The 119,441-nt window shown below is 36.4% G+C and overlaps 3 protein-coding genes across 5 annotated transcripts in view; 2 read left to right on the top strand and 1 right to left on the bottom strand.

Moving 5' to 3' along the window:
- MS3_00008934 (uncharacterized protein) overlaps positions 1-4,260 on the top strand; it is a 21,080-nt gene extending 16,820 nt beyond the window's left edge. For 2 of the 3 annotated variants that reach the window (XM_051217276.1, XM_051217277.1), the window contains exons 3-4: positions 1,095-1,196; positions 3,731-4,260. In XM_051217276.1, the coding sequence (XP_051064654.1) occupies positions 1,095-1,196; positions 3,731-3,937 (309 nt within the window). In that variant the 3' untranslated portion in view covers positions 3,938-4,260. The remainder of the gene's footprint in view (positions 1-1,094; positions 1,197-3,730) is intronic. The other variant, XM_051217278.1, reaches the window with a different exon arrangement.
- Positions 4,261-28,359: 24,099 nt separating this feature from the next.
- Positions 28,360-64,523, top strand: AXIN2_2 (Axin-2). Its single transcript, XM_051217275.1, has 7 exons — positions 28,360-33,532; positions 35,521-35,679; positions 37,934-38,723; positions 42,094-42,480; positions 50,703-51,259; positions 57,450-57,995; positions 59,257-64,523. The coding sequence occupies exons 1-7, from the start codon at positions 32,214-32,216 to the stop codon at positions 59,381-59,383; spliced, it is 3,885 nt and encodes a 1,294-aa protein (XP_051064652.1). The 5' UTR covers positions 28,360-32,213; the 3' UTR covers positions 59,384-64,523.
- Positions 64,524-66,320: 1,797 nt separating this feature from the next.
- On the bottom strand, positions 66,321-114,671 carry MS3_00008932 (uncharacterized protein). The gene is made up of 11 exons (XM_051217274.1): positions 114,572-114,671; positions 113,135-113,839; positions 111,448-111,639; positions 110,206-110,353; positions 101,878-101,983; positions 95,187-95,283; positions 86,810-87,253; positions 83,884-84,030; positions 78,289-78,390; positions 69,964-75,719; positions 66,321-67,806 (listed from the first exon to the last, which is right to left on the bottom strand). The coding sequence occupies exons 2-10, from the start codon at positions 113,786-113,788 to the stop codon at positions 75,378-75,380; spliced, it is 2,232 nt and encodes a 743-aa protein (XP_051064651.1). The 5' UTR covers positions 113,789-113,839; positions 114,572-114,671; the 3' UTR covers positions 66,321-67,806; positions 69,964-75,377.
- Positions 114,672-119,441: the final 4,770 nt, after the last annotated feature.

Below are 119,441 nucleotides of genomic sequence, written 5' to 3'. Positions count from 1 at the left end.
TTTATATATATGAAATGAATTAAAAATGCCACAACATGCATTAAATGAAGATAAGTAAACAAGATAAAAGACTGAATTCAAAGAGAGGAATATATTTGTAATTGAAAGATTGTGTTCTTTTAATGTTCCAGTCAAATTGTTTAACATATTCAGATTAAGCGTCTGGCGTGAGACTGATAAGTCCTGGGTTCGAATCCAGCGGGGTACGGATCGTGGGACGGCTGTCCAGTGCTTCCAGGTTTACCATGGTGTTCTAGCTTCAACAAGTGATATTCAGATAAGCCAACTGATTTGAAACTGTTGAATGTATTATCTATTGATTAGTTAATATGATATAGATAGATCAAATGGAATGAGGAATTCAAGTTTACTTATTAATTATTAGTTGCCATAGAACAGTTAATTGTATTTCATCTCTCCTATTAATACTATTTGAATTAGCTCATACATGTGTGGGGTTTCAGTTGTTAGTCGTTCTTTGTAAGAATTAGAGCCTTTTTGAATGTTTCTTACACCATAGATCATAGATCATATAGTTTCAATGAATTCATTAAATGAATTCAATTTTTTATCTTGAATTGTCAACTTAACAACCATTTCAATGTTTTCATTGTTTATTTAATTGTTATTTATTTATTTATTTATTTACTTTTGGCGGTTTATCATCATTTTAAATATTCATAAATTCAATGATTTATCTCGTGAGTATACAAGTGTGTGTGTGTGTGCGTGCACGTGCGCGCGAGTGTCTCTATTTGTGTTTGTGTGTTTGTATGTCTGTGTGTTAGTGTGTGTGTGTGTGCGAGTGTCTCTGTTTGTGTTTGTGTGTTTGTATGTCTGTGTGTTAGTGTATGTGCAAGTGTTTCTGCGTGTTTGTGTGTGCGAGTGTCTCTGTTTGTGTTTGTGCATTTGTTTGTATGTCTGTGCGTGAGTGTCTCTTTGTGTGTGTGTGTGTATTTGTGATGTTTATGATAATGAATGAATTCATTTTAATTGTTAATTTCCTATATAGATATATATATATCTATTCCTTTTTATTTAATTTTTTCTTCGTTTTCTTTTCTTTTCTTTTTTTTGTTGTTTTAATAACCAAGGAAACTATTTATCAGTTGATTGTCACATTACTTTATTGTATCTCAATTGGTGTAACATTTAATCAAATAGATTATTTACAATATTTTATTGGACCAATTACAGTAAGTAGTGTCTATTTAATTATGATTAAATGTTATGATTATATCATTAGTATTATGAGAGATAAGAATTGATTACAATCATAATCGGTAGTAGTAGTAATAATAATAATAATAATGATTTCAATCAATGAAATTTCTAAAAAATCTCCACAAAACCCCTTCGGATATTAATCAACATATGCTCACTAGTGACTGACTTCAAGAGAGATACGCCTGGAGTTCTAGTGAGAAGTCGTTACCAGTGGAGTTCAACCAGGTCTATTGTGAGATAGGAACTCACTGAAGACATTGGTGTACGGTGGCGCAACTTCGTGGATGGATTGAAATTAGACATTTACACCGTTGGATGCCGGTTGGCTCAGTGATCTGGTGGTTAAGTGCCTGACGCGAAACTGATATTTCCTGGATTCAAATCTCGCGGGGTGCAAGACCGTGGATGCGCACTGCTGGGGACTCCCATACTCGAACGGAACCGCCGTCCACTGCTTCCAGGTTTTTCATGGTGGTCTGGATTCAGTTGACTTATGATTTCAACCAGTGAACTTTCCTGGCAGTGGCTGTAGCCATGTGAGAGTTTAATGGCTCGAGATCTGACTCCAGTTAGGTCGTGTGAATGTTTGCTGTCGAAATATATGTTCTGACTACTTTCGTATATCTTGATCGGCTTAGATCGCGTTAGTGAATAACGGGATTAAATAAGCTAAATACGAAAATGGATTTCGAATATGTATATTTCATGCACTTATTGTTTTGAACAGGCAATCAGAGAATGAACCCTAGAGATGAGAGCGAATCGAAATTACGCGCATTGAATAAGTCCAATAAGGCAAATCCATTTCACCAAGCGCTAATCAATATTTATAGTCCCACAAAAATCATTTACAGACATGTGATGAATAGGATCAGATTTGTATACATAGATACGCTCATATAAAAACAGTCAAGTTTGGATAAGTGGATAATTGACAAGATCGAAACGTAACTCAAGTACAATGAATATATTGGCCTGTACGAAAGCTAGATTACGGTATATGGGCTTAACATAATAACCGATACTACAAGAGTTTTTCGAGAAGGAGAGTGGAATCTTTCCACTCTCGTCGTACCATTTGGGCATTTGATAGCAATATCATCCCAGTATCTCATCACACAATGTTTACAATTAAATTATTGTTTAACGGCTCCCACGTTAAAAATTCAAGTTAAAAAGAGACGTTAGAGAGTTCAAAGAACCATCGAATCTAACAGTCATTGAATAATGTCTGATCAAACATGAATCATTAAATTCTATGCTGAATTAATCTTTTATCAAGTTTGGAACACTTTTTTTTCTCACATCTAAAATTAGCTTACTGATAAGTACCATGGATTATAAAAGGTACGTCATGATACATCTAATGAACTTCTTGAAGATAATTGATATCTACTATTTACTCAGTTGTTTGGCACTGAATTTCAAGCCGCTTTCTAGATCATCCTTACAATTGAAGAACATATGGAACTCAAAACAACTTTCAACCAATATCAAAGTCACAATTTCCAATACGAACGTCAAGACAGTTCTACTGTACGGAGCTGAAACCTGGAGAACTACAACAACCATCATCAAGAAGGTACAAGTATTTATAAATACTCAACATCTATTGGTCGGATACCATTGGCAACAGCCTTCTTTGAGAGAGAACAAACCAACTTCCAGCTGAAGAGGAAATTAGGAAAAGACAATAGAAATGGATAGGACATAGATTACGCAAATCATCAAACTGCATCATGAGGCAAGCCCTAACTTGAAATCCTGATGGGAAGCGGGAAAGAGGAAAGCCAAATAACACGTTACGTCAGGAAATAGAATCAGATATGAAAAGGATGAATAACAACTAGAACGAGTGGCCTATGCTCTTCCACAAAGAGTAACCGGCGTAAGTTCTAGATCCTCAAACAATAAAGAAAAAAATAATACGAAGTAAAATTATTGACAATAATACTGACCTCTAGAAAATTCTGAAACAATGCTAAATGATTTTATCATCCAATTAGTGTATAACACATAGACTATCAGTTTTTTCTTGCAAGACATTTGAATGGAATATACTTTTGTTGACTTTTTGATAAGTTTAATCAATGAGTTCTAGGGAAGAAAAAAAACCCCTACACTTGGTGTTGTTTGGCTTGTATCTTCCCATTGAGGTTTAAGACTGCAATTGATCAGTCTGTTATTGGCATATGTGCATACTGTGCGTGAATTAAAATTCACCCCATTGCACAAGCAAGTGGCTATCAGGACTCAGTAGCTGAGTGGATAACGCGATGGTGTTTGAAGCGAATGGTACTGGGTTCGAGTCACAACTCTGAGATGCAGATACATCCAGCTGACGAGTCCCAAATAGAACGAAACGCGCGTCATGGATTTCACTGCTAGCCATTATCCATCATTGCTTACAAAATATACCCTTGTTCACTTAACTCTATATAAGTAGTATATTTCAATGACTCATCTGATTGTTTTCTAATCATAATTTCATTCATTTATATAGATATTTACATCAGCTAATTTTGGAGCTTATATATTTGGTAGTATGGTTGCAATCACTGAATTACTTTGTAAACATCCAGATATCAATACTACTAATAACACTACTACTACTACTACTACTACTAATAACACTACTAATACTCCTATGAATACAAATTCGAACCCTAATCCATCTCAACCTGTTAATCAATTGAATCAAAGTAAATAACAAACAACTCAATTGTGTTGTATATTACATTATATATATATATAACCATAGTTATCTTATTTACCCTTTAATTACTTTATACAATATTACTATTATGTGCATATTACTGAATGATTTATCTATGTATTATGTAATTGATGACAATAATCAATGATATACAGTATTCCTTATACAATTTGATTATGTTTATGATGGACTGTTGATTTGATCCTTGAAGATGTTCTTTTAGAAGGTTAGAATTTGGTTTATTTCAAAGAATAAGTGAATATACAATTCATTTATCACTTATCTTCTGTTTAACTTCGCATGTAGCTCTTCTAGAGTTACTGCCGATCCCAAGCTCGGGTAAAGGAAGAGGGTTGGGCATGGGGGTTAGCGACTCGGAACAAAAAAAAACGCTAAGCAGAAAAAATAATTCAAACCATTTAAACTCTGCCCTGGGAGTTAGAAGGTCTTCATTTAGAAGGACTATGACGCCTGATGGTGAAAGCCGAGTTTCTTCGAAAGCCACGAGGCCGATATCCCTTCTAACAACCAGAGCAACAATTTTTATAGGTACATGGAACGTCCGAACAATGTGTAAGTTATCTTCTATTTATGAGTTCATTCAAGCTAGATTATTATCAAAAAACTTTGAAAGTACTATAAGACCATTTTATTCTAATATGAGACTAACCAATAACACACATTCATAATCTCGTAGACGGGATTCGAACTCAGGACATTTAGTCTTATGTACAAACTTTGAACTTCTTGATTAGTAAGTGATTCGATGTCCAACGATATTAACTAAGACTGATGATCTTTGTATGATTCACTTTACAGAATACAATATGAATAAAATTACCCATTTGAACTAAAAATTCTCAACTTAACTTCAACATATTTGATCTGTTTTCATTTCAATACAAAAACTTCTCATTTCAACTTACTCTATTTTTGATGGAACTTTGTTCTCTAAGCTGGATGGTTTGGTCGTGGAGCTTTCATCGTTCTTCTGAACGACATCATCAGCACAAGCTTCAGATAGAAGTGAAGTGTTCGAGTTTCTCCATATGTGTTCCACAGCTTGTTCTGTGCACCTTGATGTTGATTGGTTCTTACTGACCTTAAATTTGTCATTGTTTACTCCTTTGTTTTGGTTGTGTCTCTCATTGGTTTGATTTTTGTTCCTATATTTGTGCATAATTTTCCAGCTCATTTTTTTTGACGATGACGAAGGTGTCGTCTACATAGCGAATCCAAATTTTTGGCTTGATCACTGGTAATATCGCGGCTTCTAGTCTTTGTATCACTGCTTCTGCGATCAGTCCTGATATTAGTGATCACATTGGTGTCCCTTTCGTTTGTTAAGCATTAATCGATGAGTTCTAGTAGACTTTGAATTTGAAGCTTCGTGTACTTAGTGAGATTTGTGTCGTTGATGAGGAGCAGGGATAGGGTTTCTTTTGCTAACCTTGGTTTAATTGAGGTGAATAACGCTGTTACATCGAAGGATATCATCAGTTCGCTGTTGTTGATTTGAATGTCCTTAATCTGGTCCAGGAATTGTGTGGGAGATTTGATGGAGCGGTTGGATGAACCAACTAAGTGTTTCAGTATTCGTGAAATTTCTTTTGACAAATTGTATGTTGGTGTTCCGAGGAGTGCTACAATTGAACGTAGTGGTATGTTTGGTTTGTGTATTTTTGGTCTGCCGTAGAATCGAGGTAGTACTGCTTAATTGGATTTCATTCTCCATTGGTCTTGTTTTGTTATTTCTCCTGCTTTGACTAGCTTGTTTAAAGTCTTTGAGATTCGGTTGTCTAATTTTTTTAACGGGATTTATACCCATCTTATCTTCAAGTAGTTCCTCGGCTTTTTTGACGTATACTTCTTTGTCCATAATTACTGTAGTGCGTCCTTTGTCCGCTAGAACTATGACAATATCCTTTCTAGTTCTGAATTCCTTCAAAGCTTTTAGTTCTTGTGGGGTCAGTTGGTTGTTTTCCTTTATCTGTTGAGTTATCGGCACTATAGTTTGTCTTATTTCTTGCTGTATTTCTTCACTGATTCCTGAAGTTTTGAATGATGACTATAGTGTTGCGAAGAATTCCAGTTTGGAGGCGTCGCTTGTATTGTAGTTTAATCCCTTTCGGAGTAGGTGTTCTTCTATATTTATTAATGGTTCTTTTGACAAATCTTCTCCACCATCTTACTCTGTTCTCTTTGGATTCTAAATGTTTAACATACATATTTTTGAGTAACTAATATATTTTCCAAAAAAATGTTATGATCAATCTAATTGAATGTTTGATTCGGTTTCTCAAGCTCTTGCTTGTAATAACCCCCCCCTGCCTTCAGACTAAATCAACACAGCAACCTGAACACGAGAGGAAAGTAGCGAAATATGAGGGAAAACGCTTCACTTCAAAGGTTCGTTCATGTATAGAAAATATAGGGTATTTATAGTCTTTTAGATGACTTTGTGTTTCCGGAAAATTCAATTCTAGAACGCTACTAAACATAATAGTAGCATAGTTACCTATCATTCAATCAGAAACGTAACATATGGCTTTTCACTTTCTTCATGTTTCTGACAACAATTCTATTGAATGCTGATTGGATAAAATGTTTCTCAGCATTTCTAGATCCTTTTTTGGCTTTTTTCTCCGAGGAGTTTTCTGGATCTTGAATAAGTGGAGTAAATTGAAAATAGATGAATTCATGAGTCACTTCAAGCTATACCATCATGTAAAACTTGAAAACACTGGATGAACATTTCAGTCGCGATTGTAAATGCGTACTGTTCAGGAGTGCCATATTAGGATGAAATGGCCGTTCAGTGCTTCCAGGTTTTCCATGATGGTCTAACTTCAACTGACTGATGAACTCTACTATTTAGTTACTACAATCTTAACAAAACCTCCTTCTGGTAATAATTATCATGTGCTCACTAGTAACTGGCTTCAAGAGGTATTTCTTTGAGTTCTAATGAGAAGCCGTGACATATGGAAGTCAAGCGTGTCTGTTGAGAGGCAGTTACTCACTGAAGACAATGGTGGATGTGTCACTGAATTTCGTGGACTGGTTAAAGTTACACATTAACACCATTGAATAAAGGTTGGCGCAGTGATCTATAAGTTAAACGTTCATGCACAACACCAGTAGATCCTCGATTCGAATCTTGCGGGAGGCGGGATCATGGATGCATACTACTGAGGATGAAACAGCCTTCCATTACTTCCAGCTTTTCTATCATGATCTAACTTCAGCTGACTCATGTATTCAACTAATAAAAATGACTAAAATCTTAACGAATACCCCCCCATCGTTTCTGATAAATTCAAAATAATTTTTTTTTCCTATTCATTATCAAAATTTAATTTTATTCGATTATTCCATAAACAAACAAACGAACAAACAAAAATTATTACGGTTGCTATGACAACCAAAAGTAAACAATCAAACGATTCATTTAGTGAAACAAAATCTATTTCTAATATAAATAGACAATTCAAATAGAACGAGTGTTATTTGCATGAAATAACATTTTGTTTTTCATAGATGAATTATACATACGAATTTCAATGATTAAAGAATAGAAAGAACTCAATACAATCAGTTAGTCAGTCAGTCAGTCATTCAGCTGCAATGTAGAATCAGGCACATTATATGCATCAGTTCAAGTTATTATGCCTCATTAGCTAGTATAACAAGATGAACATCAAATTCATAGAAGTAGTCACTTAAATAGTAGTGATCTATAAACAAAGATTACAGATAAGGACGTAGTACAGAAAGAAATAATTAGTTGGTAGAAAGAAAGATATGGAGAGATTTTAATCTCTTAGTTTAAGGGAAGACAGAGAGTGTATACACCGACGCCATTGTGGTCGATTCTCAGCCATGTCACCAAGTCTCTAACCATTGGTTACGATACTCACGCGGACCACAACCAAGTAATCTGCATCTACCAACATGGCTCAGACTAGAAGTTAGCGTCTTCAAGCACTGATGCCACGTTCTGGCTTGGCCGCTCCTAACTTTCTTCCAACCACCCCCTACACCAGTAAGCATTGCGCGTCGTGATAATCGGTGTTCAGGCATACACAACACGTGGCCCAACCATCTCAGTCGATGAAGATTCATAACCTCATCAACTGATTTACCATCATTCCCTAATACCCTGCGTTTAACCTCACTATTACTTACCCGGTGATCCCAGCAGACGCCAGCAATATTTCTGAGGCATCTGTGGTCAAATACTAATAGCTTACGAGTATCTTCTACTCTTAATGGCCATGTTTCGCTACCGTTAAGTAAAACAGAACGGACTGCCACTCAGTATACCCGTCCTTTTATTAATAGACGGATATCTCGCCTTCCCCACAGGTGACCTAAGTTGGCAAAAGCCAAACAAGGTCTTTGAATCCGTGCAGAGATTTCGTCAGACACCAACCCATTAGGGCTGTTCAGACTTCCAAGATAAGTGAAGTTGTCAACGAGTTCGACTACTTCACTCCCTATCCTTAGTTCAGGTGTTGACGCAGACCAGTCCTGAAGCAACAAATTGCATTTAGAGGAAGAGAAGCGCATTCCAAACATTCTGGAATTGTTGATTAGTACTACCAAAAGACTCTGCATTTTATTAGTGTTTTCATCAAACAGAACTATATCATCTGAGTATTCTAAGTCGATAAGTGGACCACCTGGTAGGAGATCAGTCGACAAGAGCGTTATTTCCATCAGCATGTCTGTAATTAAGTTAAACAAAAATGAAGAAAGTGGACAGCCTTGACGGACACCACTTGAGGTTGCAAAAGTAGATGACAGTTCGCCATGAGCTCTGACTCGACTGGTAGTGTTCGAGTAAAGAGCCTTCACAAGGTTTATGTACTTCTGAAGTACGCCTTTCAATGACAGACACTGTCACAGAATCTCGCGGTCTACGGAGTCAAATGCTGCTTTTAAGTCAAGAAAGACCACCATTGTAGGACGACGATAAGTATGCCTGTGTTCTAGAACCTGACGTATGGTGAATATGTGGTCACGACCAAGTCTGAAGCTAGCCGGATTTTCTCGTGTTTGCAGTTCATGAGTTTCAGTTAGGCGCCCGATAATTATTGAGACTAGTATTTTAGATGCTATATTAGTTAAACTAACCCCTCTATGGTTGTCACAGGAAGATTTTAACCCCTTCTTATACATCGGGACAAACTGTGTATATGTCAATATCCAAGTTAGACTCTTTCATACATACGTTATGATAGTTCTATTGTATGGAACTGAAACATGGAGAACTATTATCACCATCATCAAGAAGGTACAAGTATTTATTAACAAGTTTCTATGTAAGATACTGAATGTCCGTTGTCCGGATACCATCCGCAACAGCGTATTGTGGGAGAGAATAAACCAACTTCCATCTGAAGAGGAAATTAGGAAAAGACGCCGGAAGTATATGGAACATACATTACGGAAACTATCAAACCGAATCACGAGACAAGCGCTAAATTGGAATCCTGGATAGAAACGGAAAAGAGGAAGGCCGTAGAACACACTGCGTCGGGAATTGGAAGCAGATATGAAAAGGATGAATGGCAACTAGAAAGGATTGGGTAGGACAGGGTTGGATGGAGAATGCTGGTTAGAGGCCTATATTCCTCCATAAGAAGTAACAGGTGTAAGCAACTCATAACGGTCATGATGTATATGACGAAGATCAGATATACTGACTTGTTAGCCTTCGGTATAATCAAGTGAATTAGTTCGATAAAAAGAATAAATTTGCTATGACAACAAATATGATTGTTACCATCAATAACTTACGTCTCAGTGAGCTACAAGTATATCAAAAAATGAAACCTATTTTTGAATACATTAATTTGTAATATCAAAAAGTAGTGAATAGTTTATAAGCAGAGATGGTTGGTGGCTAACTGTAGAATTCATGACACATGTCTCGTTCGATTTGGGATGAATCAGCTGAATAATCACTTCGAAACTCAAATCCAATATCGTTCGCTTCAAACCCCACCGCGTTATCCACTTAGCTACTGAGTCCTGATAGTCACTAGCTTGTGCAATGGGATGACGTTTTAATCCAAACCACCAACATAAAATGATTTTTTTAGTTGATCAGTGTTTTGCATTCGAATGAGTTAATTAACTTCACTAAATATTTTCCAAAAACATCATACCAGTAAAAGAGTAATAAGAAACCTTTCTTAAACGCTAAATGACCATGATAGATGTTTTTAAAATCAGTTTAGGGTTGTGAAGATCATTAAGTTTTTGAACCGATTGATATTAGACCACCATTGAAAACCTAGAAGCACTGGACAACCATCTTATCCCATTGTGGGACTCTTCAGCAGTGCGTATCCACGTTCTCGATCGCGGGATTCGAACTCAGGGCCTTCAGTTTCGTGTGCGAACGCTTAACCTCCAAAGCATTGAGCTGGCCGGCATCCAACAATGTTAATGTCTAACCTCAACTAATCCACGAAATTGCACGACAATCTTTCATTGTATTGAGGTAGATATCTGTCTCTTGCTGATATGGATGGACTCCACTAAAAGAAACAAATCACAGAGGCTATAATCAATAGAATATTTTTTGGTTATTTATCTCATCTTCAAAACTATCGAGATTTTGGGGACAATTAATAGGCGTTTGGACACAACATTTAAACAAAAAACTTATCCAACTGATAAATCGACTCTGTACTAAGTGGAATGTAAAATAACATAGTAAAAGGTTTACAGATACATGTTCTCATTTTATTGCTGATTATGTACACCTATCAAAGTAGATTTGTTGTCTCTCATAAGCTGCTTACAACCATATATATTGTATATGACTGAGTTGCTTATGCCTGTCACCCCTCGTAGAGGAGCTTAGGCCACTCACCAGAATTATCCAACCAACTCTGTTCTGAACAATCCTTTTCAGTTGCAATTCATTTTTCTGATGTCTACCCCCAATTTTTGAAGTGGTATTTTCCTTGGTCTTTCACTTTTCCTTTTCCATTCGGGATTTCAATTTAGTGCTTGTCTTCGTACAACAGAACTGTCTTGACGTTCGTATTAAAGGTTTTGGCTTTAATATTGGTTGGCAGTTGTTTTGAGTTCCAAATGTTCTTTAATTGTAAGAATGCTGGCCTGATTTTGCCGATTCCTGACTCTACGTCCGCCTCTAATCCTCCACGTTCATTGATGATGCTGTCCAGGTACGTGAAAGATTCTACCTCATCCATAGTTTATCCATTAATTGTGATTGGGTTGGTGTTCTTCGTCTTTTATTTGAGAATCTTGCTTTCTCTCTTGTGTATGTTGAGGTCGACTGATTCAGAAGCTGCTGCTACACTGGTTTTCTTGACCTGCATTTGTTGGTGTATATGGGATAGTAGGGCTAGGTCATCCGTCAAGTCAAAATCGTCTAGGTGAATCCAACCTGTCCATCGCATTCCGTACTCCCCCTCATATGTGTAGATCTTCATAATCCAGTCAAACATCAGAAGAAATGGAAAGGGGTAGAGTAAGCAGTCTTGTCTGACTCCAATCCTCACTTGAAATGATTCTATCAACTATCCTCCACGCACCACTTTGCGGTGTAGTCCATCGTATGAATCCCGTATGATAGTGACGATCTTTTCAAGTGGATCATAGTTTTGAAGATGGATCTATAGGGTTCTCCTATCCAAACTGTCAAACACCTTCTCATCATCAAGGCAGTTGATGTGCAGTGATGAATTCCATTCACTCGATTGTTCACTGTTAGTCCGTGGTGTCGTGATTTGGTCTGTGTGCGACCGATCATTACAGAATCGGGTTTAATGATCACGAAGCTAAACGTCTACAGAATATTTTATTCGGTTTAGAAACGCTCTGTTGAGAAATTTTCCTGGTACCGATAGTATTGTGATGTCTTCATAGTTCACACACTTGTCAGGACTAGAAAGGAAGGCTCAGGAGAGAGTGGGTTTCAGAATGCTGGTCGATAGCTTATGTTCCATTGTGAGTAGCAGGTGTAAGTAAGTAAGTAAGTAAGTCATAAAAAAGAACCATTTAGGTAATAATATTTCCCCCCCCCACAAAACTAGATCAATATTTCAATATAGCAAGATCAATACGGCAAAATAAAGTAATTAAAAATATAGATCGTTTTCATGGAGAAGTATAATCGATTCTCCTTTTTTTTCAATCAAGTATTCTAATATAATTTGTTGAACTGAAGAGGGGGGGGGGCGAAGGGAAGTGACTGATATATTTTTCTCGTTATATACTAATGGTTGGTATAAAATTACCTTAAGAAACCGTAGTCATATATAATAATGTAGTGATCAATATAAAAGACCTCTGACTGAGATCATGAACTGATTGATGTTAGATCACCATTGAAAACATGGAAGCACTGGACGTCCGTTTCATCCTAGTAGGGGACTTTAGCAGTGCGCATCTATGATTCCGCTTGCGGGACTCAAACCCAAGACCTACCAGTCTCTCATGCGAACGCTTAACCTCTAGACCACTGAGCAGGCATCCAATAGTGTTAATATCTAACTTCAATCACAAAACTCTCTTCTAATACTGATAGTATTCATGTACTTACTAGTAAGTAATTTCGAGAGGTGACTCCCAAATGTTTAGTAGGAAATTTTAACCAATAGAGTTCAAACGTGTAAGGTATCAAGGAACTTCACACCAATGAGGTCCACACAGTGATTGTACATTATCACAAGTCGATTGAAATTTATAAACTTAACCATCGAATAACAACTTTAAAGTTTACTCAGTTACAGTGAGGTCTGAATGTTTTGAATTTGATCTTCATTCGTATCATAGATAAGCACTTTTATTAAGTCCTATACTATAACTAAACAATTATCAAGTGCTTATTGGTTTTTAATGGAATTTTGATTGATCTACAAAAAGTAAGTCATTACCTCATTCAAATGTGAAATGGAATGATTTTTCACAATATATGATATTTCAACTTCATCTCATTACACAAGCATGTGGTTATCAGAACTCACTAGCTAAGTGGATAACGTGATGATGTTTGAAGCGAAAACGGTACTGAGTTCGAGTCCCAGAGTGAACAACAGGTACGTCTAGCTGAAGAGTCCCAAATAGGATGAAACGCGTATCCTGGATCTTAATAAATAGTTGACAGTTTATAACATAGAAGTTATTATAATATTGTAGTCAACGAGAACATAAGTGGAGACAATTGAATGTATTTGAATACAAAATTACAGTACACCTTACTAAAATCTGAGAATCATACAGTGAATATTTCATTTGCAAAATGTCAATCAGTCGTCTCAGACTTTAATGCTCCTTCATTTCTACAATAATCATTCTTTGTTCTCTTTTCTTCGATCTTCTAAACCTTATACCGCCACGTATTTCACTTTCGATTGATGATATATACTACTTATATCTATCGATATCAGTAGTATACATCACAATACCTTTAATGTCATACATTCATCAATACACTAGAAATTAAAATACTTTCAATAGTTTAATAAATCATTGTATATTTTATTGCATCATTTTCAAACACTTATATCCCATATGTAGGTTAGTGGATACATACTACTGAGGAGTTTCATACTAAGACAAAACGGTGATCCATTACTTCCATATTTTTCATGATGATCTAGTTTTAATCAACTCATAAATTATTACAATCTCCACAACATCTCTTAGGATTTTTCTTATTGCAACCATGAACGGATGGCTATTACTAGTTGAAGATACTGAAGTAAAGGAGAACACAGATGAGGACAATCGAATTATTATTCAGTACAAACTTACAGAGTTACTTGGTAAAATAGAAAGAAATCATACTATAATACTTAATTCGGCAAAATAGTCAATAATTGTCTCGAACTTCATTGTTCTTGCATTTCCATACTAATTGCTTTCTATTCCCGTTCTTCCTTTCTTGATCTTCTCCATCTTCTGCCGCCAGACATTACATTCGTGACTCGCATAATATATACTACTTATGTCAATATAAGTAGCATGCACCACAATACCAGTTGTTCTTAATACTAAACAAGTATCGTTGATTACTTTAGATTGAAATGATCAATCGTGTTATGTTACATGAGATCAAATTAGACAATTAGATGTGTTTTGAGTTCATTTATTGATTACTTAATTATATGAATAGACTGAGAGGGAAGATAATAAGATTCATAGTTTATAGTTAAAATGAAATGACTGATGAATAAAGCCCAATAGCTCAACATTATTTATTTGAATGAAGAATATTCCATTTATACTAATGAATAAGGCAAGACTCTAGTTTATGGACGAGCCAATCAGAAGCGTTTTAGGGGTTTCAAGGTAACGGCGCCAAATTCAGTGTTTAATGCTAACGTACGATGGGTTCACAAGGAATTTTGTACAAAACGTGATAACTGATCGGCTATAACAAATAAAATGGTGAGACTATAATTTGTGGACAAATCAATCAGGTATAAGATAGTAGATCTTGGATTTTGGCATGAAAGCCTTTCGTCCATTTGGCTAAAGAAATTTCTGGCATGATAGCTGATATCAGTTCGTAATGAAAACCCCATATATAATTCCTAACTAAGGCAAATTATGACAATTATTGCAAACTGTTTAATAAAAGCACCAGTAACACTGGCTGCAGCCAGGTACTACAATATATACGGACGTTTAGAAAGCGTACAGACTCCTACATAGGCTTGGTTATATGCATCGTGTCGTTATCCACAAGTAGCATCTTGTGCACTCAACAACTGGACTGCACATAAACAATATTGAAGCTATGTGGTCCAGACTGAAAGAGTTTTTAAGACTTTATCATGACTCCAGAAGTCGACTATTCTGTAGTCGTGTGAATGATTGCATGCATCACGATTTTGGAACCTGTGCACTTCTTTCTAACACTGACAAGTTTTTGAACTACATAGATGAAGTGTATCCACCTTATTTCCTTGGTTTTGTATAACAATATTTTTACTCCATACTGACTGTTTGCTGATTAGCGAATACTTCTCAAGGTCGCTTATGATTCGTTCAAAGGTCATCCATAAATTAGAGTCTCGCCATGAATAAATCATTCGCTAAATGTAAACTCCAGAAGAGAAATAATATAAGATTGTATACTATGGGTTTTTGTCCAAATGTCCTGTGATTATAGAAGCCTTTGTATTTTGTGTGCATTATAACTTGTAGCCTTGTAACCCTATCAATATATATAACATAATGATACCATCAATTAGAGAACAATGATTTGTCGATCAGACGAATGACGCGTAAAATCGTACGAGCAGTTTAGAGTCCTTATCGGCCCAGCTTCCTGACTAACCCTGCCTGACTGTTGAGTCCAGAACACCAGTCTCAGCCTCTGTGAAATGAATAATTTATTTCAAGTATATTGAATTTATATAAACCAGCTAAACAGACCATATCACACCATAAAATGAGAAAATACACATTTGTACATGATTTAGCCAAAAGTGTCTGTGAATGTGAGATATAGTAATTGATAGACTGGGCATAACTCAAGAATGGTAAATGGTATAATAATAATTCATAAGCCAAAATAAACCTCATAATAAGAGAAACATGAATATGAATAGTGTAGTTATTTAACAATTACACAATTAGGAAATATGTATAGTATTGGTCCATAAATGACTCTCAAAAGTTACTATTCATAATTCTTGTCGGGATATAACAATAGAAGCATGTCTTTCGTGTACATTTGAATTTCCCAACATAAACCCTTTGTTCAAACGTTGACTAGTTTAGATTTTGTAATAGTTTCGAACTATTTAAAACAGTAATAGATTAGAAGCGTCTAAGTGAGTTGTTTTTCTTATTCTAATGTATTATCAAATTTCAACAGTTGAAAACATGAGTCATTTGAAGCTAGACCACCATGAAAAACCTGGAAGCACTGGACAGCCGGCTCGGTGGGCTAATGGTTAAGCACTCGCGCTTCAGACTGATAAGCCTTGGGTTCGAATCTCGCGAGGGTTGTGATCGCCGGTGCGTATTGCTGAGGAGTCCTATACTAGGATGAAACGGTCGTCCAGTGCTTCAAGGTTTTCCATGGTGTTCTAACTTCAATTTGACTCATGATTGTAACTATTGAAATTACTAAAATCTACACAAAACCCTTTCTGTTAATATCAAATTGTCAGATATACAACATGATATTACTATTCACATTCACAAATGAATCTTGTTAGCATTAACTTTAGATTTGTGCTTTATAGTCAATTTTAAACGTTTAGTTATTGACCATATTGTTGTCAAACAGAATTGTACATTGATATGTAAAGTTATTTTACATTAATATTTATAGCACATAATCAATTATCTACTAACTATGTCAAGAAGGGGTGTGTGTGTGTGTGTGGTAATTTTGTTTACATAAATATTAACCAATACTGAAACTTTTTTAATGGGAAATTTAATTATAATCAATAATCACTATGCACCTAAATATTTGACAGTATTTATGCTTCATAAATTGATATTTCATATCAGAAGGGATTTTGTGGAGAATTTAGTCATGTCAATAATTGAAATCATGAGTTAATGAAAGCTCCTGGGTCGAATCTCGCGGGGGCGGAATCGTGGATGCGTACTTCTGAGAAATCCCCACAATAGGACGAAACGGCCGTCCAGTGCTTGCAGGTTTTCCATAGTGGTCTAGCTTCAATAGACTCATGATATGAACTATTGATATTTCATAGTTTAGTTCGATGTTGTCTTCTATATTTATCGATCTAGGTGATTAATTATGTCACATCCTACTCAGGATTAAATTTTTGACTAATATATGATTGAACTAGAATAAAACTGGAAGCAGTCATACCAAAATGAGATATAACTTCGTCCTTTCAGATCAGGGTCCTTATAATACACTTAATTAATGATTAGAGATCTTAGGTGACATGTAAAAAAGTGTTTGCTTTGGGACTCATGAATTATTTATCTACTTCTACAAGCTCCACAACTTTAATGTCAGTATATGATTTCTCTAACTCTATTCCATTAGTCTGTAGCGTGGTGCCGAGTCGTAGTTGACTATGAACACCGCTACAAAGAAACACGTGCCAAATAATCCATAAAATCTCCCGGAAGCCAAATATCAGAAGGCAGTTGATGGACCAAGTCGAGATATACTTGCTGGCGATCTCGTGGTATCGAAAGGATACCGAGATCGTGCCAAGATACAAGCTTGGTTACAGAACGTAACCGAATTCGCGCGAAGTCACAATCAAAGTGTAAGAATAATGGATGCTTTTTAGCACAGTTAAACAAACGCACATTAAAACAGTCACTGGTACAATTGGCTATAATAATAATTGTTTTCAATAAACCAATCGTGTTCTCGTGATAAAGGTGGGTCACTACAAGTCCTTTCTAATTTGTTTAAATTTAGTACGTATAAACTAATGTGTGTTGTGGTGATTTCGAATGCTCAACGTTGCTTATAACTGCCTTATTAATGTACAGAGTCAATGGATGAACATTTTTGATTACAGTAGAAAGTTTTGTATTCATACAATATTAGGTTTTAGAATTTGAAGACAGTTTTAGTTACCAGTAGATGTCAACTGAAAGAATGGTCAAAATCATTGGTCACTGAACAGCTATATTGTTCTAGTTTGGAATTCTTCAACAGTATATAATCACCCTCCTAAACAAGATAATGGCTTTTAACTGATAATTCAGTCAGTCAGCTTCAGTGTAGGACCAGGCATGATGAACACCGGATTCATGGAAGCAGTTATATATATAAAGGAAAGATTTTGTATATGGACATAGTACAGGATGAAAGAACTAGTTCGTAGAAAGAAAGATATGAAGCGACTTAAATCTCATAGTTGAAGGGGAGATAGAGAGTGTGTACACCAATGCCATTGTGATAATTAACTCTAGTTGATTTTCAACTAAATAGGATAGATAGCAATCACATATTTGACCTAGTTGCGTCTCACCTAGCACGACTGTTTAAGGGAACTTCATGGATTTATGCTGAAATCGTTTATTAATGTGACGATATAGTGTCTTGTTAGACTGTTTGTAAAATGTAATTCAACTGAATAACCTACTACAGGCTGTTAATTTGGATAGCTAGACGGTGATACATGACGATATCATGTCGACTGTTTATGTGTTTTATGGTTACTGCTTCTAGACGCTGGATAAAATACCAAACCAAGTTTATCAAGTCGAACTTTGGACTATTTTATTAAATACTCAACTCTCAATGCAATCTTCTAACCATGCTACTAGCAGTTAGGTGATATACTGTAGTACGTGCTTGCTTAATAACTGGCAATATAATTCACCATAGAACTCTGCAGCTTCCAAATCGCTACACGTATTACGGCATGACAGATAGTGGGAGAGTTTAAACTTTCGAAACACTTTTTTAGGTTATTGTTGCCCATATAAGATAGTTTTGCGATTGCATTTCTATATTCTTATAATTGTGAGCTTTTATAAGGCGTATTAACTATTGCTACATGTCATACCCTCTCTTATTTGTTAGTGATTAGTAATGGAGTAAGATCGTGTTTACATTATGATTCCTCATTTGATATGCTGTGTGGCCCAGTCATTTTAAGTATATTATTTTGTTTTTAAGTGATGATTGAAATGGGTGTAATGATAAAAGCTGGCTGCTCACTTATCTTTGAACTCAGGGCAATGCGTATAAAAGGTTTGATATAGTGTTTGTGTGAACTAATGATTCCTTGGTACTTGATGTGTGGTTGATTTCAAATTCCAAATGCAATACGTTCGTTTGTGCTCAATTAATTCTGTTTGACTGAAAATGTGTTATTTCAGAGATTTCTACGTCGTACAACGATTCAGGTACTTTTAATTATCACAGTTGCGTTGCGATGGAGCCTGTGACGAAACAGTTGGACATACATTCAAATTTTGATGCTTTTGTAGATTGTATTGAAAGGTTCAAAATCTGAGCTATGACCAAGGAAGATGTTGAGGATGTTAATATTGTAAATCATTTCCTGACATTCATCGGAACAGAATACCACAGCCTATTAAAATCTTTGACATTTCCAGGAAAGCCTTCATTTCCTTATGAAACTCTCAAGGAACTCCACCAGACAATGTAAAGTGTACAAATTTCAAATGGACTAAAGGAAGAAATTTTCATAGAATGGTTCGTCAGTACACAAAGAACTACACTACACTACTACGTCATCCCAATCCAATGTGTAATCAAGGTGATACAGATAACAATCCAAGCCGCGAAGCAGATCACGAAGACTGACACAAGTTTGGTCAGTGTTTGTCATGTGGCAAGTTTCACTTATGTCATCCATGTGTATTTCGTAATACTAGATGCTTTAAATATGACAAGATTGGAAGCACATAGGCAGTTTTTGAAACTACAGTGCATTCTGCTGCAGGTAATGCTAAACTTTGTCATTCAGGTCCAATTAATTCAGGTGATTCTAATGATCATATATCACCCTCATTTACAACTTCCAGTGCCTCACTTAATATTCATAAACAATTACATTTGTTCAGTGGTGCTTTTCACTATCTTATTGTTGACACTGAGTATTAAGTTCATAATTCCGGTTAGGAGGTTAAAGTCACTAAATCCTAATTCTATAATTGCTCCTAACAAAGTTTCTATTTCGAATATTACTGGTCGTAAACTTTGTATTCTTGAATGCTGTAGTTGATTAATCAGCGATGATAAATTTTTGATTGTAAATTGTGAATTTCTCATCACTGATCGTGGACCGTCTATACTAGGTCTGGAAAATGTGAGAATGCCTCAGAGTCAGCTTTTCTTATCGACCATCGAAAATGGTTCTAACGATGAGCTTCATAACTTGCTAACTACGGAACTGAAGAGCGGCAAATTAGGCACGACTCCAAAGTTCCCTTGTTTTCACATGCAAGCGAGAAATTTCAAAACCCTAGACACAAAAGTCAATTCTACTACCTTTGCAAAAAGAAAAGAACTGGAGAGGAAAGCAGATAAAGTTCCTCGGTGCTGAATAAGTAATTCTAAATAAAAAAAAACAATAATGAAGTTGCCTATACAAAAACGTCTTTATAAAAGGACTACTTCTTTACAACCCATGAAAGATCAGTCAAATCAGGTCAATAAGTCAGTGGTTCATATGAGAGATGGTTACAACAACCTTATGCATTAAAAGGAACCAGGTGAATCTGTTCTAATACTAATGAGTACATTCTAGATCAGACAGAGTCTACATCTAATACACAGTCTAAGAGATATAAAATGAACCTAAGGAGATATTCAATCTGTTACAGAAACTTAGATTCCAATTTAAGCTCTGACAGTCGTGGTGTTTGTTCGAACTAATGATTCCTTGGTACTTGATGTGTGGTTGATTTCAAATTCCAAATGCGTTACGTTCGTTTGTGCTTAGCCAATTCTGTTTGACTGAAACTGCATTATTTCGAGGCTTTGTGGTTCATAAAATAATTCTACTTACCGCAGTTGACTATAGCTAACCAGCAAGAGCCGATCAAGCTTTGGTTAAAGATTAACGGTGCTGATCACGTTTAGGATACTAAGCCCTAGAAGAAATAGTAGACATCGATATGAAAATGATTAAATCCACAGTCAGGTGTTGTACACTTTCCGAGTGGTGACAGGCGCGTAATAGTCTTTGAAGACAAGCATGGTTTTCTTATTCAGAACGCTGTTAATATTTTTGAATATTTGAGTGTATTCTGATGATATATGAGGAAAGTAGACATTTCCACTTGAACGATCGGTCAGTTACTGAACTGTAGCTAGACAATAAGGAATACGTCCTGAATTCCCATCCTCCTTGTCTTATTGTACCACTTGTTGAGTCATGGGTTCTTGAGCTTCAGAGACTACTTTATGAGTTTTCGGTCTAGAACATCATAATCTGCATGGTCACGATCCGTATTTTCTGAGACAGCGGTATCCTTTTTTAGCAAAAAACGTCTCGCTAGGCTCCTTCTGCTATGTCCCTGAACAGATTTCACTCAAAGTATGGTACATCAGACAGTATTCTGACATCCTATTCTGATTTCAGAAAGTGACTGGCAAGCAGAACATCCTATCCATGAGCAGAGTAGGTGAAAGTTGCATGAAAGAGCCTTGGATGATATGATTGCTCGAAATTCTTCATCCGGCTAAGCCGTATAGTCGTTAATGGCTCAATTTCGAGGAACTCAAGCTCAGGAGTAGATTGCTCTGCCAAACGACTAGCTGGTTTCACCACAAGACTTGAGTTGTTCCGCTTTTTTGACGGTGACACTTCATCCTTCTTAGCTCTTTCTAAAGGGATCCAGTCACCTGCAGAAATTTTTCGAACACAGTTGCGTTTAGGAAGCCTGTGCTGGGAGACCCGAGTTTGCTGAGAAAGTCTAGTGCTGTCGATGTTATGATGCAGCTGAACTACAGCATATCCTCACTACTTTCGGTGCGTGTTCCATCGACACTAGTGCTGTTGAAGACTATCTTCGGTTCACTTAGTGTTTTTGTTTGCTCATTCGTTTCAGGACTGTCTTTTTCAGGATTGCTGACAACGTTTCTCTCAGACCTGTCAAAGGAATTATGGTGTTGCCCAGAAACTCCTCAACATTCATGTTGCATGTGTCGAGTACCCACCTGCTATCTGAATTATTGAATCTGTTTTGAACAGTTGCTGCAAGATCTTTTTACAAATTTTGCACAAATCTGTTCTACCATAATTAGATGTCCTTTTGTATGTAATTTAGTGCTAAAATGAACTAATGAGTTGTGAGGGTGAAGATGGATGTGCTAAGTATACTGCATGATGATCATATCCCCTCTAACCTTATGTAATTTATTAACTGTCACTTAGTGACTCCCAAGTGAATCAAGTAGACTTTATATTTTATTCCTAGTTCCTTCCTAGTTACTCTTCTTTAAACACCTTTGAAGGAATTAATATCCTCCCTGAGGTGAAAAGACATGACTCAAGATTTGGTCGAAATATTTTCTTGGGTTAACACTGGAAACAATTTTAAATGAATTTTGAGGTGGAACCGCCTAATGTTCTGGAAAGAAACCATAGAACAGAGGACACATCGTTGGCTTCAGTATGTCAACGAAGAGAGACACAGAGTATTATACAGAACTATATCAATGGCTTTTTCTTTAATTTAGAGTGCCATGCTGACTACCTTCAAGTAAGAAGGGGTGAATACAGTGTCGATGCTAAACGTGCTGCATTAGGAAAGAGGAAGTTTTCTGGTCCAGTCGTACATCCTGTTTAATCTTCTTTCAAAGGTAAGTTATCAGTTGTATCTAGCATCTCTTAAAATCTTAGGATCATCCGTGCATGTAAAAGTTTGAGTCTGTGATATTAGACAACTTATTGATAGGTAATAAACGGAGGAGTGACTCAAAATTCAAATCTCGTGACACTATTTGTCATCAGGAGCCGTCCAAATAGAGTGGAGAGGATCCCGACGGCTTGTGATCTTTGTCATGACTGATCTGAAGGCTGCTAACACCCACTAATTTAAGCTTTAGGCACTAAAGTTTATGATCGATCCTAAAGAAGTTCAGGATGCCCATATGGACAGGTTGATATGGACAGAGAAATAAAGTTCAAGCATTCAAAAGTTTCATAACATGATTACATGTTTTTATGTACCGATGAGTAATTTTTTAGTTATTTAGCGTGTAATTCAAATAAAAATATGTGATATCTTAAAGTGCGTCCACTGATTTTTCTTTGAGCTTATCGATTTTAGACTACTACGGTCCAAGGAAGTGCTAGTTGTTACACAAAATTCTACTGTTTCCACCTACTACCGGCCAGTTAGGAAGCCAGAAACCAAGTAGTTATTGGGCGTGTGGTCACCCTTTTCGTTACAGTGTTGCAAGTAGAGACAACTGAACGCACGAACAAAGTGCGAAGTGATACTAGAAAACGAACAAAACAAGGTAACTCAACTGAAGGTTTCTCAACAGTGATATTGCCAACTAATAGCAAGAAAGTAGATGTATATCCCACTGTAAATCTTGATTTAAAGCTAGCAAACAACCTCGTAAAGTGGTAAGCCTAAGAATTATATGACACTATCAATATTTACTGTCAATTTTGTAAATGATATTTCAGAAAACAAAGACAATAAAGGATTAAGAACATTTGCCTAATTACAGTCAGCTGCATGAATTGCCTTCGTACTCTGATTCAGGATCCAAATGTGACGTCTTGCCATACTTTCCGCAGCAGGAATATTGGCAAACATTAGAAGTTTTTTCTTTAATCTCGGTAAACCTTAAATCCCATGTTTTGTTCAAAAATGGTTGTCCTTCGTATTAGGAACTATCCAGAGCATGAAAATCTGAGGCTGCTCGTTTTATGATCTCTGCAGGTGGCTCCATGATTCTCCCGCTGACAAATTCCAGACGTTTCTTCAGCTTTCGTTGAGGTCTCAGAGTTGGCCACCATCATGTATGTCTTTCATATGTTAGGAAGAGAGTATACATCCACTAGATAGGTCACTGCGGCAACGGACTTGAATATGATGAGTTCATGATCACTTCTGCCCGTAAATGGAGGGTAAGAAAGTTACCCGAATTCACCTCTTCAGACGAGGCATTTGTTCTGGACAGGAGAAGAATACTGTGGTGGTTCGTACTTAACCGAGAGTTACTTTGTCATGCAAGGTAGTGTGATAGAGGAGGGCAGGAGAAAAGAAGAACATGAGAAAAGGTTGGTGGATTCAGCATGCGGCACAATTCACTTATATTTACAAGGGAAAGCAATGAACAACAATCAGAAATAGCATAAGCTCCACATTGAGACAATCTTGAAATCAAAATCAGAATCAGATAGTGTTGTAACGTTACGTCCGGCTAGTTATCACGTAATTTACTCGCTAGGTCCACGACCAAACTATCCAGTTCAGAGAACAAAACTCCACCAAAATTACTCGCTAGTCGAAATACGACTTATTCACATATATACTGTACTAAGCCAATGACGTTCGACCGGTCTGATTAGCCTAGCGTCCTTAATAGTCCTTTGCTCGCCTAGCCCGTCCGGTTGAGTCCAGAATGCCAATAACGGCTTCCACTATGCAAATCATTTATTTCAGACACACTTGTTTTATATACCAGTCAAACAGACCTCATTGCACCATGAAACAGGAAGTAGCATTTATACAAAATTAAGTAAAAAGTGACTGTGAACGTGGGAGACAGTAATTAATAGACTGAACATAACTTAAGGACAGTATATCGCATAATAATAATAATCTATAATGAGGGGAATATGGATATACACAGTCTAGTTAGTGAATAGTTATACAATAACAATATACAGATAATAATAGTCCACTAATAAATCTCAGACGTTACTCGTTATTTAATCTTCTTCAGGGTATAACAGATAGCTGAAGTCGCCAAAAATTATTTAGAGCATACCTTGCAGGAACTGTATTGGCAATGAATCATGACGACATGATCATTATTGCTGAACTTAAGAAACCACGTATGGTTTGCGATGCCCTTTGAACACTTGGGAAACGTCATAAAAACTATATCTGAGGGCAACCAAGGGAGATAGTATGGTTCGATCACGCACGCACGGTCGATCTGCGTAACTTCTTGCTCTTCGCATTAAATTTATTGTTTCACTATGACCTTAAACATGCTCTGTAATTGTTCCCTAAGTAACTGTACCACTGACTGTCACAATAGGACGAGTAAAAATAAGCAACGATAGGACTTCGATGTAGGGCCTTATGGATTCGGTAATCATATCATGACAAGTGTACAACGTTGAATTGTATCCACCACTTTGTTAGCATAGATAACTTTGCTAGTGACGACCTAGACCCAAATCCTACAGGATCTCTAACGCGCTGATCTAAAGCGATTGTGATTGTCATTTCGAAGTGTTTTGAATCATGTGACCTCACTGGTGCCTGTCTTTAAATTCAGTTTGTCAATTATTCACTGAAGTCACCTATCACAAGATTTCTGCACCTGAATGGCCAGTATTTGTTTGCAATGAAATCGTTTTGCTCGACGATCAAGGAAAAGTGGATTCAGTGAGAACTATAATGCAAATGTTACTGAATGTATATTTCCTGAAATGAATTAACTGCCATATACAGTAGCAGTAAACAATCACAGTACAACAGAATAAAGTGGACACAACTGGACAGAAATAATAATAAGGTATAAATAACACCACAACTAGGTCTCTGTGTAACTGGATTGGATTTCTATTGACAATGACAGTTAGACTCACCGGCAATCGTATTGTAGTGATACAAACCCTAGATTGGATCAGGCTAGCCTAATCCAGGTGGTACTGAACTTCATTCAGATTGTTCAGAGTGTTAATTAGTCAATGTGTCTCAAGTAATTGTTCATCAATCTAGCAGTAGAATATGATTAAAATACGGATAAATAGATAGGCATCCTGAACTAGCCAAACAGCTGAGCGCAAGTGAACAAATGCGATTGAAATTGTAGCGGTAAATAAATCCCCAAAATAAATAGCCCTGTAAGTTTTCGACATTGGATGCTGACCATGTGTATTTTAAAGGACTCATCTAGCTGAAGGTGCTTGGTCAGGCATCCGCACCAGATCACATGTGGTAACGCCGTGCTCAACATCAACTGCAATCCCTAGCCAGATTAGATCAGAGGATTCCGATATATTGGTAATCGCCAAATACACTCTTCCAATCTCCTCGACTCTGTCTCTTGATTTCTTTCGGTGGGTACAAATTATATTAGGTGTTGCTGGTAAAAGCGTTGTCAAACACTGAATACTTGTATCATCTTCAAAATAATACATCTGACAGTCACATGTTCAGTTAAACTAGCAAGTAGTTGTGTGCATTTAACATATCTGTACTAAATATCATTAAGTGCATGTCTATGTACATGCAAAATATTATTTCACAGTTCTAAGGGTTCCAGACGTTACAGTGGCATCTAGGAAACCAAAGATGGAGCCTACATATTTATTGCCCGATTGGACTGTGAAGGAGAGAAAAACTTATCGAATGAAGCCCGAAAATCTACCAAGTCGAATTCTGAGAGGCTATTTGTCTTCCAAATAAACTTTACGAATGCCATTTTCCTTAGGAGCTTTTTGAATCCTTTTCGTGCTCTATTCTGTATAATTGAAGTATGCTAACTCCTGCTATAGTTTCCCTCGAGAACCTTGGATAATAATGTTCAAATTTAGCCTTTGAGTTTCTTTTGGAAAATTGTTTGGGATTGTAGATGACTGGCCGATTTTGTAGGTCGGACATGATGTTTCCTGAGATTTTTCATTAGGCTTTTAGCATCGCAGTTTGATTGGTGAACCAACTTATGGGCTTCAATTTTGGTTTTCTCCCTTGATTTTCTTGGTGCCATTATAAGATATTTGTTTAACTTGCTGTGCTTCTGAGACAAGTCCCTTACTTTAAGAAGATCAGGCTATGATGTTGTTTTTACTTAGTTGGCGGGGGATTCTAAGTTTGTATTGAGCGCATTACGCTATTTGGCGCCCCTTAATTTCAACCCTTTCCTCTTCGCATGTTCGATTTTTTTAAACCTCCTGTGCATCAGTATGCTCATCATCTACAATGTTTCTGAGATATATTGTAGTTTTTTATTTTGATCTGATTCTGGATAGCTAATGACGCTTAATTTGTCTCCGATATTTGCTCAGCATTTCGTGTTATCTATGACTTGGTATTCATTTAAGGAAAGTTTTATAGTGATGTTCAGTAGCCTGATCGAGTCAAATGTCAGCAAGGAACTTTCATTGGGGCTGAATCTTACGTTAAAGGTCTGTGGCTTGTAACATCACCCAGGGGAGTCAGGATGAGTCCAGTGCACTTGTAATGCGATTACTTATTGCAGATATAACGTTGTATTTCTAAAGCGAAGAGAAGCATATGGGTCTGCCACAATGACACTTTATCCAACCTATTTAATTGAAAAAGTGGTGTGTGAGAAGTCCTGATTGAATAACGAAAAATAATTAGTTATTCTCAAGACTATCGAACATAAAATCTGGGGGTCGAAAATGAACCCACATTCAAATTACATCACTGAGCACACCCGAAGGCCCTGCATTTCGCAGTTTTAAATACAGATTCAGGTCTTTGTTGTAAGGACAGAAGGCTTACGGCCTAAGTTATCCCTTTCTCTGAGTGTCTAGTCTTCTCTTGAATGAGTCAATTGAAGGTGAGGACACCACTGCTCCGGGCAACAGATTCCAAGAATTGATGACCCGGTGTAAAAACCTGTGTGCCACGGGAATTTTGTTCGTTCTTGGCTTCTCTACCCACCTATTATGTCCTTCGAATCTTCACGATATGATTGGAAGAGAAGTAGAGAATATGCCAGGTCCAAAATCATTTCTAAGTATTCTGTGCATCAAAATCAGGCAAACTCTAAATCTGCCGTATGATAGAGTAAAGAGGTCCAGCTTTACAGGCCGCTCCTTACATGGTAAACCACAGAGTTTCGGAATCGAACTTGTAGCTGCCCTCTGCACTTTTTCTAGGATATCCGATTCACCTTTTAAACAAGGGGTTTTCAGGCTGAACGCAATTTTCAAGTATCTTCCCCGCTAAGGCTGTGTATACTGAAGTGAGTATTGTAGTATCTAACTTGTTGAATGTCCGTCCTAAAGCCCACAGGGTTCTAGACCTCTTAGCTGTCGTAGTTTTAAGATCATGACTCACTGTCATCCCTAGATCCCTGTCAGACCGAACTACGGGTACAGGCACTTCCCCTATGTTGTACCTATTCATCTTTGTATCCCCCACATTCATGTAGACACATTTAGCCGCGTTGATAAGCATAAGCAATTTTTCAGGTCAGCTGATCAGAATATCTAAGACTGCTTGAAGTGCTCATCCATCTGAATCTACTGTTATTTCTCGCCAGATTTTTACATCGTCAGCGTATAGTAGCATTGTGGACTTAACTATACTTAAAGTATAAAAAAGAAAGGACCTGGGACAGAACCTTGCGATACTCCACTAAGTACTGGTCGCCAGGCGGAACAATGTACAAAGTTATTTTCTCTGCATACAAGTACCTCTTGGTGTAGCTACTTGAATGGACATAACACTGACACTGAAAAAAAACAATACCTAGACGACACTTTAACTGGTAATTTAGTCCGACCTAAATAAAATCAGAAGTTTGCACACTTTGAGAATGATCAAGGTTAAAAGATTTACTCATTAGGGGAAGATATCACTGAAACTTTTAAATAGCGCCCATTTACATTTATGAGAAACTAAAGGTAAATGAAAAAATTAATAAAATAATAATGCACCTTAGTATAACTTTAACACAAATTAAGTATGCCACAGTCTGTTTTACGTTTTTTCCACAGTGATGTTAAACACTGCGAACTAAGTAGTTGCGTTCCATTTTTGGACCAATCAGGGCTGGCCTATTTTCGTCGCGCATTATTATAATGTCTTTATGTGTGGGAATTTCGATAGCACTTTCTTGGTAGTATTCAGAGTGGCTTATATTTTTTAAGAGTCTGTAATTATGTTTTAGTGTACGTTTTTAGTGGTTAGGATTCTGTTTGTTATCATGTAACTAAATTAACTTGACAAGTAATACGTTGTTCAGAATATCATTTTTTATTGACATAATCTTGTAAATATTTTGAATCCATATTTTCATATTATGGGGCTCATCCTATTAAGTATTTAGTGAATGCTTGGAACCCTTTATATAACGGCTCCCAGTAACTCGGATCTTACAACTCTTATGAATGCTAAGTTTTAAAAGATATGTAGATCAAAAAAGATAAACATATAGTTCAATTATTCACAATGAATCACAGGCGGTGTCTGGGTAAGTTAATGATGGCGTTTATTTCAATATTTGATAAGGGTTAGTTGTGAATCATAGTTGCCAATTCTTGTTGTCAGTGTTGATTCACTATAAATTTTTGAGTCTTGAATCTATGAGTTATTGCAATCCACTCGTAAGGGACTAGGTCACACGTACTTAGAACTTATTTGGAACTTGGACATAGGATTTTACGTACAAAACACATAGTGATCCTTCCTCTCCAACACTAATTTGCTGGATTTAATAATATTGCCAGTGACCTATCAGATTAGGAAGTAAACTATGCAGTCGTATAGTACCGTTGTTCTTTCAAATTTTACTTGATGGGATGTCGATAAACTAAAAACACCTGGTTAGGGTTGTGTTGTATATTGCACTGTACACAGCTCACTTGGTTTCCTCCGACCTGTGTCACCTGTGGTGCAGACGAGTTGTCCATCTATCTCTCAAAAGGCAAGTACACTGTACATCATCCTGCTCTATACTGCTTAGTGGTTGCAAAATATTGTCAGCGAAAGTGTAGGTTGTTAGTATCCGATCGCATTTCTTCAAACCATTTTTCGAGTATTATGAAAACACAGGGAGTAATCCTAAATTTAAGCATTTGCTTTTTGGTGAAAATAGTTACTCGATTTATGGTTAGGTTATGTACTGCTGATATGATAGACAAGAGTTTACAAACCTTTTAAAGGCTCTCTAATCGAACACTATTGGTCGGGTCAGCTTATAGCGAATTGCCACCAGAATGATTAACCTCCAGTTGTGTTATTTAGTTATCTCTCGTTTAATTGGCTTCGCGATATATGCTTCTCTAGCAACAGCACTTTCTACACTTCACTTTTCAGGAGTTGGTCTCACTTCAGACAGTTCACTTATCGGCTAGAAATACTCAGGCCACGACACTGACAAAATGCAATCTTGATCGTATTAAGTGACTTATATGAAATGCTATTCCATCTCTAGTTACATGGCGTTGCTTCATGAGTGACCTGGGTCTACGCCTGAATTAATGATAGAAAAGTAGTTAAGCATGTCGACCACTTGTCTTGAAGGTCTCACCGCCCTTTGGGGGCTAGTGTCTGACGGAATCTGGGGACAGATTCATAAAGCTTGGTTAGATTTTATCAACTTACGTCACTTATCTCATAGCCAAGATGTCCATCTGCTAACTAAGGGTATGTATACACAGCAATACTATCTGTATTACTTTATGGTTGTGAAACGTGGTCTATATAAACAGAAAAAATTCATAGACTGAAGATTTCTGGTCACATAGGTTTTCAAAACACTGCTTGCGTTTCTCGGAATGTCACTGGCTCAGATGCACTCACCGTTTCTCTTCCTCTAGATCTTGAATTTCAGTATTCCTTCATATATTTTACTTATTATTTGTTTATTTATTTAAACTCATAAACATTGTTACAAAGGAGCACCAAAATATTTATGGTCCAAACAAATCATTGAATTTGTTTGTGGGCTAGGATACTACCACGTTGTCTAATCCACTAGGCAGTGAAGCAATGTTAAGAAATATGGTCCCATGGTAGCATGTAATGGGTTCATATGCCATTTATTCCCTCAAGATCCTGGAACTCATGTGCACCGTTGGTTTGGAATCATGGTTTTCCAACTTCCCTGGCCGGATACTCAGCACTCGCCAACCCAGTTTAGGCGCCGGAAGTTAGCTTTTTGTCTTCTCAATTTCATGAACAAGTGCCCTGGCCGCGGGAAGCTAGTGAAAAGAACTTCCCTGACAGTGGCTATACACGCGCGACTGTATGAGAGCATCTCGAGAGGGTGAGAGGATTCACTTCACCCTTGGCTGTACCAAGGCCTTTGAGGTCATTCATGGGGCTTACGTCAATACCGATACCTTAGTTTTGTACGCAAATATCAATCAGCCACATCTTATCACTGTTCATTATCGACTGACCAACATTTTTAACAATATCAAACTGTTTGGATAATCAAATCATCAAAACTTTTCCATAGCACCTAGGTATGCTCAATCACTTTCTACTGCAACATACAGTGGTAGCAAGTTTTGGCACAGGTTTAAAGGAGGTTAGGGATGATCAAACCAGCATTAACCTAGTCAGTGACTGTTGATATGAACCGTGCGAAATTCGTGGTTTAGGTTAGCACAGTAATCGTAATCCATGGTTGAAAATGTTGGAGATGTCCCAAAATCATTTACAGTAGATTAGATGAATCTATTGTTTGTATACCACTAGGTCATAAGTTTCAACATTGTCCCATAATTTTTATTCCTCAAATTCACTATTTTCTGAACCGCATCCTCTATATTTAGTCTTTTTCACCATCATTGTTACTATTAATTTCGATTCTTTTGCTACTCATCCTGGTAAATTTATCTCGCTGTGTTGATATGGTTAGTTCATTTTTTCTAATTCACATTCTTGCTAGTTTCTACATCGTTTGTAACTGACCAACTGTATTTTGAGCAAGTAAATGTATCTATTTCATTGAAATCGTTCCTCAGATCAAAACGTATCCCACCCCTAGATAGAAATAGGAAAAGTGAAGCCGAAATTTTGAAACAACAGGAACGTCATCCCTCATGCATAGCCAGTAGTGGACCACTTGATCAATCTGTATGTAGTTATATGACAATACGATAGATGGCTGGGGTGTGTTCCATTTGTTTAACTATTATCATCTACTTGGCGTAGGGGCAGATTTAATGAAAAAAACCGGTCAAACTATAAGATGGTGTCAGTTAATAAATCCATTTAATGCCAAACTGAGTTGTATTGATAATTGCAAGCCGCTTGTTTAGAGTTTTCTCGACAATTACCACCATTAGTTAAAGATTTCGGGTAATGTGACTCGGAATCTGGCAAACTGACCCGGATCTTTTGATTTTTACCTTTCGAACTATGTTCTTAATGTTTAGTCCTACAATCATTGATACTACCGCTATTTCGTTATTTATACAATTAAGTTCATCCCATGTATTAAATAAATAAGTAAGATGTATAGCTTTATATCATGTTGATGTGGTTTGAGAATTTGGGGGATAGCACATTTATTCAAGGTTCTGGGTTAACTATCAATAAATGAGATCCACATCTAATCTCCAAGATCTATAACTTAGCGTTTTTCGAAGAGTAAAATTTTAATTCTCACGTCCTCAGAATATGAGGTTTAACATTGTATATACTTAGGATTTAAATCGATATCTTTTATTGCATATATTTTAGATCAGGTCTTAAACAATTATGACTTTTAATCCATATCCTGTAATCTTTAACCATCCATTTTATTTCAGAAATCCCCACTGGTACAATACTTTTCGGTTATAATGTATTCAGTTATTTCAAGCGATTTTCGAACAGCAGTTAGTACTATTTTCGGTCTCAACTTTTTCTATGACATCATAGGATGAGTTATCCACCAGATGCTTCACGTTCATGTCATGAAGCTGATGGACGTAGTGATCGAAGCGGTGGTAGTGGTGGTGCAACTAGTGGGAGTGGGGGTGTTTATGGAACATTATGCAGTGCATTTGGAGGTAGCAACTGGTCAAGCAGTACTGCATCATATGAAGTTGGACATGATCCCATAATTTCCGTAGCTCCATCAAATACAAATGAACGGATGATTTCAAATTGGAAGAAATGGTCGTTAGGTTTGGATTATTTACTTCAGGATAGTGAAGGTGTAGCCCTTTTTAAATCTTATCTTCAATACGAAGGTTGTGCAAATCTTCTTGATTTTTGGTTTGCATGTCAAGGTTTCCGGAGTAAAGTTGATCCTTCTGATCACCGAAAAATAACTCAATTGATTAAAGCAATTTATCGTACGTACATTAGAGGGTCTAGCAATAGTCTTAATTCTCAACCTCTCCTTTATTTGGGGAAGCAACAGTCCACTCCTGTGCTACAAAACCGAAGTGAACCTATTCGTCTTAGGTCAGAGACTCGGCATGCTATCACAGAAAGAATTTCACGCAAGCATACTTTAGACCAAACTGTATTCGATTCGGCTCAAGCAGAAGTTGAACACTTTCTACGAACAACAGCATATCCTGCTTTCCTTAAATCTGATATTTATGTCGATTTCCTACAAACAGCTCTAGAAGGTTCTATTCGTAAATTTCCTACGTGGGAACAAACGGTCTCTACCTCGTTATTCCCATATACTGGTGACAAACAGTTAAGTACGGCTACTAACCTCCCAGAATGCCCGTCAAACATGGCATTAGGAGGGAAAGTTCTTCCAACTTTAGATGAGGATCGTGAGTTGCAGTCCGAAGAACTATCACTATTGCACCCTTCAAGACAGGCTTGCAGACCTGCTTGTTGTCAAATACTTCCATTAACTGATACAGCTGCTGTTACACCTGATCATGGTCATTGTCAGCACTGTAAGAAATGTCAGTTATATAATCCATGTTTACCACTGGATTATTCTCAACCTATCCTAAGACCGCCATCGTGTTATCAACAATCGCCAGTTGTGCCTACTAGTTCGGCAGCACCTCTAACTATGGAAAATTTGCAAATGACTCGATTTTATCGTACAGAATTATCGCTACAACGTTCTTATTTTAATCCATCTCAAAATCCTTACGTTACAAGACCTAATCAAGAAGGTGAACCTGTTGGGCATGCACATGTATCACGTGCATGCGGTTCAACTCCATGGCGTTTTCACAATCGACCCAACTACGCTTACACTCACTGGGCAGATGCGATGTGGTAAGTAATTTATTTGCTTGCATATTTGTAGCGTTTTATCCCTTACTATAATTTATAAATAATTAGTAGCTCAATTTAGACGATTACATCACCTTAAATTTATGCGAACACTTTTGAAAAATTGAAGTCTATGCATCTTCGTAACTATATATCTATTTAGCTTTTTGATGTTTGCACTCTATACAACAAGACTTCTGGTACTTTTTTATACATATTTTCTAACCGTTTTAGTCTACTAGTGTGCAAAAACTCATCGTGTAATTTTCTTTTTCACTCAGACCCTCCATACGGTAGAGCGGTGATTTTCTAGGTTTAATCACCTCACTGTCAGTCCTAGGGTCATTAGTCCGGAATTTACACGTGTTTAGAGAACATTTGTGATATAATAGATATATGTTGTAAACAATTTTAAGAACATAGTCAGAACAATTTGATTCACTCGTTTGCGTTTTTCGGACAGCAGGTTCATTGACATCGATTTCTCGATGAAATTAAGTGGTCAGATACAAGTTTATGTGGACAGTGCAGTTATACTATTTAGCTAAGCAGATTGAAGTAAATTGACTGAATTCGGACCCACTACCCGGTCATAAGGAGTTAAATGTTTCAACCTTTAACACACTTCCTGGTCTTTCACATTGTAGCTGCTTATTATTTAGTCAATAAATTGTATGCCCCTAAATACCCTGGTACGACCGAGAGTGGGAAGAGTTCGCTCTTCCTCTCGAGATGTTCTCACATGACCCGACTCACTGCCTTCTCGAGGCGAGGGTGTTGTCTACGAAATTGAGAGGGCGAAAAGCAAATGTTGGGCGCTTTAATCGGGTTGGTGGACATAGAGGGTCTACCTAGGAAGGAGAGCTGGAAGACTCTGATTCCAAACCAATGGTGAATATGGGCTCCAGTATCCTGAAGGAACGTTGTTCTACTGCTTTGTGGATTAGACCTTTCGGTCAAAGGCTTGGATTGTGGCCCCCTAAGAAAAGCAGCTACTTTGATCTGGGTATTTGGGCAGTATCCCAGCCCCCACCCAAATCGAGTGACGAAGTGTGGCATATATATATTTGATGCCTCGTTGTACCAATGTTTGTGTGTTTAAATATATGATGATAATAAATTGTATAACATGTCAAAATAATAATGTTTGTGCATAAAATCTGTAACCAATCGTTATGTTGTCCCTGAATTCTATCCTAATCCATAGTGTAATGATTGGGCTTTTACTATTTTAACCGACGCAGTTATGCAGTATGGAATTACTGTAATTGTGAAGCTTCCAATAATGTATTTCATAATTAATGTAATTCACTTACCGAGTAGACGTTTTATGTTCTATACATTGAGCTATACTGTTTACATGAAGGCTGATAATGTTATCTGGTTATCCAACTGAAGTAGGTTTTTAATAAATATATTCTTCTTTATATCCCATTGAATAGAAAAATTGTATTTCTGACGTTTCGTGACTTAATATAAGCCATTTCTTCAAACATGTGACTTATTAGTTGGAAACAAATTGTATTAACCACTGTCACCACATCCCATAACTAATCAATGACTTAATCACACTTTGTCTGGAATTGTGCTACCTGATCAATTTGTTAACTGATATAATATTGAACCGGGTACTTATCTCTAAATGGCCTATAATTCAGAATTCACCTATTTGATCTTGTATGGAGCGGTGGCTTATTGGTGAGACTATTTAACTTTCAAGCACCAAGTTTAAAGTTTGGATCCCTCTTCGTCTACTTGGATTTGAACAGTCAGATGGTATTATACACATAAAATGTTGGCCCAGTACACGAATCTGTGCTTAGTAATTGAATTATAATACGTACATTGTTTCAATTTGTAACGTTTCGCAATAGTGTACTTAGATCGGAGAAAATTTATCATTTCATAGTTTGATAATGAAGATAAATCAAAATAAAAAGGGTTATTCTCATGATACAGTACTTCAAATTTAAATTCTTTTTTGTTTCTAGTCCACCTTCTATGGATCCACGTTTAGGGAATTTGCCCAGTCAACCGCCTAATCCATATCATATCTCTTATGCACCAGTTTCAGCACGTGATTCAGAACATCATAGTCTTTCAAGTGATGCACGAACTGATGATACTCATTCACATACGGATAGTAGCCAGTAAGTTTGAAAATTTGACATAATATATTTTGTTATTATTATAATTATGATAAATTTTGTTTTCATGTAAAAAGGAATAGTCTCGGTATAGAGTCTGAATTAAGGGGAGTTGATTTTTACAGACAAAATGTATCTTGAAACTCTGTTTAGCTTACATCATTTTGAAGTAGCTGAATTACTCCATACTCAACTTAAACAATATAGTTCAAAGTTTAGTAAATAAATCTATTTGCGAGGCACGTTATTCATACTTAATGGAAAGACTATCTAACTAATATTAAGGTCCCATGAAAAAGCTTGATTGCAGCTTAATAGAAACTGTCGTTTATCATACCTTTTCGTGATTTAATGTACACCAAATCTGTGAAATAATACAGTTAATAATGTCATTGACTTAACAGTTATTTAACTGCTTCGGTTTAGGCACCCTGGCAGTATCACAGCCCTCATACATATCAAATGAGATTTGTGTGGCGCATATGTATTTGATGCCTCCTTGTACCAATATCTATGTGTTAAAATAAAAATAACCTGTATATATACTATGCTATTGATCAAGCTTAATTTAATGTGGCGAAGTTCAAATCAGTTAAATAATAGTGAAGAGTTTTGCGCTTAAATGATCATAGAGTCCATTAAAGCTAGATCACCATGGAAAATCTGAAAGCACTGGACAGTGTTAATATCTAACACCGTTGGATACCGGCTCAGTGGTCTAGAGGTTAAGCGTTCTCGCGCGAGACCGATAGGTCCTGGGTTCGAATCTCTCGGTGCGGGATCGTGGGTGCACACTGTTGAGGAGTGCCACACTAGAACAGAACGGCTGTCCAGTGCTTCCAGGTTTTTTGTCTTACCTTAAATTTTAGAACTCTATTAGATTTTTCTATTCCATTAGTCCATTCTTTGTTTTAGAATCATATTGTCTATGGGTAATATTTTATAATACCACTGTTACTGTTACTTCTTCTATTGCTCTGGGATTTGTATTGGTAATTTCTTCTTACTGTGCTCATATAGAGTAGCAACATGAACTGAGGCACTTGTGTTCCATTGTCTATATCTGGCTTACTAAATGAATCAATGAATATAATCTCATTTATATTAGTGAAGTAGACCATCTTGGATTAATTCACTATCTTAGCAATTTTTTTGAGAAAAAGCAATGAAGATACTAACAGATCTATATAATAAGGTTTCACCTTGTTGTTTTTTTTTCAAGGTATTCCCTGTGACTCACTTTGTTGAGTGTATAGAATTTTCATTATATGCTTACATAACTACCACATTGCATATAGCTGATTAACTGATAACTACATATACACAGTAGAGGTGATAAAACGAGCACACACACTACATTTCATTTCACAACATACCACATGTATACATACTTCTATTCTTTCTGTTATCAACTTACACATACAATATTGTCGGATCAAGATGTAAGATCAAAGGTAATCCCCGCTTTTATGAATGTAAATAGTATAGAAATAGCAATCACATGTTCGAGAAATTGATCGTTTGTAATGGAATGTTACTTTATGGTGTGTGCATATTCACTAGAGCGAGAGAAAGAGATTGCAAGCAAACAAACCAGAGAAACCAAAATACTTCTACTGATCGAATTAACAACATGATTGTGGTGACGGTCATAGTGTTAATCATAGTAATGATGGTAGATAATAACTGGACTTGGATACGAATATATATATATACCGTAGGTTCAAGTCAGCAGGGTAAATGTGATCATTGGTTGGAGACTTTGGGTAATATGAATCGGAATAGCTTACACTGATGCAAATGAATTTAGTCGTTATATTCTTGTAGAACTTGAGTTCCAGCATTATTCCACACATACGTTTCCACTTCGTCTTTTTTAACTGTACTTTCAATGCTTAATCTTCCTCGTCGTCACATTATTTCAATCTCTTTTAGCTATCCATCTTGTCAGACCACCATTGAAAACCTGGAAGCACCAGACAACCGTTTCGCACTCTGAGGAGTCCCATACTAGAATGAAACGAGTGTCTAATACTTTCAGGTTTTCAATAATGATCTAATATTGATTGGTTCATGATATCAATGTAATCAACATCGTCTACGTGGATACTTATCTGAAAGGTTCCCGCATATTTAATGTTCTATTTCTTACTTTCTTTTTTGAGATTCAGTATATTATCTGGATTGTCTATACTAAGATAAGCTTCCCAATGTTCTTGTCAGTTTATTTTATTTTTCAAAAAATTATATCTTCTAGCGACGGTGCTTGTAATCGTTTACGTGCTCTTAATCATCGTTATCCAAGCCCATTCCAATCATCACGTTCTCATAATAACAATAATAATAGTAATAATAGTAAACGTCAAAATCAACTCTCCCATCATCATCATCACCATCATCAACGTCATCTATCTACCGGTCCACAAGGGAATAGTAGTGGTGTTGGTGAATTAATGATGCAGTGTACATCTCCTAAATCATCATCATTTCCAACTTCTTTTCAAAGTCGTTTACAACAATCTAATCCATTTTGTCGAAGTCCGATTGGGATTGGTGGTGCTGGTGGTGATAGTCGTATCAATTATCCTTTGGAGACTTTTTCAACCAATACAAGTTGTCCAACAAGTACAGCTCCTTTTACTACTAGTAATAATGGAAATAATCAAGGGATTGGAGAGAAAATTGCTCAACACTCAACAACAGATCCAATTATTAATAATAATAAATCACAACAGCAAAAACATCAACGTCGTCTAGCTAGACGTGGTATCAGTTCTCGTCCTTTCAGTGATAAAACAAAACTACATAATAATAACAATTATTGTACCGTTGGTAGTGCTGCCGCCGCCGCCGCCCCTACTGCTGCTGCTGGAAATCCCACCGGATTGAATGTTCCAGTTAAACCAAGTAATAAATCATCGACCAGTCGATCATATAGCATGGCTGAACATGATCCAAAAGCTTTTGCACAAATTTTATCAGAGAAACTACAACGTTTATTAAATAGTCAATTAGTTACAGAACGTCTTGATAATCTTATGATTGAAGTAGGTTAATACGTGTTATCGTTTAAAATATTTGTGGAATTCATTAAAAATTACTTCCCGTTTTTTTAATCGTAGTTACTTTTTTTTCTTCACTTTAATTCTGAAGTATTTGATAGTAGAGTAGTGGTTGATTAGTTCTTGAGTCACATTGAATGCTTAGATATGAACTCTTGTCTATCTATTTCGGTTTAAACAACCGGATTGGTATCTTTAACCTCGTGATGTTTAAGGTTTAACTTGAAATCAAATCTCTTACCTAGTGAATGACAGTTTCATGTTATTACAATATAATACTGATATTATTATGGTTAAACTGGATAGATGTAAATTGAAATCTTCAAGTCTGATTATGAAATCAATCTTCTTACATTTATTCATTATCTTGCTTTAAAGAAAGAAAAAAATGACTATACTACTGATTGGATGATGTTTGTGTCAGTCAGTCAGTCAGCTACAACGTAGGACCAGGCACATATGTGCATCGGTCCAGGTTGCCATACCTCATTAGCACAGCAAGATGAACACCGGATTCATAGGAGTGGTTAGGTCAAAGGTTGCAATAAGGATATAGTATAGGAAAAAAGAATTAGTTCGTAGACAGAAAGAATGAAGTGATTTTAGTCTCTTAGTTTAAGGGAAGACAGGGAAAGTATACACCGACGCCATTGTGATCGATTCCGAGCCATGTCCCCAAGAGTCTCCAACCATTGGTTACGAAAGTCACGCGGACCCCAACCAAGTAGTCTGCATCTACCAACGTGGCTCAGACTAGAAGTTAGTGACTTCAGGCACTGATGCCACGTTTTGGTTTGTGTAGAGAGTGATATAGTGTCTGACTTATTCCCTTAGTACGAATTGAATTCTGTCGACTAAATTAGAATATGCCGAGAATAAACGATACTTTAACCTCAAAGAGAAACGTATATATTGATAGTAATTCGAATGATTTTGTATGCCTATTAAGTAAGGTCAAGAATCAATCGTAATTACTAATGATTCAAAAGTCAAGATTCATTCGATTTTGTTGGAGTTTCGTTTGTTTTTGTTGGTCGTACAGCCTTCATTGTTCTTCTGAACATCATCAGCAACAGCGAAAAAAACTCCAAGTAAAAGTGAAGTATTAAAATTTCTTCCCATATGATTCATAGCTTATCCTATCAACCTCAATCTTGATGTGTTTTTATTGATCTTTAATTCGTCATTGTCTACTTCTTTATTTTGATTGTATCTTACTTTGATCTGATTCTTGGTCCTATATTGCATCGACTTCGATATGTTTATTGATTGCTGATTGACTTGAGTGCCAAGCTTCTAAAATTATTCTAGTATTCTTAGTTTATTCCATTCATCCAAAATCTTAACATTTTCCCAGTTTAATGTTCGTTTACAATTGTCCACATGCATTGATATAAGTGAAAATATATATATCATGGTATTTGACCACCAATTAATGTTCATGTAGGCAAAGATGAAGATGACTTCTGCTTTGTCCGATACGTCTTTTTCTATTGTAACAGTTTATTTTTTAGATGATTTTCAGTTCTACTTATTCCGTCATTTTGTTCTTTCGTTTTCATAAGATTGATTGAAGTGATTTTACTGTTTTATGTGCTACATCTATTTCAAACGGCTTCAATAATCTTATTGTCTTTTATATATTGTAGGATGATCCGTTTGTTGATGAGTCGGGTTGATATTTTTTGAAGTTGCATGGGTAGCCGTTCTTTTGAAAGATTGTCATTGGATATTTTTCTTCATTTTTCGGTGCTCCAGGTGTGCTGTAGTGTCTTCTTACCCTTTTGAATAAAGTTTGTACTCAGTCGATTTTGTATGTGTTATAACTCTGTTTCTTCTTACAGTTAATGACCCAGCTATTCCTATTGCTTAGTATTCTCGGACACCGATTCACTCGACAAGTCCCCAAATCAGAACACGGTTGAACAGGAAAGAGAATATATTCCAAATAGCAAGTCAAAAGCCAGTAGGAAGCACAATAGAGAAAACGTCAGTATATTTATAGTTTTTACATAAGAAGATTCCAGAGTATTCTCCGACTATCGACTAGTACTGATTGGATAAGAATCAGCCAATCAGCGTGCACCAAAACAATCATACATTGAGCATGCTTTAATCTAGTCTATGTCCCGCGAACAGTATGATATTAGATTGCCGCTACTGTAGTTGAGAATTTAGTGTTTGTGGGTTGGCTTTCTATATACTTCAGTCTCCAGTTTTTTTTGTGTGTGTGTCGGTTCTGGTGATCAGTACATCCAAGGATGATAGATTGCTTTTCGACTCTTCCATTGTCAATTTTATATAACCGAAAATGTTGTTGATTGAATTGCAGGTTTTTTCCAGCTCATCGTTTTTGATGATGACGAATATTTCGTCCGCATAACGAATCTACATTTTTGACTTGATCATTGGTAAAATCGAGGCTTTCAGTCTCTGCATTACTGCTTCCGCATTGGTGTTCCTTTCGTTTGTTCGTAGATTTGATTGTTGGATTGAAAACATATTAGGCACAAACTGATGAGTTCTAGTGAACTTTGCCTTTGTGTACCTTTTGAGATTTATGTCGTTCATGAAAAGTAGGGATAAAGTTACGTTTGTTAAGTTTAGTTCGACTGAAGTGAATAAGACCGTTACATTTGAAGAATATCATCAGTTATTGGTTATTGATTTGAATCTCCATTCTCTTATCCAAGAATTGTATGGGAGATTTATTGAAGTTATTGGATGAATCCACCAAATGTTTCAATACTCTTGAAACTTCTTTCGACAGATTGCATGTTGGCGTTCCCGTAGAGTAGTACAATTGGACACAGTAGGATGTTTGGTTTGTTTAGTTTCGGCCTACCGTAGAATCTAGGAAGCACTGGTCCACTGGATTTCATTTGCCATTGATCTTCTTTTGATGTTTTACCTGTTTTAACAAACTTGTTTATTTGTCTAATCTTTTGATTAGATTTGTGTTCATTGATTCATTTTCACTTTGATCTTCAAATAGTTTCTCAGTTATCCTGATATATTCTTTTTTGTCCCATAATGACTATAGTGCGTCTTTTGTCCTCTGAAACTTTGACAATATCTTTTTTTCTTAATTTTGAGTTTCTTTAAAGATTCTCGTTCTTATGCAGTCAGTTAAGTGTTGCCGAGTTAGCGGTACTATGGTTTGCTTCATTTCCTGTTGAATTTCTTCATTTATCCCAAAAGTTTTGAATGATGACTCTAATCTTCATTTATATTATGTCATATAGACCATTATAGATACATATTTGACTGGTTTATTGATTATGAAAGTACCAATTTTGAATTTGTTTCAATGACATAGTGTTTCTGTATATATTTTCTCTTTTTAAATGAACAGACTAGTCCAAACATTCAAGAAAGTCAAGAACAAGTGAATGAAACTACCAAGTTAATGATTACAGATTATAATAATAACAACTTTAATAAAGATGAATCATCTATTATTAGTAATACTTCAACTGTTATTACATTCACAACAACTAATTGTCCTATTGTTACAAATACTACTAATATTAATGAAACTACTACTACTACTGACTTAATAAGTACTCAATCAAATTTCATTCATAATCAAATTACATCATCTATTACTAATCGATTAATAAGTGATAATATATCAACTGTTGCTGTTATTACTACTCCTTCAGTACTTCAACGTCCATGGGCTGATAAGTTATTAGCTGCTGCTCGTGTTCAACATGAAAATACACGTGAAAATGCTCAGGTTAGTTAGTTAATAGATTGTAGAAAATTTTATTTTTGTTCTGCTTTTTGTTATTGTTGATTTTAAATTAATTTAATGTATTTTGGTCGACCAAAACCATCCAGCTCGAAGAACAAAATTCCATCAAAATCGTCCACCTGAGCTACAAATCTTCTCTATCATCTCAAAATCATATGAGCGTAATACGCTTCTCGTTGTTCGAAAATGGGAGAATTTCACCAAAAGGCAGGCTTCCACTCGAGAACAACTATATTTTCTCCATGAGTGTCTTCACACAACCAAACCATCCAACTCAGAGAACAAAAATCCATCTTAGCTACAAATCTTCTCCATCATTTTAAGTTAATGTATTGATGAATGATAGCCTAAGAATAATGATCAAATCAGATTATGTCATTAGTTGACATATTTACTGATGATAATTGTTTAAAGTTGTAAAGATTCTGTTGAGAAAATTCAGAAAATTCCTCGAAAAATAAACCAAAATAAGGATCTGAAAACTCTGAGAAACATCTTATCTAATCAACATTCAATAGAAGTTTTGCTAGAAACGTCTAGAAAGTGAAAAGTTACATGTCATATTTCTCATTGAATGCTTATCCATACTGTTACTATGTTTAGTAGCGTTTCAGGATTTTCCGGAAACCTATGGTCATCTAAAACAGTATAAATACCCTGGATTTTCTATATATATATTTCGCTACTTTTCTCTTGTGTTCAGATTGCTGTACAGATTTAGCCTGGGGTTTACTAGAAAAGCTTAGGAAACCGAATATAGCGTTCAATTAGAAGGTTTATCAGATTTCTTCTAATTTTAGAACTCTTTCTGGTTGAGATCAATGTGGTGATAACAATCCATGGTGATTTGATATGTTGATTGACATAACTCAGAATTGATCATAGTGGTAAAGATACATTCACTATTTATCCAGTAGTCATTCATATGTGCCATTTTCATTGCATATTCTCTAACCACATTCTTAATGTTTAGTGTTTCTTACTATCACTACTCCTATTGCTGTTGTTTGAATTTCTTTGCTGTTCATCTTTTTAATTCTATCTCATCTTGCTAATGTGATACACAATAACTTGGGCTAATGCACATTTGTATGTTGATCGTAACTGATTGATAATGCATAGATATACTATTTTTCATTATCAGAAGGGGCTTTTCTGGAGATTTGAGGAATTTCAATTGAAGCTAGACCACTATGGAAAACCTGGAAGCACTGGATGGTCGTTTCGTCCTATTGATTAATTATCAACTACTATAGTAGTTGAATTTTTTCCCCTTTCTCTCTACCTCGTTTCAGTTAGTCATATACAACGTAGAACCTGACGCATCTGCTTATTGGTTCAAAATAATATACCGTCTTATTACACTGAGATCATGTTATTTCAGGACAAATTATTATAAGTAATAACAATATTGACAGTAATCATATTAAAAATAATGATTTCAAAGGATTGAATGTAGCTAAAGAAGAAAAACAACTAAGTGTTAGGAGATTTCAAGACTCATAATTGTAAACAAAGCGAAGGAGTGATGAATACACTTGCATCATTACCGAATAATTCTGAGCCATATCACTCAAATTCTTTAATCATTAGTTATGATAGTCATATGGTGGACCGCCAACCAAGTAAGTAGTCTACATTGATTAAGATAGTTCAATCCAATTGTCAATCAATTAATATAACATCTTAGTGTTTGGCCATTGCTCTACTCTACATCAAACATCATCCATTGTGTTAGACGGTGTTTGAGTTCAGGTATACACATCATCATAACACATATTCGTTTATATTTATCAATTAGGTTGTGAAAAAAAAAAAATTCATTCTTATTTCGGTTTATCTCTTTAGAGAATTTCAATTCAAGAAGATGTATTTTGTAAGTTTTTGTTTTCTTTCCAAATCACAAAAAAAAATTAAAAAAAATTAGTTTTTAAGGGTAAAATGATAAACATTATGTATGTTTTCTGATGGAATTCTATTTACTTCTATATATTAAGAGTAGATTAATAGAAGAAGCATAGAACAACCACCATATTTGTTTTAAGGGTGGGAGAAAAATCTTTTTTTTATTGAACTTGATAATAATTATAATCAGAGAATGATTAAGATAGATCCTTGGTTCGAATCTTGCGAGGTGAGATCGTGTATGCGCACTGTTGAGGAATAGTCCCACAATAGGATGAAACGGCCGTTCAGTGCTTCCAAGTTTTCCATGGTGGTCTAGTTTCAATCGACTTATGATTTTAACCACTGAAATGGATAATAATTCTCATGATTTAACGATATGACGAAAAAAGAAAACAGATATGCTTAAGTTATATTAGGGTCTATGTAATCGAACCTTCAATTACAAGACACTAGTTATATAATCTAGTTCAATTATCAACTGACCCGCCTAAATTATCAAATATCGTACCAATAAAATGATGAATGTAAGTAAACAGTCAAGAAGAATATTCAACGATTATTATTTCAGAATATGATTCTTTCATGTTCCATCACCGCTGAGATTGTTATACTTCATTAGTTTGTTATAATGCATTTCAATCAGTTATTATATTACAAATATTTATTTGGTATAGTTTACATTCATATCTGTTTGATAAAAGACATCTTATGTAATTTAATGAATGTAAATATGTTAACTATTCCTTTCAAAATGTTCTATATGTTGTTTAAAAGTAAATCAACGAACTACATAAGTGATCTATCTCATGAATACGAGTTAATGTTTACAAACTTAAAGATTAAATGAAGTAATACGGAGCTATATCGATTAGGTTTTAGTTATATATATATATATATATATATATATATATATATATATATATATATATATATATATATATATATATAATAAAAAAACAACATCCAGACACTCATGAAGTGAAGCATATCTGATGTTGTTATACTGTTGTAGTAGTAGTAGTAATGACTGTCCACCAGAAATAAAGTAACAATCATTTACTTAACAGTGACTGATCATAACCAGTGATCTTTAACCATATCAGATATGAAACACTTATCTATCAATGGGAATAGATAATGATCGTGTAATATTATGAATTGATTGAAATTAAAGATGTATACCATTGGATTATCAGGTTAGTATTCCAAAAGTTAAGCATATTTTGCGAGACTTGAAGATCTTCAGTTTGATCTGTTGTGATATTGTGAGTACTCACCGTTGAAGTATTCATACTGAAATGAAATAACTATCTAATGCTTCCTATTTCTCATGGATTGTGTAATTCAGTAATAAAGATTTGAAGAATTATCAGAGAAAACTTATGAAAATGCATAGTAATGATAATTAAAATGAAGAATTATTTACAACTTCATTAGTGCATCTTATGATGTTTACGTTTCTGGTATTGATACACTAATATGCTGAACACATGCTTAAACCAGCTACTTAAGTGTGAAGGACGTTTTATTGGATGAACCGAATCCAGGGCTATCCGTATACTCATTGATATATATGTATACATGTCTTTTGGAAATTCGAGCTACATGTTCAACTAATGTCGCGTATCTTACTTTTTAGATTAAAAAAAAGCCAAGCCTTGTCTGGTAGCCTGCTATTATCGATCCGTTGATTTCTGATTGCTCCCATCGCATCAGATCTATTGGCTACATTACAATATACTGTGTATAAATGTAGCTTTTTAAGGCTCGATTATCTTTCACACTCTTTAGTCTTAAGTAAAAGATTCTTGCAAGTTGTTATATATTTTTACGCCACTAACTATACTACTATTGTATTTTTCCACACAATCGATAAACCATGGGAATTCTTACTTTCCCAAGTTTCTAAATAGGATAATAGAAGAATGCCAACTACTTATTATTATCGCCCTAATTTACGAGTCACCTGATAACATAAGTAACGGTAATTATAGCTCACAACACTTAGCAAAATCCCTTTAATGAATATTAAACAAATTAAATTACACAATGACAGGAGAGAGTGAAAGAGAGACAGCTCGAATATCATTTGTTAAGATGGTGGAGAAGATTTTTTGCTCAGATAGATGATTTTAATGGAGTTTTTTCTTTGAACTTGTTGGTTTGATCGTCCTGTACAGGACAAGCTGTGAACCACATATAGAGAAATTTGAACACTTCACTCATATGTGAAGTTTGTGCTGATGATGTCGTTCAGAAGAACGATGAAAGCTCCACGATCAAACCATCCAGCTCAGAGAAAAAAACTCCATCAAAATCATTTGTTAAATATAAACTAGGAGAAACATTAGTCATAAATGACTAGTCTCTTCGTCCTTAAAATTTTGGTAGTTCAAAAGAGAGAAATCCATTCTTTCGAATTGTACTGAAGACTATGTTTTATTAGTGTTATCACTTAAAGGTATAACTCTTTGCATACTCCAAATCTATGCGAAAATTTTCGGATAAGAGATCACTTTCTAAATAGTTCAAATGAAGCATGTCAATTTTATAATTCAATTAGGAATTGTAAAAATGACAAACACTAGTACTTCAACGTAATTTCATAATCTAATCAATTATATTAGAGAGTAAAAGATATAGACTCTCATCATCTTGATGTACACTTTTCAATGATGAACAGTTTGAGAAAATGACAGATTGACTTATATAGTCATTATAAACGACTGTCTTTTCAAACTTTTAGTCCAAACCTTCATCATATGTGTAGGTTTTCCTGTAAGTTTCCCCGTTTTACAATTGTTTTTATTGATTAGTTCTGCCTAGCAACTGCATATCCGTACACATCACAAATGTTTTTTTTCTTGCGAAACTCAAGAATTGCCACTACGTTGGTTCGTATATTTTCCACCACCTCCTTTGTTAATTCGAGAAACGAGCAGTACTTACTATAGAGTTCTTACATGAAATTTACCTGGCAATGTAAAGCGTTGTTATGAGAGTTGCAGTCGTCCAATTACAAATCGCTGAAATGATAGATCCACATAATTGGCCAAAAACTGGCTTTATTTTGCAAGGTTTAATTTTCCATGGGACAGATAGACATTTATAAACTTGTGTATATAGGTATTTCTTGATTCGGTTAGTCAATTAACTCCCGTGCTCACTCTCACTTCCTTAGTGACTTCAAGGACTGATGCCACGTTTTGGTTTGGCCGCCCCTAACTTTCTTCCAACCATTTCCAATACCGGTTAGCATTGCACGTCGTGGTAATCGGTGTTCAGGCATACGCAGCACGTGGTCCAACCATCTCAGTCGATGAAGATTTACAACCTCATCAACTGATTGACCATCATTCCCTAATACCTCTGTGTCTGACCTCACTATTACTTACCCGGTGATCCCAGCAAATGCAAGCAATACTTCTAATACATCTATGATCAAATACTAGTGGCTAACAAATATCTTCTACTTTTAATGGCCATGTTTCTCAGCCGTAAATTAGAACAGAATGAACTGCGGTGCAGTACACTCATCCCTTAATTGATAGACGGATGTCTCGCCTTCACCATAAGTGATGTAAGTTGGCAAAAGCCAAACGAGCTTATCGAATCCGTGCTGAGATTTTGTCAGACACCAACCTATTAGGGCTGATCAGACTTCCAAGATAAGTGAAGTTGTCGATGCGCTCGACTACTTCACTCCCTGTCCTTAGCTCAGTTGTTGACGCATGCCAGTCCTGATGCTACAACTTGCATTTAGAGGGGAGAAATGCATCTCAGACATTCTGGCATTGTTACTCAGTGTTACCAAAACACTGCATTTTATCAGCGTCTTCACGAAACAAGACTCTGTCATCTGCTTATATATGCTTATAAAATAGAAATCTTATTGATATATTACTTATTTTGTATTGAGACTTCTTTACTGTTATCAATCGTATGGTATTGAATAATAATATAACAGAAATGGTAAAATATTCGAGAAATTTTTCACTTGGAAAATAATAAAAAGACATTCCATACCTTAAAAGAGTATCAAGTGATTAATTTGTATTTCTGGGTGGTTTTATTCAATTAGTAAGAGTGAGGGAGAAAGAGAAAGAGATATGCCAAATATAGTTAATTCACAGGTAGTTAGCACAATTCTGCTCAGTAAATAAATCACATAAATAACAATAATTTAATGTATGCATGAAAGTGAAAGAGAGATTTGTCCTGGATAATAAAAGATTTGTATGCAAAAATAGTGGAATCCAGGACGCGTGTTTCGTCCTATTTGGGATTCGTCAGCTGAATATATCTGCAACTCAGAGCTGATGTTCATTCTGAGACTCGAGCTCAGTACCGTTCGCTTCAGACGCCATCGCATTATCCACTTAACTACTGAGTCCTGTTAGTCACTTGCTTGTGCAATGGAGTGAAATTACATTCACTTGGTGTTGTTTACTTGTATCTTCCCATCATTATTGAGGACTGCAATTGATCAGTCTCATATTAGCATATGTGCATCCTATGCGTATTGCCTCGATATATACTGAGTTCAAGTCCCAGAGTGAACATCAACTCTGAGATGCAAGTACATCCAGCTAACGAATCCCAAATAGTACAAAGTGGCACGCGTTCTGGATTCCACTGCTAACCACTATCCATCTTTACATATAATACTTGTAAATTGAGGCTTTATCGAGGCAATCCGCACAGGATGCATATATGCCAATAAGAGACTGATCAGTTACAATCCTAAACATCAACGGGAAGATTCAAACCAACAATACTAAGTGAACAAAAGATTTGTATTTGTATTGATTCACATGGCCATTTTAAAAGTACATTACAATTAAGTATACAAAATTATAATTAAGATTATCATCTCTTTTTTGAATTCAATTATTTATATCTTCCAATTCGGTTTTGATTGAAGTCTATGGTGATTGATGATTCTTCAACGATCTAGCTTATTGTTGATTTTACTGAAAAACTCAATAAAATACCAACTAACATGCAACAATTCAGGTGTTATTATGAGGAGTTATCTTTATGGAAAAAGACTAACAAGTAGTGAAAGTCCAAACAACTTCAGGTTTCCTTGACAACAGCTCCCAAGAATTTATAACTTTAGTCTTTCAAAGCTATAAAAAGATTTCAAGAGTTTTCTACAGTGCTCTAGAAAAAAAATAATGAACTGTGTCATAGGTAATTACTGATCCCCTTTTTTTTCACTGAAGTTAGCATGTTTCAGGAGTCTCCTACAATATCAAGGCTACGTATTCTTCTATAAATATCTTAGTTTTCTGTGTCTAAACTAATTTTGAGTGTAAAATTTTTTGTCTTACTTCCCGTTTTTTGTTTTCTCTTCAAAGTTCTAGTATGATACATCTGAAGAATATTTTCATCAAAGGTTGGTTTTGTCTGTAGAAATCTCAAATAAACAAAGTTTTATATTGTCTTTAAAGAGAAATTATTTATTTGAACATATAAATATCAGTACAAAGGGGCACCGAATAGATATACGCTACACAAGTCACTTGATTTATACATGGACTATGATACTGCCCGGGTGCCCAAACTGAAACAGTTGGTTTTCTTACAGAGCCACACTTAGAGTCTTCCACCTAAAGATCTAACTCATAAGGCAGTGGAACAATATTTGGAGATGAAGTCCTACGGTAGCCGATGACCAACAATTGGTTCATACACCATTTGTTCCCTAAGGATCCTGGAAACCATTTCGTAAACAAAGGCAGTAAGTAGGACTTTCCTGACAGTGACTGTATGAGCTTGGGCGTGTGGCAGTATTTCGAGAGAGAGAGAGGGAGAGTTGACTTTCTCCACCTTCGGCCGTACCAGGACACATTGTCATTGTTATTTTTCAAAGTCAACTTATATCTTTATCAAATTACTTCAACAAATCTAAATTCTTCTGTTTTATTAATGTCAGGATTTGAAATGTACCAACTATAATCACCGAAACACGTATTTATGTTATAATCTTCTATATTATGATAATCAATGTCAATATGTTGTGAGATAGATTATATATTCATTTGATCTATTTATTTACATTCTAAATAGGAAAGTTTTTTTGTTTATTTTTCTCTCTATTGTGTACTCATATTGATTTAATTGTTGTTCTGTCAACTTTAACTCCTCCTGGAGTCCCTCCGGGGGCTACTGCCGGTCAACTTCAACAAAGATCCATGATTAATCATTTTCTATTATAAAAAAGTATTTATAAGTCAACATTTTTTATTACTATAATGATAATTATTTCTTTTTTTGGAATATAATTTTAGGCTATTCTTGAAGATCATTGTTCAAGAATATGGGCTGCATCAGCTGATCGTACTCCAAGTAGTGGAGGAGGCGGAGGAGGGAGTGGCGATGGAAGTAGAGGAGGTGGTCATCTTCGTGATGTTGATGATGATGATGTTGATGGTGATAACAACGTTACTAATGATATTGATCATAATAGAATTGGTCTAGATCTTAGTATGCATTCAACTAGGCCTCATGATACTACAACACTAGATGATCACTCATCTCAACGAAATATTTCATTAGATATAAATGAACGTTCATTTATATCTCCAATTATCACAAATTATAATCATGAATCATATTGTCCATCTACTTCTTTAAATTATAATCGACCATATATTAGTGGTAATAATGTTGTTATCGGTGATATCAATTGGTCACATTCAACTAATAATGATCTAACAAAATCACAACAAACACATAATCATAAATCATCTTCTTATTCTATAGTTGAAAATAATTGGATTAATGATGAAAATACACAACTTATGCCTAATAATAATTCGATAAATTCATATAATAAATCTTCCAGGTAAGTAAATAGTGATCCCTTCATCATCTTTAAAAGACTAATCTATAGACGAAGAATAAATTCTTTTCAGATTCTACCATTCAATATATCCATATTAATAATCCCAAATGATGATCAGATTGAGGACACTGGGGTAGCCGATCATGGTCAGTGAGTTGGTGATAAATTCAAGCTCCTGATTTAGAGTGTCTATTGTGCTGATCTTTTTAGCTCTGCTAGTGAGACATTTAACCAAATTTCTCTTGTATCGGATAGGTGTGAAACTGTAGAAGTGAGAAACCTTTATACATGAAACTACAATTCAACGGGGATGTGACCAGTGATACTTTGAAATATAGGTTAACGAAAGTAATCACCATGACATTCTACTCAGCCAATCTTGCGTTGGCTTTCTCTTATCGACCAGCGATGTCTATGCAAACGAAGGATAAGTTACCTGAGTTGGCCTCCTCAATGTGCATTTACAAATTCCGCTGCTATATCGGGCGTACTACCAGGCGACTTAACCAACAAATGAGTGAACATCTACCAGCGTGGTGTATAAAGGGCCAAATAAAATTATTCATATTGATATGATTCATATAGAATGTTAACTTGAATCTGCATATATATAAAGTGAAAATGATCCGAATAAATATGGGTCAAATAGGGTGAAAAGGCTATATTGTGTAAAAAATTAGTAAGGAGAGATGAATGCGAAGTGAATAACTCATGTATTGGGGAGATTCATAATGATGTATTAACCAATAGTAATAATGTTAATGCAAAGATTTATGAATAAAGATAACAGAGACAATTACAATTGACTGTGAAAGGTCGTAAGTACAGTAGTCTAATTCGGTCATTCAATAGCTAAGATTACTTCAATGGTTGAGATCATGAGTCAATTGAAGCTAGACCACAATGGAAAATCTGGAAGCACTGGACGGCTATTTTGTCCTATTGTGGGACTCTTCAGCATTGCGTATCCACGACCCCGCCTCGCGGGGTTCGAACCCAGAATCTACTGGTCTCGCGCGCGAGCACTGAGACGGCATCTAACGATGCTAATGCCTAACTTCAATTAATCCACCATTGTCATCAATGAGTTACTATCTCACAACTAACTCGGTTGCACTCCACTGATCACTGCTTCTCACTAGAACTCCAGGATATACTAAGATTACTATTGATTAATTGGCCTTGATGTTAGCCAGTAGAGGAGGAGTGGTTGAAGATATTTCTTCTGTACGTATAGTATCCTTGTTAACCAATATACGACTTCTTGAAACTATTGATATAATTTGCCAGAATTATGATCTCCTACCTTTACCAGCCACGGAATCCAAAAAACTACTATTAATGTGCACAACAGACGTTCAATTCCAGTTTAATAACACCATATATCGTCAAATCGACAGGGTAGCAATGGGAAGTTCACTAGGTCTAATTCTGGCAGATATTTTTATAGGGTATGTTGAAAACATGGTGCTTAAACAGATGATTAGCGAAACGACGGAATATTTCAGATATGTTGATGACACGTTTATTGTCTGTAACAATAAGCAGCATGCAATCCGCCTGCTAGAACTCTTCAATAATGCACATCCTAACATACAATTTACTATGGAACACGAACAAAATAACATGTCCCACTTTCTTGATGTTGCTATAAAACGTAGGAAAGACGAAACAGTCCAACGTTCGCTTTATCGAAAAAGTACTTGAAATGGCCTTTACCTGAATTTCAATAGTTTTTGTCCACTCAGTTACAAGAAGGCATTAGTTAAAACACTATTTTATAGGGTAGAAAGGGTATGTACTACTGGCAAACTGGAAGAAGAATTGATAAACGTGGGAAAATACCTACGAGACAACTTTTACCCACAAAAGTTTATTGACAAATATAAAAAGCGTAAAGAAAACAATACTGAAGTAATTACGGTCAACAAAAAACCACTGTCAGGGAAGTCCTACTCACTGCCTTTGTTTACGAAATTCATAGGACAAAAAGCGAATGTCCGGCGCTTTTACCTGGTTGGTGGACACGCATAGTTCACCTAGGGGAGTTGCGAAACCCTGATTTCAAACCAATCGTGTACATGGGCTCCAGGATCCTGAGTGAACCAATGGCGTATGAACCAATTGTTGGTCATCGGCTACCATGGGGTTGGATTTTCTTACATTGCTCCACTGCCTTGTGGATTAAACCTTTAGGTTGGAGCCTTTGAATGTGGCTCTCTAAGAAAACCAGCTGTTTCAGTTTGGGCACCCAGGCAGTATCATAGCCCATACATAAGTCAAGTGACTTGTGTGGCGCATATATATTCGGTGCCCCTTTGTACCACTATTTATGTGTTCAAATAAATAAATAAAGTGAATTCACTCTTCTTGAAGCCTATTCTCTGTTTGTTAACATCTTTACTATCACTACCTACATTACTACTGTTTCCACTACTTTAGTTATTCATATTTATTATTTCATGTATTTATTACCAATATGGTGATGTGTCAACTTGAAGGGTTGTATTTTTGTGTCCATAGTCTACATTACTGATCATTGATTGATTTCATGTTCTGATCAATTCGTGATTTGTCTGTTCTCTCTTATTTTTAATCCTATTGTGTACCATTGAACAGTCGACCCATTAACAGTCAATATATTATTATTATTATTGTTGTTAGATGTTGATATATACTCGTGGTTATACGTTGTTAGCATTGATAGTAGTAATTGTAAAACTAAATTATTTGATAATAATATTGTATGGAACATTGAAACTTCCGTTGATATATTCACTGTGATTGATAGATAAGTCCTGGGTTCGAATCTCAACGAAGCGGGATCGTGGATATACACTGTTGAGGAATCTCACAATAATAAGACGAAACAACTATCCAGTGCTTCTAGATTTTTCATGATCATCTCACTTCAATTGATTCATCAATTCAGCAATTAAAATACTCATTTTTTTTTTTTTAACTTGACAATAGTTTCTTTTTGAAATAAACTATCCTAATTTTGTCTATATGTGTGCATGTATGGATATACACATATAGAATCATTCGTTTGTGTGTGTGTGTATATACATATGCAAATATAAAGGAATTTATGGGTTGTCATTATTCTTCCTGTGTATCGTTGATGCTGACAATACTGATAGAGTTTCTCTTGTTTCTCGTTAAGATAATGATTCTTTAATGATAATTGGGATATTGGTAGTAGTCGTAGTAGCAGTAGTAGTAGTAGTAGTACTTTTGTGAAGTTATTTATTCTAGTCTCTCTCCCACACACACACACACTCTCTCTCTCTACTTGTTGCTTGTCATTGTCGTTATCCTGTTTTGATTGATTAGTTATGTTCTAGTTATAAGAGGAATAACTAAGTAGTATTATTCATCATGTGTTGTTAGTTCATTGCATTCATTGCATTCATCCATATGTATATTATCTCTCTCTCTCTCTTTATCCCTCTCTACTTCATTGATTGTTAAGAGTATACTGACCACATGTGTACATATTCTGTTACTCTTTATGATTTATTTCATTGTCTATTAATAAATCGAGGTTATAATATTAAGGTTAGAGATAATGAAAGAGAAAGTGAGAGATGATCAATGAAATGAGACAATAGTTAGTTCTGATTGAATACTTGATATCTATTTGTGTGTATATGTGTATAATCTAGATAGTATCATGATTTGTGGTTGTTATAATAATGAGGAACTATAGTTGATTAGTTAGTTAGTTAGTTAGTTACTTGATTGTTTGTCGCTGTCCATTTTGAACATTAAAGAAGAAATCTGAAAATGGGCCCTAGTTATAAATAAAGGAGAAATAATGAATCACTATGATTGTTTCGTTTTTCTCTCTATACTACTTCTTTATATTCTAAAAAACAATAGTGTACATCTATCATAAGTATGTGTGTATGTATGTGAAATGATTGACAGAAAGCTAAACAAAACTAACTACATATTACATGATATTCAATTCCAGTTACATTTATAATTGTAAAAGAGCTCATCTCAGTCAGTCAGTCAGTAACAACGTAGAACTTCGTACGTACGTACAGTTCGGGTTGCCACACCACATTAGCACAGAGATGCAGTTGTCGATTCAAATCTCGTAGTGGTAGAGGTAGCAAGAGTTCATCTAACTATCCAGAGACATGAATTAGAGTAAATGAAACCCTGATTCAAATCTTTCATTTATTGGTTCAATATTAAACACTTTAATCACTAAGCTATCGATTCACTCTTCTTTTCTTTTTTTGTGTGATTAAATTACAATAGACTTTTAACTTTTGATTAGTTTATATGTTCGAACCCATTTATTTATCAAATGACAAACTCATAGACTGTGAAATATAAATAATCATATTTGAATATAAGTAAAAGTCAGTGAGTCAGTCAGCTACAACGTAGGACAAGGCACATATGTGCATCGGTCCAGGTTGCCATACCACATCAGCACAACAAGATGAACACCGGATTCACAGCAGTGGTTATGTCAAATGTGGTAATATATAAGAGAAGGATTCCATATAGAGATATAGTACAAGAAGAAAGAATTGGTTCGTAGAAAGAAAGATATGAAGCGATTTTATTCTCTTAGTTTAAGGGAAGACAGAGAGTGTATACACCGACGCCATTGTGATCGATTCTGAGCCATGTCACGAAGAGTCTCCAACCATTGGTTACGATAGTCACGCAGACCCCAATCAAGTAGTCTGCATCTACCAACATGGCTCAGACTAGAAGTTAGTGACTTCAATGACACTTCAGTGCCACGTTTTGGTTTGGCCGCCCCTAACTTTCTTCCAACCATTTCCAATACCGGATGGCATTGCACGTCGTGGTAATCGGTGTTCAGGCATACGCGGCACGTGGTCAACCATCTCAGTCGATGAAGATTTACAACCTCATCAACTGATTTACCATCATTCTCTAATACCCTGCGTCTAACCTTACTATTACTTACCCGGTAATCCCAGCAGATGCCAGCAATATTTCTCAGGCATCTGTGGTCAAATACTAGTAGCTTACGAGTGTCTTCTACTCTTAATGGCCATCTTTCGCTACCGTAAAGTAAAACAGAACGGACTGCCGCGCAGTATACCCATCCTTTTATTGATAGACGGATATCTCGCCTTCGCCAAAGGTGACGCAAGTTGGCAAAAGCCAATCGAGCTTACAGATCCGTGCTGAGATTTCGTCAGACACCAACCCATTAGGGCTGATCACACTTCTAAGATAAGTGAAGTTGTCGACGCGTTCGACTACTTACTTACTCCTTACTTTACTTATAATTACTTATGCTTGTTACTCCTAATGGAGCATAGGCCACCGACCAGCATTCTCCAACCTCACTCTGTTCTGGAACATCCTTTCCAGTTCATTTTTCTCATGTCGGTCTCTATTTCTCGGCATAATATGTTCTTTGGTCTTCCTCTCCTCCCCTTGACCCTGAGGATTCCAAGTGAGGGATTGCCTCGTGACATAGTTGGGTGCTTTCCTCAATGTGTATCCTATCCACTTCCAGTGCTCCCTCTGTTGGGATCTGGTTTGTTCTCTCTCACAATAGGTTGTTGCTAATAGTGTCTGACCAACGGATCCGAAGTATTTTGCGTAGACAACTGTTAATAAACACTTGTATCTTCTGGATGATGGCTTTCGTAGTTCTTCAGGTTTTCGCCCCATACAGTATAACTGTCCTCACATTTGTATTGAAAATTTTGACCTTGGTGTTGGTTGACAGTTGTTTTGAGTTCCAGATGTTCTTCAGTTATAAATATTGTATTTTACATATCAACAGTCGTGACATAATTGACAACATACAAAATAATTTAATGGGGTTTATTGAGAATAAAAGCATTCTATACAGTTAATATTTGAGTCCCGGTTACCTAGTTTCATAGTTTAAGATTTTATCATTGAGATATTCAAGTGATGCGGCTTTTGATCTCAAAAAGCGAGTCGATTTCCTCAGAATTGCAGAGAGGTCATCCTGACGAATACCGACTAGGACAAAACTGATGTCCACAGTACCCTGTCGACTACTAGTGCCATCCATTTAACAATAAATCACGAAATTCGGATACAAGACTTATCGATCGCTTCTCCGACTTATTTAAATCAAAATTCTTTTTCAGTGTTTACAAATAAAGTGTCGCAATTCATGTTTATCTCTTTTGTTTTATTCTTGCAGTACAATCGATCCATCAACTACAAAATCATTACCAGTAATCGTCCCACCATGGTTCGCATCATTTTCTCAATCGAAATATTCTCACAAGACATCAGATATTCAATTACATACACATTATACGGAGCATTTAGTCGATTCGAATAATACCACTAATGCTGCAATATCTATGCATGATACAGATCGAACAGAAAATAGTCCAGTTAATATTGGTAGTAGTAGTAGTAGTAGTGGTACTACTACTACTACCACTACAACGACTACAGTTTCTACTACAACTAGCAGTACTAATGATCATCATCATCAAGGTTCTGTTACAACTAACACCACATCTCAATCAACTCACTCTTCATCAACATCAGCTGTTTCTGGGACGTCGAATTCCACACCGGGAAGTTCCGGTGTAGGTGTATGCACCTCGTCCAATTCACTTGTTATAGGCTATTATATGGGTGATGATCCGGTACCCTATAGAAGTTTATGGCCATCATCAGAGATTACACTTGGTCAATTTAAACAATTAATTCCCAAGAAAAAAGGTTTATTCCGGTAAGTGATATCGTGTATATATATATTGATGTTATTCTAAGGTGATTCTTTAAATGTTACATGGTTACAGTTAAGTGAGAGAAAAACTTTCATCCCTGTATTCGATACTATTTTGTACAAGGTGCATCAGTTTCATCAAGATTACAGGTACACCTTGGTGACAAATCCCATCTAGCTGGAAATTTTAGGTTTAGTAGAGTTCCCAGTCAACTACCTCGAATCACCCGCGGTGTCAGCACAGGTAGTTGTTTAGGTAATACCGAATCGCTTAGACTAATGCGATCATATCACAACTTAATCAATCAAATCCATTCAATACTAAAGGAGTAGATAAACATGTTGGAGATGCTAGACCCTGAGAAATCACTTGGTAAACTTCCTATTCTTGTAATCTAATCGTGAAAGTTCGAATTTCTCCTTTTCGCACCTAAAAGCGTTCATCATTACCTTCAGCTTGTATTTCTCTCCGGGAAGGAACTTAAACTCCATTGATTCGTTTTCGATTTATGAGACTTTTCAAAGACATTTTTGTATTGTATATATTACATATGAGTTTAGTGCTTGTTGTTCCACCTTCCGGGCTGCTTGTTGAACCGTATATTTTTACATCTGAATTTAGTCTTCTTCCTTTATTTAGTAGGGCCATAACACAGAGGACTAGTTTAGTTTCATTCTGTTTTTGCTTTGCTTATTTTTGTTTCCGTTCACCGATCCAAGGTAATATCATAATACTGTGAACATAACAAAACATGACACTGATCACACTACTCAGTGATTAATCAATTGTAAACAATTCAAAGTAATGTCAAATAGTTTTATTGTCTCACTTTAATGGTGGTCATTTTCTAGTTAGAATAAACTCTGTACTAGTTCGCGATTTTGATCTTGAACCTGGAAACCAACCAAAATGTAGCGGGAAATTATTATTCACGCCATTGTAATCAATCTGATAGAGGGTTTGTTTCGTTTTCTATCATTTTTGTTGGCTTACATTAAAAAAAATGTAAAATCTTCTATGACAATAATATCACTTTATCATGCTATGGATATATGTCAGGTATAGGGTAGTCAGTCATGTGGTCGTGATTGTATGCGCGTGACCATCTGAAAGCTGACTCGCCCCACTCTGGATCGTATCAGGGTATTTGAAGGCATATGATAAATAACTGTTCAAGTGTTTATTCATCTTTCTCATTGTCTACTCGTATTCACATCAAAGTTTACTTTTTTTTATTTTTCTTTTTCAAACAAAAAAAAACAGATACTTTTTTAAGAAAGCATCTGATGAATTCGATTCCGGTGTAGTCCATCAAGAGATCACCAATGATGATACTATTCTACCTTTATGGGAAGGTAAAATTGTCGCCAAAGTTGAACGAATTGATTAATAGTTGACAATAGAAGATGTTAGTTGGATTTTTTTGTCTAAGGGTATAATAATTATGAAATCTGGTTATTCTCTTTGATTTTCATTATGTTTGAGAGTGATGTGGCAATATAACCACCTAGTTGTATCTCTTAACTATTCTCTTTCTTTCTTTCTTTCTTTCACTCTTTGATATGGCATTACACAAATTATTAGATTATTCAAATGTAAAAATAAGCGCCTCAATCTATTGTATCACAATTTTTTCTACTCGATCACTTTCATTCTATCCGTCTATACGACGCTATTATCTTCTTCATTATTCTCAATATCCGGTTATTATCATTTTCAATTTATTCTTAATAATAATAATAATGGTGATGTGATTGTGGTCATTTGTGCCTTCTTATCATCATTATTTTGGTTGTTTTTAAGCTTTATTATGTATGTATGTATGTATGTGTGTATATGTGTGAGCGTGTGTGTGTGAGTGTGTACGTGTACGTGTATATGCAGTACATTTCAGTCAATCGTACATACTCGCGCGTGCCCATCCCGATCAATGATGCTTCTTTTTCCATATGGGTTAAACAGGGTATATTATTATCATTATAGTTTCTATGTTTTTTCTCTCTCCTATTTTGGTTTTTTTTTCCTTTTTTTTAAAATTCTTATATCGTAAAAAACAATTTTCGATTTGTCCATTTTTTTTTAAAAAAAAACACACATTATATATATCCCAGTTGTATTCTATAGGGTAGGGGTGTTAACAACGATAATCACTGAGAGGGAGAGAGAGAGAGGAGGTCATTGTAAATGTTTATTTTATGCAATAGTTACCTCTTGTTCATTTCTTATTAGCTCTTATTTTACATTAAACATATGCTGCTACTACTACTATAATAATAATAATAATAATAATTGATATGATTTAATTGTTGCCTTTCAATTCTTGCCCATCTCCATTTGACATACATGACAATTATGATTAACACTATTTAATCACTAATGTTACTATTCGTATGTTTCCTTAAAAAAAAATTCCCCCCCCCTGGCTTTTACAATCAATCTTGATGGGTTTTTTTTATTTTTATTTTTTAAACTGACTACTATGATTATCATTGATAAGGTCAATTCAATCTTCATTAGATGAAGAGGGTAGGGAGTGGGGGGGGGGTGACGCCGTATGAACGCACATAATCTGTTTACAAAAATCAGTGGAGTATCTATTTGAATGATGAAAGAGCCCAAAAAAAAACTTATTTCTTTTTGGTTTGTTTATTTATTTTTTTGTTCAATAAAATGTTTCCCTTTGAGTAGTGAGTAAACTGCCTATGTGTACACGTGTGTGCGCGTTTATGTGTAGTTGATGGAAAATTGGAGACAAAAGGGGGATCATGCAACAAGTACGCACACACACATACACACACACACATCCCCACACATTATAGATCATAGAGTAAATAATAATAATAATAATAAATATGTTTTCTACTCATATTTCCTCTTCTGATATGAATTTTATTGTTTTGTTGAATGAATGAATGAATGGTCTATAAATGGCATTATGTTTCTATAGTTTATTGTGCTTTATAACATCATTGCATTACATGTGTGTTGTAGTTTGTAATGTTGATCTATTTCTATTAGATAAAATAAATTTGGTGTTGCTGTTGTTGTTGTTGTCGTCGTCATCATCATCATCATAGGTGATTTGAACAGTTTGTTTATTTGAATCTCATAATAAGAATAAAATGACCATGTACTTTTATTTCAATCTTTACTATTCATCTCAACAACACACAAGACATGCATATTAATCAAAAGAAGAAGAAGAAGAAGACATGTACTGCATAACAATGCAGATTGTTTCTTTCCTTTTCGATTATTATTTCACGTACTACCAGTCGAATTGGAGATCTAATTCACGAAAAATTGTTATAATTTGTGCCATGTATCTTATTCATATTGAAATTAATGATACTGCCAATTATCGACTGGGTCAATAATGCATAAAACCATTTATGAATAGTCTAGAGACTTTAGCGGTCCTGCATCCTGGTTGTCTGTTGAGTGCAGAGCACATCAATCTGAGCCTCTGTGATATGAATCTTATATTTCACAAACATACTGGGTTCATATACACCAGCCGCCAAACAGATCACATTGTTTTAGATTGTGATCATGAACCGATTGATGTTAGAACACTACAATTGAAAGCCTGGGAGCAGTAGACGGCCGTTTCGTGCTATTGTGGGACTCCTCAGCAGTGATTAAGCGTTTGTGCGCGAGACCGAAGGCCCTGGGTTCGAATCTCGCGAGCGGGATCGTGGATGCGCACTGTTGAGGAGTGCCACAATAGGACGAAATGGCCGTCCAGTGCTTCCAGGTTTTCAATTGTGTTGGTCTAACATCAATCGGTTCATGATCTCAATCAAAAACTTAATAATCTCCACAACCCCTATACTAGAGACCACATTGTATCATAAAATAGAAGATAACGCAAATAATCAACACTTTAATGTTTATTGATCCTCGAACCTCTTTTTAACCGAATAATCAATTAAAAGATGATGATTGGCAAGGAGATTAACTCTTCATTGTAACTAATTTAATTATATAATGATATATTGGAAATAATATCAGACCACACACAAAGGGTATCAAATCTGAAATACAATTAAACCGTAACCAGCACTAAAAGGCAGAGTAAACAATATACCATTAAAGAATGGTGAAGTATCTAAAAGTAAGTAAGTCTATCATAAGTTTACAATAAGTGGAACATAGAAATCTAACAATAAAATTATTTACTAATTATACAATAAAGATATAAATCATCATAATCTGGTAAATAGAGTCGAGCTTCTCAACTACTCCAAGAATCATTCTGTTATAACAGTATGATAATTCAATTAAGGTGGTGGTAGTCGACAGGGCAGCTTTTATTTAAACTTTATGCTTGTTAGTACTTAACAGCAAGATGTATCTACAGTCTTATGGTAACGTATATTCTCTGTAGAATCAGGACTCGCGTTATCCACCTTCATAAACTGAGATATTATCGTTGAAATATCCAAATCATAACTCAGGGCTATAATTACTAATTATTATCTATCACTGATTATTTGAATCAATATCATGTTTGTTTACATCTATCTATAGTGTTGATCAATTGCTACGATCAAGTTAGTTGTAATTGACAATTATTTATTGAGTTATTCATCGAGAAAGTTTGTATCTTAACATACTAGAAATATTCAAAGTGTATGTTTTGAATAGATTCTCCAATGTAGATAGTTAAGGTTAATTCATCATTCATTTAATAAACAAATACGTATGCAATAAATGTAAATGTCATAGTACATGATCTAGAAGATTGGAAGTTGTAGGCATAAAGGTATACAACTTGAGCTCATTGTATTACGTTGTTATTGTGATCTCTAAGTTGGATAGACTATGTTGTACAATTTTCATCGTTCACAAGATCACTGGGATATGTAGTCAAATGTACCTGTTGCGAGGCAAGCCCCGATTTGGAATCCTCAGTCAGTCAGCCAGCTACAAAGTAGGACCAGGCACATATGTGCATCGGTCCAGGTTGCCATACCGCATCAGCACAACAAGATGAACACCGGATTCACAGCAGTGGTTATGTTAAAGGTGGTAATATATAAAAGAAAGATTGCATATAGAGATATAGTACAAGAAGGAAGAATTAGTTCGTAGAAGGAAAGATATGAAGTGATTTTAATCTCTTAGTTTAAGGGAAGACAGGGAGTGTATACACGGACGCCATTGTGATCGATTCTGAGCCATGTCACCAAGAGTCTCCAACCATTGGTTACGAAAGTCACGCGGACCACAACCAAGTAATCTGCATCTACCAACATGGCTCAGACTAGAAGTTAGCGTCTTCAAGCACTGATGCCACGTTTCGGTTTGGCCGCCTCTAACTTTCTTCCAACCATCCCCTACCCCGGTTAGCATTGCACGTCGTGGTAATCGGTGTTCAGGCATACGTAACACGTGGCCCAACCATCTCAGTCGATGAAGATTCATAAACTCATCAACTGATTTACCATCATTCCCTAATACCCTGCGTTTAACCTCACTATTACTTACCCGGTGATCCCAGCAGACGCCAGCAATATTTCTGAGGCATCTGTGGTCAAATACTAATAGCTTACAAGTATCTTCTACTCTTAATGGCCATGTTTCGCTACCGTAAAGTAAAGCAGAACTGACTGCCGCGCACTATACTCGTTCCTTAATTGATAGACGGATATCTTGCCTTCGCCATAGGTGACGTAAGTTGGCGCAGACCAAACGAGCTTTTCGAATCCGTGCTGAGATTTCGTCAGACACCAACCCATTAGGGATGATCAGTTTTCTAAGATGAGTGAAGCTGTCAATGAGTTCGACTACTTCACTCCCTATCCTTAGTTCAGGTGCTGACGCAGACCAGTCCTGAAGCAACAACTTGCATTTAGAGGGAGAGAAGCGCATCCCAAACATACTGGCATTGTTGCTCAGTGCCACCAAAAGACTCTGCATTTTGTCAGCGTCTTCACCAAACAGGACTATGTCATCTGCGTATTCTAAGTCGATAAGTGGGCCTCTTGGTAGGAGATCAATACCCGAGAATTCAGTCGACAAGAATGTTATTTTCATCAGTAGGTCTATAATGAAGTTAAATGAAAATGGAGAGAGTGGACAGCCTTGACCGATACCACTTGAGGTTGCAAAAGTACATGACAGTTCGTCATAAGCCCTGACTAGACTGGTAGTGTTTGAGTAAAGAGCCTTTACAAGCTTCATGTACTTCTGAGGTACGCCTTTCAATGACAGACACTGCCACAGAATCTCGCGGTCTATCGAGTCAAATGCTGCTTTTAAGTCAAGAAAGACCACCATTGTCGGACGCCGATAAGTATGCCTATGTTCTAGAACCTGACGAATGGTGAATATGTGGTCGATGCAGCCACGACTAGGTCTGAAGCCAGCTTGATTCTCTCGTGTTTGCAGTTCACGAGTCTTAGTTAGGCGTCTGATAATTATCGAGGCTAGTATTTCAGATATTATATTAGTTAAACTAATCCCTCTGTGGTTGTCACAGGATGATTTTAACCCTCTCTTATATATTGGGACGATAAGTGATTGTGACCAGTTAGATGGAATAACGTCTATCCTAGATTTTAGCTAAAATATTAGTCAACCTAATCGCTAAAATTGGACCACCCTCCCTAAAGACTTCTCGAGTCAATCCATCTGGACCAGCTGCCCTTCCTCGTTTCAGATTAACTATAGCCTTTTGAACTTCAGCAAGAGTCGGGGGACCTACTTCAATGTTCCATTCACACTGTCTGGGAATGGAGGGTAGTTGTAGAGTAGCTGAAGGCCAGCTGAACTGTTCTCTGAAATGTCCCGCCCATCGTTCTAAACGTCTGGACTGAGAGCAGATGAGTGTATCGTCTTTTTTCGAAATAGTCTGACTTACCCTTGACTTATTAACTCCAGTTCCTTTCATTAGTCTGTAAAGCTGTCTTGTGTTCCCTATAGTCGCTGCCTTTTCCATCTCTTTTGCTTTCGTTGCCCACCACTGCTCACGGTCGTTTCTTAGACTTTTTCTTAACCTAGATCTGATTTGTTGTCGCTCTTCATCATGTTCAGAAACTGATGGGACGAGTTTACGAGAATCCATCAGTGTGATAGACCTTGACGAAATCCACCGGTTCTTTGTAACTCTGTGGTTTAAATCACTGATAGATGTCACTGCTGTTTGTACGACTTTCCAAGCAACATCTGGGTCAGCCTCGTTTTCAGAACTACCTAATTATGACCTCAGTTTTTCCTGGAACCTACTTTTGGTTTTCTCGCTACTCAATTCAGTTCTAATGGGTCTTTTTACTGTGGCTTTTTTGCGTCCAGTGAGGTGCAAGCAGAAGCGTCCCCTTATAAGGGCATGGTCAGAGTCCAAGCAGGTATTCCAGAATGAGCAACAATCTTCTACCGACCCTCTCCAACGATGACTGATGGCAATATGGTCTATTTGAGTCCATCGTTGGTTTGGAGTAGGGGGTCGCCATGTTAGACGATGTCTTTCCTTATGCTTAAAATTAGTGTTTGCTAAAAATAAACGATTGTCTGAGCATAGTTGCAGCAGACGATCACTATTATCTGTTCGCTGTGCCGGAATACTAAAATACCCACTTAAATGCCTTTCTGTTTGGTTTATACTACCTATCTGGGCAATAAAATCACCTGCTACGAGTACTATGTCTGAGCGTTTAGCTTTCTGAAGACGTTCAGAGAGCTTTCTGTAAAATCCATCTTCCACTTCATCTGAGCTGCAGTCAGTGGGAGCGTAGGCAGAAACGACGAAAAGGCAGCGACGTATATCCCTATCCTTCCGAGTTCTTACGGAGCCGTTTAGCCGAACAGCACATAAACAACTGTTGACGGGGATCCACTCTAACAGTGTTTGTTCCGCCCTCATGCTTATTGCTATCCCTACTCCTGCCAGTCCACGAGAGCTGGCCGTCGTGTCACCAGATACATGGAGGGTGTATCTCGTGGGCTCTCCGTTTTGCCGAGGTGAGGTCAAGTGAATGACCACACTGGAATCCTGTATGCGTGTTTCGGAGACACAGCATACATCAATGGAAAGAGATTCTAGGGTTTTAGCCAAAGAAGCCTGTTGACCGATTTGACATAGGGTGCGTACGTTGAAGGCTCCAATGTGTAGTTTGGAATGAGGTTTCAGTAGACATGGGACAGTGTTTTGAGCACTAGAATCGTTGGCGATGGTGACACTTGGGGGGGAAGCCGAAAAAAGAAGTTTAGAGGTGAAAGTCGATGTAGGAGGAAGAATAGGAAGTGAAGACGGAGGTTGATTATGAATACAGTGGTCTTGAGTGCTGTTAGAGGTATGAGGGCGGTTATCACTTCCCGGTTGTCCAGAGCGTGGAAGGGTTCTTCTGGAGGTAACTGAAAAGGAAGTTGGATTAGAGGTGGTCTTAGTAACCTGGGAGCGTGACCGCAGTGCCCAAGAGACAACTGCTTGAGGTCGGTCACACACGACCATTTTATGTGTAATTTTTGTGTTAGCTCCGTACTTGTTGAGACCTTACCGCCGGAGACGAATATCCATGGGATAGGGTGAGGTGTGCATTTTTTGGGTCGACCTTTTCTAACCGCACTCTTCCTTGTGAGAAGGCAGCATCGCTGTCATGCTGGTTGTCTGAAGGAAACACCTTACTGCTGCCACACCTCTGTACAGTCAACAGTACGACTTCGCCTTCGGACCTCGGGTTTGTTGCTTTTAGTCTTACCGCTCTTCAACCGACCTGTCTTCCATGGTAGCACCTTGAGTAGCGGTTGTTCCAGCCAGTATAGCTCGGTTGCCTCATCACGATAGGCAAGCCCGACCACCACATCAAGGTAGCAACAACGGTCGGGAAGGATAAGAAGAGATAAAAAGAATATCTAATATGTTGGGGGACCAATAATGACAATAATAACAGTAATAATTATAGATACGAACATAAGCAGACTTCATATATTATATTATACATACATTATCCTAAAACATCATATTATCGAAGGTATGTTTTTTTCTGGTGCTTAGTTGTTATATATGCATATTTTATAAGATACACTGGTATGTGCTACCAATGTTGACAGATATAAGTAGTATATATCATCAATCAAAATTGAAATGCCTAATAACAGAATGTTAAGGAGATCATAGATTGTTGTAGAAACAAAAGAACAATCAAGTTGAAGATGATTAGTTGATAATTTCCAAGTAAATTATTTATTATATTATTCTCAGATTTTTATTAAGACATTCTATATTCAAATATATTCGATTAGTCCATATTAGTGGTCTCATCCACACAAAAGCAACGATAAGATAGATACCTGTGGACAGTGCATATTACTTATCGGTTGATTTGTTAATTTGTTAATTGTTCACAACTTTCCACATGTGGTCAATAAGTTCAAGGTTCGAAACCCACTTCATTTATTTGTTTTTAGCATAGAAAAATCAGATAGTATCAGTACAATATAATTTGAAATCAACAATAAAAATTTGTAAACAAACTATAAACTATGCTTTAATCATATTGTTATTAGTTAAAAGAAAAGAAATAGATAATTAGATAGATACTACTAACACATAATTGGTAGTAGTAGTAGTATTAATAATAATAATTCTGATAAAACAATACAATGAGGTTTCTTTTATATAAAAAAAAACAAGAGAGAGAGAGAGAGAGAGAGTAAACGAAGACAAAATGCATCAATGATTCAAGTGGTCACAATAGAAATAGTCAATAAAATAAAGAATAAAAGAACAAGTTCCATAAACAGTAATGAATTGTAATGAGTAATGATCTATTCATGAATAGATTCATCAGCTGTAATGTTTATGTTCACCTTTAAAAGAGAATAATTAGAAGAAAAAAAAACAGGAAAATATTATTTCTTAATTATAATAACATGGTAAGTAAAACAAACAAATGAATAGTGGCTAGTAGTTAAGTGGATAATGCGATGTTGTTTGAAGCAAACGGTACTGATGTTCGAGTCTCACAGTGAATGTAGGTAATATCTACCAGCTGACGATTATTCAAACAGGACAAAACACGAATTCTGAATTCCATTACTAACCATCAACCATTTTTATTTATCAGGATAAGAGTTCTGGAGGCTATTGTGTTGTTTGATTTAGATCACGAACAGATTGATGTTAGGCGGTCATTAAAGACCTGAAAGCACAGGGCGATCTTTTTTCCCTATTGTGGGACCCCTCGGTAGTGTGCATCCACGACTCCACTCGTGGGACTCAAACACAGGGCCCTCAGCATCGTGCGCGAACGCTTAACCTACTGAGCCGGCTTCCAATGGTGTTAATATGTAACCTGAACCAATACACGAAATCGCGCGATCATCTTTGTTTATTTGAATGCAATTAATCAGTCTCTTATTGGTATATGTGCATCTAGTGCGGATGGATAGTGGCCAGCAGTGGAATCTAGGAGGCACGTTTCGTAGTATTTGGGACTCGTCAACTGGATAAACCTGTACCTCAGAGTTGTTCATCACTCTGGGACTCGAGCTCAGTAGCTAAGTGGATAACATGATGACGTTTGAAGCGAACAGTAAGCAAGAACAATCAGGTTTGTTGAATAAAATGAATTCATTGGTCTATTTCACGGCTTTTCATCATCTGCATAGAAATTCCAAAAGCAGGTACCAAATTGATATGCGCCACATAAGTCATCCGATTTGTGAGAGGGCTTGCATACTGCCTGTGTGCCCAAACCGAAGAAGGTGGTTCTGTTGGAGGGCCCCACACCCGGAGCCTTCGACTTAAATGTCTGATCCAAAAGGCAGTAGAGCGATGTCAGGAGATGCAATCCTATTTTAGCTGATCACCAACAATTGGTTCATACGCCATTTGTTCACTCAGGATCCTGGAGCCCATGTTCACTATTGGTTTGAAAACCGAGTTTTCCAACTCACTTAGGTAAATCTTCCATATCGACCAACCCAGTTAAAGTGCTGAATATTCGCTTTTCGTCCTATCAATTTCGTAAACAACACCGATTTCGCGAGAAGGCAGTGATTATACGCATGTGGAGCATTTCGAAAGGGAGAGCTGACTCTCCACACTCTCAGTCGTACCAGGGCATTTGTGAGGGCAATCAACAATCAAAACAAAATGTAAGAAATGTCATGTTATTTGAGCTAATACATATATTTATATCTTCATCGAAAGAATTTAATTACCACTTAAGATTAGATAAATACAACTACTCAACCATCAATCACACTGTTCGATTAGAATCTTCCAAATGAACTTAGCAAAAATCAATGTTATTTTATAGTTCAGTTAACCTGGAAGCTTTTGACGGCCATATTTCGTTCTAGTATGCGACTCCTTAGCAATGCGCATCCATGCTCCTGCTGGGTACCAGGACCTAACGGTCTTGCGCGCAAATGCTTAACTTCTAAATCACTGAGTCATTACTTATTGCATGCCAACTCATTGGTCATTTTCTTTTGTTTACAAATTATCAAGTTGATGTCAATAATTTAACTTATGAACAAGTTATATTTAATTTCAATGGTTAAGATCATTAGTCAGTTGAAGCTAGACCAACATGGAAAATCTGGAAGCACTGGATGGCCGTTTCGTTATGCTCACTAGTGACTGACTTCAAGAGGTTTATCCTGGAGTTCTCAGTGAGAAGTAGTGACCAGTGGAGTTCAACCAGATCTGCTGTGAGATAGTAACTCACTGATGACAATGGTGAATGTGTCGCTCAATTTCGTGGATTACTTGAAGTTAGACATGAACACTGTTGGATACCAACCCAGTGGTTAAGTGCTCGCACGCGAAACCAGTAGGTCCAGGGGTCGAGGTCGAGGATGCTCACTGCTGAGAAGTCCCACAATAGAACGGGACAGCCATCCAGTGCTTCTAGGTTTCCCATGACTCATGATCTTAACCATTGAAATCACTATAAATATCCACACACAAAAAACCCATCTTATGTGTAATTATTAAATAAATAAACAACAACTTACTCCTTCAATTATTCGATTACGAACATTATTTACATGAATATCATCATGGATTTGTTCAATTCCTTGTTGAATGTGTTCAATTGGATATGAATTATTATTGTCTATAGTCATAGTAGAGTTATTGTCTATATTTATAAAATGATTCAATTGATTTAATGAATTATTATTATTATTATTATTATTATTTTGTAATGATGAATATTGTTGATGACGTTGACAACAATAACAACATCTTTCTTCGTTATCACCTACTTGATGTTGACGGTGTTGTCGTTGTTGTGGAATATGTGAATGATCTGTGAAGGAATGTTTACATTTTAAGCATACATCATTAAATGATGATGATGATGATGGTAATCTGTTAATATGATGTGAATTTAATGTAGATGATTTTTTTGCTATTGATGGTGTTGTTGTTGTTGTTGTCGTCGTCGTCGTTGTTTTCATCATATAACCAAGTGCATGTTCATGAAGTAAATGTCGATCAGGTCGTGTTTCATCTTCTTTAAATATAGATGATTTAGGATTATAATATTGTTGACAAACAAAATGCCATAATGGTGAATTATTTGAACGTCCATGGGTATTTTGCATATCCTTGAAATATAAGAGAGAGAGAGAGAGAGATAGCAAACAAACAAAAAAAAAACAATTCATTCAATGAATAAATAAGGCAAAACTTTAATGCAGAGGTGTCTGACGAAACCTCAGAACGGATTCCGAAAGCTCGTTTGGTTTTTGTCAACTTACGTCACCTTTGGCGAAGGCGAAATATCCGTCTTTCAATAAAAGGACGAGTATACTGCGCGGTAGTCCGTTCTGTTTTAATTTACGGCAGCGAAACATGGCCATTAAGAGTAGAAGATTTGTTAGTTACTAGTACTTGATCATAGATGTATTAAAGATATTACTTGCATTTGCTGGGATCACCGGGTAAGTAATAGTAAGGTTCGACACAAGATATAATGGAATGAAGGTAAATTAGTTGACGAGGTTGTGGATCTTCATCGACTGAGACGACTGGGCCACGTGTTACGTATGCCTAAACACCGATTGCAATGCTAACCGGTGTTGGGGATGGTTGGAAGAAGGTTAGTGGTGGCCAAACCAAAACGTGGCATCATTGCTTGAAGTCACGAACCTCTAGTCTTAACCTTGTTCGTAGATGCAGACTACTTGGTTGGGGTCCGCGTGACTATCGTAACCAATGATTGGAGACTCTTGGTGACTTGGATGACTGCAGGATTTGATACGCGGCGTTTATATCGATCGATTAGTGACACGTAAAACACGTAGTGAACGACCTAGTGCCCTGATTGGTCTCGCAGAGTTACCCGTAATCCGGCAGTATCAGAAGGAAAGTCTCCGGCCGAGTGTATGTTCGGAAGGAAAATCCGGACAGTCTTTAACAGTATGTTGCCGCCCAGAAAGACAAATAAACCCACAAATGAAGATCGTCAGGTCAGTCGTACCTTCCAGGTGGGTGAAAAGGTACTTCTCAGATCGTATCAAGGTAATAGTAAGTGGGAACCAGGTGTCATAGAACGTCGAATCGGAAATGTACTGTACCTAGTCCGGAAAGGTGTCGGAAAATGCTTAAGACATATAAATCAAATGCAAAGAAATGATAGTACAGTGGTCACAGAAAACCGACTCCCATTTCATTTGCTCGTAGATTCATCTCAAAAGAACCATCATGAGCGCAAATATCGAACTTATTGTTGTTCATTGGCTACCATGAGACTACATTTCTTCACGTTGCTTCACTGCCTTGTGGATCAGACCTTTCGGTCAGATGCTTCGGGTGTAGCCCCCGAAGAAAACCACCTGCTTCGATCTGGGCAGCATCCTAGCTCTCATACAAATGGAATGGCGAAGCGTGGCGCATTTGTGTACTCGATGTATTCAAATAAATAAATAAATGTCTCTTGGTGAATACATTTATGATTGTTGATGACCATGTCAAGTGTATGAAGATATAAAACCATTTTCACATAAGCAAACGCTATCCGTTGATGTTCTAATTGTGTGTAGGTCTGGCTATGATAATATTTAGCGAAAATTCCACTTTATCGATACTTAAACATTATTAACCATAAATAGATTTATCCATTTCACCCTATACTGTCAATTTTTCTGAAAGTTACTGATGATAATGCAACTAAAACAAGATAACTTGGAGAACTAAGTCAGAATCGGCTATTTATTATTCGCTGAAAACTGATTAAATTCACTACAAACCCAACTCTGTTGGATAAATTAGATGAAAACCGGTATAGTTCGATCTCTCTTGAGTTTAATACAGTAGTCACCAGTTCCAGGGTTTTATACTGCAAAGAGATATTTGAACAGTTCACAAATACTTTAAGTTTATTCCTATTAGCAACACAACAGCATATTAATTTGTATGAGATCGTAATACAGTTTATCACATACTTGACTTTTCTCACTCCAATCACATTAATTGATCTCAATTCATCAAGTTTCAAATTAGATTGGATGATGACTTTCCAATTGCGACAAATAAGGACAAATGAAACGTTATGAATTCAATTTAACTGAAGTCGGCGCTAGATTTTAAGACATTTTTTTCTACCTACTTATAAGTAGTTAAATTTTGTATGCAGAAATTCGGGTTCACCAAACAAGATGAGATTTACATTTGAATGATACTGAGGGGGATTTCTTTTTTAAAAAATTGTTTGTTAATATAAAATTTGTTTGAAATTGGTTGTTACAAATAAACATCACAACTTTAGAAGCCACCATAATATGAATAATCGATAGCTTCACAAATCAGTGATGTTTGTAAATAGACCTAGGATAACCTATCTGAGACTACTAACTACCATAATACCAAATTTGAATACTTTTAACCGATTAACAAACTTAAAAACAAGTGAATCATAATGGTGATACACTTAGTTTATTGATTACAATCACATCCATGTAATTGAAAGGACTTGATCAGTATTCAAGACTAAATAGACAAAGAACTGGTCATCGTAGTGGATAGGACACACATTGAGGAAAGCACCCAACTGCATCAAAAAGCAGTCCCTCACTTGGAATCATCAACCCCATAGTAGAAGATGAAGACGAAAGAAATGGATACAGATATTAAAAGAAGAAGAATGAACAACAATTGGATACAACTAGAAAGGAAGATCCAAGATAGAGTGGGTTAGAGAATGCTGGTCGGTGGCTTATGCTCCTCCATTGGGAGTAACAGGCGTAAGTAAGTAAATACATGACTGATCATCCCTATACTATTTGTTTGGATGATCAATTAGAATTTTAGTCAAATGAATTATTAATATTATTTAGTTAGTTAGTTATATAATATACGATTTTGGGCCAGGGTAATTTTACACTGGTTTTCTGAAGGACCAGACACTATCCATACCTTCAGGTGACAATCCAAACAGCATAGCTCAATCCCGTTTAACAGGAGAATCAGACACCGCCCAAGCTTAAAATCTGTATTTGATTGGGATTATGAACCGATTGATGTTAGACCACCATTGAAAACCTGGAAGCATTGGACGGTCGTTTCGTCCCATTGTGGGACTCCTCAGCAGTGCACACACACGATCCTGCCAGCGGGATTCGAATCCAAGGTCTTCCGTTTCGCGCGCAAACGCTTAGCCTACTAGACCACGGAGCCGGCATCCAGCGGGATCGTGGATGCGCACTACTGAGGAGTCCTACAACAGGACGAAACAGCCGTCCAGGGCTTCCACGTTTTCAATGGTGGTCTAGCATCAATCGGTTCATGATTTCAATTAAAAACTTAACAATCTCCACAACCCCTAAACTGTTAAAACTTGTAGGCTAAATAGTACAGCTCATTTCCGTTTCCAGGGAAACCAGACAGCATCCAGGCTTAAATTTTATAACTCGAGCAGTATAGCTCAATCCTGCTTCACATGAGAACCAGACACCATATAGGCTTTAAAACTTGTGGCGCAACCACACAGGCACCAAGCACCTTGGTGGACCATTCGCACAATTCATATACACATTCACGTCACATGTATAATAATTATTCTGATCAATGATCACGTGAATCAATTATGCACAGCACAAACAAACGAAAGTTGACTTATTCCAGTTACACGACAGTCAAACACATTAATCTTAGCAATAGCAATATCCCAATAACAATAAGAACATTAAAAAACAACTACCAGTATAAATGAAATCAGTTAACCGACAAACCAATTTTCTGCATAAACAATCAACAAAACGTGTCATTCACACTATCAATGATGAACATCCAATCTCATAATGAGACCTTCACAGCTTTACATAGTAACGCAACTGACCTCGGAGACGTCGACGTGAGTTCTGGAGAGAGTACTCTTTTGTTTGTTAAGAATGCATTTACCCCCTTGGAATCGGCTTGTCCGAAGATAGGGGCTAGCCTCCGTAAAGCACTACCCTTCTTGTAGTGTCCGAATTGCCCCCAAATGCCCAGGTACGACCGAGAGTGGCCACGCGTATATAGCCTCTGCCAGAGAAGTCCTATTCAATGCCTTCTCGTGACCGGGGTGTGGTTTATAAAATAGAGAGGACGAAAAGCGTATGTCCGGCACGAAGATAACGTGTACAAACTTGTGTATTTGTACACGGCCGAGAGTGGGAAGAGTCAGACCTCCCTCTTGAAATGGTCTCACATGGCTACATGTATACAACCACTGTTAGTGAAGTCCCGCTCACTATCTTCTCGTGGCGGGGGATATTGTTTACGAAATCGAGAAGACGAAAACCGAATGTCCGACAACTCAACTGAATTGATGAATATGAAAGATCCACCTAGAAGAGTTGGAAAACCCTGATTCTAAACCAATGGTGTACATAAGTTTTAGGATCCTGAAAGAACAAATGGTATATGAACCGATTGTTGGTCATCGACTACCATAGAATTGCATCTCCTTACATTGTTCCATCGCCTAGTGGATTAGACCTTCAGGTCAAAGGCTCTAGGTATAGCTCCCACCCATCGGGGAAGTACCACAGCCCTCATACAAATCTATTCGACGCCCCCCCCTCAATGACTTTCTGGTTAGCGTTTTTTTTAGCGAGTTAGTTTTCTACGGGATGGGGACGCTAACCCTCCTCCTTTATCCGGGCTTGGGACCGACAGTAGCCCCCGGAGGGATTCCAGGCGGAGTTCCCTCCCCCTCAATACCAATATCTATATGTTTAAATAAATCAATAAAGATTGTTATTATAAATATTAAACTTCGCCTAATGTCCCTCCGGAGACTACTGCCTATTCCCAATCCGAATAAAACAGAAGGTATCAGGCATTAAGGTTAACGATCTTATCTCGTAGAGAACTAACTTGCTAAGGAAGAAAAAAAAAAAGGAACATTAACCAGATAATCAATTCATCAAATATCCCAATGTTAACTTACTTTCACTTCTTCATATGCTTCAAATATAATTGTAACAAATAAATTTAATACAACATATATAAATAATGTAATAAATAAATATAAAAATAAACGACTAAATAAATAAATTCCAAATGGAGCATTTTGATTAATAATAGTAAATGTGACAAACATATCATCACCATTAATTAAACTATATAAACATTCAACTGTAGACATAAATGTATGAAATTTTACATTATATGGTCCTAATACAACCCAACCGCATAAACTGAATGCAAAAAATAAGATTAATGCACAAACACAAAAACGTAATAAACCCGGTATAGAACGTGAGATAGTACGAATAAGTAACTAAAAGAAAAAGAAAAGAAAAAAAAAAAGAGAAGATGATGATGATGATGATGAGAGATAGATGATCATTATGACATGAATAATTATGTTTGTGTCTTAGAAGGATATCATAAGGAATAATGTATTTACTTATGCCGCCTAAATAACATTCTCTATCTAATCATGTTCTAAGCAATCCTTTTTCATGTTTACTTACAATTTCTGACGTGATGTGTTCTTTGACCTTACACTACTTTTTGTTTCCATACACGATTCCAAATTAGGGCTTGTCTTGTGATGTAGTTTGATCATTTGTGTGATATATATGTCCTATCTATTTCTATCATCTTTTCTGAATTTTTTTTCTTCAGATGGAAGTTGATCAGTTTTCTCCAACACAATAGGCTATTGCTAATGATATCCGGTCAATCGATGTTGAGTATCCTGTACAAACAATTAAATACTTGTACCTTGTACTCTTTATCTTGTTAACAAAATGTTTTTTTCTTTTACCGATCAGTACTTACTTACTTACGCTTGTTACTCCTCGTCGAGGAACATAGGCCGCTCAACAGCATTCTCCATCCAACCCTGTTCTGGGAAATCCTTTACAGCTCCTTCCAGTTGTTATTCATCCTTTTCATATCTGATTCTATTTCCCGATGTAATATGTTCTTTGGACTTCTACTTTTCCGTTTCCCTTCAGGATTCCATGTTGGGGATTGCCTGGTGATGCAGTTTGGTGATTCGCGTAATGTATGTCCTATCCATTTCCATCTTCTTTTCCTAATTTCCTCTTCAGCTGGAAGTTGATTTGTTCTCTCCCACAGAAGGCTGTTGTTGATAGTATCCGGCCAATGGATGTTGAGTATTTTGCGAAGATAACTATTTATAAATACTCATACCTTTTTGATGATGGTTGTAGTAGTTCTTCAAGTTTCAGCTCCATACCCTAAAATTGTCTTGACGTTCTTATTGAAGATTGTGACTATGATATTGGTTGAAAGTTGGATAGATATATTTCTGTTTATTCATCTATAAGTTAGATTAATGATTATAGTCGATGAATCATAGTTAAACTTGTTTGAATGACATGGCTCAGAATCGTTAAGAATGTCGTAGATGCATCCACTCTTTGTGTTCTCTCAAATTCTAATCTTCTGAATTCTTCATCTCCCTTTCATTTTTTCTCTTTCCAAATTTATTTCACTGGATTGTGTGTACTCGTGTATAATTCATTAATTCTTCTTTGATCAATTACTGTTTTTCAAAGTTTACACGAATGTTGTTGAATCAATATTCAATGATGTGGAATTCCTATCACACGCGTGTTTCGTTTTATTTTGAACACTTCAGTCGGATGCACTTAGATCGTAGGGTTAATGTTCACTCCAATACTGGAACATAATAACCCTTGCTTCAAATATCAACACTTTATCCACTTAACTACTGAGTTCAGATAGCCACTCACTTGTGCGATGACAGTATTTGCTTTAAGTTTCACAGTGAAAATCAATCCTAGGATGTAGGTACATTCAATAAGAATTCTACTTCCAATTCTTGATATATACTACTTATATCTGTCCTTATAAGCAGCACATATCACAATAACTATGGTCGGTTAGTCAATTAGTCATCCGCAATATAAAAACTAATGAATATTTGAATAGATTCAAATGGCTAAATTGGCTCAGAGAGATTAAATTATAAATTAATAAATTTAAGTCTTGATTTGTTCAATATTTCAATAAACAAACAAAATTTAAGCAAATGTATTCTTATGTCCGGTGTTTTAACGGAGTTGATAGATACGGAGGATCAACCTAGGAGAGTTGAAAAACCCTGATTCTGAACCATTGATGTACATGAGCTCCAGGATCCTGAAGGAACTCATTGTTGGTCACTGGCTACCAAGGTACTTTAACTGATTCCATTTTACAGATCGTTTATACAGATAATTTATACTTAAACATATAAACATTGATATAAGAAGGCATCAAAATATATGCATGTCATACACTGACCAATTCTCCCGCTTCATCCAACCGGTCCCAGTGTCCACAAATTATACACGATATGGAATTCTCTGGGACGACATTCGTAGAACATGTCTAAGCCACCGAAGTTCATGTTTCAAGATAGTAATAGTGTGATTGTGCCTGAACACACACGATGCTGAATCTTTGCATTACTAACATAGTGTCGCCGCTACTAGATACCAGCAATCCTTAGGAGTCAAAGATCATCGACTACAGAGAATTGTGAGTTAAACAATGTTCTACAAGTGCATCACCCTTATATTAACATCATTTTCGAATCACATTGTAAAGTAGTTTGAATAATTTTGGTCGATTATTTCAACTTGAATTCGCGATTTGATAATCGTTATGTTACACGATTAAAACACTGTAGAAACACAATCGAGACGAGTTTCTAAAAAAAAACATTATGTTGACCATTTCAAAATCCAGAAAATCGAAACGACTACAATCACCCTTTGACGAATAAACATTTATACTACTTATGAGTAACATGAAATTATAAGCTAAAATGTGTTACAATCAGGCATCTAATCTGTGTGTATACTTACGCTGTTATCATATGAGAAACCAACATAGTATAGTATACCAATCCAGACAAGTAGTGCACCAATACCCATTAAATAAGTCAATGGTTCATATTTCACTTGAATCTATGAAATAAAATTAGCAAAGCAACAATAAATGGACATTGAAATTATTGTTTTATATTACAATATTATTACGAGTGTTTATCAAACTGATGAGTCACAAATAAGAAAAGCATGTCATCGCTTTTCACTGCTTCAGGATTGGGTTGCATCGACACCCGAACTAATGATAGGGAGTGAAGTAATTGAGCATGTCGACCGCTTCACTTATCTTGGAAGTGTCATCAGCCCTTGTAGTCTGGTGTGTAATGAAATCTGATGAAATCAGCACGAATACAGAAGGCTCGACTAGCTTTTGATAACTTACGTCATTTATGGCGTAGGCGAGATATCCGTCTACCAATTAAAGAACGGGTTACTGTGCAGCAGTTCATTCCGTCCTACTTCATGACAGTGAACATGACCGGCAAGAGTAGAGGATATTCGTAGGTTACTAGTATTCGATCATAGGTGTCTTCAAAATATTGCTCGTACATCCTGGGACCATCGAGTAAGTAACACAGTTGTTAGGAAACGGGTACTAGGTAAGGATGGCAAATCAATTGATGAAGTAGTGAAACTTCATCAGTTGAGATGGCTGGGACACGTGTTACGTATGCCCAACGACCGACTGCCTCGACGTGCTATGATCAGTGGTATAGGAGTAGGTTGGAAGAAAGCTAGGGGCGGCCAAACCAAAACATGGCACAAGTCCATGAAGTCACTGACAAGTAAACTGAGCCATGTTGGTGGGTGTAGACTACCTGGTTGGGATCCGCGAGATGATAACAACCGATGGTTAGAGGTCCTGGATGACATGGCTCAAAATCGTTTGCAATGGCACAGGTGCATCCATTCTTTGTGTTCTCTCAAATCCTAATCTTATGAATGTTTCATGTTCCTTTCTTTTTGATCTTTTCAAATTTATTTCACTGGATTATACTCCTTGGAAAGCATCTTCAAACTGTAATGTTTCCGATTACTGCTTATACTCTCACTATTTCTACCACTATGAGATTTGAATCGACAATTATATCTCTATGCTAATATGTGGTATGGCAACTTGAACTGATGTACGTACATACGAAATTCTACGTTGTTACTGACTGACACTTACAGTCACTAAATTGAATTACTGGTACATCAGTACAACGTTGACAAACCTCAGAGGAAACTGTTATGTTTGTATGCTATTACAATTCACTTTACTCGGTAAACGGAACGAAGGATAAAGATACACTTTCGGTATGTTATACTTGTATATATATACTTTAACAAAATTATTATTGTTTACTTTTACTACATAATCGATAGAAATTCTTTTTGTGTTTCTAAGTGAAAAAATAAAATTAATTTATAAACTGTATATCCATCATCATAGTAAATGAATCAATAAATATGCTCATCAACTAAAATGAATATCAAAATGGGGGGGAGGGAAGGGTTGTTGTCGATATTATAGTACGTTTTTTTTTGTTTTTTTGTTAATGGTTAAGATTATGAGTCAAATCAATCTAGACTATAGATGAAAAACAAAACAACACTGAATGACCATTTCATGTGTGTGTTCTAGGAATTTCTTTCTTTTTTTTCTACGTAAGATTTTGTCAGTTAAATCATGAATGATTTTCTTCTCTTTTATTAATCATAATTTCTTTTAATTATATAATCCAAAAGAAAAAGGTTTAAGGTGGTGATAATGTATTTCTTTTCTTTTCTCCGTCAGGAGGATGTAGGTACATACATCGTTTCAAGTTGCCATACCACATTAGCATAGAGATATAATTCTCGATTCATACCCCATAGTGATAGACGTGGTAAAAGTATAGTCAGTCAGTTAGCTACAACATAGGACCAGGCACATATATGCATCGATCCAAGTTGCCATACCTCATTAACACAACAAGATGAACACCGAATTCATAAAAGTAGTTAATTCAGAGGTGGTAACATATAGGAGAAAGGTTGCATATAAGAACATAGTACAGGAAGAAAGAATTAGTTGGTAGAATGAAAGATATGAAGCGATTTTAATCTCTTAGTTTAAGTGAAGATAGAGAGTGTATACACCTACGCCATTGTGATCGATTCTCAACCATGTCACCAAGAATCTCCAATCATTGGTTACAATAGTCACGCGGACCCCAACCAAGTAGTCTGCATCTACCAACATGGCTCAGACCTCTGGAGCCAATCCATCTGGACCAGCTGCCCTTCCTCGTTTCAGATTAACTATAGTCTTTTGAACTTCTGCTAGATTTGGAGGACCTACTTCAATGTTAGATTCACACTGTCTGGTAATGGAGGGTAGTTGTAGAGTAGCTGAAGGCCAGTTGAATTGTTCTCTGAAATGTTCCGCCCATCGTTCTAAACGTCTGGACTAAGAGTAGATGAGGGTGTCGTCTTTTTTCGAAATAGTCTGACTTACACTTGATTTTTTAATTCCAGTTTGTTTTATTAGTCTTTAGAGCTGTCCTGTGTTCCCTATAGCCGCCACCTTTTCCATCTCTTTTGCTTTCATTGCCCACCACTGCTCAGGGTCGTTCCTTAGACTTTTGGTTAACCAAGATCTGATTTGTTGTCGCTCTTCATCGTGTTCAGAGCCTGATGGGATGAGTTTACGAGAATCCATCAGTGCAACAGACCTAGAGTAAATCCATTGGTTTTTATAACCCTGTAGTTTAAATCACTGATAGATATCACTGCTGTTTCCACAGCTGTTTGTACAGCTTTCCAAGCAACCTCGTTTTCAGAACTACCTAATCGTGACCTCAGTTGTTCCTGGAACCTACTTTTGGTCTTCTCGTTATTCAATTCAGTTCTAATGGGTCTTTTTACTGTGGCTTTTTTGCGTCCAGTGAGGCGCAAGCAGATGCGTCCCCGTATTAGGGCATGGTCGGAGTCCAAGCAGGTATTCCAGAATGAGCGACAATCTTCTACCGACCCTCTCCAACGACGACTGATGGCAATATGGTCTATTTGACTCTATCGTTGGTTTGGTGTAGGGGGTCGCCATGTTAGACGATGTCTTTCCTTATGCTTAAAATTAGTGTTTGCTAAAAATAAACTATTGTCTGAGCATAGTTGCAGCAGACGATCACTATTATCTGTTCGCTGAGCCGGAATACTAAAATACCCACTTAAATGCCTTTCTGTTTGGTTTAAACTACCTATCTGGGCAATAAAATCACCTGCTACGAGTACTATGTCTGAACGTTTAGCTTTCTGAAGCAGTTCAGAGAGCTTTCTGTAAAATCCATCTTCTACTTCATCTGAGCTGCAGTTAGTGGGAGCGTAGGCAGAAACGATAAAAAGGCAACGACATGTGTCCCTATCCTTCCGAGTTTTTACGGAGCCGTTTAGCCGAACAGCACATAAACGACTGTTGACGGGGATCCACTCTAACAGTGTTTGTTCCGCCCTCATGCTTAGTGCTATCCCTACTCCTGCCAGTCCACGAGAACTGGCCGTCGGGTCACCAGATACATGGAGGGTGTATCTCGTGGGCTCTCCGTTTTGTCGAGGTGAGGTCAAGTGAATGACCACACTGGGATCCTGTATGCGTGTTTCAAAGACACAGAATACATCAATGGCACGAGATTCTAGGGTTTTAGCCAAGGAAGCCTGTTGATCGATTTGACATAGAGTGCGTACGTTGAAAGCTACGATGTGTAGTTTGGAGCGAGGTTTCAGTAGACTTGGGACAGTGTTTTGAGCACTAGAATCGTTGGCGATGGTGACACTTGGGGGGAAGCCGAAAAAAGAAGTTTAGAGGTGAAAGTCGATGTAGGAGGAAGAATAGGAAGTGAAGACGGAGGTTGATTATGAATACAGTGGTCTTGAGTGCTGTTAGAGGTATGAGGGCGGTTATCACTTCCCGGTTGTCCACACCGTGGAAGGGTTCTTCTGGAGGTACCTGAAAAGGGAGTTGGATTAGAGGTGGTCTTAGTGACCTTGGAGCGTGACCGCAATGCCCAGGGGACAACTGCTTGAGGTCGGTCACACACGACCTTGTTATGGGCAATTTTTGTGTTAGCTCCGTACTTGTTGAGACCTTACCGCCGGAGACGGATATCCGTGGGATAAGGCGAGGTGTGCATTTTTAGGGTCGACCTTTTCTAACCCCACCCCTCCTTGTGAGAAGGCAGCATCACTGTCATGCTGGTTGTCTGAAAGAAACACCTTACTACTTTCACACCTCTGTACAGTCAGCAGTACGACTTCACCTTCGGACCTTGGGTTTGTTGCTTTTATTCTTACCGCTCTTCAACCGACCTGTCTGACATGGCAGGACCTTGAGGAACGGTTGTTCCAGCCAGTATAGCTCGGTTGCTCCATCACGATAGACAAGCCCGACCACCACATCAAGGTAGCAACAACGGTCGGGCGTAAAAGTATAAGAATTAATCGAAAAGACTAGGGTTTGAAGATGCTTTTCAAGGAGTATAATGCAGTGAAAGAAATTTGGAAAGAAAAAAAAGAAAGGAACATGAAAAATTCATAAGATTAGGATTTGAGAGAACACAAAGAGTGGATGCACCTGCGACATTGTAAACGATTTTGAGCCATGTCATTCAAGTTCTCTAACCATCGGTTGTTATCATCTCGCGGATCCCAACCAGGTAGTCTACACCCACCAACATGGCTCAGTTTACTTGTCAGTGACTTCATGTACTTGTGCCATGTTTTGGTTTGGCCGCCCCTAGCTTTCATCCAACCTACTCCTATACCATAAAACATCGCTCGTCAGGGCAGTCGGTGGTTGGGCATACGTCAGAGACAACCTATTGACTGTAACTACTATCTCGGTATAATGAATTGAAATATAAATGATTGAAACATTTTTTCCTATGAATCGTTCTATCATGCGATTCAGGTAAGTTGGAGAACAATAAAAATGAAAGAAGCAAACTCAAGCACTGAGGATGAAAATGTATTGCCGATTGTATTGGAGTGTGACGGCAGTAAAGTGTTTCTCTTAGAAAATCAGCACCTAAAGTGATTCTCATACAACAGAAGTAAAGATCACCCCCCAAAATAGAACACCTTTTCTTACTCCATAAATTTTCGTTCTAAGCAATATAAATCCAACACACGATTACTCACAAAATGGTCCTAGGTGGCAGGCCCTAAGCATTTGTTCCTCAGGTACTGTGAACACCCTGACAGGTATTTAGGAACACTACGACTAATCAAGTTTCATTTTTAGGTCCTTTAGAAACGTCAATCTTCTACAGTGCAAACAACTCGGAAGCGAAAACTGACAACATTCATCCGACAGCACTTCATGTTGATATTTAACATGGTTAGTATATACTGATTAGCATGTGAAAGTATAATGACAGGTAGCTTTGAGTTGTTAAATCATCGAACTTGAAACCTTAAACGTCAACTTCCTATCAACTATGTCTCTTATTATTTTTTTTTAAAGATGATTTCTGATTTACTTTAGTCGAAAATCAGTTAAGTGAACAATTTCTACTAAATTTTAAAGAAACCATTCGTATGAACACTTACATGATTCAATGTACTCAATGCATATATTGATGTAGTGATGATAACCAAATCATTGACTATGATAAATAAAATCCATGGACGAATAAATTCCCAAAACACTCCATTCAATTGAATTCCAAACCAATTCTTAAAGAATCCAACAGTCTCCTAAATGTTGAGTTGAATAAATGAAAAGAAAAGAAAAACATCTTCGGTGTGATAAATATTAAACACAATATATACATACACTATTAAACTGGAACCACCTCAAACAACAATCCAAGCATGTTTGGGATGCGGTTTTCCTTCTAAATGTAAAATGTTACTTCAGGATTGGCTTGCGTTACCGTCTGAATTAATCGTACAGAGAGAAGTAGTTGGACACGTCGACCGCCAAACTTATCTCGGGGGTCTCACCATTCCTGATAGTCTGGTGTCTGACAAAAGCTTGGGATGGATTCAGAATGCTCGATTGGATTCTGACAACTTGCGTCCCCTCTGACGTAGACGAGATATCCGTTTGCCAATCAAAGGCGCGTTTGCCATGTAGCATTTCCCTCCACCTAACATGAATATTAAGAAAAGATATCCGGAGGTCACTAGTATTTGATCATAGGTGTCTACGAAGCATTGCTCGTATATTTTTAAACCACGGAGTAAGAAAGTCCGGGCTAGGAATAGCGCATTAGGTAAGGATGGCAAGTCGAATGATGAGGTAGTAAACATTCAGCCCCCAAATGCCCTGGTACGGCCGAGAGTGGGGAGAGTTCGCTCTCCCTCTTGAAATGCTCTCACATGGCCACGCGTATATAGCCTCTGCTACGGAAGTCCTACTCACTGACTTTTCGCGACACCGATGTTGTTTACGAAATTGAAAGGACGAAAAGCGAATGTCCGGCCCTTTAACCAGATTCCAAACCAATGGTGCATATGGGCTGGCTTAAGTATCCTGCGAGAACAAATGGCGTATGAACCAATCGTTGGTCACCGGCTACCATGACACTGCATCTTCTAACGATGCGCCACTGCTTTGTGGATCAGACCTCCAGGTCGAAGGCTCGGGGAGTGGCCCCTTAAGAAAACCATCTGCTTCGGTTTGGGCACCCGGGTAGTATCACAGCCCTCACATATATCTAATGAGATTTGTGTGACGCATATGTATTTGGTGCCTCTTTGTACCAATATCTATGTGTTGAAATAAATAATAAACCTTCTTCGACTGAGATGGTTTGGACATATGTTATGTATGTCCAACCACCTCCTACCTCGACAGGCGATGTTGTCTAGTGTAGAAGTAGTCTGCAAGAAAGGTATGGGTGGCCAAACCGAAACATGGTATCAGTCCATGAAGTCACTGACATTTGGACTGAGTCATATTGACAGATGAAGACTGCCTGGTTGAAGTCCGCGTGATTATCGTAACCAGTGGTTAAACACTCGAAATGACATGGCTCGAAATCGTTTGCAATGGCGCAGGTGTATCTATTTTTCGACTTTCCCCAGATTCCAGGCTCTTAAATTGTTCATGATCTCTTTATTTTACTAGTTCTTGAATTGCATCTTCGATATCTAACCCTTTTTATTACCACTGATACTGTTAAATACTCTACTATTCTGGAATTCGGCCTGACAATTTCATCTCTTTCTAGTAATGGGATATAGGAAATTGAACCGATGTACACACGTACCAAGTTCTACGTTGTGACTGATTAAAATTGGGATAACGGACAGCAGTGAAATCCAGTACAGATGTTCCATCCTATTTGAGACTTGTTAACCGAATGCAGCAAGTATACTTCACTTGCCAGAGGTTACTGTGTCATCAAGTATTTCCAGTATAGTCTTTATATACAAAATAACAATGTGATAAGTTACTCTTTATCTTGTTAACAAAATGTTTTTCTTTTACCAATCAGCACTCACTTACTTACGCCTGTTACTCCTCGTCGAGGAACATAGGCCGCTCAACAGCATTCTCCATCCAACCCTGTTCTGGGAAATCCTTTGCAGCTCCTTCCAGTTGTTGTTCATCCTTTTCATATCTACTTCTATTTCCCGACGTAATATGTTCTTTGGACTTCCACTTTTCCGTTTTCCTTCAGGATTCCATGTTGGGGATTGCCTCGTGATGCAGTTTGGTGATTTGCGTAATGTATGTCCTGTCCATTTCCATCTTCTTTTCCTAATTTCCTCTTCAGCTGGAAGTTGATTTGTTCTCTCCCACAGAAGGCTATTGCTGATAGTATCCGACCAATGGATGTTGAGTATCTTGCGAAGATAACTATTTATAAATACTCATACCTTTTTGATGATGGTTGTAGTAGTTCTTCAAGTTTCAGCTCCATACCCTAAAATTGTCTTGACGTTCGTATTGAAGATTGTAACTTTGATGTTGGCTGACAGACAGTTGTTTTGAGTTTCATATGTTCTTCAATTGTAGGAATACTGTCCTTGCTTGGCCAATTCGCGCCTTTACGTCTTCATCTGATCTTCATTGTTCATCAATGATGTCGCCCAGATATGTACAGCTTTTTACATCCTTCAAAGCTTCTCCATCAAATGTGATTCGATTGGTGTATACTAAGTTGTATCGAAAAATCTTGCTTTTCCTTTTGTGTATGTTGAAACCTACTGCTGCCGCTGTTGCTACACTAGTCGTCTTCTCCTGCATTCATTGTTGCTTATGAGATAGAAAAGTCAAATCATTTGCGAAGTCTAGATTGTTCAGGCTACATCCTAGTTGTCCATTGTATCCCATGTTTCCAGCCACCCAACCACCCAGATATTGATATGGTTTACAATGAGGGTAGGGGGAACATAATCCCATTTAAACTACTTACTAAGCTGAGATTTAATAATATTGAAATAAATTTTCTTTTAAGAAACCACATATATAAATATTTTCTTCTTTTATCATAAATAATTAAAATATCAATAAGAGACTTACAATCCACATATAAAATCCTTGTATAATAGATCGTATACATAGAATACATGAAATAATACTAAGAATTAATGTAAAACTATCAATCAGTATAACTAATAATCTATGCGAGAATAAATATTTCATTTCAATCGATTTATTCATTGTTGAATTCCAAAATTGAATTAATAATTTATACTTTCTCTCATGATTATATTGTTCAGTTATAGTAGATGTTAATGATGAAGTAGTCGTTGAAGATGACGATGATGATGATGAGGATGAGGAGGAGGAGGAGGATGACGATGATGAGGATGAGGATGAGGATGAATACATTATAGATATATTATGATCAAATGTATGATTATTATGTAATTGTTTTGAAATATCAATACATGGAGTGGATGCATATGGTGCACGTAGGACAATTTTCATTTGACCGGATTGGGAAGGATTCTCTAAAGATATCTTTAATAATAATAAATAATAATAATAATAATAATAATAATAATAATACAAAATTAAGTTATAAATTGAATAAATAAATAAATAACTTCAACAGTTGAGATCATGAGTGATTTAAAGCTAGATCACCATGGAAAACCTAGAAGCACTGGACAGTCGTTCTGTCCTATTGTGAGGACTCCTCCTCCATGGCAGTGTGCATCCACGACTTGATTTAAAGCAATTAGCCCCAGTTGATAAATTTCGATCATGTAATAAGAAGACAAAGATGATCAGAACTAACAATGTGATGATAGATTAGTGTAATATATTTCAAAAAATGAATGATCACACATTGCATAGTTGTGTTAAGATCATTTATATCTGAAGAATAAAATGTTAATTAGATTAGAAATGGAGGATAAGACGAGACAAGGATAATAAGTCAATGTTACCAGGGTAAATTTAAGGTGAGATACAAACTGGGTTTTTTTTTGAATAATCTTTGTCTTCTTATTATATTGTCGAAAGAATTCATTACCAAAAAAAAACCAAACTCGATAGAACAGGGTTCGAACTTCTAACTTCATAGTACAATATGGAACATTTTCAACTACACTATACTGCAGTTTCATATAGATTACTATTCAATTATTAAACATAGTAATGGTCAATAATTTAACGGTTTATTTAAATAAAAACAATTTGTCTATTTTATATCAATGATCAGAATATTTAAGTGAATTACTCGTTTTCCATTAACAAGTTCTACGGTAATTATAAATTTCATTTATTATTTCTTTATTTATTTTAACACAAAGATATTGGTACAAGGAGGGACCAAGTACATATGCGCCACACAAATCTCATTTGATATGTGTGAGGGCTGCGATACTGCCCGGGTGCCCAAACCGAAGCAGGTGGTTTTCTTAGCGGGCCACTCCCCTAGCCTTCGACCTGGAGGTCTGATCCACAAAGCAGTGGCGCATCGTTAGAAGATGCAGTGTCATAGTAGCCGGTGACCAACGATTGGTTCATACTCCATTTGTTCTCGCAGGATACTTAAGCCAGCCCATGTGCACCATTGGTTTGGAATCTGGTTAAAGGGCCGGACATTCGCTTTTCGTCCTCTCAATTTCGTAAACAACACCGGTGTCGCGAAAAGTCAGTGAGTAGGACTTCCCTAGCAGAAGCTATATACGCATGGCCATGTGAGAGCATTTCGAGAGGAAGAGCTGACTCTCCCCACTCTCGGCCGTACCAGGGGATTTGGGGGCAGATTCGAACCCAGGACCTATCAGTCTCGCACCAGGCACCTAACCAACTAGACCACTGAGTTTATTATAAATTGATAATTATTGTGATATTTTACGAAGGTGTGCAATAAATGAATTTGTAAATGTTATATAATTTAAAAAATGGTTAACTTTTGCATTCGCTAACATATAAATACTTTCAATAGTTGAAATCATGAGTCAATTGAACCTAGACCACCATGGAAAACTTGGAAGCACTAGATGGCCATTTCGTTTCTAGTATGGAATTTTGTGTGTGTTCTATCCAGAAAGTCCTAGGTTCGAATCTCGCGGGGGGCGGGATCGTGGATGCGCATTGCCGAGCAGTCTCGCAATAGTACGAAACAGCCGTTCAGTTCTTCCAGGTTTTTCATGGTGGTCTAGTTTCAATTGATTCATGAATCCAATTATTATATCATTATTATATCCACAAAAATCCCTTCTGATACTAATCAGCATATGTTCAATAGTGACTGGCTTCAAGAGGTGTTTCCTGGAGTTCTAGTGAGAAGCAGTGACCACTGAAGTTCAACCGGATCTGTTGTGAGATAATAACTTACTAATGACAATGGTGGACGTGTCGCTTAATTTTGTGCATTATTTGAAGTTAAACATTAACAGCATTGCATGTCGGCTCAGTGGTCTAAAGGTTAAGAGTTCGTGCGCGAGACCGATATTTCCTGGGTTTGAATCTCGTGAGGCGGAATCGTGGATGCACACTGCTGAGGAGTCTCACAATAAGAAAAAAACGGCCGTTCAATGCTTCGAGGTTTTCCATCGTAGTCTAACTTCAATTGACTCATGATCTCAACTGTTGAAATTACTGTAATATCCACAAAAACCCCTTCTGTTATAAATACTTCAAAATTGTGTGATTTGTAAACTAGAAAGGTCATTTAATAAAGGTCAGTATGATTTATAGTAAAGTGTCAAGCTTTAATCAATATAACAGTAATACAATAAATTCTGTGAATAGAATACATTAGAACTTGATGTAAAATAGAGGAAGTTTTATCTAGTTTAATATGATATTCACTATCTATCAAATGTGAAAGGATGACGCTGTTAATACATCCCATGATTCGTTTTACAAACCATACTGGCACATGATTACGAGTACACAAAGATAAGGCCCTCTGAGTACGACCATTAGAGATCTATTCAAATGTATTTCTGTTCTTTTAAAAGTTAATTGACTACTGGATCACAAGATACCTCAATTCAATATCATAAACCTCTTATCCTTTCCAACCTAATTCCATTTTTTGTCTAGATCTTTGTTAATTTACACATTCGTCTTTTCCAATTCATATTGTAGTGAAGGAGAACACAGGTGAGGACAACCGAATTATGAGATGGTGGAGAAGACTTGTAGCTCAGGTCGATGATTTTGGTGGAGTTTTGTTCTCTGAGCTGGATGGTTTGGTCGTGGAGCTTTCATCGTTCTTCTGAACGACATCATCAGCACAAACAACCGAATTGTATTCATCACAAAATTATAGAGTTACTTGGTAAAATACAAAAATCATACTATAATACTTAATTTACAAAATAGTCAATAATTGTCTCGAACTTCGTTGTTCTTGCATTTCCATACTAATTTGCTTTCTATTCCCGTTCTACCTTTCTTGATCTTCCCCCATCTTCTACTGCCAGACATTACATTCCTGACTCGCGTCATATACTACTTATATCAATACAAGTAGCAAGCACCACAATACGACTACCTTTTTATCATAGTTACCTAGACAACACCTCTCTTAATGCATATTATATTCGAACAACATTATTATTATTATTACCTCGATTATTAAAATGAAATATTCTTACAATATATTCTATTCATACAAATTATATGACTGTTCTAATGATCATTCTTATCTTTATTCAATGATCTTTCTAGTTTACAATTTCGAGGTCTTAACAAATGCAATAGTTCACCAATATTGTAGTGTATGTATAATATCACAAATAATTATGGACTTATACCAACTATTGTTTAGATCATGAATCAATTGAAGCTGGACCATCAACTATGTTTTAGGGTATAAATCAATAGGTCATTAATATCTAATATTGGTTTATTTAATCATGATATGTAATCATACTCTCTTTGTAACATAGTCAATAGAATTTTGATTACCATTAAACAATTAGATGAATATAACATTGATAATCGTAAATATTTCACCGGTTGAAATCATGAGTCAATTGAAGCTAGACCACCATGGAAAACCTGGAAGCACTGGACGGCCGTTTCATCCTAGTATGGGACTCCTCAGCAACTCGCATCCAAGGCCCCGCCCCCCGCGAGATCCAAACCCAGGACTTATCAGTCTCGCGCCAGGCGCTCAACCAGATAGACCACTGAGCCGGCATCCAACGGTGTTAATGTCTAACTTCAACCAATCCACGAAGTTGAGCCACCGTACATCATTGTCTTCAGTGAGTTCCTATCTCACAAAAGACCTAGTTGAACTCCACTGCTAACGACTTCTCACTAGAACTCCAGGAGTATCTCCTGAAATCAGTCACTAGTGAGCAGGTGATTATTATTATCAAAATGGGTTTTGTGTAGATTTTTTAGAAAATTCACTGGTTGAAATCTCCACAAAACCCATTCTGATCGTAAATATTTCAGTCTTATAGATCAGTTATGGCTTAAATAGCTTAGTAGTAATATTTCAGATTGTGAAGGTGAATAACGGTAGTTCTCCTACCTTCAACTAATTAATATATAGAAGAAACGAATTGAGCGAAGAAGTTTCTTTTCAATTAGTTTATCATCATGGCTCTACACTAGTACATATGTATAGATATAAGATTATCTACCATAATCCATCAAGTTTGCCACATGGTTTACGAGTGCGTCTTTTGCACACTGCTGAAGTCATCGCAATCCATGTTCATAAACCTAAAGATTGCATCCAAAAGGAGTTTGTGCAACCACTTTTGTTACCTTGGCTATCGGTATAGGGACGTTGGTAGCAGAACATTGATAAACTATTTTCGTACATCTTCCTTTTTTTTGCTTTTTGAACTTTGTATTTAACTTATTCTCAACATTCATCTCTTGATTCTTATATAACTACTATTCTGCTGACCATTTATCGAAATATTCTGTTCCTTCTCTTTTTTTATTTATTATACAACGTAGCAACTTCTTGATTTTCGAATAATTACTTTGATTATTGTTAATCCTCTTTCTTCCAATTACTCAATGTTAATTTATCAATTTCAATAGTTGAAATCATGAGTCAATTGAAGCTAGACCACCATGGAAAACCTGGAGGTACTGGACGGCCGTTAGACATTAACACCGTTAGATGCCGGCCGACTCAGTAGTCTAATGGTTAAGCGCTCGCGCGCGAAACCCATAGGTCATGGGTTCGAATCTCGCGGGGAGCGAGGTCGTGGATGCGCACTGGTGAAGAGTCCCCAAAATAGGACGAAACGGCCGTCCACTGATTACGGGTTTTCCATGGTGGTCTAGCTTCAATTGACTCATGATATCAACTATTGAAATTCCTAAAAAAATCTCCACAAAACCCCCTTCTAATGCTAATTTATAGTAGAAATGTCATTATGTAATTATTATTACGTAACGTATCCACTCGATGACTATTATATCATTATTGTAAATCATACTAATTGAGAAGAAATTTCTTCACTCAATTCATTCCTTCTTTATTTACCAAATGTCAAAATGGAAATTTCTCACTATAATTAATATATCTGTATTTAATAATTGGAGATAATCCATCTCATCTTTGTAAACTATATTCTAGAATCTTTAATCTTCTTTAAGATCATTGATATCTTTCTTTCTACCTGTACTATATCCTTATATGAAATCTTCCTTATATATATATATATATATAGTACCACCATTGAATTAACTACTTCTATGAATTCGGTGTTCATCTTGTTGTGCTAATGAGGTATGACAACTTGAACCGATGCATATATATGCGTGATCCTATATTGTAACTGACTGACTGATATTACTATCATTATGATCTATTTAGTATGTTATTTTGTTAATTGGGCATAAAAATTTAAGTTAATGTATATTTACGCCGGATTGTATATTTATTATTGACTATCACAATTGATTGATCACTGGGTGGTGATCAATGTCATGAATGTCTAGTCCTTATTAATGCAGACCGAATGCTATCGATCATGTTTCAATGTGGTCACCAGTCTAGGTGACTCGACACTGCGTACACTATATATTGAAATTAGATGGTGGTTGGAGGTAGTCCACAGGAAACCTTGAACCGGGGTATCGTGCTACTTGGCACTCGTCAGTAAGGTGTACCTGTAATCTTGAAGGAACGGGTACTCCCTGGCAGATTCGATCTCATGTCGACTACCTCCAACCACCATCTAATTATTATGATTATATTTTTTTTATAATATGCTAAATGCTCTAGGGCATGACACAATTAAACTACTGTAAACTAAATAATATTGGACAATCTATTCAATGAATAATGAGAAATGTAATATACATAGGAATGACTAATATTTGTATATTGTGATGACCTTATCAAATAAATTTGGATCATTCATATGATCAAATTGTTAATGATTATTAACATTGAAGCAATAGTACTAATCTATTATGGTAATTTTTATAATAAAAAGAGGAATATTATCTCTTCGATAATAATAATAAACCATATCTGTCAATTAAACAAGGAAAATTGATTATTTCATATAATCAGTAACTCAATGTTTGTGTATGTGTGTAGGGGTGGTTACTTAAGCCACATAAACAACAGTCTCTAATGTGAAGAGGAGAACAATCAACTTCCCTTCATAGATATACTTCTGAGTAGACGAGAAGATAGCTCAGTCAAACGATCCATTTTTAGAAAACCAACATGAACAAGTCAATACCTTAGTTATTATAGTTATTGCCCTGTGTAATACAAACGTGGTTCGATAAGATGCCTATTCAACAGGCTTCATCGTATTTGTACAAATGACGCCATTGATGATGATGTTAAGTTGCTAAGTAAGACATTAATGGAAAATGGCTATCCTCTGAAATTCATAAATAGATAGAAAGTCCATGGTGCAGTAAGACCTACTGTAGTGTTGGTAGAAAAAAACCTTACCACTCAGGGGTGATTCAAATAGCCTTTTATTGAAACAGAAGCTTAAATCAGTCATCAACAAAACGTATTGCGCAGTAAAGGTCATTATCAAAGAAGGAACAGGGTGCATGCTTCATCCAAAACCTAAAAGGCATGAAAACTATTGTGTCACATCCCACTGTGTTTACCAGTTTCAATGTGTGTGTGTGTGTGGTCACACATACATAGGGAGGAGCAATTGTGATCTCAAAATTAGGGTGTATGAACATGTACCAAAATGGTTGTAGAAACGAATAGAATCAAGTGACCCAATAACAGTAGAGGATAAACATCCATCATCCTCTATTGCTAAACATATAATTGAGTTGTTGCAAAAGGGCGTAATACTAAGGTTTATTGAAGCCTTAGCCATACGAAAATTTAAACCCCTTTTGTGTATTCAAAAACAGTTTGTTCTCACCTTAAACCTACCCTAGTAATATTGAGTTATTGTCCAGAGTGATAAGGTTTCCAATTGTGTTCACACTATTATTATTATTATTATTACTCTTATTATTATACTTGTCTTTTGTTATGTCATTTCCAGTCTAGTCGACGTTTTATTTTTATATATAAATGCTCTTAACAAGTATATGTGTGATCAGATTGTTTGAAATGTATTACGCTAATCTATCATCACATAGTTCTGATAATCTTCGTCTTCTTATTACATTATTGAAATTTAGGAAAGGGACTAATTGCTTTGAAGATTCCTTTCATTTAAAGCAGTTGAACGTTGTTAATAGGATACCTTGCTTAACGTAGGTTTCGTAGACATCGACACTAGTCAGCTGCATTTGTAAAATTAAAAGAACTAATGCTAACCTAGTGAAGATTTAAATCGGAGCGTCAGAGATGTTACCGCATATAGAAAGACATAGATTACTAGTACCTAGTGAGAAAAAAAAGTCTGTAAACGTTATAAAACACATCAAAGCTTAATAATTAAATGCATTCTGAAATAGAACATTAACAGTGGGGTGTAGAAAATAATTTAGGGCACTCCCTTTGGTACGGCCGAGGGTGGGGAGAGTTCGCTGTCATATGACCACGTGCATACAACAACTGCCAACAAAGTCCTACTCACTACCTGCTTGAGGCATTAATGTTATTTACGAAATCGAGAGAACGAAAAGTCAATATCCGGCGACTTAACCGGGTTGCTGGATATGGAGGATCCGTTTAGGGAAGTTGGAAAACCACAATCCCAAACAAATGGTGCACATGAACTCCAGGATCCTAAGCGAACATATTGCATATGAACCTATTGGTTACTAGCTACCATGAAACTGCATCTCTATACGTTACTCCACTGTCTCGTGGATCAGACATTTAGGTCGAAGGCTTGAGGAGTGACCCTCTAAGAAAACCACCTGCTTCGGTTTGAGCACTCTGACAATATCTTATTCTTCATATGTACTGAATGATTTATGTGGTGCATATTCATTTGGTGCCTCCATTTATCAATGTTTATATGTTCAAATAAATAAATAAGAAAATAATTGTCTATCATACCTTAATCATAAAACGATAACATTCAGTGCTTTGTGTCCAATCCAACTGATAAATTGGTGGAGATAACAGATTGAAATAAATATCAAATCCAAGTAAACTGGAATTCCGTGAGTAGAATTGAGAGGTAAAGGTAACCCATAGTTGATTGGACGACGATAGTGTGTAAATGAGAAAGAAAATAGATTATTTAGAAATTTCTTAAGGGACATAGAAGAAAAAAAACGAGAGGACAAATGGTGCTCAAAAAGGTTTTTGGTTGTAATTTATATATATATATATATATATATATATATATATATATATATATATATGAATTATAATTCAAACTACTGCATAAGCAAAAGGTTATCTGAAATTAGTAGCTAGGCGGATAACGCGATGTTGTTCGAAGCAAAAGCTTCCCGGTTTAAGTCGCACAGCAAATATCAACTATGAGATACAGGTATATCCAGCTGAAGGATCCTAAATAGGATGAAACATGTGGCCTGGATTCCACTGCTAGCCACCACTCATTTCTGCTTAAGATAATTTATGAGTTTACAATCAACACTTTCTGATAAAACACGTCACAAGGTTTGAACGTAAATACTGATTTTCTCAGTGTTCCAAACTGAGAGAAATAAAACTAATAAAGATTACTCTCAAAACTCTTATCGATAAGATAGGAGGTCCAGTCCCATAATATATCGTAATCAGAATAGGTTTAAGAGGTAACTCAATGGTGGAGAAGATTTGTAGCTCAGGTGGATGATTTTGATGGAGTTTTGTTCTCTGAGCTGGATGGTTTGGTCGTGGAGCTTTCATCGTTCTTCTGAACGATATCATCAGCACAAACTTCAGATAGAAGTGAAGTGTTCGATTTTATCCATATGTGTTTCACCAATCAACATCGAGGTGCACAGAACAAGCTGTGAAACACATATGGAGAAAATCGAACACTTCACTTCTATCTGAAGTTTGTGCTGATGATGTCGTTCAGAAGAACGATGAAAGCTCCACGACTAAACCATCCAGCTCAGAGAACAAAACTCCATCAAAAAGGTAACTCAATGATTACAGTGTTTGACTTTCAGTCACTTAGACTGTTGAAGAATATGATAAAAACCCTACACTTAATGTGTGGTTCGAGGCCAAATACACTAATCTGTACTATATAAATGATTTTATGGACTGATATTCAGTAAATAAGGAAACATGTTGATTACATTGATATGTCTTAAAGTTCAACATCGAGGTGCACAGAACAAGCTGTGAAACACATATGGAGAAAATCGAACACTTCACTTCTATCTGAAGTTTGTGCTGATGATGTCGTTCAGAAGAACGATGAAAGCTCTACGGCCAAACCATCCAGCTCAGAGAACAAAACTCCATCAAAAAGGTAACTCAATGATTACAGTGTTTGACTTTCAGTCACTTAGACTGTTGAAGAATATGATAAAAACCCTACACTTAATGTGTGGTTCGAGGCCAAATACACTAATCTGTACTATATAAATGATTTTATGGACTGATATTCAGTAGATAAGGAAACATGTTGATTACATTGATATGTCTTAAAGTTCAATAGTTAAGCTTTATATATCCATACAAAGATAGATAGGGATTAATAATTAGATAAAATCGAATATTTATTCACTTTTTCAATATTCACACTAATGTTCATATCAGGTCAAAACCCCAACATTCAATACAAAACATCGAGTTGATCCATAAAATTAACCTCAATAAATATATATTGAAAATAAGAGTTCTAACACTGAATAATCATGGAATATTAGACATCAAGTGGCATATTTTTGAATTAACTTTCATTATTCCTTCATACATATCATTGTCTTTTATCCTTTCCAACTATAATCCTAATGCTTAATCTTTCGCACTATCCTTGTCATGATAAATATTTCGACTCATTTGATATATATATTGGTACAACATCATGTACCTTATTTACCAACCACATACTTAAGTGATTCAACCACTAAAAGCCATAGCCTTTATAAAGCTAAATGCAAGTTAAGCATACGCTCGGTCTCCATACGTTTGAAGGACTAATTGTTCTTGAAATATCTGGAAAAGAAATTGGATTATGGGTGATCGTTACTATGTGGGAGAGTAGTTGCAGTGTCCAAGAATTAAATGCTTTAGGACTAGTCTCAATTTTTTTCAAATGGTTCTACATGTTTTAGCATCGTACTTTCGAAAAGACCTGAGGCCGAAGATGAGTGAGGTGAGGTGTTATATTTTTGGGGCAGATTTAATCCAAAAACCTCCTCCCAATTGTCTGAAGGCAGAACCGTTGCATATATTGGTTGATGGAAACAATCCACTGCCATCAAATCTGTGTACATTCCGTAGTACAACTTTGCTGTCGGACCTAAAGTTGCTACTTACGGTCTTACCACTGTGTCCAACCGATCTGCCTAGCATGATATGACTTAAAATAATAAGTATTTTGTCAGTCAACAGCATAGAAACTGTGAAAAGTGTACACTGATCTAAACTGCTGAGCAGCATAATCAGTACAAAACAAAAGATGAAGTAAAAGAGTGGTTAGATACGGAATAAAGGAAACATAGTTTAGAAGAAATGAACTGATTCAGAGGAAGATAATGGATGAATGTATTTCTGCTATGAGAACTTTCAATAATTCCTCAAAAGATCCAGAAAAAATGTTGTAAATACTTCAACCAATTTGCGTTCTTTAAAAATCTTCCAAGATAATTCTGAGAAAGCACTGAATATGTCGTTATTATTCTGATAGGACACATCATGAATCTTATTATCAATTTAAATGTAATTCCCAAAAGCTTCTGGAATTTTCGGGCTATAGATAGTTCTACAGTTACACCTTTTTTTGTATATGAATAAATCTACTGGATGACGTTTTTTTCCATACTTTTCGCCTTTTGCTTTCTCTTCAGCATTCAACAGTAGATTTCTTGGGACTATGAAGTAGATTAGGAAGTCGGTATCTAAGCCCGTTCAACTACACGACGTATTATTGTGACATGGTTATTCACTATGCTTGTTGTAGGGACTCAACGAACAACAGAAATCTACATCTTATGACATAATTCAGTGAAATCGATCAGTAAATTTATCGAATGATGATCAAAAACAAAGTGTTACACATTTTTTTTTCTATTCCCTTATCAGTACAAATCAATTTCTGCATGTGATAAAGAAAATCGACATTTCATTTCTATGCAGAATAACACCTTGAATATATGAAAGTTTAGATTCGATTATTGAACGAACAAGTGTATTATGGCTTAATTCTAATGTGAGATAATCCATTAGGTAAAAAAAAGTATTTTTCTGATACTTGAATTAATATCGAAGTAATATTCGAAACTAAAGCCATATTTATATTCACAGTTGATTTCATGAGTTAATCTAAGCTAGACTACCATTTAAAATCTCGAAACATTAGTTAGCTGTTTCGTCTTAGTATGGCACTCCTCAGCGGTGCGCATCCATGACCACACACGCGGGAATCGAACCCAGGACCTTCGGTTTCGCGAGTGAACACTCAACCTTTAGACCACCGAGCTAAGATCAATCAGTGAATTCAACTGTGAAAATAGTACAATCCCCTCACAAATCGCCATACCGATATAGATACACACACACCTACACACACAGACAGATAAATACATTTATAATGGTTACAAATACCGCATTTGTTCACTCAAAAAAAAGGTAGCGAGTGATGGAATATTAGAAATTTACAAGACAAAAAAAGTGGATGGATCTCCATGCATTTCATGTATCCTTTTTCAACATTTAGGAGACTGTACCTAGAAAATTTAAATTAAATGACACAATTTAGAACAACTAAAATTCAGTAACCTTACGAATTGGTTTCGTGTTTCTATTACTGTTAAGCTTTTCTGTGACATGGTTTAGCTCTAAACAAAACTTAATTTAGAAATAAGAGTACATGCGACCTAGTAATTCAGCTTACAAATTTATTTATTTATTTTAACACATAGATATTGGTACAAGGAGGCACCAAATACATATGCGCCACACAAATCTCATTCGACATGTGTGAGGGCTGTGATACTGCCCGGGTGCCCAGACCGAAGCAAGTGGTTTTCTTAGGGGGCCACACCTGGAGCCCTCGACATGAACGTCTGATCCACAAGGCAGTGGAGCATCGTAAGGAGATGCAGTCCCATGGTAGCCGGTGACCAATGATTGGTTCATACGCCATTTGTTCCTTCAGGATCCGGGAGTCCACATGCACTACTGGTTTGGAATCGGGTTTCCAACTCCCTAGGTGGACTATCCATATCCGCTAACCCGGTTAATGCGCCGGACATTCGATTTTCGTTCTCTCATTTTCGTAAACAACACCGGTGTTGCGAGAAGTCAGTGAGTAGGACTTCCCTGGCAGAAGCTATATACGCGTGGCCATGTGAGAGCATTTCGAGGAGAGCGAACTCTCCCCACTCTCGACCGTACCAGGGGATTTAGGGCAGGGAATTTATTCTGATGGACGTAGTCATAAGTATGTATTAAGTATCCTGCACCATTAATTAGATCGACTTACAATATTCTTAGTTCATTGATTCGATAGGACACGGATAATGCCTTAGGCAGATAAATGACTGTTTTATGCACTTCAAAACTGTTTTACATTTGTAAAATACCATGTAACAGAGTATGTTGAAGTATATTAGTTTTTTATGATATATTTAGATAACGGTTAGGAGATATAAATGGAGTGTTTTTGTTATGCCCCAATAAGCATAATGAATGGTAACTTTTGGGATCCATTTATAGACCGATACTATGCGTATATTTTTATCGTATAATTGTTAAATAACTAAACTATTCCTATTCGTGTCCCTCTTATTATGAGCTTTATTTTCACCTATGAACTATTACTACTGCAGAGGCTGAGATTGGTGTTCTGGACTTGACTGGCTGGGCTAGGCAGGAAGCAAGACCAATAAGTACTCTAGACTGCTCATATAGGTTTACGTGTCACTGGTTCGATCGATAGGTCACTGCTCTCTAATTGACGGTATGATTACGTTATACATTAGCAGGGCACACAGACCACCAATTATAACAGATTAAGAAATTGTAAGAGAGCTTATTGTATCCATATTGAAGAGTTGAGAAGACAACACTTTTATATTTAAAAAGAAAAAAAACTGGTCATTATCATACTTGTAACACATCCAGTTCAAACGTCAATGGGGGGTGTTCAGTGTGATATTTTTTTGAGGTAACGTATTTAAAACCCTGCCGCATACAACGGCAATAATACTGCACATTAGTATGACTAACTGGTTACCATTTATCAGTATAAACGCATCATCGGAAAGCCGGATTACTTAACAAGATGTCAGTGAGCACGGAAATGGTTATCTCGCTTCAAACACTAAATAAATGGAATAAAAATGTCTGTGCGCAAATCAGTTGAAAAACTGGTTTAGAAATAGTTTCACATTGAAAAATAAATGATTGAAGGTTACAATTTTGGTAATCGGCTACTATGAGAGTAAAAACTACTTTGCCATTGTCTTGTATAATGAACTTTGGGGTTAAATATTGAAATGACAATCACCGAATCGAATTATTCTACATCACTTGAAACCTTACAGGTAATATTGATAAACTTGTAGTAATTCAAAAGATCGCTTAACACATTCATTAAAAATATGCCAACTTATGTATAGCACAATACAATTCAAACTGTTTATAAATTCAGATTCCTAACAATCATTTGATATACACATAGATGTAAGATAACTAATCCATGAATAGATAACTTCAAAGGAAGAGAATTTCGGGATAAATTCTCTTATCTTCACAAAAAACAACTACTAATACTATGTTGGTTCAATGTTTTTCTTCTTCTTTAAGCATAGAAGTTGTGTTTCTAACTTACAACTTGATGATTATTGTTATCACATTTATCAGGTGTACAAATTCCTGTAATTGGGTTTGAACCATACTCCAAGTATGAAAAAATAGTGATCCAATCAGTTTTCCTAAACTGAAGTCAGAAGAGTTGGGCTTAAGCCTGCAAACTTATTAGTTGAAAATTGAATACTTCAACCACTGAACCAGTGCTTCAATTTAGTGACTGAAAGTGTCAGTCACTAACAACGTAGAACTTTGTACGTACGTACATCAGTTTAAGTTGCCATAGCACATTAGTACAAAGACGCAGTTGTCAATTTAAATCCCGTAGTGGTAGAGGTAGTAAAAGTATAAACAGTAATCGGAAACGTTACAGTTTGAACATGTTATTCAAGGAGTATAATCCAGTGAAATAAATTTGCGAAGAGAAAAAAGAAAAGGACCTGAAGAATTCAGAAGATTAGAATTTGAGAGAACACAAAGAGTGGATGCACCTGCGACATTGTAAACGATTTTGAGCCATGTCATTCAGGGTCTCTAACCATCGGTTTTTATCGTCTCTCAGATCCCAACCAGGTAATCTACACCCACCAACATGACACAGTTCACTTGTAAGTGACTTCATGGATTTGTGTCATGTTTTGTTCTGGCCGTCCCTAGCTTTCTTCCAACCTACTCCTATACCACTGAACATAGCACGTCGAGGCAGTCAATGACTGGGCATACATACATAGTAAAATTATCATAAATTTTTAAATGATTAAGGAGTATTCGTAACAAATGAATGAATGAATGAATAACTTACTAATTAAAATCAATATCCAATTGATGATCCTGTAAAAATGTTTTTATTAAATTTCCATTAGCTAATTGTTCAGAATTGATTTTATTCACTTCAATAGATGTACATTCTATTCAATAGATAAATAAATCACAATCAATGTGTTTATTTAGTAAGTTTATTATTGTTTGAATGAAGAAATAAGTAGTATATACATTCAATAAAAAGTAAACGATAATAATGGTAGATAATATATCTTTATATGTAAATATTCTTTTATATAGTACTAGAATTGAAGTAACTATTATGAAATTAGTGATCATCTTGTTGTGCTAATAAGGTGTGGTAAATTGGATCGATGTATATATGTGCCTGGTCTTACTTTGTAGCTGACTAACGATGTGATGATATATATATTGATGGAGTTTTGTTCTCTATAATCACCAACTGCCTACGTGAAATTGCATATCCGGAGAAATTCATCCACATATATGCAAATAACAACCCTCCGATTAAGCATGATATAGTTGACAAGAAAAATTGCTTACTATACTTGCGCTTCAAAGAAAATGAAGTCACTGGAATAATCAATCACAGAATAAATTTCGCATTAAAAGTGGCCTATCCAGCAGCCAAACTGACAACTTTATGGGAAACGAACTGCTCTCTTAAACAAACTAAAATCTACAAGTCCTCTTTTCTCAGTAGATCCAATTGTATTTAACCAATTCACATGAACGTGCCACAGCACATACATTGGAAGAACTAAGAAAAGGGTACATGTTCGCGTTTCTGAACATGTTCCAAAAAAACTTGAGGCTGAAAGGGACTAGGGCTTTCAATAGTGCAATAGCTCGGCATTTACTTGACACCTGGCATATCGTCGATATTCCGCATACTCTTAAAATTATCAGTAGACAAAAAAGTACGATTTTCTCTCCGTTTTGCGAAAGCGATCGCAATAAAAAAAACTTAAACCGGATTTATGTATTCAGAAAGAGACAGTAGTTAACTTATTATTACCCTGGTAATCCATTTTTTATATTTTATTTGTTGGTTATTTGTGTAATCTTTTAAAACATTTATTTTTGTGTTATATTCCCCTCCTGCCCCATAACCGAACTCGTATACCAACTTCTCATTCACACATTTCCGTTCACTCACCCTCTTCAATGTTGTTAGCTTTTCAAATTTCATTCAATTATTACGTAACCTATTTTATCACTGTTTGATTCCATGAATCCTTCAATACCTGTAAAATTATCACACAATGTATAACTCCATTAGGTCATTACATTACCGATCCTTAATTGTTTTCTTAATTCTAACACTAATTAACCTCTGACCTTTTCCTGCATATATATATAGTTATTATTGTAAACCTTTGTCATGCACAGACCAAATTGCAACACTACGGATCATCGTCGAACAATCAGTTGAGTGGAACTCGTCACTATACATCAACTTCATTGATTATGAAAAGGCATTCGACAGTGTAGATAGGAGGACATTATGGAAACTTCTTCGACACTACGGAGTTCCTGAGAAGATTGTCAATATTATCCGGAACTCATACGACGGACTACAGTGCAAAGTAGTGCATGGAGGACAGCTGGCAGATGCATTCCAAGTAAGGACCGGAGTCAGACAAGCCTGTTTACTCTCTCCCTTCCTCTTTCTTCTGGTGGTCGACTGGATTATGAAGACCTCAACATCTGAAGGAAAACACGGAATACAATGGACAGCTCAGAACCAATTAGACGATTTGGACTTCGCAGATGACCTAGCCCTCCTATCACGTACACACGAACAGATGCAGATGAAGACAGCCAGTGTAGCAGCAGTCTCTGCATCAGTAGGCCTCAGCATACACAAAGGGAAAACTAAGGTCCTCAAATTCAAAGCGGAGAACAGCAATCCAATCACACTTGATGGCGAAACTCTGGAAGATGTAGAATCCTTCACATACCTGGGAAGCATCATCGATGAACAAGGAGGATCCGATGCAGACGTAAAGGCGAGGATCGGCAAAGCAAGGGTCGCATTCCTACAATTGAAGAACATATGGAACTCAAAACAACTTTCAACCAATATCAAAGTAAGAATCTTCAATACGAACGTCAAGGCAGTTCTACTGTATGGAGCTGAAACTTGGAGAACTACAACAACCACAATCAAGAAAGTACAAGTATTTATAAATAGCTGTCTTCGCAAGATACTCAACATCCATTGACCGGATACCATCAGCAACAGCCCTCCGTGGGAGAGAACAAACCAACTTCCATCTGAAGAAATTAGGAGACGTTGGAAATGGATAGGACATACATTACGCAAATCGTCAAACTGCATCACGAGGCAAGCCCTAACTTGGAATTCTGAAGGGAAGTGAAAAAGAGGAAGGCCAAAGAACACATTGCGTCGGATAATAGAAGCAGATATGAAAACGATGAATTACAACTGGACGGAGCTAGAAAGGATTGCTCAGGACAGGGTTGGATGGAGAATGCTGGTGAGCGGCCTATGCTCCTTCACGAGGAGTAACAGGCGTAAGTAAGTAAGTTTGTCATTCCAATCCTTTACATTCATATATGTCAATTGTTTCACGCTATTTCTTATCTTAATGTAAAATTCTATTACATATCAGTGGTTGTAAGCAGCTGATGAGAAACCTCGAAAAATAATGAATTCATACTATTCTGCATCAACATTTGTTCTCTGAGTTGGATGGTTTGGTCATGAAGCTTTCATCTTTCTTCTGAAATACATCATCAGAACAAACTTCAAGTAGAAGTGAAGTACTCAGAGAAAAAAAACTATCAAAATTATCTATCTGAGATACAAATCTCCACCATACGTATATATCCACACAAATTATAATGTAGTCACTAATCTGACTGACTAAACATTAGGTACGGTATGTCTTACATAGATGATATGAAATTGATCGTAGTCGTGCAGTTGAATTCATTTCTACTATCTTAATTTAGCTAAACTTTAACATTCTTCTACTTCTATTGTTCCTTTTCATCAAATGTATTTCCTGTATTTAAATTACTTGAAAAATTTGTTTATACACTCTTTTCAATGTGGAAAACAATTCAAGGTGTCTTCGAAACATTGCTCGTATATCATGGGACCATCGAGTAAGTAACACAGTTGTTAGGGAACGGGTACTAGGTAAGGATGGCAAATCAATTGATGAAGTAGTGAAACTTCATCAGTTGAGATGGCTGGGACACGTGTTACATATGCCCAATCAATGACTGCCCTGACTAGCGATGTTTTCTGGTGTAGAAGTAGGTTGGAAGAAAGCTAGGGGCGGCCAAACCAAAACATGTCACAAATCCATGAAGTCACTGACAAGTGGACTGAGTCATGTTGGTAGGTGTAGACCACCTGGTTGGGGACCACGAGATGATAGCAACCGATGGTTAGAGACCCTGAATGACATGGCTCAAAATCGTTTACAATGGCGCAGGTGCATCCACTCTTCGTGTTCTCTCAAATTCTAATCTTCTGAATTCTTCATGTCCCTTTTTTCCTCTTTCCAAATATATTTCACTGGATTATACTCTTTGAATAACATGTTCAAACCCTAATCTTCCCGATTACTGCTTATACTCTTATTACCTCTACCACTACGGGATTTGAGTCAATAACTGCATCTCTGTGCTAATGTGGTGTGGCAACTCGAACTGATGTACGTACGTACGAAGTTCTACGTTGTTACTGACTGACTGACTGACTGTGAGATGTTTGCCAGTTTTACAAAATGAAACGTTTTTGTACATTTAGAGGCCAATATAAAATAACGAACAAGTTTTTCCATGTATAAATTTCTATAATACAAAAACTTAATTCTATAATAATCAATGTTATTTTGTTGAAACAAACATTAAGATTCTTAATTAGAAATGGTTAATGAAAATCTGTAGATAATTGTACTTATTCAATTGGTTAAATAACACGTTTAATGTTGATTATTATGTGAATATTTGATGTAGGATGCAAATTAGCGTACATATAATAAATATCAGTGTTTTTTGATAACGTGTAAAAATTTGTACACGTGTGAGAGTGGGAAGAGTCACCTTTCCACCTCCAAATACTCTCACATGACCATATGCATACAATCACTGTCAGTCAAGTCCTACTTACTGCTTTCTCGCGGTATTACTGTTGTTTATGAAATCGAGAGAATGAAAAGCCAATATCCGGTGACGTAACCGGGTTGGTGGATATGGAGGATCCATCTAGGAGAGTTGAAAAACCACAATTTCAAACTAGTTGTAGACATGGGCACCAGAATCCTAAGAGAACATATTGCGTATGAACCTATTGGTCACTAGCTACCATGAAACTGCATCTCTTTTATGTTACTCCATTATCTTGTGGATCAGACCTTTAGATCGAAGGCTTGAGGAGTGACCCTCTAAGAAAACCACCTGCTTCGGTTTGAGCACTCTGACAATATCTTATCGCTCATATGCATTGAATGATTTATGTGGTGCATATTCATTTGGTGCCTCCATTTATCAATGTTTACGTGTTCAAAAAAAATAATAAAAATGTACAATTTTAACACCGATTGAATTGTACAAGCTAAAAATGTAAACACTTAAATGAATGTATAATAATCTCATTAACATTGAAGTGATATTTACCAATATCATTATTAATAACAACAATACTATTGAAAACTCAATGTATCAAAGTCTTTTATGAATATAGAAAAATAAAAATAATTGAACATCTGTTCGTACTACTTATTTCTTAGTTTATTTATTATTTTCTAAACAATTGATTCTATTCAGTAGTCAGTAGTAGTAGTAGTAGTAGTGTGGTGTGTGCTACTTATATTGACATAAGTAGTATATGATGTTAGACGTGAACAGAAGGTCTGACAGGAAAGAGACAAGAGAATCAAACAGTAAAGAATGGAAAACAGTATGCAATTTGTATGAAAATACAAGAACAATGAACTGTGAATCATTTTCAGACAATTGATGGACATGTTGCATATTACGTGCTTACTATTTGATTATTAGATCTTATTAATAAGTCCTGTAATGTTGTGTTAAATACATTCGATTGTTCCCTACTGGTGTTCTTGTTCATTACAGTGGTGGTAGTAGTAGTAGTAGCAGTAGTGGTACTGGTAGACATCATTATAATATTGAGACTCAAAAGATAAGTGTTTTTCTCTTTCTTTTCTTCACTAAAATAATTAGTTTCATGCAATTGGTTCCCTTTATGAATTTAAATAGAGCAAGAATAAACATTGATGCAGAATAGTATGAATTCATATGAATCCGAGGTTTCTCGTCAGTTGCTTACAAACCAAAAAATGTGATAGAATTTTTTTTACACGGAGATAGAGTGAGAACAAATGACATAGATGAGTGTAAATAACTGGGTTACAATAATAACTATATATATATATATATATATATATCTAGACTTCGCAGACGATCTGGCCCTTCTATCCCAAACGCAACAACAGATGCAGGAGAAGACGAACAGTGTGGCAGCAGCCTCAGCAGCAATAGGTCTCAATATACACAAAGGGAAAAGCAGGATTCTCCGATACAACACAGAATGCACCAATCCAATCACAATTGACGGAGAAGATTTGGAAGATGTAAAAACCTTTACGTATTTGGGCAGCATCATTGATGAACAGGATGGATCTGATGCAGATGTGAGGGCGCGGATCGGCAAAGCAAGAGCAGCATATTTACAACTGAGGAACATCTGGAACTCAAAGCAACTGTCAACCAACACCAAGGTCAGGATTTTCAATACAAATGTCAAGACAGTTCTACTGTATGGGGCAGAAACCTGGAGAACTACAAAAGCCATCATCCAGAAAATACAGGTGTTTATCAACAATTGTCTACGCAAAATACTTCAGATCCATTGGCCGGACACTATTAGCAACAACGTACTGTGGGAGAGAACAAACCAGATCCCAGTGGAGGAAGAAATCAGGAAGAAGCGCTGGAAGTGGATAGGACACACATTGAGGAAAGCACCCAACTGCGTCACAAGACAAGCCCTCACATGGAATCCTGAAGGTCAAAGGAAAAGAGGAAGACCAAAGAACACATTACGCCGAGAAATGGAGATAGACATGAGAAAAATGAACAAGAATTGGATGGAACTAGAAAAGAAGGCCCAGGACAGAGTGGGTTGGAGAATGCTGGTCAGCGGCCTATGCTCCTTTGGGAGTAACAGGCGTAAGTAAGTAAAGTAAGTAATATATATATATATATGCTAGAAATAGGTCAGAGGTCAAAAGAAGGGGGGTTAATCCAGGTTGGGTGGTGTAATAGTTTAGTAAAGTTCATCAATTGTGTGATAATTATAGAGATTAATGGAATTAAATAGGGTTTGGAAAGTTAAGATAATTTAAGAGGATCAGGCGGTGGAAATGTGTCAATAAATTTTTTTTAGTTTAAGAATTAGGCAATAGGGGGGGAGTATAAATTATCTTAGAATAAGTAAATGAATAAAATAACCAAAGCACCAAACAAACAAAAACAAAAAGATTACCAGGATAGTGATAAGTTTATTAAAGTCTCAAGTATCATTAATTCATAATTTCTACAAGTGTGTGTGTGTGTGCGAGTGTGTACGGTGTATATGATTCAATTTATTATTATTATTACATTTCAATATGGTGATCATTAAAATTATATTTGACTGTATCAAAACACTAAAGAATTGCAATCTTATTATTATTTAGTTTATTGCACATCATTATAAAGTACAACAAACTAATTTGTGACTATTTTGTGCCAGTTAATAAATCATTCTTTATAGGTAGGCGATATATTTATGTTATAATATACAGAGTTTTATCACTAGCCTTCAACGCAGCATAACTCAAATCTGATTTTTGAGGTACATTGTTGCGTCAAAAGTTTTTATACCTATTCAAACTTTCTGTTTTAAAGTTATCAGGTTAATTCATAATTCCTGAGCCTTTTTTCCTTTATAGGATTTTTAATCAAACATTATCATGAAGGTCTTGGTAAAAGTGTTTTTGTTCATTTTCTCACTCATAACACAATTTAACATCCTTTACGTTGATGTACAGTGTTGTTTAGTTTATTTGAATCAGGTTTTATCAACTTTAATCATTGGGAAAAGCGTTTTGTATCCTTTATTCGAATAGGTTCTGAGGAACATAACAATTTTTTCCATTGTTCATAAACCAAATCATAAATGGCAATTTTATTGATGTCTAAATAACAGATAGGCTTTATAAACTTGTCGGTGTATCCACTTCTGTAGACCAACAATATATTGTTCTGTTAAATGTACCCATGATCAACTGTAAGTCGGTAAGTGAGCTCAAAACTACGAATATTGAAGTTTTGTGACATGTTACAAAGTAAGATGATACTTGTTCAAAAATCTATAATGCCGTTGTTATGTTCTTCCTAATTTGTCTTTAATCTACCAATAAACATCACCTTAGTTTGAATGAATTGAAAGCAAGATATTATAGACACTAAGTTATTCAAACATGACAACCGTTAGTCGACGAGAAAGGTCTTAAGAATGTATCTAGATATTGATTACATAAAGTATAGCTAGTCAAGTGGTCCGAATATGTCCTATGCCATCTGACAAGCGTTAACTTATAAAACTAACTTCTTATGAATCGATTAGTTCCACTTTCTGCGTTAGTACACAATAAAGACGCTGATCATTCGTCAATCCAAACATAAGTATTAGTTTATCATGTTATATATATGTGGTTGTAGGCATCTGATAAGAACATGTGGAAAAAAAATTTATATTACTCTGTGTTTTCTTGTCTATATTTTGAGTTATTCAATTAAATCTTTTCATTTATCTTCTCAAGAGTTATTAGCAAAAGATGATATAACCATTACTACTAAAGAGTAATTGGATTACATCTTGTAAACACTCTTTACTCAATACTTTGTGTTGGGCTATAACACAGCAATTTAAGCTAAGTAACTCAACAAGATCCAGATATATTTTAGTTGACAAATCCATAAGATAAAGTAAATGCCATTGATTCCACTGTTAACCATAATCTGAGTATGCAAACAGTTATTTCCAGTTCAGCACCCTAGATAATAATAGCTTAGCTCTCAAAAAGATCATAAAGAGTAACAATGAAGAGAACTAAGTAGTGGTGAGTAGATTTCGGCACTCTATTGTATCTCATATGTACAAACTCAACTATACACTTTGGAAACTAAATCCACTAACACAAAACATATATATTGACGTCGTACATATACTATTAGCAAGGACTAGAAGTGAATGAAAGAAAATAAGTGAATGCGATTACGACGATAACAAACTCACTTTCTGATTCACGTATATATGATACACTGAGCATAGGATGTTTATCCTTATCTGTAGTAGGGGATACATATCTCATACATAATTTCATTGTTGGATTCAATGAATCAAACATATAACCACCAATGGCCAATTCTTTTGTTTTATTGAACTGTACCGAAAGTGAATGAAACGATTAAGACGAAAAACAAAAAACATAAAAAAACAGAATACAAATAAAACGGTTTAGATCCGATCTCTGGTGGGGTCGTGGATGCTCATTGTTTAGTCACATACAGGGACGAAACAAGTGTCCACTTGTGCTTCCTAGCTTTCTATACTTGCCTAAAAAGGTGTCAGTCTTTTGATTTGAAACTTCAAATTCAACAACCTCTGCAAACAACTCCCGTAATAACAGTTTTTTAATTTAATTTTACTTATCCAGTTACGTTTAGTTGTCGAGTTGATTTTTTCAATTATCATGGCATTTGATTAAGTAATCATACAGTAGAAGCTAAAGGGATACGAACCGAAAACCTTAGTTTGTGTCCGGAAGAAATTCGTGACACCCCTGTACCCGCCTTGACTGAATATGAGTTAATAAACGGCTTTATCAATTTTTCACATCGCGTATTTGTTTGTCAGTTGTTACTCTTTCAGTTTAGATTCTTCAATATCTAATTATCTACACATTTCTTACAGAGCAATTTCAATTGTGATTTGTGATTATTGTTTGAAAGTTCATTTATCCAAGTTTGAACTATTTTCAACGTTGGACTATTGACTAGAACTTTTATTATTTTTATCAACACTAGTACACCAGTCTGAATGCACACTGCTGAGTCCCTTACTAAAACAACTCTCATTCAACACTTTCGGATTTTTAATGATGGTCTAACTTAGATCAGTTCATAGTTTTAATGAAATTCTTACTATTAATTCGTGCTTTCTACCTATTGTGTGCATTTATACAATCTATTTTATTGTAATCATAGACTCATGAACTGCTTTGATTGGTTTAAAAAGTTTTCATATAAATATAAACATTAGAGTAAAGCCTGATGTGAATCTAATTGAAAACAATATTGCTCGCTTATGTGTTGTTTTAGTTCTTACAACGGGAATCTTTAACTGCTCATATATCGATTTAAGTTAATTTGTTTCTTAGTTACGGACACCAACAACTGAAGTCTAAATTTTTAATCAAGAACCTTTTTTTTAAGAAGAAAATGAATGTATGGAAATAAAATTAAATCTGTTTTTTACCTGGGTGATAGTATAACCAACGTGTTCATAAAAATCATTTATTGTGTATACAGCATAATCACCAGTTGCTGGTGGATAATCTAATGTTTCATATTGTGAATCCCATTGACGTAAGTATAGATGACAAAATGCTTTATGTGATACATCACCAAAAGATACATGAGCTGCCCGATAAAATCCAAATTCAATTAACTGGGTTTTGGGGGCGGGGGAATCAAAAGAAACGAAGAGAAAGTAAGCTCAAATATCGTGAGCTGATTAAAGTTAGAAACTATAAACCATTGAATAGCAGCTCAGTGGTTTACAGGCCAAGAGTGCGACACGAGGTCTGAAAGGTCTTTGTTTCGATTTCCTATGGGTTCATGGATGAGGACTGCTGACGAGTCCGACACTAGGATGAAACGGTTGTCCAGTTTCTCTTGATTCTCAATTGCTGTTCAACTAAAATCAGTCCGCGATGTAAACAAAAAAATTCAGCCATCTCCATAAACTCCTCATACTAATAAAAATAAATTATATTAAAATGATGGTGTAACACCGATGGAAGACTAAAGAACGTGCTAAACAACTTCAGACACATTTAAACATTAAAGCCAGGACAAATTGCAACATTAGTCAGTACCACTAATAAGTGTATAGGCTCTACTTCTGACCAAATTGTACATGCGACTCGTATACTAAGCACGGATTTGTATATCCAACTTTAAAAAAATACCTTGTATTTTAGGGTTAGTGATACTATTTAACTGTTCTGATCTAATTACTAAACGTAAAGTGTGAATTTTTGACTTATTGATTGAACGAGTAAATTAACCACTAAGCCAATGATACGATAAGGATAACTATAAAATGATATGATTATAAACGTAGAGTCTAGCACAAATCTCTGTCGATTCAATTTACCGCATCGAAAGACGGCATGTCGGCAGGGAAAATGAAAATTTCAGTAAAAAAAACAAGAATTAAGCTAAAGAAACTGTAAGGGAAAAGTATCACCGAACTTTGTATCCGTCACTAAATTGATATATACATTAACAGTTCTGAGTACAGTTTACAGTAGGAGTCGTGCATGCATGCTTCTGTAGTCCCAAGTAATGACGAAACAGGCGTTCAGTACTTTTTGGCGTTTAGAGGTGCCATAATATATATCACCAATCTATGACGGAAATAAAAATACTTAAAAGCTAGCTAGTTGAACCAAACATGATTTTTCGAGACGGATTATCACGTATGAAAACGGTTCATCTCATAGACTAACTGACTGATTGACTCAGGAATATATTACACATGATTATGATTATTCGTACATTTTTCTACTTGTATATACAAATCATGTGACCATAAGAAGTTGGTTGGAAACATCATCAGTCCGAAGTAACAGCCAGATATCATTAACACAGGCTTTAGCAAGAATGTGCCCCGGCTTGCGCTACCATATATCATAGACCTGACCAGTCTATCTGTATGACCAAAAAAGGAATATAGATTTTTAACCCTGTGTTATCATAATATAGCTTTTCATGAACAAAATCAACACTACAGACCTTAATACTGTCTAAGGTGAACAATAAATGAATAAGATTACGTGTGGAGGATTCTGAAATTTACAGTTAAGGAACTTGTCATATACACAAAAGATACAAAACAAAGATGACTAGATTTCAACGAACCACATGAAAAGATTTACCTGGATTGTAACTAGTAACACCTTGAGAATCTGAACGAACAGTTTGAATGGAATACGTCGTTTAGCATGAAATTTACCAATAGGTGTCATAAAATGATAATACAATCGACGACGCATCCAACTTTCTACTTCGTTTGGATTAATAAAAGTAGAAGCTGTTGAATCCACACCGTCTTCTGTAGTTGGTGATGATGTTGATGCACCTGCTGCTGTTGCTGCAGTGGAATAAACATGATCACCACCATATTCATCATGATCAGAAATAAGTGGACGTTCTTCAAATGTTGAATCACTGTGTAGGTAATTACAATTGGTGTGTTCATGTGGTGCATTGTTCTGTGGCTTCTCAAAATACTTAACGAGACGAAGCATTACTTTCTCTACAACACTCTGAGATCCATGTTTGTTAGTATTATTATTATTACTAGTGTTGAAATCAGGATTATTCATGTGTAAAACATAAGATGGGGGCAAATGTAAACAAGGTGGTACAAAGAGATGTGCTTCATCAACATTATCATTCCTTTCGAAGTTAGATTGGTCTGGTGAAAATTGATTACGATATCTATTAGCATAAAGAGGGTCCGGAAGCCTGTAATGTTCAGTGTGACCAGTATACTCTACAACTTTCTCCTTCTTAAAACGTTTAGACATAGCAGGTGGGTAATGAGATCGAATTAAACAGAATACATTCTCTTTTAATACCTGCAGGGAAAATTTACGTCAGAAAAACAAAACCATTACTAAACTGGTAAGATTGAAACGTAAAATCATTTCAAAATTCTGAAAAGGATGAGCCATAGAAAAAAAAGACAGGTAAATGAGTGGACAATAATAATGTTAACTCTTTTTTGGTCACAGAATTCCAGGTATGAATTAATGATCAAAAGAAATATCCAATTAAGAACCAAACACACGTAGCACCACTTTGGAGAATTTCGGGGTTTTAACCATACTCGTGAGAAATATGATAGTTTTGCCCAAAGTTTATGGAAAGTATGAAGAAAAAAAACAGAGTTATAAGATTCTGTAGACGTATTGAGAACACTACCAAGATCTTGGGGATTTTCACCAGACCTAGAGAAATTCTTGAGTTCTTTAGGCATTTCCCCAAAGTTTTCTATAGCTGCCACCCCAAAATTTACCTAAACCGGACAAACATTACCCCAAAATAGGGAGATTGTGTTCATGATATGAAATTTCCATCATCAGTAAAAAGTATCGTAAAACAGAGTTTGCAACGACTGACCTACCAATAAATAGCTTGTACAATAATTAGCTTGCAGTCCGAAAAAAATAGCGGGGTTGAAAATCGGAATAAATATATGCGAAATAGGGAGAAACAATGATATAATTCCTAGTCGGGTCAAACAATTTGACAGTTAAGAACATGTAAACGTAATAAACAGCAAAAGGTACTTAAAAACATCATTATACCTCGAAGGAACATAAACTCAATATAATCACAACCTTCCTCCGTAATTGGGAGCGACTTCAACGCTAGACTTTGTAGATACCGCCACATTTTAACCTTCACTAACCGGTATTGTTAACTTGAAGAGATACTGTTTCAATTTTCACCACTTTCCGTTCTGAAGCGATTAAATCTACAATTTGCGTAAGATTATTCTTGCACACAATGTTTTAGAACTTTGTGATCAATACATAAGGCTTTTACTCATGTCGACGCTAAAACGTTTTTGACAAATTAATTGTCAGCTGAACATCGACTTTCTCATCGAATCATCAACGGGTGGAATTCATTACCTCAGCACGTGATTGAGGCTCCATCCGTCGACACTTTCAAAAGAAAGTTGGATCAGTGGAGAGACTACCATTGCCAGGACTAACACAGGCCATTAAGCCTCCTGTCCTTTCCAAACTGAAACTGAAACCTGCCTTCAAGATTATGAATGATGAGTCTGCATCTCATGGTCAGTAAATGCAGAATCATTATGGTGAACTTCACTGATGCTCTATCCACCCCATAATTTGTAGAATATTCCAGCATCACCCTCTCCTCGACAGAAAGTTACCTGGGAATAACTATATGTTATAATTAGGGTTTCGATTTTTCCTTGTTCCCTGCAGCCAACAAAAAACACTCGACCTTGGGAACCCCAAAATCGTTTAGAGATCTTGTCAACAAATACCAAGGCTCTCAGTTAAAAAATCCTGCACGATGTCACCTTACGCTTTTGAAAGTTAGTAATAGTAAGGCAACTAGAAAATACTCGTACTACAAAATTATCCCCAATCAGGCCATTTGGAAACTCGTAACCATTACCCTGTGCAGTGAGTTGAATTATGGTGATGTGGTCCTTTTGTATTACATAGCCTATAATAATATTCCCGCTGACAGATCACCAATCCACTTTAGCACCAAATCACATATAAAAGGACATCTGTTTAAGTAAGAACACTAACGACCTCTCAAAAAATGCATGTAAACATTTTCTTGATAGATATTACTAAACTGTAAAACTCATCAATTGATCCAATGGTAACTTCACTCTCCTAAATGTCATTCAAAATGAGGCTCAATATTTACCTCAGTTCCGCAGATACCTAAAGTGATAATATGTCACTCCACTATTAGTTTCACTAGTAATGGACGAAAAAAGCTTTGATTTAACGAGATTCGGTATCTAGTAGCAGTGGATAACCGATGCCTCCAAGTAGGAACCTAGGTATGTAAAAGATAAAAGAAAAATAATGAAATGTTGGTAAATGCTAGTGGGACGCTGTCCTTATTCCCTAAGATTGTCATATTTTCTCTTAAAGGACTACTAGGATGTAAGTTGGACTTGCTCAGACGGCAGTGAATTCTGTAGTGGCATTGCACTCTAACCACACAATCCTCAAAGCTGAACACAAGACTACTCGGAAAATGGATATTCAATATTTAACGCGGAGAAAAACCCAACGGGGATAATGCGGGAAGAATGAATAGAGTTAGTTCGAACCGATCAGATGGCGTGGCTTGGCCCTGCAGGCGCGGTCCCTGTTGAATGTTATCTTATATATTTTCTTCGTATTAAATATATTGTTCTATCTCTAGCCTATGCTATGTATTGGTAATTATTACGATGCAATAAGCTGGTGTAGAAGATGGTGTAACTTCAATGTAAGATCTTAAAGATTATGGCAGTTACATAATGATAAATCCATTAATATCATGGAAGACTATAATTCGACAGTTCCACTCTTAAGGGGTAGAAGGTGTGTCTATATTTCATTATACTATGTTGTGCCGCTAATTTCTGTGTCACCCCTAAGTTTTGTAAAGACTGAGCTGAAGAAGGTGTTTAAGGGTGATGCTAAGTAGTTTTTGGAATGCTATAAATTATTAGATCACCACTGAGACACCTATACTCTAACAGTGTAAAGATTCAGTGGATCGAAGCATTTGAATTTGAATCCTTAAACTAGTTTCGTGGCTCGCTGTACGCTACGTCCTAGTGTGTTCTAATCCCTTCAGAGTGAGGAAGGAAACACTATTTTCCTGCTCTAAATTTGGCCGAGTAAGACTGTTTTAGACTAAGTGGAATGTTCTGCGTCAAACTGACTAGAAATGAGTTTCAACGTTATCAGTCCAAAGTTTGCCCGAGAGGTATCTCGTCGCAGTCAACATGAGACTTTAGATAGTAAGGCACCAACAATCCTAGATCCTTTTGAACATGAGATACCTCTATAAGGGGGTTGCCTAAGTTTTAGTTGTAATAACAAAACTCTTATCAATAGTAAAACGTTGGAAACAGAAGGCCAAACATGGGTAAATAGACTAGGAATAGTAATCACAAAACATTAAAACCATTACGTAATAAGATGTGTGTAAATAATTAGGTAGTGAAGAATACAAAGAGGCGGAAAATTACAAACAAATAATGGATGTGGAAATAAGATTAATGATAACAAAATAGAATAAAATAAATGATGATAATAATAAAATTTTAAAAAATATCGTTAGTTAAGTTATAACTGGCCATGGAAGGAATAGGGGGGTTATGTATTTCTTCTGTATACATAAATTGGGGTTATATGTACGAATTCCAATGGCTTCAGCTATATGTAGGAGGCGGGAACGAACTCCGTCGAGAAATGATGGAGGTATACGATAGATAACCCGAAATGATTTCGATTTATCTACAGCATGACCGCTATCAATGAGATGTGCCAAGACAGAACTGCGAATAGATGTTATCTGGCCCTTTATGTACCAAGTTGGTAGATGTTCACTCATTCGATGGTTAAGCTGCCTGGTAGTACGCCCCATATATTTAGGTTTAGTTTAACCAGTCGAGCGACATACAGAAGCTTTTATGTCTAGGAATCAGCCTAGTTGCAGTCCTTCAGTCATTTGCCAAACGCTCACCGAGTCTTTTTGGCTGAGTCTAGTCGGTTGTGTGGAGTGCCCGAGTGTAGGATTTATCATAAAATTCTGAAACGACCAACGGCTATCGCAGGGCAGTGTTTAACAGTCTTTAAGTCATGAATAACGATGACTCCAATATCATTGTTTGTCTGGACAACAGGTCGCTCAGTGTTATTCACCATGTGTGTATCGGCACCCTGATAACCAGTATGCCTCATAGTATACTTGGAAGTATTTATCGGTAACCGAAAATTTCTAGACCATTCAAACAACATTCCCGGTCAATTTTAAAGATCTAAACTATCACATTTACTTTTTTATCGCCCTCTATATCTTGATATTATCAGAATATATCAAAATTTATGATGATAGGAGACTAGGAAGATCACTTACATACAGGAGAAAAAACACTGGTTTTGATGGAGTTTTGTTCTCTGGGCTGGATGGTTACGTCTTGGAGATTTCATCGTTCTTCTGAGCGACATCACCAGCACAAACTTCAGGCAGAATTGAATTGTTCGAACTTCTCCACATGTGTTTCACGGCTTATCCTGTACACCTTGATGTTTATTGGTTCGTGGTGACCTTAAACTTGACCTTATGTTCCATCGAAATCATCCACCTGAGCTACAAATCTTCTATACCATCTACAAACAACACTGGCCCCAATACTAATCCTGAAGTACTTTGGTAAGCACACTTTCCCATCTATACAACAAGTTCATCTGTACTATTTGTCGACTCGTAACTAGGAAGTGCTTTATCTACATTAAGAAATTGCCTCCAATCCCGATATTATTTATTCAGTCTTACGCTAACTGTGACAAAAATGCCTTTCGAGCAAACCTTGCACTCGTAAAGTTGAAGCGCACTTTTGGCCAGTTTGACGGAAGAACTTTCCACATAGTCTTCGACAGTTTTATCCGTCCCCATTTGGAGTACGGAAGCAGTATTTCCCCCATCCCTCCAAAAGGATAAGGACACTTTTGAGCGTATCCAACGGCAAGCCACGGAGTCAGTACGGAGACTCAAATTCAAACCTTATCGAGAGCGCCTCCAATTACTTGACCTTTACCCATTAGAGTATAGGCATCTTAGAGGTGACCTTCCAATAGTTTACAGTATCCTTAACACTTCTGGACATGCTCTCAAATACCTACTTAAGCTTAGTCCCAATACAAAACCAAGGGTTAACACCCAGAAATCGGAGATAAAACATAGCAGAACGGACTGTAGACACAACTTTTACTTCTTAAGAATTGTCAAATGCTGGAATTCGCTGCCGACTGAACTAGTCCAATCGACTTCTCCGGAGTCCCTCAAGTGGAAACTCGACATACTCTTAAGGACAAAGGATAACATCTTATTATGATTTACCAATTCTTATTATCGTTATTATATCCAGGTTCTTGCTCGGAGGTATTGATGATCCACTGCCACTGGACACGGAAGCCTGTTAAGCGAAAGCTTCTTCTATTCCGTCCACAACCATTTGAACCATTTGAAAATGTAGCCTTTATAAATGTTCTGTTACTTGGATAATAAAAATATGTTACTCCAATAGCTGTCAGCACGATCATCATGAGGCCATCTCAAGATAGATTTGATTATAAAATGTCAAAGTTCTATTCATACTGAATGAAGCAATAAGTAAGATGTTTTTCTGTCTCACAATCCAAGGACAAAATGAGCGCGAAGTCGACCGGTTCTGTATGTAGCACGTATTATTAGCGTTTACTTGCAAGGAAGGAGCAATCTGAAACACAACACAACAGTCAGGACTGGCAGATGCCACTCAGGTGAGAACACGGTGTGCGAGCACAACAGAGATATATTAGAAATCGAATTACGCGGTGTTTGTACAAAAAGAGAAGTCTATTACAAAATAGTTTTACTCATCATCCAGCAGGTTTAGTTTGCGCAAGCTTTGTT

The sequence above is a fragment of the Schistosoma haematobium genome, chromosome 5 (assembly GCF_000699445.3).
Source record: "Schistosoma haematobium chromosome 5, whole genome shotgun sequence".
In the NCBI taxonomy this organism is placed as follows: domain Eukaryota; kingdom Metazoa; phylum Platyhelminthes; class Trematoda; order Strigeidida; family Schistosomatidae; genus Schistosoma; species Schistosoma haematobium.
The sequence above is the reverse complement of the archived record's forward strand: the minus strand, read 5'-3'. Positions and strand labels throughout refer to the sequence as shown.

Bases quoted from the DNA above. Each gene is read 5' to 3' on its own strand.
- AXIN2_2 (XM_051217275.1), top strand. From the start codon at position 32,214: ATGAGTTATCCACCAGATGCTTCACGTTCATGTCATGAAGCTGATGGA. The intron at 35,680-37,933 runs GTAAGTTTGAAA...TATATCTTCTAG, and splicing joins TCACATACGGATAGTAGCCA to CGACGGTGCTTGTAATCGTT. The intron at 57,996-59,256 runs GTAAGTGATATC...AAAAAAAAACAG, and splicing joins AAGAAAAAAGGTTTATTCCG to ATACTTTTTTAAGAAAGCAT.
- MS3_00008932 (XM_051217274.1), bottom strand. From the start codon at position 113,788: ATGTCTAAACGTTTTAAGAAGGAGAAAGTTGTAGAGTATACTGGTCAC. The intron at 101,984-110,205 runs GTGAGTTTGTTA...TCTATTGAATAG, and splicing joins ATATATACGTGAATCAGAAA to AATGTACATCTATTGAAGTG. The intron at 84,031-86,809 runs GTAAGTCTCTTA...CTCAACATTTAG, and splicing joins AAGGATTTTATATGTGGATT to GAGACTGTTGGATTCTTTAA.